The following is a 113,653-nucleotide window of genomic DNA, read 5'->3' as shown; positions in this document are numbered from 1 at the left end:
TATAAGTAATAGATGGAATATTGGTATACTCAGATAAAGAAAAAGAACAAATGTAAGTACTTAAAGAATGCTTGAAAAGAACAGGCCTGATTCTTAATGCACTCAACCCCCAACACTACTTTAAGATGAGATCCTTTACTCTTCTGAGTTGTAAACTTTGATCTGAGACCTAAATATAAAAACAACAAAAATAGCAAGCCGGGTCAGCTTTCAGCCGCTCGTATCAGTAAGAGTGGTGAAACCTGTGGCTCTTGCCGATGCAATTATTGTGGAAGTTCTTAACGAAGATAACTGAGTACTGGAGTGCATGGTTAAAAATTACTTGTTGGCTAGAGGCCTTTGGGATGTAGTGTAGGGTACAGCTGAACGTCCTAAACCAGAAAACGCTTGTCAGTTCGAGGAGAAGACTTCCAGGGCTTTGCACGCAATCCAAAATTCGTGCGGGCCCGATGCTTTTTCCGTGACTAAGGAGATTAGTGTTAAAAAATATCAACCCCAGCCCACAACCTTCAAGATATTTTCAAGGTCGGTTGAACATGTGGCTGGGATGTTTTGTCAAGGTCGGTTAACTATATAAAGCCTACTTACATAAGTCGGTTACTACTTTTATAAATAGGCATGAAGTTTATTAATGTAATCAATTAAGAAGTCAAGAAGTTGAGTGATAGTAAGCTTTAGAGTTAAGTGGTTTAGAGTTTGCCTTTAGTAAGTGAGAAAGAGTGTCAGATTCTAAAAAGTGTGTGTTTTTTCTTGAGAGTTGTCTTCTTGTAATATTTCGTGAGTCTAATAAAAGTAATTTCTTTACTTGTTTTGTCTCCAACAAGTCTATATTAGAGTTGTGTACTCTAATTTTCTTAACAATTGGTATCAGAGCGGGACAATCAAGGACTGATTCTGCAGGAACTTCCTTGAGTCATGAGGAGTTTGTCTCTACAAGTTTGCATCTTTAAATCAAGCTTGTTTGGTACAGCTGAAATTCTGCCGACACAGTGGGTGATCTTCACGTAGTTGGAGGAATCACAAAGCTCAACAACAAAAATTACAACACGTGGGCGACATGTATGGAGTATTATTTGCAAGGTCAAGATCTTTGGGATGTCGTCGAGGGTAATGAGGTTAGATAGCCGTGAAGAGATAATAGAGACATTTTGCGTAAATGGAAGATCAAAGCAGGTAAAGCCATGTTTTCCCTAAAGACAATAATTGAAGAAGAAATGTTGGAGCACATAAGGTAAGCCAAAACACCAAAGGAAGCATAAGATACCTTTGCAACACTCTTTTCAAGAAGGAAGGACTATTTCCAAAACCCAGATCCAAATGCTGGACCTTACCTAGTACCTACCATCATCGACAATGATACTTTTTGAATAATTTGAAATTTCAGTCTTTTGTTTGCTTTTTGAATCAAGTACTTTTTGAATATTGTGTATCAATTCAGATTTTAAAAATATGTTTTGTTACGAAAAATCTTTGCTGAGATTTCTGATATCCACATGTGAACAAAGACTTAGACAAAAGCCCCCCAACTACTTTAAAGACTGACAATTAACAACCCCAACTCTTTAACTAGTCATTCTTTACTCCAAGTCTAATTCATTAAATTTATTAAACAAGAGATTTTCTATTTAAACCTCACACTTCTCTTAGTTCACCCTATGTTCTAAGTTCACCCCAATTTTTAATTTAAAATTTCAAAATTTCTAAGGAAACCCCAATATCTTTCCAAACTACCCTTAAATAAAGGGACCAACAATTTCGTCGACGAATTATATTTTTGAATCTTCGCTAAGCTGTCTTTTGTGACGAACAGTTTCGTCGCACAAGTTTTTACCGCCAAATAAAGGGACCCATTGTTTTCTGTCCGTTTTTGCTCGACGAATTTTAGAACCGTCGCATGAGGTTGTCTTAAGCAACGATATTCCTCGTCGCGCAAGTGTTTCGCTCCAAAAAAAATTTACCGGCTACTTTTAACTCACTTTGCGCGATGACAAATTTTTTTGTCGCGCAAAGACATTTTGTGCGACGACAAATTTGGTCGCACAAGTTTTCAGTGGTATGCGCGACGAATAATTTTTTTCGTCGCCCCAATGCATTTTGCGCGACAAATATTTCTTCGTCGCGCAAATGGTAAAATGTAGTAGTGCATGACGATTATGACGATGGTGGTGATGATGTGCTTCAAGAACTTCTGCCATTATATATAAAAGGCAATAAGGGACAAAGAGTAAATATGACAATATAAATACATTTTTCTTTGTCTAAATAATAATTTGTGGCTACAATTAATATATGATTATCAAGAACATGTATATTTGTTTTTGTAGCACTAACCTGTAAACGTGGCGATGTATAAAAGGAAGAAACAAGAAGAGGCTATGGCTGTTTGCTTCTCCATTTAAAAGCAGAGATTTCGGATGTGTTGAAAAATAAAGAACTATATGATATGAAGTGATATTGTGGGTGGAAGAAACTGGCAGTCTTTCATCTGGTTGCTGGTCTGCTCTGAGCCCTGCTGTATCATGGAGGGCTAGTCTTGGCAACTTCAACAACTATCATCCAGCTATTAATGATCTGCAAGAATCATCAACAAAAAATAGGCTAAGCTTTCCTCTTCAGAGTGTTGGATCTGTTTTATAAACACGTAAAACATGTAAACCAAAGACAAGAAAGACTACGCCTACGTGTTTGATTTATTCCAATCAGTTTATAAAAATGAAAAGCATGTTGAAACTTGCCTTGCCATTCATCTCTCTGAGTGCTGCACTAGCAGCTTCCTCTGTGGTGTATTCTATGAATGCATAACCTTTGGACCTTTTAGAAATTTTGTCCATTATTATTTTAACTGTTGAGGCAAACATTTAATTAGAATGAGCATATACTGCCATCAAATTGAAAACCCCATTTTATGCTTTAAAACAAAGTGCAGTACCTTCAACAAGCTCACCAAAGCCTTCAAATGCTGCTCGGAGGGTTTTCTCAGATGTATAAAATGATAGGCCTGTTCAGAAACTAAAATCTTCTTAGCAATTTCAAGTGATTATGCAATGAATAAAAGTTGCAACATACCAGTAACGAAAAGTTTCTTTGTTTTTGTCGGGGTTGTTTCACTTGCCTCTCCTGATGTCGACAGATCCGTAGAACTCTGCAAATTATTACCTGAGAAACACATATTCATAACTCATTGACATCGTTTACAGGTGGAATCTATTGCTGTAATGGTTAGCATTGGTGCCATTAAATGGAAAAGGACCTGAATAATGTTGGAAAAAAACAACTATCACTGCACTCTTAAAAAGAAATTTTTTTTATAAAAAAAATCATAATAGTTTGTAATTACGAATACCAATGTTCCTTCAGGAATCTTAAACTTCATATAAACCATCAGCAATGAACAAAAATGACTCAGGTGAAATTTTGTTGTTACAAACCCATTAAATGACCGTCGTAATTTATGAGTAAATACGTCCTTATTTTGTTACTAACCGTCGTTGATTGTATATAAAGACGACAGTATTGTGTTGAAAACGATCATTAATTATATGTACATACGGTTTTTTCAAAGAACCATCGTTTTATTATCTTTAAATATGTCGTCTAATAAGTTCTCAACCTGTTACGTTTTAGTTTTTTTTTTTCCTATGATTCTATACAATGATTGTAACTACAAAACCAATTATAATGCTTTATTAACATATATATACACTCAAAGTTTATTTCTTTCATAAAACTTGAAGATTCAATAGTTATTACATAGTCAATCAATCTTTCTATTACACATATACTTCTTACCAATAATTAAAAAGGAGCTCACAAATTCTCAACTTTATCAATTTGTTCTTGGGTTGACATAGCTCCGTCTTCTTGCACATTTTCCAAGTTGTTGTATTCCCCTCCCCAGTAACAATATCAGCAACAGCAAGCCCTTCTACAAGACTTGCAAAATTAACATCAAACTCGACAAACGCAAATCTTACTTCAGCAGTCGTGTTGTTTTTGTCCATGCACAGTGAATCTTGTGTGAGCTTTGAGAAAAGATAACCATAAACAAAGTATTTCTGAAAATAAAAACAGGGATAAAAAGCAGAGCCAAAGTAAGAGAAGGGGTTTAACTGAACCACTCCAATTATCTATAATCAATACCTAAATCCAAACCTACAACCCATACCAACAGCAACAATACTGAACTCAAAAACCAAAGATTCCTTTAATTCTTCTAAAGAAACATACATATATATGGTAACAGCCATTCTCTGTGGCTATTTCAGCCACTCCTTTCTCCAATCTGCCAAACTACAGTGTATTAGAATTGCTTTGAGTATTTTAATTAACCCTGTTGATGCTCCTTTTAGGAGGGTCAACTTAGAGATAGGGTTGTCCTTAGCAAGAGAAGGGCCTGGGCCTTGGTGAGGGCTAACTGCGAAGACAAAAGCAGAGGAAGCGATCGTCAAGCTTGGACACCGGTGGGATGCGGCGAAGGCTCTCCGATGCTGAGTCACTAGAAGTGACTTTTGCAAAGTAACAGTAGTAGTGAGAGAGAGAAGTTACCATTTTCTTGGTTACTGTTCCTATTTATAGGGAAGTAAAGGTAGGAGGTTTGCACAAAGTTCCGATGTGGGACTTTGTGCAAGTTGCTGTGATGATGACACGTGTCTCCGGTGTTCTAGGTTTGGCGGTTGAAGCTTGCAGAGTGGTTGTCCCTTCGGAAAGCAGCTCCCTTTGGCAGGGAGGAAGACATGTCTACCTTGGTGTTCAATCACGCTTGGTTAATTATGGTGTAAACAGTAGTCCCCCAAGTTGTCAATCAAGAAGTGGCTTCTGGTTTGAGAACTTGTGAAGAGGTTGTGTATTTCAACCAAGCGTGTCAGCGTGGCGGGTGCCGAAGGTAGTCCCCTAGTCCCCAAAGTTTGAAAACTAGAAGACACCCTTTTTTTTTTGTTTTTGTTTTTTTTGGTCGCGAGGGTGCGAAGGTGTCTGCGCCAAATAGCCTTCAGAAGGTAGGTATGGCGTCACGGTACCTTCCGAAGGAAGGTGTGGCGTCATCGCGAGGCCTCCTTCCAAGCCGGAAGGAGCCTTAGAAGGGAAGGTGTGGCGTCATCATGCCTTAGAAGGAAGGTGTGGCGTCACGCGAGTCTCTTGGCAAGCGGAAGGAGCCTTCCGAAGGAAGGTGTGGCGTCATCATGCCTTCCGAAGGAAGGTGTGGCGTCACCGCGGTGTCCTTCCAAGCCGGAAGGGCCCCGAAGGAAGGTGTGGCGTCATCATGCCCGAAGGAAGGTGTGGCGTCACGAGGTGTCCTTCCAAGCGGCGAGAGGCACCGCGAAGGTAGGTGTGGCGTCATCATGCCTTAGAAGGAAGGTGTGGCGTCACCGCGTGGTGTCCTTCCAAGCTTCGGAAGGAGCCTTCCGAAGGGAAGGTGTGACATCATCATGCCTTAGAAGGGAAGGTGTGGCGTCCGCGAGGTGTCCTTCCAAGCCGGCGAGGCACGCACTGCGAAGGTAAGGTGTGGCGTGACGCCATCATGCCTTGAAGGAAGGTGTGAGCGTCACCGCGTGTCGCGAGAAGGACTGCCCGAAGGAAGGTGTGGCGTCATCACGCCTTCGAAGGAAGGTGTGGCGTCACAGCGGTGTCCTTCCAAGCCGGCGGGAGCTGCTGAAGGTAGGTGTGGCGTCATCATGCCTTCCGAAGGGAAGGTGTGGCGTCACCGCGTGTCGCGAGGGTCGCTTTCGCGCCGGAAGGAGCCTTCGAAGGAAGGTGTGGCGTCATCATGCCTTCGAAGGGAAGGTGTGGCGTCACCGCGTGTCGCGAGGTCCTTGCACGCCGGAAGGAGCTGCGGAAGGAAGGTGTGGCGTCATCATGCCTTCGAAGGAAGGTGTGGCGTCATCATGCCTTCGAAGGAAGGTGTGGCGTCATCGGCGTGTCGCGAGGGGTCCTTCACGCCGGAAAGGAGCTGCGAGAGGAAGGTGTGGCGTCACCGCGGTGCGAGGTCCTTCCACGCGGCGGAAGGAGCCTTCCGAAGGAAGGTGTGGACGTCATCATGCCTTCAGAAGGGAAGGTGAAATGGAAACGTCTAAGCGTGGAAATCGAGGCATCCCAACGGTATGATGAGTTATTGCTTGGAGCAAGAATCGAAGGGTCCTTCATATGCCTTTAAAAGGGTGAGGAGGGCTGAAGGAGTGAGCACTTGAGATTTTTTCGGAAGATTTTGTAAGCGAGGCGATTTCCGATAGGATCTAGGAAGCGGAGCGATTTCGGCGAGGCGGGAAAAGGTGCTTTTTGGGAGCTAGGCGATTTCCGGCAAGTGGGGTGGAGATAACAAGGTATGCCTGTGCACATTCTCCCCTTACTGGATTGAAATGCCTGTTTTGTTTGAGTTTTGCATGAATGTGATATGAACGTAGATGAACTGTCATGAACATACTAAGAACATGCCTAGGCTCCTGTTTTCAATCTTCATGCCCTTAGTTTCCCTTTTTGTGTTTGTAGATGTCGATCATTACGAAAGAAAGTCAAAGCTCCCAGAAGTCCCCATGCTTTCGGTGGGAAGAGTTTGAGTGAGCCTTAATGAGGACTTGGACGGTGGGGAAAGTCTGAGTGCGAACATGTAGTGGAAGGGTTGTGTGGAGAAATAGGGTTGGAGGAGAAGAGCGGTCGAGGAGTTGGGGGAAGCTTATAGGAGATGCAAAGGAACTATGTGGCCCTAGAAGCTTGTGCAAACCAGTGTTAGGGATAACCCGGGCACGAAGCTAGTGGAAGTGGCGGGCTGGGCCGTCGGGGTGTGTGTCTGATGGTAGTGGCATCTGCTGATGTGGGTGTCCCAATAGGGTGCCACTACCGAAGAAAAACATGATGAGTTTGTATGATCTAGAGTCATTGAAGGCGGACTATCAATTTTTGATTGTGTGGGGTTGAGGTTGCCCATACCTACGAAGCGGCTAGGTACCCTCCGAGGGTTGCGTTATGGTGTTCTCAGCGATGTACAAATATGGGTTGAGGTTACCATTGCATCCTTGAGGTGCAAATGATGCTTTCAGTTGGGCTATGCCTGGCGATATAATCCCAACCGGTGTATCTTGCAGGGTGTACATAGCATGGTGGTTGGCGAGCGAGGAGCCACCTTGGCGATTCATGCATCATGCTCGGTGTCGAACAACTTGAGCAATTTTGGTGAGTGCGAGTCAAGCGCGAAGGCGAAGGAGAGGATACTTTATAGGGCAACCACCATCGTCGCGAGAAGGCGTGGCGAAATCGATGGTTCTTTGCCTTTGGTGATTGGAGTCTTTGGCTGGGCATTATCGACAAACATGTGCCTACCCATTTTCCTATAAGTCTTGGGTCATCACTCATGTCTTTGTGTTTGAATGTGTTGGTATGAATATGTATTGTTGTCTGAGGTTTGTTAGAACTAACGCCTTTGTCCATTTGCAGGTTCTGTGAAGTGTAGGCTAGTGTCTAGGGAGGAGGAGGAAGAGATAGAGCTGGTGAGAGCAGGTGCCCAGGAGGCAGCGTGAGTGAAGAATATTGTGACCCCAGCCCTTCTTCTGGTCGGGGTTGCTTCAAGGAAGTAAGTATTAGCTCGCCCTTACTCCTTGTTATGTGTATGATGTTGTATAGCTTCTCACTGTGCTGCGGTGTTGCTTTTTAGTGGTGAGTCGAAGAAGGTGGTGACCGTGGTGGAGGCGTCACGAAGGTAATGGTGGATGAGGAGGAGAGGCACGAGTTGCGAGAGAGAAGGGAGAGGATAGGGCCAATAGGGCCAAGAAGCGAGCAAAGGGCGCGATCTTGCCGAAGTGACAGCAGGCTCTTTGGAAGCGGCCTCGGTCGGAGGAGGATGGCGGTTGGCGGGCTGGAGAAAAGCGGAGGGACTTGAGTCCTCGATCCATGAGCGTCATGGGTGGGGCTGCTGCCGCCATTTGACCTAGATCCCCACCCAGTGCCGCTTTCGAGATGGAGGCTATTCCCTGCAGGTACCGAGGGATGTAGACTTTGCCTCGGTTCGTCGGGAGGCGAAGGAGGTAACCCTGGCCATGCATCGCCAGGAAGTGCCTCTTGTCAACGCCTTCCTGGCCTGGGGTAAGATTGATCTTGGGCTCGCTCGGACCAAGGCCACGGACTTCTCCGATCGGATCCAGAAGACGGTGCTCTCGGCCGCCAATGTAAGTGTTCTTGTGCCTTTGACTCTCTAATCAGTGCAATTATGATATGCTTATGATCACACCTTTTTGCAGGCCTTTGGGGATATGTACCTTACCCTAGCCAGGCAGAGAGAGAGTGGACTGGCTAGACGCCATTCAAGAGACAGCCAAAGTGCACACTCTGCATTTGAGGCCCGAGCTGCCATCCAGGGAGAGGAATGTCTTTGCGGTGAAGGTGGGAGGTTGGGCGGGAGGTGAAGGAGGCGACTTCAGCGGTGGAGGCGGTGGAGGAGGCTAGGCTCGAGTCGAGAGGAGGAGGACCGAGGGCGTGGGCATGGCTCGTGCGAGGTGTGGAGAATGTCGAGGGCTCGAGCAGGTTCAAGAGCCTTGTCTTTGGATCACGATGGTCGAGAAGCGATATGGGTGGGAAAGCGGTGGCGAGTTTAATCGGGTTGGATATAAACCGACACTAGTAGTGTTCCTCCTCCCATTCCTTCGGTCGGAGTCATTATTTGCGACCACGCCATCTGCCGAGGAATACACGAGTCGCCGGGGAGGTGAGGCGGAGGTGCCGGCGCTAAGCGGAGAAGTCGACCATGGATCGACACAGTGCTGAGGAGGGAGGCGGGCGACCATCTGATGCTGAGGGCTTGCTTGTATTTTGCTATGTTGTACCTAGTTATTTGGGCGTAGTCTTTTGACATGTATGGATATTTCCCGCCCTAAAGCGAGGGTTACTTTGATATTTATGATAGCTTGGTACCTTTTGATTTTAAGCATTGTGCCAAGTTCTGAAGTAGAAATGGGGCCCAGTCGGGTATTTCTATTAGATGGGTGCCGAAAGGCCGAAAGTACAATGGTGGGCCTGAGTCAAGGCTCGAGACCGAGGTATAAGAAAACATAATGTCCTAGGGTCTAGGTATGTTCACTTGTAGTAGTACTTGAGATGGTCGGCGTTCCAAGGGTGAGGCAACGTTTTGCCCTTGGGATCCCGAAGCTGATAAGTCCCGGGGCGGCAAACCTTGGTGATCTCATACGGACCTTCCCACGTAGGGCCCAGGGTACCCTCATTAGGATTCTTAGTGGCCAAGAAACCTTGCGCATGACCCGATCCCGATTGTGAGCGCGGGTTTAACTCTGGAGTTGTAGTACTTAGCAACACGCTGCTTGTATGCGGCGTTGCGCATGTTGGACTGGTCACGAAGCTCATCGATGAAGTCGAGGTTGAGGGCCACTGCTCGTCATTAGCCTCGGCCTCGTAAGTGGAGGTTCGGTATGTGGGCTGGCCAATCTCTCACTGGTGCTTTGCCCGGTACCAAGGAAAGGGAAAATGGTGTCTCTCTTGAAGTCACGAAGGTGGTGCGGTAAGCCCAAAGAACCTCTGGGAGTAGCTCTGGCCGGCAACCCTTGGCTTTGTCAAGCTTGGAGGTTTTCTTGATAATTTTGTTCACGGCCGACACTGGCCATTGGGTGAGGATGGGTGGAGAAGCGAAGCAAAGTTTTATCTTGAGATTGGAACAAAACTGCCTAAATTTTGCGTTGTCAAATTGCGGCCGTTGTCCGTGACGATGGCGTTAGGGATGCGAAGCGACACACGATATTTTGCGGACGAAAGTTTCAATGCGAGCGCGATGATGGTGGCGGGCCTCGGCGACCACTTAGTGAAGTAGTCGTTGCGCCGCATTGCGTGCCGACTGGCCTTTGCCCTCGGGCATAGGTCAATGAGTCAAGTCCCCTTTGGCGAATGGCCAGGGTGACCATGGGTTAAAGGTTGGTGGTGGGAGTTGCGGGATATTGGCAAACCAACGACACTTATCGCCAGGTGAAGACTTGGGCATCGGTGTGAAGTGAGGCGAAGTATCCTTCGAATGGCCTTATGCATAAGGGCGGGCGCTGAATGACTACCACAGATGCCTTCGTGAATTTCCCGGAGGCGTGAGTGGCCTTCCTCTGGGGTCGGGCATCGAAGGTAGGGTAAAACTGAATCCGCGTTTATCTGGCGCCATTAATGATCGGTGTCGGGCGGAGCAATAGCGAATCGCGGCGCCTCGTCGGTCGGGTAGTGTCGGTTCTGCAAAATTGGAGGATGGAGGTCCATCCATGTTGAAATTGTGATCGATGGCGCAGATGAGTGGTGTCAGCGTGCTTGGCTGGTCCAAGATTTCCATGTGGATATTGCGGCCAAGACCCTGCTCTATGGTGAGGCTAAGGCGAGCTAGGGCATCGGCATGGCTATTCTTCGAGCGTAGTACCTGGCTTATGAGATAAGCATTGAAGGTTGCAAGCGGATGGCGTGCATGTTGTAGGTAGGCTAGGTCATGGACACGTCCTTAGCATGAAGTCTGGTTGACTTGGTGCCTGGCGGTGTAGTCGCTGAAAATCTGAATTTGCCCGACGCCCATCTCTTTGGCTAACCGGAGGCCAGCTAAGAGTGCCCGTATTCGGCCTCATTGTTGGGGCGTGGAAGTGGAAGCGAGGGCGTACTCGGGACAACCTTATACGGAGAGATGAGAACAAGGCGCCAGCTCCACATCCTGGCGTTGGAAGAACCATCCACATACAAAGTCCATAAAGTACGTGTTACATCTAAGCGGCCGTTGTCGGCGTGGACTGGCTCGGGGTGGGAGTGGGCTCCATCGTGATACGTGGGTGGCTATGGCATGGGGTTGGTGGTCGGATATAAAGTCGTACGCTGGCCGCCGTGGTGGCGGGTTTATGTGGATATCAAATTCACCAGCTCAATGGCCCATGACTAGCCTCGAAGTCTCGGCTTACGCAATACTAGCTGAAGTGGTTGATTGGTTAAGACATGAATGGTATGAGCTTGAAAACGGCTGAGCGGCCATTTGAGACCACCGAATGCCAATTTCGATGTCACAGTGTCGAACCTCGGCGTCTATGCGGCTTTGGCGTAATGCTGCAGGTGCTCGGCCGTTCTTAGTCTGGATGAGCCTGAGGCCCGACGCTGTGGCGAGGCGGAGAGATAGATCATGAGGGTGTCGCTAGGCTCAGTGTTGACAATAGGGGGCCCGGCCCATATCGCCTTCAGCTCGTTGAAAGCTTTGTCGCCTCAGCGGTCCGAGGTAATACTCCGCTTGCTACCATAAGTGCCTTGAAGAAGCGCCGATCGGTGGCTTTGAGATGAATCTGGTCAGGGCCGCGACTCTGCTGGTAAGGCTCTGGATGTCCTTGATCGTCTTGGGTATGGCCATGTCTAATATGGCCTTGATCTTTTCTGGATTGGCCTCAATACCCCTCTGGCTGATCATGAAGCCAAGGAATTTGCCTGAAGCCACCCCAAATGCACACTTGGTGGGGTTGAGCCTCATCTGTCTTTGAATGCTGAACATGGCTGAGAGGTTGGGGATGTGCTGGTCATGTAGTCGACTCTTGGCGAGCATGTCATCGACATAAACCTCCATGGTGTTGCCAATCGGGAAGCGAAGATGCGTTCACGAGGCGATATGTGGCCCCGGCATTCTTGAGGCCGAAGGGCATGACCTTATAGCAGTAAAGGCCACGATCCGTGATGAAGGAGGTATGTGCTTGGTCCTCAGGATGCATGAAAATCTGGTTGTACCCCGAGTAAGCATCCATGAAGCTGAAAGCGTGGCGAGTTGTGGCATCAACTAAGCTGGTCGATGCGGGGTAAAAGCTATCCTTTGGGCGGGCTCGATTGAGGTTGGTGTAGTCGACACACATGCGCCAGCCCCGTACCCTTTCGGACCATCACCACATTGGCCAGCCAGGTGGGATAGTCCACCTCCTTGATAAATCCAATGCTAGTTAGCTTGTCTACCTCTGCCCTCATGGCCTCGTATCGCTCTGGGTCATAAGCACGACGCTTCTACCGAACGGGTCGAACGGCAGGATTAATGCTGAGCCGGTGGGATATGATCTCGGGTGATATGCGGGCATGTCATTGTACGACCAGCGAAGACCTCGGAATTAAGCGAAGGAAGCGACAAGATCGACGAAGCTCCTGTGAGAGAGAGGTGCCAATCGACTGCCGGTCGGGATGTTTTCATCAAGTAACCAGCTCAAGATCTTCCGAGTTGGCTGTGGGGCAGTCCTCCCTAGGGTCCTCTGGCGCTCGGTGCAGCTTGAGCCGGTGTTGGGGCAGGTTCTGCGAGGCCTCGCCCGATGTTGGCGGTTGGTGGACCTTCTTTGCCCGGCGTAGCGGCGGGCGTAAGTTGGTCTCACGCCGTACTGTGCCATGGTGTAGGAAACTTGAGCAGCAGCATATGGGTGGAGATGAATACCTTCATTTGGGCCATGGCGGGGCGGCCGAGGATGACATTGTAGTGTGGGGCGAGTTGATAATGAGGAAGGAGTGGTGATTGTCCTCCATTTGGTGCTGATCCGATAGAAATGGGAGATAGATGCTTCAATGGGTGGACCACCTCACTAGAGAACTCACTAGGGGTGTGATGCTTGGTCGAGCATGTGAGATGGGACCTGGAGCTCGTTGAAGGCCTCAGCAAACATCCTGCCCAGTGTGAGCTGCGGTGTCCACGGGATCGCCCCACATCAAAGTTAGAAATGTGGTAGCGGATAATGATTGGATCATCGTGGGGAGGATAACACCGCTCTTCCTCCTCACTGAAGGTAATAGAGCCGGCTGATTTGTGGGTCTTGGCAAGCGTCCACCTCGTGGCCCGAAGACACAGTGCGCTAAGTGGAGGCGGACATAATGTTTGATGGAGTTGTTGGAGTTCCGGCGGGGTGGGACCACTGCGATAGTGGAGATCATGTTGATCGGCGTTGGTGAGGTTAGGTGGGGGTGGGAGATTGCTCACATACTTGTCCGATTCCCTCGCGAATAAGTCGCCGATGATGTTGCGCGAGCGACACAAGATTGGTGTCGTGTCCACGAGGCGGTAAGCAAGCGAAGACACCGTGTTGGGCATGGGCTTCTTGCTGGTCTCGGAGGCTTAGGTATTATAGGGCCTCGTGCACGGGACATTTCGTAGGTGGTGTTCGAGGTGGTGAGACCTCGAGACAGGCTTAGGTGAAAGGAAGTGGAGCCGATCGCTTTGCCCGTCTTGAGTTAGCCCATTGTTTGGTGGTGGTTATGTCTACCCGTTTGTTATTGTTGAAGGTATCTTTGGTAGTTATCCTTCCGTTTGAGTCTTGGGCACCACAGGTATAGGCGGGAGTAGAATGTTGAGGTGGGGTGAGGTGGGTCTGAAGCAGGTTGGGGATCAATGAAAGATGATGTCTGCGGGTGGTGGCAGAACCACCTGCCAGGTTGAAATACTCAACCTTGGCGTGTACGCGGCACCTGCTTCATTAATTGACATCGTGTTCCAGGTTGCTGGACAAGAATGCAGGTTAGACTCTCGGAGGCCACTCTTGCATCAGGCGGCACGATCATCGGTCTGCGAAGGCGGGCGTGCTCGTGGTGAACTGGTGCATACTCCGAAGAACTCATCCTCACCTACGAAGCATGTATGCAGTCGTCCGCGAGTAGAAGATCGATCGGATCATGAAATGGTCCAGAAAGCTTTGCCGGTACCAAGCGTATTGATGGTGCGGGGCTCGGCTGTACAGAACCAATTGAGGGCCGCGAGGGTAGATGGGAAGAGGAGGCACATGCCCTGCGTCAGTTAAGCCCTTACATCCCATGGCTGGAAAGAATGTATGTGGGTGAGGATCCTCCGTGCAGTGTAGAAGGCAATGCGGAGGGGCTGGATCTCCTTCTCTGGTGAAAAGTGGGATGCGATTCGATGGGGCCCGGAGTCGTGGCTTTGCGAGTGGTTGGTGGTTGCATTCTTTGCTCATTTCTCAGTCGGACCTTCTCAAGAAGTCTCATTGCAGTCGGCATGGGGAGAGTCTCTATTGCTGGAGTGCAGGTGTGTGTGGCGGGGGCTAGATAAAGGTCAGTCCATCGAACTCCTCGGTGTGATAAGGCTCGCGCTCTTACGAGTAATCATGCTCCCAATCGTCAAGTCCCCATACCCTTTCCAGCGAGCACATGGGTTGGCTTTGGTGGGGCCTAGGTGTGTCACCTTTGGGTCTTGGGGTGCGAGGATAAAGGGGTCCGTCGGCAGTCGAGATCATCCTGCAATCCCTGTAGACCTTCGTTAGTTCGTGAGGCGGTTCCTTGGCGGGAGATCACGGAGAAAGCGCGACTTAGTAGTCTCGGATGGAGGGTCCTTACCCTTGCTAGGCCCGAGGCTGGATTGGGGGCCATGGTGGGAATGCTCAGGCTAGTTTGGTTGTGCCTTTCGGGTTCTGGGTAGGCTGCGTTGGGAGCCACAGGCTTGGTTCGTTCAGTTTAAGCCGGGGACCTTGGTGAGTGGTGTTCGGCTCAACATTCACAGGTGAAGATGGTCACACCTCTGGGACATCTTGACCCTGCTGGCGGCGGAGTTCCACCTCGGCTGGAGGTTGACCTCGTGATGGTCCCCTCGGAGGTACCCTCTGAGGATCTGTGCTGGCATCGCGGCTATCCTCGGTAGGCATAGTTTGAGTGTGGAGTGAAGAAGAGGCGCTGGGGCGGATAGGTGAAGGCCAGTGGGCTGAGAAAAATGGGTTTCAAGTATTGGATTCCACAGACAGCGTAAGCTGTTGATGCTCCTTTTCGGGGAGGTCAACTTAGAGATAGGGGTTGTCCTTAGCAAGAAGGGCCTGGGCCTTCGGTAGAGAGCTAACTGCAGAAGACAAAAACAGAGGAAGCGTCGTCAAGCCGGACACGGTGGGATGGCGAAGGCTCTCCGATGCTGTCAGAGAGTGACTTTTGCAAAGTACTTGATAGTAGTGAGAGAGAAGTTACCATTTTCTTGGTTACTGTTCCTATTTATAGGGAAGTAAAGGTAGGAGGTTTGCACAAAGTTCCGATGTGGGACTTTGTGCAAGTTGCTGTGATGATGACACGTGTCTCCGGTGTTCTAGGTTTGGCAGTTCGGAGCTTCGGCAGGTGGTTGTCCCTTCGGAAGAGCATCTCCCTTTGGCAGGGAGGAAGACATGTCTACCTTGGTGTTCAATCACGCTTGGTTAATTATGGTGTAACAAGAAGGCTGACCAAATGCCTATGCCTCAGCTTTGACAAGGCTTCCAAGCTCTGGTTCAGTTTTGGGGCAACTGCTTCTACTTTAATTTCACACATTTCACTTGTACCGGTAAACCATTTCTGAGACAGCCTTTAAAACTGTAATGTAAATATAGCACATAAATAATGCTATCAAGTTGATGAACAATAATGTTGGCTCCATCAAATAATGCATTCAAAGGCAACAAACAACACAAATTCAATGTTAATACCAGTCCCTGAGATTCTTCTCCCATCAAATTCTCAGCATCGAAATTGTTTGTTGCATCTCGGAGAGTCTGAGAGCCATGGGAACTGAAGGATTCAAAATATCCTCGCTGCAAACAAAAAATCATGAAAATCTGCATCGGATTTTTAGACAACAAATCTGAAGAAGCCTAAGCTAACTCCTAGAAAAGTAGCTCCGTACCTTTCTTGCCCATGAGGAAGAAGATCTAATCTGAACCTTATGAAATGGAAGATGGGAATCCAGATGGGGCTTAAAAATGAGTCGCGATGAAGAAGGGTAACTTTGGCATGGGCGGTCACGAGGAGATGGCGAATCACGGCAAGCTGGTAACCTAAGCGGTACTATGGGATGGCGATCAAGGCAAGTTGATCGGTGACTGTCATGCTGCGAAGGAGAGATTTGCCTCATAGATGTGAGAAGGGTTTTACGAAAGGACGTGATATAATCGATGTTTGAGGCGTGGGTTTTCAAAGCTGCTTCGCAAACAAAGTTCAATGTCTTTTGGCGCCTCATGAAAGCGCGCGGTCCTAAAGCACTTGATTGGAATCTTGCCATAGCAGGCTAAGCTAAGTGACACTATTATGGAATAAGTGTTCCCTACAATAAATTACACTTCGGCAGTTGTCATGGCAAGGGTACTATTCAATTTTTTGTCGTTACATTTTTAAACAATTAATTTGGACAATATTTTCGGATGAGATTTTTTGATAAAATATTCGGATAAGATTTTCATATAAGATTTCCGGTTTCAAATTTCGGATAAATTTTTTTTTTCAAACCCGATATAAATTTAAACTTAAAAGTGAAAAAAATTTAGAGTTGAAAGTGAAAAAATTATTGAGTAGAAAGTGAATAATTAAACTTGAAAGTGAAAAAAATTTAGAGTTGAAAGTGAAAAATTATTGAGTAGAAAGTGAATAATTAAACTTGAAAGTGAAAAAAATTTAGAGTTGAAAGTGAAAAATTATTGAGTAGAAAGTGAATAATTAAACTTGAAAGTGAAAAAAATTTAGAGTTGAAAGTGAATTTGTTGTTAAAAGTGAAGAATATGGATTGGTATTTATAGGTAATTTTTGGGGTTTTTTAAAATTTTACGATTTTTTCGTAATTTTTTGCCTTGAAAAATTCCAAGCCGTTGGATTGAATGAAAATCGGATCGGAAGGACTGATCGCCATGTGGCGTGAGAAAGAAAAAAATATTGCGCTGCGGCGTCGCCACTACGTCGACGCCTGCCTCGGGCTCTTTGCCTGGGCAGCCGAACGACCAGCGGGTGGACCCCCTTTGCCGGACCAGGCCTGTTGCAAATCGCTTGGCTAGGCTCCCCCCCCCCGGCCCAGGGCTCATTGGAATCTCTAATAAGCTATACGTCATAATTTAAAAAATCCAAGATCGATATGTGGTACCTTACCACAGCGGTATTATAGCACTCATCATGTATAAAACACAGGAGCAGTTTTTAGTTTTTATATAATGTCGTTTATTGGGTGTCGTAGTTTAACATAATTGTAGTAGTGAGTACAATCCATTTCATCCGCATATAGACAGATACACTTTTTTATTAAACAAATATAAAGAAAGTCTATATCAATTTACACTTTTTTCAACTTATACAAATTGTAACATAAATGAACATAAATTGTTTGGGCTAAAAGGAGTCATTTCATGGATTGACAGTAGTTTTTGGTTTCTTATGTAGTTACTTTAATAGAAACTACAAAACCAGAATCAAAAGAAATTTCAATCTTCCAACTTTGGGAAAAAAAATAGACAAATTGAAATAAAGGTAGGATTAAGATGTCTTATTTAGTTACTTTATGGTCAGCATGCAAGTTTTCTACTGTTCTTGTTACCTCTGTTCTCTAACGGTTCGGGTTTATATGGTCTCTCAAATTTCTCAGAGTCGATCGTTGTTGGGAAAAATAGAGTAATAACCTTATATGAATCTTTTGTTCAACAAAAATGTAGGAGGTGGAAACTATTGTATTACCCCGGATTATAGAATCGTTTAATGACAAGAATATGACACCACATGATCTTTTTACCAAGAACCATAAGGAATTGGTGCAAGAAGGAGAAAGATAGATGAAAGAAACTGCAACTTCTTGTACAGTTATAGGTGGTCTCATAATTACCATCAGGTTTGCTTCAGATTGACCGCCCCGGTGAAACAATGGAGAAAGCAGGCATTCAATATTCCTATAATAAAAAGTTATTTATGCTTTTTATAATCTCAGATGCTATATCGCTCTTTTCTTCCACAACTCCAGTGTTAATGTTTTTGGGAATCCTTACATCACGTTATGCAAAAATTGATTTCCTTAAATCCTTGCCAACAAAGATGATAATAGGGCTTTCCACCCTTTTCATCTCTATTGCCGCTATGATGGTTGCCTTCTTCTGGCCTTTATGATCAATGAACAATCATGGATTGTTAAGCCAATCATTTTTCTTGCTAGTGTCCCAATTTCCTTATTTATTTGGTTGAGATTTTCATTTCTACTTATGGAAGAGGAATATTTGATAGGAAACTGAAACCATGGACATAAATTCTTGATGGTACGTGTATATGACATTGTATAACTTTTGTAATGTTGGCACTTCTTGGAATATCTTGTATGTATTGTGCATGATATGTATGTGTTTTGTATCCTATAATAAAAATTTGAAGTTGAATATCTATTTCATTTCTTATTGGGAAAGATATAATTGATTTGGTGAAGGTTTGCGTCGCTCTCCCTTCCCATCCTCATGGCCCTTCTAATATAATGTGATTCTTGGTGAAGAAATTAAGGGCATGTTTGATAACTATTTCAATTTTAGTTTTTAGTTTTCATTTTTGTGCTAGAGAGGGGAGGATGGAAGAGAACATTAACAAAAGTGAAAACAAAAACTTGAAAGTGAAAACAATTTCAAATTGATTTCAGTTTTTAGTTTTTGTTTTCACTTTTATTACTTCTCTCTCTCATCTTCCTTCTCAATTATGTCCCCACTCTCAATATTTTCCTATTTGGGCTTCCCTCTCTGCCCTCAGGATTTTGTTTTTGGGAGCTCACGAGCAACTTCTCAGTGGGTCACCCATCCTGGGATTGCTCTAGCCCCAACTCGCTTAACTTCAGAGTTTCCATGACTCGAAGCCAATGAGCTCCTAAAAGGCCTCGTGCTAGATGGAGGTGGGCATGTACATATAAGGTAATTCAACCCCTCTCCGTTGGTTGATGTGGGATGTTACGATCTACTCCCCTTAGGGGCCTGACGTCCTCGTCGGCACACTCGCACCATACTGCAAAGTGGCTCGATACCAAATTATCACATCCGGGATTTGCTCCGCATTTGTAGCACGATACTGTCCACTTTGGGCCCCCCTCTTTGCCCTCACAGTTTTGTTTTTGGGAGCTCACGAGCAACTTCCTAGTGAGTCACCCATCTTGGGATTGCTCTAGCCCCAACTCGCTTAACCGGAGTTTCCATGACTCGAAGCCAGTGAGCTCCCAAAAAGCCTCATGCTATATGAAGGTGAGTATGTACATATAAGGCACATCAATCCCTCTCCATTGGTGGATGTGGGATGTTACACCAGGCGTGCATGTCTTTTCTTGTTTTAATATTAGCACATTTCTGACCTAATAAGATAATAAAACACAACATGAGATATTTAATACAAAATAAATGTTGGGAATTACAACATGAGATATTTAATACAAAAGAAATGGTGGGAATTTCAATCAGGAAGGAATTAAAGTCTCATAAGGAAGAGGGAAAGAGTAGATTCAATGAAGGAACAATGGAACTTCTTATTCTTAGTTTTGCTTTGGACTCTAGCAATGATTTTAAAGAATTTAAGATTGATGATATTTGCAAGCTTGTAGAGAAGTTTTATCATGCAAATTTCACTGCTAAAGACTTGCGTTTGTTGAGGTGTTGTAAATGAAATTTTGGTGTAATAAATCCCATTGGATGATAAAATAATTAGGATTTGGTGGATTAAATTGTGAGCCCCATAATTCGCCCATGTGGCGTGTGACTCATCAAAATTGGATTAGTTGTCAAAAAGTGACACGTGGCGACATCCGACGGAGTGCATCAAACGGTTCAAGATGAAGACATAATTGAGGAAAAGAATCTTCCGTGATTGACTTTGACTTAAATCAAATATTAATTAGGTCAATCAATTGAAGATAATCTGGTTAAATTGCCAGATTATGGGAATTGATTTAAATCAAATCAAAATCCCACAAAATAAGGTTTTAAATGGGGAAAGTTATCTAGGTTAAGCATCCTACAAGGGCCTATAAATAGGAGGCCTCAAGACGAAAGAAGGGGCCAGAAAAACCTAGCATTAAGAAGAAGCAGAAAACTCCCTGCATTCTTCACCTACACTTTGGAAGAGCCACCAAGCACAACAAATACGTGCCGGTTCCTCCACCCTAGAAAATCCCAAACACCAAACAAGCCTTGTGCTACCCGTTTGATCAAGATCAAGTCTCTACGACCCTTGCATCAAACACAAATTGTCTTTATAGATTTTGGAGATCGAATCAGAGGATTCAATACAGAGATTGTAACCCTAAATTTCATAAATACAAATATTATTTTGTACACGTGTTCTTGTCTCATTTGTCACAGGAACGGAGGGCGACCACTTGGTGAAACAATTTGTTCATTCCCTAAAGGGAAATGCATTTGATTGGTATGTAGACTTGGAGTCCGAGTCCTTTGACAGTTTGGACCAAATGGAGCGAGAATTCTTGAACAAATTCTATAGAACTCGTCGCACCGTGAGTATGATGGAACTCACGAATACCAAGCAATGGAAAGATGAACTTGTCGTTGATTACATCAATCGATGGCGTTCATTAAGCTTGGATTGCAAAGATAGGCTTTTGGAGATATCAGCAGTCGAGATGTGCATTCAAGGGATGCATTGGGGGTTACTCTACATTCTACAAGGGATTAAACCCCGCACGTTTGAGGACCTAGCCACTCGTGCCCACGATATGGAGTTAAGCATCGCCAGCCACGGAGGAAAGCATGAGCCCGTTATCGAGCATAAAAAGGAGAAAGTCTTTGGACAAAAGATAGATAAGCCGGTCAAGAAGCCTACCAAGGAAGCAATGACAATCAACACTGTCCCGGTCAAAATCTCCACCCGAGATAAGAAGAGGGAAGTCAAACGGATGGAGTCATCCCGAGAGGTAGATAGACATCGGCGCACCTTGAAGGAATTGGAGGAGAAAAGCGTGCCCTTTTCCTGACTCCGATGTCTGGGTATGCTTGAGGATTTGCTTTGGAAAGAAGGTGATCGAATTGCGGAATGTAAGCGGCCTGAGGAGATGAGCACCGGGTCAATGACCCTAAATTTTGCAAATACCACAGAATTGTCAGCCATCCAGTAGAAAAGTGCTTCGTGTTGAAGGAGCTAATTATGAACTTCGCTAGGCAAGGAAGGATCGAGTTGGATGTTGACGAAATTGCGGAGGCGAACGTTGCCACAATTGTGTTTGGATCCTTTGATCCGGTGCCGTTGCCCGTATTGTCAAAAAGATCGGAGTTTCAATCTACAAGGGGCATACACCAGAAGACTGGTCTATGTACAAAAGAAGTGGTGGGCGAACCAAACAATCAATGTGGTGATGGCTTTGTTGGTAACTCGTCTTTTGATGATAATGAAGGATGGACGCTCGTTACTCGGCGGAAGTCTCGTACGAAGCGCATTCCTCAACGACAAAATGCTTAATCAAAGAAGGAGCGGCGAAAGAGAGGCTCGCACCAACATTCTAAGAACAAAACTAGACGGATTGTGAGGAGAGACTTCGAACAAGAAGATGGACCATTAATCCAAGGGCCACGAAGTCCAGTTATGCTAGGAGAATACTTTCCGAAAGTGTTCTTCGTAAGAGGGCCAACGGAGACAGTCCATATGACAACTTGCTATCAGGTAGATGACGAAGATGCCTCGGAAGGAAGATATGAAACTCATGAAGAGCGAAAGGTCTCAACACAAGCAGAAAATCCACCAGCGCATTCAAATATTAAAGAAGCGGTGGAACTCCCTGAAGCCATACGTGTAGCATTGGTAAAGGCATTAATGCATCTCGATATCCAACCAAATAAGATAAGGAAGACCGGAGAATTAGAGCCTGAGTCTCAAGACCATGTTATTTGCTGTGCAACATGCGCTTCCATCACATTCACCGATGAAGACCTCTTGTTAGGATCTAAACCACATAATCGTCCGCTTTTCGTGTCAGGATATGTGCGAGAACAAAAACTTAGTCGCATGCTTGTGGACGGAGGTTCAGCAGTGAACATCATGCCTAAATCCACGATGATAAAGTTAGGCATCACCATGGACGAATTGTCTCGTAGTCGTCTCATGATTCAAGGCTTCAATCAAGGAGGACAAAGAGCTATGGGCATGATCAGAATTGAGCTCGTGATAGGCGATTTAAAGTCAAACACCCTATTTCACGTGATTGATGCTAAGACCTCCTACAATCTCCTATTAGGAAGGCCATGGGTGCATGAAAATGGGATAATGCCTTCAACCTTACATCAATGTTTCAAATTTTACGGAGGAGGAGTAAAGAAAATCTTGGGTGACGTCAAACCATTTACTGAAGCCGAGTCTTACTTCGCGGACGCCAAATTTTACATGGATGAAGACGTGGTATCTGAAGTTATTCCCGTGGAGGTTCACTTGACAAGAAAAGCCATGCCAAGAAAAGAAGAGCATTCAAAGTGCCCTCTCGATACAGAGAATGTTTCGAAGAAGTCAAAAAGCACTTTGTCCGGACAAATGGGATCATCACCGACAGATTCACGAGAAGGTGTCTACTCCCATCCTCCGCTATGTCTCATCATCCCGACGGAAGGAAGGACAATCCCCATTTGGAGAAGAAGTAAAGCCAGGGAAATGGGGAGAAAGCGACATGAAGTTCTTGAAGGAGTCGACAACCATACCTTTACCCAAGTTAAATAATTCAGACGTTTCGAAATCTTCGGTACCAGGGTTCGTCAGACCATCACAAGAGGCAACAAGACACGAATCTCTTCCGGTCACAAGAACAAAAGAAGGTTTTGACCCTAATGCTTATAAGCTCATGTCAAAGGCAGGTTATGACTTCAGCTTATCCTCTTCGATGGGAGAGCTTAATCCAGATGTCACAGGAGAAAGGAAGCATGGCCTTAGCGAAACCCAAAAGAAGTTGAAGGAGCAAGGTTACACAATTGACTCAGCTAGAGCAGGCCTAGGTTTTACTCATGTCGCACCTGTCAAGATCTCAACTAGAAGAAAAGAAAAGAAAGCGAAGCTCAACATATTAGTGTCGAAGCGGTTGAGGAGGAAGAAGAACCAAAGGCTGGTAAGAGAGCCTCAGTGTTCAACCGCTTAGCCAAGCCTACCCAATAACCTTAGTTTTCAGCCACATCAAAGAATCAACATCACGACCTTCTGTGTTCAAAAGGATAACTGGGCATGATAGCCAAATGGGAATTCAATCAACCCCATGCAGATCGGCGCTAGAAAGACTTGGAGTTCCAAGCAAGTCGTCTGAAGAGAAAAATCAGCAAGAATTGAAAACTAGAGTTCATGTCGATTCAACGGAAGACAATGAAATTCGGAGCTTAATCCCGTCACGTATGAAACATCACTCTACATTAGACGTAACTTCAGGTGACCAACTCAAAGTGAAACGACAAACAATCATACAAACTCGGGAAACTTTGAGTCAGCAAAACAAAAGTGATGATGAAGAAGCGGAGGTTCTAGCTGTTCATCACGTTACGATCAAAGAGCTCGACGAAGAGGAACCTTTCGAAGAGGAGGTTCATGATGCTCCTGCCGCATTAGAAGATGGAGGCCAAGCGACTGTTGATGAACTAAAAGAACTAAATCTTGGCACAAATGAAGACCCAAGACCTATCTTCGTTAGTGCACTTTTGAATCCTAATGAAGAGGAGTCCTATCATCAACTGCTACTTGAGTATAAAGATGTCTTTGCTTGGACATACAAGGAGATGCTAGGCCTTGAACTGAAAGTTGCTGTCCATCACCTTGCAGTCAAACCTAGAACACGCCCAATCAAAACAAACTCAACGTCACTTCCGTCCGGAGCTCCTAAGTCAAATCGAAGCCGAAGTTGACAAGTTGATCGCCGCTGGATTTATTAGGGAGGTCAAATACCCGACGTGGATAGCGAATATCGTTCCGGTGAAGAAGAAAATCATTGGACAAATTCGTATTTGTGTTGACTTCCGAGACTTAAACGAGGCTTGCCCGAAGCATGACTTTCCATTGCCCATAATTGAGCTCATGGTTGATGCAACCACAGGTCATGAAGCCTTATCTTTCATGGATGGTTCATCTGGATACAATCAAATAAGAATGTCGCCAGAGGACGAAGAACTCACACCTTCCGTACTCCAAAAGGAATTTATTACAAGGTGATGCCATTTGGCCTCAAGAATGCAGGTGCGACCTATCAACGTGCAATGCAAAAGATCTTTGGTGACATAATTCACAAGAATGTCGAGTGCTACGTTGATGACTTGGTGATCAAGTCAAAAAGAAGAGAAGATCACTTGAAAGACTTGAGAATTGTGTTTAACAGATTGCGGAAGTACCAACTCAAGATGAACCCGTTGAAGTGTGCTTTCGGCGTCACGTCAGGTAAATTTCTTGGTTTCATCGTTAAACATCGAGGCATCGAAGTAGACCAGACTAAGATTAAAGCCATCGAGGTATGCCCGAGCCAAGAAATTTACGTGAGTTGCAAAGTTTACAAGGGCTTCTCGCGTTTGAAAGCATAAAGAAGTACCTATCGAGTTTGCCACTGTTAGGAGCTCCTATTCCAAGCAAACCACTCATATTGTACATTGCGGCTCAAGAGATGTCAATTGGAGCCCTGTTGGCGCAAGAGAATGAGTCACATAAGGAGAAAGCACTCTATTATCTAAGCCGAATTCTTACTAGTCCTGAATTGAACTACACGCCTATAGAAAAGATGTGTCTTGTACTTGTCTTTGCTATTCAAAAGTTAAGGCACTACATGCAAGCGTTCACGGTTCATCTCATTGCACGAGCTGACTCGGTGAGGTTCGTTATGTCAAAACCAGTCTTGACGGGCGTTTGGCCAAGTGGGCGCATTCTCAATCAATATGAAATCATCTACACTCTAGCAAAGGCGGTAAAGGGGCAAGCTGTTGCAGATTTCCTAGCCGATCATCCAATTCCAGCAGATCGAAATTTCAGATGACTTATCCGACGAACAAGTCTTCTTCACGACATTTCTCCCGCTTGGATGATGTTTTTGACGGATCACTCGTAAAGATAGGGCGGGGCTGGTGTAGTCTTCCTGTCACCCGAGACACGTATTGCCCTACTCATTCTCTTTAAGTGAACTTTGCTCGAACAACGTTGCAGAATACCAGGCTTTGATCATGGGCTTACAAATGGCCGTAGAGATGAAGATATTGAGCTTAGAAGTATATGGTGACTCCATGTTAGTGATCAACCAATTGTTGACCCACTACGAAGTTAGGAAGGATGATCTAATTCCATATCACCAAATGGCCACGCAATTACTGGAAAGGTTTGACTTCGTGACGCTGGAGCATGTGCCAAGAAAGGACAATCAAATGGCAGATGCCTTAGCCAATCTTGCCGCTACGTTGGCATTGCCAAAAGATGAAGCGGTGAATCTTCCAGTTTGCCAATGTTGGGTCGTTCCATTAACACTTGGGGCATGGCAAGAAGGAGCCAACGTTATCTCGGTATTGTCCATTGACATTGACGATTGTAGGCAACCTTTAATAGATTATCTTGAGCATGGGAAACTGCCAAATGATTCGAGACATCGATCAGAGGTACGCGTCGGGCACCTCGATTCATTTATTATAAAGAGATTCTATACCGTCGTTCATTCGAAGGCCTGTTTCTAAGATGCTTGGGGGAAGAAGATGCATCCAAAGCAATAGAGGAGGCTCACTCAGGTATTTGCGGAGCTCATCAATCAGGGCCAAAGCTACATTTCCAAATAAAGAGGATGGGCTACTATTGGCCGACTATGGTCAAGGATTGCATGGATTATGTGAAGAAATGTCAAGCTTGCCAATTCCATGCCAACTTTATACATTAGCCGCCGGAGCCGCTACATCCTACAATTGCTTCATGGCCATTTGATGCGTGGGGCCTTGATGTGGTGGGACCAATAGCACCAAAATCTTATGAGGGTCATTCTTACATCCTTGCAGCCACAGACTACTTTTCAAAATGGGCAGAAGCTGTACCTTTAAAGGAAGTGAAGAAAGAAAACGTAGTGAACTTTATCAAAGTGAATATCATTCATCGGTATGGTGTGCCGCGCTATATCATCACAGATAATGGAAAACCATTCTCAAACCGGTTGATGGATAAATTGTGTGAAGAGTTCGGTTGCAAACAACGCAACTCTTCAATGTACAATGCCCCAGCCAACGGTCTTGGAGGCATTCAACAAAACTCTTTGCAACCTGTTAAAGAAAGTTATTGGAAGAACCAAGAAAGATTGGCATGAAAGGATAAATGAAGCATTGTGGGCTTATCGGACGACATATCGGACGCCTACTCAAGCTACACCATACTCACTCGTGTATGGCGTGGAAGCAGTCTTGCCTCTAGAAAGTCAAATTCCATCATTGAGGATGGTCGTACAAGAGGGGTTGACTGATGAAGAGAATGCAAAGCTACGTCTCCAAGAGTTAGAAGCACTAGATGAAAAGAGACTCGAAGCGCAACAACGCTTAGAGTGTTATCAAGCTCGGCTTTCAAATGCTTTTAACAAGAAGGTTCGCCTAGGTCTTTTCAAGTAGGAGATCTTGTCCTCGCATTACGTAGACCTATCATCACAACACACAAAACCGGAAGCAAGTTTACTTCAAAATGGGATGGGCCCTACGTAGTTCAAGAAGTGTACACAAGTGGAGCTTACAAGATCGTAGCCGAGGAAGGTTTAAGAGTCAGTCCTATCAACGGAAAGTTCTTGAAATGATACTACGCATGAAATGATACCAAACTCCTGGCCAGCATGAGCCTAAATGCGTACGGCATCAAAAAAAAAAAGAGGCTCGTTGGATTGAGAACCCGAAAGGGCGGTCCAAGCAAAAGTTAGAGCACAAGAAAGTCCGTTGAACTGAAAACCCGAAAGGGCGGTTCAAGCAAAAGTTAGGACACAAAAAAAAAAATCCATTGAACTACGTGATGACTTGATCCCTTTTCACCGAGGGTACGTACGCAGCTTGGATAAATAATTCCAAGTTCACTCACATCAAAATAAAAATAAAGGGTTTCCTCATCAATCCGAACTATTCAAAAAATAATAATAATAATGAAATAAGAAAGTGCTTTTATTTCATTATGAAAGTTAACTAGTAAACATCAACACTTTGGCAAGTTCAAAGAGAAATATAAATAAAGCAAAGAAAGTTTACAACAACAAAAGTTTGCTATTTCCAAGACAAGTCCTTGAAGCCGTTACGCAATCTCTCAAAAGAAACTCGTAACGCATCTAAAGTCTCAGCATCGGCAGTGGATAATATAGGAGCTTCTTCAACTGCAATCTTATCCTCTCTCAAACGGGCAACCTCACCATGATGATAAGAAAGTTGTGCATCACTCTTTAAAAGCGATTCGTTTAATTGACGCAGTCTTGACTCCAATTGCTCTTGTTCTCTCTTCAACTCCTCCATACGCGTGTTGGCAGATTTAATAGACTCAAGTATCGAAAATTGATGAACCTCTTCAGCTTGTTGCAGAGCCAAGGCAACAGAAAGTGAAGAGTCGACAGCAGCTAAACGATCACTTTGAACCTCGGGAGACAGCTTTTGGGAGTAAGCAGAGTGTGCAGAATAATAGTCAACTGCGGTCACCATAAGTGCATCAATCATAGCTCGTAGGGATGAGACTTCGGCCCCTATATTGTCAATTGTAGAGTCAGCAACTTGCCAATCTCATCTTTGAATGAAGGAAGCCTTTCTAATGAAGCCTGCAAGATTATGCTTTTTATTTGGTTGCCCAGAACGGAAACTACTTTGCGAAGGGTTTTGTCTGCAACACCTAATTTTGGTTCCCCACATGACATTTCAGAGGTTGATGCATGAGTAGCCGGCTTTAACAAATGTTGATGCACAAGCGAACCTACATTGACGAGTAATGGTTAAGCAAGTAGAATCAAAGATTTCTAAATACGGAGCATGATAAAGATTGGAATCATACCTCTTAGGCTAACACCTGAACCACTTATCGGGCGAAAGCATCATTTTCCTCTTCGATAGGAAAATGATTAAATGGTACAAGCTCGGATACAGTAGGGACATGATGCACTACTTCTCCCTAAAATATATATATATATATAATTAATTAATTAATATATATGTATAAAAAAGGGAGGCTCAAGGTGAAATAAAATACATACTTCGTTCATTAGAACTGGTTGTGAAATAGCGAGTACATCACAAAAAAATGTGTCATCAAGTGGGTATGCCGTGTCCAGATCGCAATAAAGAGGTTCGATACTTGTCTTCTTATGCCTAAAGTTGACTTCACTGTCTTCATTGCTGCTTATATGCCCTCGCTTCAAACGGCGAATGCGTCGACCAAGGGGAATGAAATCTTCTTGGGAATCTGCTACACTTTCTATTTTTCCTTTGTCATTAAGGACTTGAGTTGAAGGAACATCAACCGGAGGTAGGTGTTGAACTTGAGGCGCAGGAGTAGTAGAACTACCTTCAACTTCTGGATGAACTTGGAGTGCTCTACCACGGGTGAGTTTATCATGAACTGAAACTTCGTGGCCTTGAGACTTAAGAGATCTTGGCTGAGAAAGCGACGACGACTTGCCTACAGTTGAGACTGTCTTTGATTTCGTAGATTCAAAGCGATGCACCTTCGACCACCAAATAACATAGTCGGATGTGACCTCAAACTCCCGGATCTTGTCCTTAGTGGGTAGGGTTATTGTAGATGCGCTGCCAATCTTCAAGCATGATTTCCAATGTGAGTACAAAGTGATAGCACAGATACCATTCCGGACGTCATCTTTAGGTTCTCCGCACATGTTGTACATAACAAAATTGTCTACCGAACCGATGCGGGCTATAAGGTTGATGACTCGGTAGTTTTCCTGTCGAGAGAAACGAATCCCGAACGAAGGCATATCAGATACTCAAAGTCTTCTTTAGAAATATGATCTTCATCAGTCCGTTTGCATTCTGAAAATAGTATTGCAGATGACTCATTTTCACTTTACCACAAGTCCGAATAAAGCTCGAGCTGACGAATCTTCAAAAAATTCGCCGAAAGTCTTCCCGAGAACCTTGCCATGATAGGAATGGACTTCTCGGAATATGATGTAAAATGTGTGTCGAAGTATTCGCCCAACCATCCATACACATAATGGAAATGTGGAATAGTTGTGCAATTTCCGATCATCTGCACTAGAAATATCGCTCACCCTTGTAAATGCGCCAATACCGGAACTGCTAGGCCAAATGATACACTGCGGCGCTATTCGACCGCAACTTTGAAAACCCCTGGTCTAATCAAAGTTACGTCGTCTTTGGGAAATACAAATTTGCATAACCAGCAAGCAAGGAAAGCAGCCAAGTATGATCTTTCCATGTCTTCATCTGTTATACCCAAGTCTTCAAAAACGCCTTCCTCTTTCTCAGTGCGTTTCAGTGCCTCCATGATGATACCAGACGGATCAAAATCTTCCTTTGGCTTTTGTGACTTGTTTCGTATGGTTTTCCTTGAAGGCTTTTTGTACTTGAATGGTCCTCGATACCAGTACTTTATCCAAGCAGTCATTCTCACCCAGATTTTCTTAGAATCCTGTAAAATTTTGTGGTATGCTAGGAACAAGTAGCGACAAATGTGTGGGATATAAGACACGTCTTTATGGTCCTTCCTGTTAAGACTCTCAACGGATGGAATAACCTCATCATAAAAGAGACTTGTAATAGGAGACTGCCGATTTCATGGAGATCCCAAAGGGAAATGGACATTTCTCCTTGTGACGTATGAAGAGTATTTGTCGCAGGACACCAATACTCGCAAAAGGCTTGGATAACTGGAGCATGTCGATCATAGCTAAATAATGAGGCAAACATTGCATTATATAAACCGGCGCTCTTAAGAACCTGGGTATTTCTACTTAGCACATCTTCAAGTCATTCCCAATAATATTCGGTGAATGTAGATTCACCAGTCGTCGGGAGAACAAAACCCCAATTCACTGCTCCATTATGGATTCGATCGCTAAGAAGTTTGAATGCCCCTAATGAATCGTTCTCTGTATGATGCAAGGATTTTAATTGTAAAATAGTGGAGTGAAGGTCCCTACCTGTAGACTTGGATTTTTTGAAGTTGCGCAGTTGACAAAACACCTCTTGGGACCAAGACGGAATATGAAGAGAGTTGTCCACCTCTGATACCTCCGAAGCTAAGAGTGGCGCACCTATAAGCAATGCGGTACCTTCGTCCCTGTCATCACTTTCATCCTCAAGAATAGTAACGGTGCCTTTCTTGAAACACTTGAAGAAGGCCATCCGTATAAGATGAGCGACATGAAACAATATTCAGTATTAGGCTGGTGATTTCATACTTTAAAAAAAAAAAAAAAAAAAAAAAAAAAGAGCTTACTTGTACAAGTTTGAAAAGCCGGGTAAAGGTGGAATGTCTCGAGAAACAATTTTCACTCGCCTTCTCCTACGTAAAGCCTAAACGCTTAAGCGGGTTATCACCAAGTCGGAGAGATGGATCAAACCCAAGCGGTATAGGACGCCTACGTTCTTCACTCGTGCTCCACTTACGTAAAGCCTAAGCGCTTGAGCGGGTTATCACCAAGTCGGAGAGATGGATCAAACCCAAGTGGTATAGGACGTCTACGTTCTTCACTTTCTTTCAAAGTACCTATTGTAAAAAAAATATATGTGTAAATATCATCATATAAAATAATAATAATAATAAATGATTGAAAGAGAAATTGATGTGCCCACAAAAAAAAAAAACAAAAAAAAAAAAACAAAAACAAAAACAAAACAAAAACAAAAAAAACAAAAAGGTTATTTCGAGTCGCTTGGATCAGCCCAAGCTGAATGGTGGCAGCCCAATTTGCCCACTTCTCCAGCCAGCGCCAAGTCCGGCCAAAGCATGGAGGCCCACATCACGCCAAGACCTAGCCCTTCTTCTCCTCGCAGCCGCGCTACCACCCAAGGCCCATCGTGGCCTTGCCCCCAGCTCCACTGTGGCCCAGATCTCCCCTGCCCGCTCACTCCAGCTCCAGATAAGGCCTAGCGCCTTCTCCTAGCGCCAGCCCATGTCGCACACCAAGGTCAGCGCCCCATGCTTCCACTTCGAGCCTAACGCATGCAGTGCTCAAGCCCGCCAACCTTCCAGACCTCCAAAGAATGCACGCAGCTTGAACCTACCAAATTTTTCCACCCTATTATATATATATATATATATAATAAAAATAAAAATAAAAAATAAAAAAAGAGAGCAAAATAGACAAAAACTGATGCAAGCATAGTAAATTCGTATGCCAAGGGAATTTGCTGTTCATCATACCAATTGAGAATTTGCTATTCATCCATGAAGTCTCTTGATATGCCCAAAATGGTGGGTTCTGGTGGCTATAAACATAAAATTAAAAATTCCAATGTTAATTTTCTTTGTTCCGCTGGCTACAAGAAGGCATATATATATATGAAAGAATCAGACAACGAAGGAAAAGAAGCAACTCTCACCACTTTGGTTGTTGAAAATTCAAATGATGCAAACTTCAAAGTTGTAGACCTTCCTGCCGACAAGAGGAGTTTTTCTGCAGTTCTATTTGGTTGATCTCAATGTTCATGAACGTAGTTCAATTTAAAGAAGCCAAAGACCATCAAAGCTCCTAGTGATGCTAGGGTTTCTTGTTCCTAGTTTAGGAAAATATTGGATTTTATATCTTGATTCACAAGATCTTACCAATATTGGATATTATTAAGCATAATAATATCAACCAAAAAAAAAAAAGGAAACCAACGTGGGAAATAACAAGCCAACGTTGGAAATAGGGTTCATTGGGTATTATTAAGTTTAATAATATCACCCCAAAAAAAATATAAAAAAAAGGAGGAAAATAACACTTCAAGCTGCACCTCCTACATGTGACAAAGCACATGTCTACAATGCATCATGAAGTGGGGGCAATTTGTAGACAATGAAATTTTGGTGTAATAAATCTCATTGGACGAGAAAATAATTAGGATTTGGTGGATTAAATTGTGGGCCCCATAATTCGCCCATGTGCCGTGTGACTCATCAAAATTGGATTAGTTGTCAAAAAGTGACACGTGGCGACATCCGACGGAGTGCATCAAACGGTTCAAGATGAAGAAAAATTAAGGGAAAGAATCTTCCGTGATTGACTTTGACTTAAATCAAATATTAATTAGGTCAATCAATTGAAGATAATTTGGTTAAATTGCCAGATTATGGGAATTGATTTAAATCAAATCAAAATCCCACAAAATAAGGTTTTAAATGGGGAAAGTTATCTAGGTTAAGCATCCTACAAGGGCCTATAAATAGGAGGCCTCAAGACGAAAGAAGGGGCCAGAAAAACCTAGCATTGAGAAGAAGCAGAAAACTCCCTGCATTCTTCACCTACACTTTGGAAGAGCCTTCAAGCACAACAAATACGTGCCGGTTCCTCCACCCTAGAAAATCCCAAACACCAAACAAGCCTTGTGCTACCCGTTTGATCAAGATCAAGTCTCTACGACCCTTGCATCAAACACAAATTGTCTTTATAGATTTTGGAGATCGAATAAGAGGATTCAATACAGAGATTGTAACCCTAAATTTCATAAATACAAATATTATTTTGTACACGTGTTCTTGTCTCATTTGTCGCAGGAAATTCGTGTTTACAGGTGTCAACTAGAACTTTTTGAGTTTGAAGTACATCAAGAAGATCTTGATATCTTTCAAAATATGTCTATTGTTTCCGAACTGTGTCAATGATTAATTAAAACAAACAGAGCAAAGACATATTATTTGATTGATAGGTTGACTCATTTAATATTAACTTTTCCAGTTTCTACAGTAACAACAGAAAGAGCATTTTCAGTTATGAAACATGTTAAGACTATACTTCGCAGCAAGATGGAGGACTATCTTACAAATTCCCTTATTGTCTACATTGAGAAAGAACATGATGTGGATATTGATTCAGATTCAACAATCAAAGACTTAGATTCACTCAAGGAATGAAGGGTTCCACTTCACTAGGTAAGCTATTTTTATTTCCTTTGCAATGCAATATTTGCAGGGGAGGAACTAGCCTATACTACCTGGTCAGTAGCCCAAGGAAGGGTTTGGGGAGAAAAATAATTAAACATATATAGCTTAATATTTTAAACTAAAAATAAATTACAAATATATACAATTGCATATCCTACCACACAGTGTCGGACCTAGTAAGCACCTCTCCTCACTAGAAAAACCATTGTATGTGCTTCAAATTGCCCATTTGCTCAGCTGGTGGTGGTGCACTCAGGTATATAGATTACCTTATTTCCATTTTAGCATTTAAGTAAATGTCTTTGTTCTTTTACTTTCGTTTATTTTTATGTTACTCTATTTGCTTAATTTTACAATGTAAATAAGGAAGTATCCCCCATTTGGATTCAAATAAATATACTAGAAAATCAAATTCCCACCAAATCTAAATATGAAAAATCGGTTTTAGTTCAAAATACGATTTAGTTTAAAAATGATGAATCATTAAATCAATATATATTTCATACTAAAATTCCATAAAATCAAGTTTTCTTATTTGATGTGAAGCAGCCAAAAATTATCTTGAGAAATGATTATTCCGAAAAATCAATTTTCATACTTCGACAATATTTTTACATAAAACAATTTTTCATCTAGGTAAAAAGCTTTAGATGTTCAATCCACAAAGAGTTTTTTAGCTTTTCAAAATTGCACATCCGCTAAAAAATTCCTGGGTCTGCCAGTGCTACCACACCAATAGTCAAAGTCAAAGGTCTTCCACATTTATATTTGGTGTTAAACTTTGCCCCAAACATCAATTTTAATCCTTTTCCATTAACGTATCTCCTAAAGAGAAGCACTTTTCTAAATAAAATTCACCCTTTTGTGAATAATATGGCTATATGAAATTGGTACTTACTTAGGTGACAAATGGTAGATTTAATTACACAACCAGGACAAAACAACTCAGCAATCTTCACACACTTTAAACCTTGACCAAATACACGTATGACTAGTCAACTGCTAGTCATGACCAATCACAATCAAAAGAACACACAGATCATGCCACAATGTACCTGCAACCTAGAAGATTACTAGTGACAACCTACGCACTCTGAAGGACCCATCAATCTAGGCATCCCCTGTGCTAGCAACAACTATGTGAAAGTGTGTGAAATCATCAAAATCATGCAAAAATCAAACAGCAGATAAAGATGACTAGTCAACCATCAAGAACACAAACCCATAAAAATTACAGATATGCAAAACAGATTTTGTTCACCCAAAACCCACCATTGGGAAAAACTGGGAGTCATCAACCGACCAGGCAATCCACTAAGTAGAAAAAGATTCTTACAAAGGAAATACAACCAAGCTCAAGATTCACCTAGGTCAATTTAGGAATATGAGCAATACCTCCTTTGTCCAATCTCCTTCTCCAACTTAGCAAAACTTGAAGCTCAGTTCTTCATGGCAATGGCAGCTCCTTCTCCAGCTCGTTCATCCCATGGCACAAGCATGCAAGTTCCAACACGAACCAAAAACAAATATTTGGATTCAAAGGAGAATGACCAATTTCTTCAAGAAACCATACTCTTGAAGAAATCAGTCTTGAATCTGACCTAGATATAAATGAGAGATGATTTGAATAGCTAGATGCAGATTCGGGTTTTCAAAAGCAGTTTTTCAAAAAGAAATCAATTGGAAAAACTCATAGATGAAAAGTATATGGTTCTCTCTTGAGGAAGAAGAGAAAGAAAGCAAAAACAATCTTTCCAAAAATTCCACGCAAAAGAGACAGCCGCCTAAATGACCAAAAACGTGACCTTTACAATCAAAAATTCGTTAGGTCGAAAACCACAGATGGCAGCAGAGAGAGAGAAAGAGGAATAGGACAAAACAGTTTGTTATCCAGCTGGAAGCAAGAATGACTAGTCATATGAGAAACGGATGACTAGTCATCATTTTATGAAGACTGTTTAATGTAATGATATGCAATGCTCAATACCTTTGTCAAATTGCTTGAGCCACCATAAAGCAGAGATTAGAGAAGAGCACCAATAAAAGTTTTCCCTAATCTAGACTTGAGCTTGATAAATTACATTACACATCCTATTACAAAGTTGTCAAGGGAAGCCAAAAGAAAATAGTAAAAACCATACATTAACAATCTCCCCCTTTTTGGCTTTCCTTGACAACACACTCTCTAAGAACACTCAACCCAAAACCGAGACTAATGAGATGATGAAGTGAGAGTTCCTGCAAGAACAACCAATCTTCCCGGCACAAAAACAAGCATATTGTCACAGAAATTTTTAAAACAATATGCAATGTGGGGTTGAGAGTGTTCTCCCCCTTGTTGATAAGGAAAGTGCAAAAAGGCAGAGAGAGAGAAACAGCATATAAAAGGGATTAACCACAAAGTGATAGGCATATAGGAACAAGGATAATAAAGCACATATTCATATATGAATGACTAGTCAAACAACAGAAATACAATACAGAACATAGATTCATGACTAGTCAAATACTAGTTGTTCAAAACAGGACAGAACAACTCCCCCTATCACAATGCATAGACTACCCACAATGTGTTAACAAAAACAATCCCTCCTAGCAAAATGCACAGACTACCTAGAAGGAGATTACAAAATAACTTCCCCTATCCCAATGCACAACCTATCAGAATTAATCTTCCTAACAAGGACACAGCCAAGAGCAACCCCAAGCTAAAACACCAAAGAGCCACCAGAATCCAAAGAGTCATCCGAGTCCTCAACAGTGGCAGGATCAGCCGAGTATCAAAGACACACCAAGAGCAGGAGTTGAAGTGGATGGAATGCACTCAAAAGATGTCAATATACTCCTCCTTGGGCAGCTGATCTCGAGAGAGGCATTCTCGTGAGGAAGACGACACATGTATGAGAAAGGTTCTAGAAACTTTCTGGCTAAGGGCAGCAGAGGCCTTGCCATAAGGAGCAATGGGAGGATGCCACTGATCGGAATCATGAAATACCACCCCATTATTCTCACAAAGGCGCTGAATTAGACAAGGGAAGACAAGAGTCCCCTTGTGCTTGGTACCATGACCAATGGTCTTTCCAAGAATGGCATTATAAAGGATATCACCAAGGGGAATTTTATCATGATTCACCATGGAAATCATGAGTTGACAGGCAGCAAGAGTGGGATTAGAATTGTTCCCAGTGGGGAGAACATTATGACGGATAAAGTCCCACAAAAATTTATAAAATGGCGACAGGTAAGACTTGATAGGCAGACCTTTAGAAGTCAAAGGCATGGATTGATCAGTGTATGCCATAGATTTAAAAAGATCAATGGAGTAATCAGCAGAAGCAAGAGCAAATTTCGAAAAATCAAAACCAGGGCACGATCGAAAACCTAAGACCCGATTGATAACAGAAGGTTTCAGAGTAATGGGGACTGACCTAACAATTATCTGAAATTTTGACTCCTTAGGATCAGCAGGAAAGTTAGAGTAAAATTCTTGAATTACAGAGGCATTAAACTTACCAGAGAGAGAGTTTAGGGCATGAAGGTGGTAGTGCTCCAAAATTTGATTTGCAAACTCCTGAGCAGCCAAAGGAATAGCATCAAACTGGTAAGACCTCTCAGGAACAAATTTCCTTTTGGAGACAACTTCTTCAAAGAAGGAGGCAGCCTCAGAAGACACAAATGGAGAGGAATCTCCGTCAGGAACAGAGGAAGAGGGACGGGTTCTAGGAGCCCTAGGAATTGAGGGAAAGAAATCCACACTTTCAGTGGATTTGGATTTGGAACGACGGTGGGAAGTGAGGATAGGCTTTGAGGAAGACATGGCTAGCAGCGGGAATGAAGTTCGAAGAGAAAAAGGAAATGGAGAAGAAGACGAAACTGTCGAGAACAGAGAGAGAGAGAAGAGGAAAAGAAATGACCTAAAAAAGAAAAAGGACGCAAACGACACGACCATAAAAAGAAAAACGATCGGTTAAGAGACGAAGCGGATAACTAGTCAACCACAAGCAAGATGACTAGTCAACCCAGCACTGGCACAAGATGACTAGTCAACCCAGTGCATTGGCACAGTGCACTGGCAGTAATTGGCTCAGTAATTGGCTCAGCAGAATTGGCACAGGCAAATAATATTGATCCTGTGAAAGACAAGGGTTTGATTTCTAAAAACACAAGCATGAACTAGCACATATATCAAGTGATCAAAGTTGCATTAGCATAATAGCCTAGACCAAGTCTTCAACACATGAAGGAAAGGGAATGAAAAAGAAGAAAAGATTAAAACCATATGCAGTGTACATAGACAATTAACTCTGAGAGATAGGCAATGAGATGCAATTCATGCTCAGAGACAAGGCATATTTAGGAGAGAAGGTGGTTTAGAGCCAAGGGACACAAGAGATGATATCTTATCTCTCTTGGAGAAACAATTATACAAAGCATTCTTAAGACATGATCATAGTATGGCTCACAGCAAAAAATCATCACTCTCTAATGGCAAAATATTTGATAATTTATTTTGAGTTACTTGCACATCCCGAACATAAGTGCTTTGAATGGCCCAATTTTACGGCTCTTTGCTCTAGATTCTTCAATCAAAACACCTTATACCGTCCTAGAGCCGTGACTACATTGGTCACACTTCTTTTCTTTTTTTTTTTTTTTTTTTTAATTTTAAATAGATTGGCTAAGAGAGTGAGACCAGCTAAGAGATAATAACAAGAGCAGTCCAAAATGAAGCTAAGAGACGTGGTTCACCAAGAGGACAAGATAGCACGATTTAAGTCTCATCTAATAGCATCTAGCACGATTTAAGTCTCATCTAATAGCATCTTAAACAAGAAAAGGGATTATGCACAAGTCAGACAAAGCACAAAAACATTCAATCATTCACACCATCAGAAATGAGAGATATGAACAGTGACATATCAACATCAAAACACAAAAATTTTGGACTTGACTAGTCAACTATTTTGAAATGTGCTGAAGACAAAGAACAGACCAGCTAATCAATCAATTGAGCAAAGGCCAATGGATTGCCGAAGTGTAACATGTTTCTGAAAATCCAAGGCCTTGGTGAGTATATCTGCTAGCTGTTTTTCAGAGGGAACAAATTTCAAAGATAAAATGTTGTCTTCCACAAGATCTCTAATAAAATGGTGCCTAATGTCTATATGCTTAGTCCTAGAGTGTTGAACATGATTTTTTGAAATATCTATGGCACTCATGTTGTCACAATAGATTAGAAAGGATGATTGAGCAAGACCATAGTCTTCCAACATTTGTCTCATCCAAAGGAGTTGAGTACAACAACTCCCAGCTGCAACATACTGCTTCAGAAAGTGGATAAGGAGACAATTCTGTTTTTTGCTATGCCAAGCAACAAGATTGTTGCCTACATAGAAGACCCCCCCGGAAGTGCTTTTCCTATCATCACTACAACCTGCCCAATCGGCATCACTATACCCAACAAGATTGACACAAGTGTCATAGGTATACCATAATCCAAACTCAATAGTCCCACTCACATATTTAATGATTCTCTTAACAGCAAACAAGTGAGACTCTTTTGGATCACTTTGAAACCGAGCACACACACCAACACTAAAAGAAATGTCAGGTCTACTAGCAGTCAAGTAGAGAAGACTCCCTATCATGCTTCTATAGAGAGTTTGATCCATACTTTTGCCATGCAAGTCTCTATGAATCTTAGCATTAGTGCTCATTGGAGTTCTTGCAGATTTTGCCCCCTCCAAACCAAATTTTGTCACAGGATTTTTTGCATATTTAGATTGAGATACAAAGATCCCATCATGGCTTTGTTTAATTTGAAGACCTAAGAAATAGTTAAGCTCACCTACAAGACTCATTTCAAATTCACTAGTCATGACATGAATAAAATCTTGAACATGCAAATCAGAGGTAGAACCAACCACAATATCATCAACATACACTTGAGCAATCAAGACATCCTTTTTAAACCGTTTCACAAACAAAGTTTTATCAACATGACCCTCTAACATACCCATTTCCTAGAAGATGAGAGGATAACCTCACATACCATGCTCTAGGAGCTTGTTTCAAACCATAGAGAGCCTTTTTTAACCGAAACACATCATTTGGATGATGTGGATCTTCAAAACCCTTTGGTTGCTCAACATAGACCTCTTCATTTAGGACACCATTCAAGAAGGCAGTTTTGACATCCATTTGATAAAGTTTGAATTTCAAATGACAAGCAATGGCAAGAAGCAATCTAACTGATTCTAATCTTGCAACAGGGGCAAAAGTTTCATCAAAGTCAATGCCTTCCATTTGAGTGTATCCTTGAGCAACCAATCTAGCCTTGTTTCTTACCACATTACCTTGCTCATCGATTTTATTTTTGAAAATCTACTTAGTGCCTATGACATTTGTGTTGACTGGTCTAGGGACAAGGTACCAAACATCATTTCTCACAAATTGATTTAATTCTTCCTGCATTGCAAGAAACCATTCACCATGGTGTAGGGCTTCTTTCACATTTCTAGGCTCTTCCTTGGAGACATAACACACATGGCTAATTTCTTGAGCAAGTTGCTTCCTAGTTCTCACTCCCTGATTAAGAGGGCCAATAATGACACTCTCAGTTTGAGTGAGAGGACTAAGATCGATGAGAGCCGGCACCGATGATGAGATGGAACTAGAAGTTGAAAAAGTTGTGACAGTCAACCGACAGAATTTCCAAAGTTGAGGTCAACCACAAGATCCAGACTGGAGATTCTTGCTCAGGAGGAGGAGGAGGTAAAAGATCATCCTCATCCAATGCCATCTCTGTAGATGCAGCAAAATCATCAATAGTGACATTTATGGATTCAATGATGGTTCTGGACCTACAGTTGTACACTCTATAGGCTCGGCTTGAGGTGGAATACCCTAGAAATATTCCCTTATCACACTTAGAATCAAACTTAGCAAGATGCTCCCTATCTCTCAAAATATAGCATGTGCTACCAAAGACCCTAAAATATGACACATTAGGCTTCTTTCCTTTCCAAATCTCATAGGGAGTTTGTTTGGTACCAGACCTCACAAATACCCTGCTTGAGATGTAACAAGCTGTATTGACCTTCAGCCCAAAAGTGTTTAGCAAGATTTTTGCTATTTAGCATCACCCTTGCCATTTCAAAAGCACCCTATTCTTTCTCTCCACAACACCATTTTGCTGAGGTGTAATAGGTGCAGAGAACTCATGTTTAATTCCCATTTCTTCACAAAATTTCAGAAACTGAGAATTCTCAAATTCAGCCATGATCTGTTCTAATTCTAACAAGAGGTAGATGACTAGTCATCTTCTCTTTTTGCAAAAGGTGACAAACAGACTTAAACCTTTGGAAGGTTTCAGATTTCTCACGTAAGAATGAGACCCAAGTGAACCTAGAGAAATCATCAACCATGACAAGAATATATTTCTTTCCACCAAAGGACATGGTTTGGATAGGACCAACAAGATCCATGTGAACAAGTTCTAGACTAACATTAGTTTGAATGTGTTTAACCTTTTTGTGTGACACTCTAACTTGTTTGCCTAATTGACATCGCTCACAAACATGCAGGTCAGATTTTTCAAGCTTTGTAGACCACTTACTAACTCTCTCTTGGACAATTTATGCAAGTCTCTAAAATTCACATGTCCAAGCCTTTGATGCCACAAAACACTGTTTCATTTACAACCTTGTTGCAAACTACTTCTTTTGCATCATTGACACCATCAATACAGAGCAATTGTCCCTAGACCTTGCCACGCTAACAATCTCATTGTCACCTTTTCCAATGATTTTGCAGCCATGCTTGGAGAATCTAACCTCTACTATTCCATCGTCACACAGCTGACTCACACTAATGAGATTGGATGTGAGACCTCAACAAATCTAACATTCTTAAGCTCAGGCAGACCAGGATACAAACAAGACTTTTCCAACAACTTGAGACCTATGACCTCCACCAAAAGTCACAGTGCCTCCATCAAAGGGGGTGAGGGATGAGAAAACATTTTTATCCCCAGACATATGTTTGGAACAACCACTATCAAAATACCAAGAGTTGGTGTTTGAAGCAGCAAAGGCATTTAGCACAACAAGAGATTTGGTATGACCTCTTGCAATCCAAGTAGACTTAGGCACAATGGGAGAACTCATTTTGAGGGAGACAAGTTTGGCTATCTTAGTAACTTCATTCATCAAATGATCAACTTGATCTTGCAAAGATCTGGGATTCCTTTTAGATTTTGAAGACAATTTTCTGGTTTTATCTTTGCTAAACAAATGACAGACTGGTCGAATATGACCAGTCAACCCACACCTGTGACAAGTTGGAACAAACTTAGGTTTCTTGACAACCTGCTGAACATCAAGAGGTACAGTGACTGGAGTTTCTGATTTGACAAAATTAGTGGTAAAGCTAGACGAACTAGAACCAAAGTGATTAAATCCAAGGCCACCTTTGTCCCCATGAACTTTTCCCATATTCAACATTTTGTCAATTTTTGAAGCACCAATGGTCATAGATATAATCTTCCTATTTGCTTCATTCAATTCACCTAGGAGCTGTTTGTTTGAGTTCTGGAAACCAATGTTACTTTCCTTGAGCACATTAACTTGATTCTCAAGGTTACTCCTAATTGACACAAAAGCATCACTTTCTTTTTCTAGAGACTCAAATTTGTCACTTAACTCCTTTTTGGTTTCTTTTAGGATGAGAATTTCATGTTGAAGATCTTGGTTATTAACCTCAAGTTTGAGGCTCTCTTCTTTCAAACACAAGGTCTCTTTAAACAAACAATCATATTTTCTTCCTAATGACTCGTATGACAGGTCATCTGACTCGGAATCAGATTCATCAGACATGGGCTGCACAGAGGCAACAAAGGCAACATGTTGGTCATCAACATCAGAGGAAGATGAATCCTCTTGAGACCCTTCACTTTCACTCTCACTCCAGCTCACTTTCATGGCCTTGTCCTTTCCTTTGGAGTATTTTTTCTGATTGTTTGCACAGTCAGCAGCATAGTGTCCAATGCCTCCACATGTGAAGCACTTGACAGATTTTCTGAAATCTTTCGTGAAAGGTTTGACATCCTTATTCCTCTCATTAGACCGATCAGTTGATGGTCTAAACAGTTTCTCACTACCAGAGCTGCCCTCTCTAGCAAACTTTCCCTTATCCTTAAGAATTCTCCTAAATTTTTTGACAAACAAGGCCATCTCATCCTCAAAACCTGAGGATTTTTCATCAACTTTCAGAGAGGAAACATGCACTCCTTGAAGTGCAACATTTTTTGATTTTTTGGAATCATTTTCTTCCATATTCAATTCCATCTCATAGGTTTTCGTTTTCCTACAAGCTTGCCAAGCTTAATTTCATTTAAATTTTGGACCTCCATGATTGCGGTTTTCTTTGCTCTAAACCTAGATGGTAGAACACGAAGAATTTTCTGAACAACAAGAAGCTCTTCAATGGGTTGACCTAGCCTCATGGCTTCATTTGTGATCATCTCAACTCGCCCATGGAACTCGTAAACAGACTCCAGACATCCTAAGTTCTTCAAATTGTGCAAGCACCATCTGAAATTTTAGGGTTCTAACTTGGTCATCCCCTTCATGAACCACCCTTAGTTTATCCCAAGCTTGTTTAGCATTAGGGATATGTTGTATATGTGCAAATTGTGTGCTAGACAAAGCAGTAACTAAGGCATTTCTGGCCTTCTTGTTCGAATATGCACCAAACACCTCAGCTTCAGTCCATTCTGACCTAGGTTTGGGTACATCCTCACCAAAAACAGTCTTGACCGGAGCAACCCACTCTTTTGTGAGATACTCACTTGCATACTCATCAAGAGCATCAAGAAATATCTCAAATTTTTCTCTCCATGCAGCGTAGTTATTACCGTCAAAATAGGGAGGGGAGTTGCAAGATCCAGCAACTCGATCCCTTTCCATAGTGAACACACCTAAACACCAAAACAAATCCTAGGATCTCTCTATTTGTGTTAAGAGCTGACGCTCTGATACCAATTGAAATTGGTACTTAGGTGACAAATGGTAGATTTAATTACACAACCAAGACAAAACAACTCAGCAATCTTCACACACTTTAAACCTTGACCAAATACACGTATGACTAGTCAACTGCTAGTCATGAACAATCACAATCAAGAGAACACACAGATCATGCCACAATGTACCTGCAACCTAGAAGATTACTAGTGACAACCTACGCACTCAGAAGGACCCATCAATCTAGGCATCCCCTGTGCTAGCAACAACTATGTGAAAGTGTGTGAAATCATCAAAATCATGCAAACATCAAACAGCAGATAAAGATGACTAGTCAACCATCAAGAACACAAACCCAGAAAAATTACAGATATGCAAAACAGATTTTGTTCACCCAGAAACCCACCATTGGGAAAAACTGAGTCATCAACCGACCAGGCAATCCACTAAGTAGAAAAAGATTCTTACAAAGGAAATACAACCAAGCTCAAGATTCACCTAGGTCAATTTAGGAATATGAGCAATACCTCCTTTGTGCAATCTCCTTCTCCAACTTAGCAAAACTTGAAGCTCAGTTCTTCATGGCAATGGCAGCTCCTTCTCCAGCTCGTTCATCCCATGGCACAAGCTTGCAAGTTCCAACACGAACCAAAAACAAATATTTGGATTCAAAGGAGAATGACCAATTTCTTCAAGAAACCATACTCTTGAAGAAATCAGTCTTGAATCTGACCTAGATATAAATGAGAGATGATTTGAATAGCTAGATGCAGATTCGGGTTTTCAAAAGCAGTTTTTCAAAAAGAAATCAATTGGAAAAACTCATAGATGAAAAGTATATGGTTCTCTCTTGAGGAAGAAGAGAAAGAAAGCAAAAACAATCTTTCCAAAAATTCCACGCAAAAGAGACACAAATGACCAAAAACGTGACCTTTACAAAAATTCGTTAGGTCGAAAACCACAGATGGCAGCAGAGAGAGAGAAAGAGGAATAGGACAAAACAGTTTGTTATCCAGTTGGAAGCAAGAATGACTAGTCATATGAGAAACGGATGACTAGTCATCATTTTATGAAGACTGTTTAATGTAATGATATGCAATGCTCAATACCTTTGTCAAATTGCTTGAGCCACCATAAAGCAGAGATTAGAGAAGAGCACCAATAAAAGTTTTCCCTAATCTAGACTTGAGCTTGATAAATTACATTACACATCCTATTACAAAGTTGTCAAGGGAAGCCAAAAGAAAATAGTAAAATGATGGACCCGTCCCGAATTTCCTGTAACCCGAGATTTAACCTCGGAGACCCCGCATCACACCCAAGCCGGGTTCACTCCTTAAATCTATGTCCTCGTTTACTGAGAGGACTAAGGGCACGAGACTTTCACGAAATTTGAGTCTCCCTATAAATTGAACATTTCAAAATTTCCACCGCATAAAACGCATTTTATAACCCAACCGGCAGCATGCACAATAAAATCTCATGCAATTTATATAAATGGCCTCCGGCCTTCAAATGCTTCTAGCAGAACGCCCACAATGCTTTTAAAATAACTTAATGCATTAAACATGCATATAACAATTTCAAAATCTACTCACGCGCACCTTCACTCACTTAGTCCCCAGGACAAGCCTCAATTCAACCAAGTTTTGGGACCAACAACGAGGTCCAAATCAATCCCAATAAGACCACCTAAGTGGGGTCTAATATGTGGCTGCACCTAGTAACTTCAGGCTGCCTACGTACCCTACTAAGGGATCAAGCCACACGTAGCTCTTCCGTATCTATCCTGGCTCCTAATATCAAATAAACCATTACCACCACACAATTACATACATTCTAATATTTATCCATCACAACCCATCAAACACAATCACAGTATCACCCCTCATACGACGGGACGACCCGCCTCAGTATGGGGCCCGCCAACACGCCGGCTAATCCAAAGACGCGTGCGACCTCACACCGGGCCTGCTACATTCTCACCAGCCCTCACACAACCATATCTCCCCTCATACGCCGGGACGCACCCGCCACGTATGGGGTCCGCAACACGCCGCTAATCCAAAGACGCGATCACAATATGGGGTACGGGGTAGTGCGTATAGCACTGTAAGCTAACATTCGATCGCTTTATTTACTTTTAACATCCACACAATTTAAATATATAAAATATAAATTCTAAACTTATATAAACCTCCACAAATAAAGCATACCGTAAACTCCCCCATTTAATTTCACTAATTTATATCTTAAGCTCACGGTCTCCGTTTCACTCAACAACGCTCGAGACCTGTCACTAAGGTCATTCTAGCCCTCCTGGGATGGTAGAACTACAAGGAAAGTCTAGCGGTCAACCCAGGGTCAAACTACCCAAACTTGGTCAAACGGGCCCGCGGGGCCCACGACCTCCAAATTCGATCCAAAGTTCCTATAGGTTCTACAGGCTCTAGGACACACGTCCTGCAAGTTTGGTCCAGATCGGACGGTCGGATCGCTCACGATCGCACGATCGGACGGTCGCTAAAACCCTAACCCTAGGGTTGGCATTTTCGAGTATCCGACTCCATTTTACGATCCGTCGAATCCTACACGATCCTGGTAATACCTAGATCAACATATTATAACTTCAGGACCATCCAACGGTCCAAACCTAGCGAACCCGGAAAATACGCGATATGCGATATCCGTTCGGAACTCTAACGGTATCCAAAATGAGATCCGAGCACACCTACGCGCTCGTGACATCGAGAGGATCACAGTGGGACAAAATGCCCTCAGTGCCCACGCGCCGCCACACGTGCCGGCAGGTGTCTAAAGCGATATCGCATCGCCGAAATCCTCCAAATCGTGAACCAAGACTCCTACCCTAGGTAATACACCTAATTTGAGTCACTTTTGTTCTTGGACATACCCCAAAAACTGACCGGAAGTGGCCGGAATCGCGATCGCAAAACCGCCGAATTTCAATCCGTAGATAGAGCTACTTAGCCTCAAAATTTATGAAATCCTACCCAACCATCAGCTAGATCATGCAGTAGGATGAATTTCCATACCTTGATTGCCAAAAATGGCGGCGGACGACGGAGAACGGCCGGCGGTTTCTCAAAACCGGCGCTTCTCCTCGTTTTCCGCGAAACACTGGTGGCGGCGAGACCCTGGGGTAGGAAGAGGACAATGGCCGGTCATTTTGGTACCGCCCGTCGACTTTGGTGGTCGGACGAGAGCACGGCCGCCAAACGTGGCGGCCCCATTGCCGCGAACCAGCGGAGGGGAGAGAGGACGCGCGGGAGAGAGAGAGAAAATGACGGGGGCAATTCCGTCTTTTAACCAAAAATCCATTTTCCAAAAATTTACGATTATGCCACTGAGCTTTTTGATCATATCTCTCTCGTTACAACTCCGATTCGAGCCCTCTACGTGTCTACGAACTCATCTCACCGTGCTCTACGCAACGGTACAACCGAAATTCCCAAATTCCTTCCGGATAAGAAAATGACTAAAATACCCCTATCCCACGGGTAATTTCTCAATTCCACTTAAATTAATTAAACATGGGATAAATTTGGGGTCGGGTGTTACATACTACCCCCCTTATAAAAATTTCGTCCCCAAATTTCATACCTGTCATTCCAAAAGGTGTGGGTACTGGGCCCGCATCTACTACTCGGGTTCCCATGCTTCATCCTCCACAACCAGGTTGAGCCAAGCCATTAGCTCTATCCAAACAAGCAGAGGAAGAGAAGTCTCTTTCTTCCACTAGGATATCCTTTAATAGCTGCTGTAATGCTTAATCTTCCTCCTGAAAGCTAAACGCTTCCATTTGTGATTTGATTCTCTTCCATCTCTCCCATGAAGAGAATCCAAACTCTTTGACTGGTTGCTATCTCCCTTCTTTCTTAAGAATCGATAAGCAATATTGCCAACACGATTCTTTGAAAGGGATGTCAGAAAGGGTCATTTTTACCGAATTGTAATCATCATCTTCCTCTCGCTACTATGACCCATTTCTGATTCCGATGAAAGATTTCTGCTCAAACGTGCTCACATGAGGTGAGACCCCAAAGCATTCTCTTCATCTCCACGGTAAGTTCACCCAATCCATCTAGGTCTCATCCGTGGATTTGACTGGAGTATTCCCACCACACACGAGCCTCCTTTTATAAGAGGAATACGGCTATCTAAATCTTTTTCCACACTTGTGGTTTCGATTATACTAAAGCCGTTCTTCGGATCATGAATCTAGTGATTCAATCTTCGAGAATTCACTCTTCTCAAAGAAAGGTTGAGCTCTTAATATCTTCGATTTCGTGCTCACTGCACACAATCGAGAATTAGCAACATGTTCAGGCAATGGAGGATCTCTAGAAACGAGTTTATCAACTCCATGCCCTCCTGCCCATAAGAACTCAACAACCTCTGTCTGTGGTAAAGCTCTAGCTCTACTTCTGCCTCAACGGCCTTTGTACCTTTCTTCTTTCTCTTTCCCCTATTGGTTCCCTTTCCAGAGGGGTAGACAGAAGTGATCCAAGTCGCCGGTCAAACTCCCAATGGCCGGACTTCCAAGAAATTTTGGAGTTCATATTCACTGCGTGAGAGAGCAATGGAAGAAGAACCATGAGGTTCCACTCCTGTCAATTGCGACATTCAAGTCCACGCGAGTGAGATGATACTCCACCCAACACTACTACTTCTCACTTTAATATGTCACGACCCTCCTTGGTCGGACTCACAACTCCTTCACTCCCTTGTAACTCGTCTTATCACCTTTCTCTGACGATTTCATCTCGTCTCAGCGGATTCAACACTTTCAGCCCTTCCATTTTCCTTATACATAGGATATTGAGATATGACAATTTGGATAGACACGTTTCTAGGAACGTGACACCCTTCAGTGTACTCATCAATATCCTAAATCCATCCATATCCAACAGTCCTCCGCGTCAGAACGATGACGCCCCGTGAGGGAACCCATCATAATCCCACAACTTAAGGATGCACACACATGGTGCGGGGTCCACAAGAAATTGAACCTAAGCTCGATACCAAGCTGACAGACCCGTCCCGAATTTCCCAGAACCCGAGATTTAACCTGCGGAGACCCCGGCATCACACCCAAGCCGGGTTCACTCCTTAAATCTATGTCCTCGTTTACAGAGAGGACTAAGGGCACGAGACTTTCTGCCGAAATTTCGGTAGAGTCTCCCCTATAAATTGAACATTTCCCCAAAATTTCCACCTGCATAAAACGCATTTTATAACCCAACCGGCAGCATGCACAATAAAATCTCATGCAATTTACATAAATGGCCTCCGGCCTTCAAATGCTTCTAGCAGAACTGCCCACAATGCTTTTAAAATAACTTAATGCATTAAACATGCATATAACAATTTCAAAATCTACTCACGCGCACCTTCACTCACTTAGTCCCCAGGACAAGCCTCAATTCAACCAAGTTTTGGGACCAACAACGAGGTCCAAATCAATCCCAATAAGACCACCTAAGTGGGGTCTAATATGTGGCTGCACCTAGTAACTTCAGGCTGCCTACGTACCCTACTAAGGGATCAAGCCACACGTAGCTCTTCCGTATCTATCCTGGCTCCTAATATCAAATAAACCATTACCACCACACAATTACATACATTCTAATATTTATCCATCACAACCCATCAAACACAATCACAGTATCACCCCTCATACGACGGACGCACCCGGCCTCGTATGGGGCCCGCAACACGCCGCTAATCCAAAGACGCGCGGCGACTCACACCGGGCCGGCTACATTCTCACCAGCCTCACACAACCATATCTCCTCATACGCCGGGACGCACCCGCCACGTGGGGTCCGCCAACACGCCGGCTAATCCAAAGACGCGTGCGACACACCGGGCTCGCTACATTCTCACCAGCCCCGGCTCGCTACATTCTCACCAGCCATCACACAATCACATCTCCCCTCATACGCCGGGACGCACCCGCCACGTATGGGGTCAACACGCCGGCTAATCCAAAGACGCCGCGTGCGACCTCACACCGGGCCGCTACATTCTCACCAACCTCACACAACCACATCTCCTCATACGCCGGGACGCACCCGCCACGATGGGGTCCGCCAACACGCCGCTAATCCAAAGACGCTGCGGCGACCACACCGGGCCTCGCTACATTCTCACCACCCTCAACATGATCACAATATGGGGTACGTGGGGTAGTGCGTATAGCACTCGTAAGCTAACATTCGATCGCTTTATTTACTTTTAACATCCACACAATTTAAATATATAAAATATAAATTCTAAACTTATATAAACCTCCACAAATAAAGCATACCGTAAACTCCCCCATTTAATTTCACTAATTTATATCTTAAGCTCACGGTCTCCGTTTCACTCAACAACGCTCGAGACCTGTCACTAAGGTCATTCTAGCCCTCCTGGGATGGTAGAACTACAAGGAAAGTCTAGCGGTCAACCCAGGGTCAAACTACCCAAACTTGGTCAAACGGGCCCGCGGGGCCCACGACCTCCAAATTCCGATCCGAAAGTTCCTATAGGTTCTACAGGCTCTAGGACACACGTCCTGCAAGTTTGGTCCAGATCGGACGGTCGGATCGCTCACGATCGCACGATCGGACGGTCGCTAAAACCCTAACCCTAGGGTTGGCATTTTCGGAGTATCCGGGACTCCATTTTACGATCCTTCGAATCCTACACGAGCCTGGTAATACCTAGATCAACATATTATAACTTCAGGACCATCCAACGGTCCAAACCTAGCGAACCCGGAAAATACGCGATATGCGATATCCGTTCGGAACTCTAACGGTATCCAAAATGAGATCCGAGCACACCTACGCGCTCGTGACATCGAGAGGATCACAGTGGGACAAAAATGCCCCTCAGCTACAGTGCCCACGCGCCGCCACACGCGCCGGCAGCGTGGGTGTCTAAAGCGATATCGCATCGCCGGAAATCCTCCAAATCGTGAACCAAGACTCCTACCCTAGGTAATACACCTAATTTGGAGTCACTTTTGTTCTTGGACATACCCCAAAAACTGACCGGAAGTGGCCGGAATCGCGATCGCAAAACTGGCCGAATTTCAATCCGTAGATCGAGCTACTTAGCCTCAAAATTTATGAAATCCTACCCAACCATCAGCTAGATCATGCAGAAGGGATGAATTTCCATACCTTGATTGCCAAAAATGGCGGCCGGACGACGGAGAACGGCCGCGAAGTTTCTATCAAAACCGGCGCTTTCTCGCTCGCGAAACACGGCGTGGCGCGAGACCCTACCGAGGTAGGAAGAGGACGGCCGGCCATTTTGGTACCGCCCGTCGACTTTGGTGGCGGACGAGCACGGCCGCCAAAACGTGGCCGCCCCATTCTGTCGCGAACCAGCGGAGGGAGAGAGGGACGCCTTGAGAGAGAGAGAAAATGACGGGGGCAATTCCGTCTTTTAACCAAAAATCCATTTTCCAAAATTTACGATTATGCCACTGAGCTTCTTTTGATCATATCTCTCTCGTTACAACTCCGATTCGAGCCCTCTACGTGTCTACAAACTCATCTCACCGTGCTCTACGCAACGGTACAACCGAAATTCCCAAATTCCTTCCGGGGTAAGAAAATGACTAAAATACCCCTATCCCACGGGTAATTTCTCAATTCCACTTAAATTAATTAAACAAGGGATAAATTTGGGGTCGGGGTGTTACAAAAAACCATACATTAACACTATAATTCCATTTTTTTTTCTTGTGTTTATAATTAGCGTGATTTATATAATTTAACGTATACTTTTATTCATAGAAAAACTTTAGAAACTGTTAGTATACGAGGAAAAAAAAAATTATGAATAGATTTTAAGCTAATAACTTTAGCTAGCCCACCCATTAAAAAATTCATGGTTCCACCCTTAAATGTTTGTTTGATGGTTGACAATTTGTGCTTAATTTGATGTTTATTTATATTGACAATATGTGAAGAAAAAAAAAATTAGCCCACCCTTAGAAAAATTCCTAAATTCGTCCTTGAACTTGTTTCTCCATGTATTTGCTTGCCATGTCTATATATAATTGCTTTCCATCTAATAAGAAACCACATATAATTAATTCGATGGACGCAATTCCCCTCCTCATAAGAAACTTGTCCAATTGAAAGACAATGTTCTGTTTGTAATTTTATCATTTCTTGGTAGACTTCAATCACTTGATCGTTTTCTATGATTCTTGGCGCGTAAAAACTTGACATAGTTAACAGCCTTCACCCTCGTTGCTGATCATATTCATTCATGCAGGGGGATTGGGGTTGAAAATTCTCTGGAAACTCCGTTACTCTTAATGTGTGTCCTCCTTAAGACATGAATATAGAAGAGCTCTGGAATTTATAAGCACAACTTTAGTTATTGACATATATGATAATTTCAAAGGCTTATAGAGCAATAATCATTAGTCCTTCAAGTTTTCATGATTTGTTTCGTTTTGCCGAATCCTTTGGACTTTTTTCGTTTTCTCTTTTAATTTCTTTGGGCAGACGTAAGAGATGGAATATTAGTATACTCGTGATACTCTCCAGATATAAAAGAGAAAGAAAAGGAAGGAATGTAATTATAAGTACTTAAAGAATAAATGCCTGATTCTTAATTCACCAATGCACTCAACCACACTACTTTAAGATGTGATCCTTCACTCTAGCTGAGTTGTAAAATTTTATCTGAGACCTAAATATAAAACAACAAAAATAGCAAGCCTGGTCAGCTTTCGGCCGCTCATATCTGGTTGTGATGAATAGCAGTAAGAATGGTGAAAACTGTGGTTCCTGCTGATGCAATTGTTGTCGAAGTTCTTAACAAAGATAACTATGAGCATTGGAGTGCATTGGTTAAAAATTATTTGGTGGCTCAAGACCTTTGGGAAGTAGTAGAGGCTACAGCTGAACCTCCTACACCAGAACAAGAAGCAGAAGCTGATGATCAGTTCAAGACCTGGAGGAAGAAGAATGCAACAGCTTTACATACGATCCAAGTTTCGTGCGGGCCTGATGCTTTTTCAATGATTAAAGAGATCAGTTCAGCCAAAATTGCTTGGGAAACTTTGGCCGAAAAGCATATGCCGCAACCATCACTCCTAATTAATTCATTTGTTCAGTCTGCAAACTCATCATCCAACCCAGGTATATTGTTAAAAATACTATTAGTAGTTTATTAGACAATATTAAGGGCCAACTTTATTCAACATATAGTAAAACAAAAATGGTATGATTTTAAGGGTGATAGAACAAGGATGGTATGATTTCCAGTTTACTTTTAGCAACTTCTTAAACTGTTCTCCATCCTTGCAAAGACTAAATTAGAAAACATATAAACCTGTTTTCCAAATTAGAAAAGCTTTGTATCAACTTTATTCAGCCTACTAAAACGAAGGATGATATGATTTTAGTTTAGAGTTGTTATTTTGATATAACAATATGGTAAACAGAGAAGCATTAATGTCCAAACATATATATATATATACTCGACAGATGCTGCAATTGCTGCCGAGCATGATCCGTATCAACCTTTCTTCGCTGCTGTTAAGCTCGGTGATTGGCGTAAAGCGAAGGAATTTCTTACCCGAGATCCCAATGCAATAAGAGCAAGATCTTCAACAGGAGGGACAGCTCTTCACATTGCAACCAAGTTCGGACATGAGCATATTGTGGAAGAGTTGGTTCAGTTGATGACACCGGAAGACTTGGAAATTCAAGAGCATACTTGGACAGCTCTTCATTTTGCTGCAAGATTAAATTTCAAAATGGTTGAATGCATGGTTAGAAAGAACAAGAAACTACTTGGCATTGCTGAAGAGTCCAACGGTCTGACGCCAATTCTCTTCGCTGCGCGGTTTGACTTATGGGATATCGTTCGTTATCTCTACTCCCTCACTCCGATCCAAGACTTAATGCCAGAGAATGGCCCTTATGGAGCTGCGCTTGTTTGCTTGTGTTTACTAGCCAAACAATTTGGTAAAATTCTCAACCAACCCAGACCCACATAATTTATTTATTTATTTTATACAAACAATATTGGGATAGGGGGACTCGAGACATTGGGCGCGGGGGCAACTATTCTTAAACACTTGAGCTACAAGCCCCTTGCATTATTTACTCATTTATTACCCAAGCTTTTAACTTTCACAGTTCCTATTTCTCTAATATAGATATTGCCTGGGAATTACTTCAGCGTTGCCCACGATTGGTAACTACTAAAGATGTTTGGGGAGTGTCCCCTATACGTGCATTGGCTGATATACCTTCTGCATTTCCGAGTGGGACGCCACTCAAATTCTGGGAAAAGTGGATCTATGATGGTTAGTAATACACTCTTTTATCTCTTGCTACAATCAAATTCATTATATCCCATATATATTTTGCTAACAGTTCATCTACACCATTAATATATTTTGCTAGCAGTTGATCTACACCATTAATAAAGATTTCAATTATTCGATCACATTACACGGAGGGCCCTACCATAATGGTCCATTTATTTGTTTAACATCTATTGTCACAAAAGATAATAGTTATTGAAATTGATCTTACATGTCCAAAAAAAAATATTTATTTATTATATTGATTGGCATACACATACAACATCCTCCTGCAATCCATGATGTTCACGTAAATGTTGAAAATCTAGAAGAGAAACTGGGCAACCAAAATATCAGTTCTTCAGGTTTGATAGATCTCGAAACCCTAGCTATAAGGTATAATCAAATGAAATCATTTTCTCAGGTTTTCAATGATACATCTATTTGATGAGAAGTTGATCATATATTTGACATGGTTTGCCACAAAAAGAAATTGGTTCTAGTATGCTCATAAACAATAACTAAAATCTTAATAAGAATCTGTGAATCATATAGGAAAGCACATTCATACTTCGTATAAACAAGGCATATTTATCTTATGGTAAAGGCTGTGGATTTTGAATTTGCATTGCAGTCTTCGGTTTAACGCAAGGGCCTTCTTCAAGCCTCCGCAAGCTTTTAGGTATATATGAAAACATTCTTTTCCATCTTTATTTATTGGTGTCTTTGTACATTGGTTTTGTCATCCACTTATTTAAACTCTATCAACGTATTTTATTTCTACAAAAACTCGTTGTAACATTTTTTCCAACATTAACCTAGGAATCAACCGCATATGTGAAATGAAATTGATCCATGCTCGATCCCTATGTATTTTGGATTACATGTGTGAAGTGTTAAAACATCTAGACACTCAAGACATGGAAGATGGCCTTGTCTAGGCAATCCAACCTTCTAGGGGCAAAGTTTAAACTACACTACAAATCACGAACACAATTGATGAAGAGAAGGTTTTATAGCGGCATAAACTTCATGCCAACCATTCTGTGAAGGGTGTACCGTATCCCAAAAGAAAGAAACATCAGGGTTATCGCATACAATGTACTTCTTTGCACCAGTCTGATCCACACTCCCGCATGAGTATTCATTGCTCACCCCAACACAACATGGCTTTAGTGTGTTAATCTGGAATGTCGAATATCCTGCTATTAAAGAAAGAATATGATCAAATATAGACATATATACATGAGTAGGACCACATTTATTGACCACCACCTTATAAACGTATTTAAGAAGGACCCACATGGATGGTACCTACTTTTATTAGAAAGGCGGTGAGCAAGGTGATGAGTAAATGTAAAACAAATAGCACTATCCAAAAGTAATACAAGTAGAAAGGATAAATTAGCGTTCGCGGAAAAGGGATTTATTACCTTGATGATGTTTTGGGCGCTTCACTGCAGATATAAACGCATTATAGAGATCCAAGTCGACAAATGCCGAATTCTTTGTCTCCTTGTTCAACTCTTCCAACTTTTGAAGCAGAATCTGGTTGTGGAACATTGAAGCCATATTGGCAAATTCATTGCAGTTTTGATATGAAAGAAAGGAAGTTATGCTGGGAAGACATCCTAGGGGCTCTATTGTTGTAACTGCTATTTTTTGCACTCCCAAATCATGTATACGCTTCAAATCCACAGTAAGCTGCTTAATAATAGATTTAGTAAACATTGCCAAATCCTGTCATTTGGAAGATACAACGAGTGCGATCAAGTTGGTATAAAGTCTCTTCAAAATTCAATATATCATGCATGTATTTATGGACATGCCAAGAACCCCACATAGTTCGGAAACATCTAAACCCTTTAATAATCTTGTATTTGATTAAAGTTCCCTAGAAAATGATGGAATCTTGAATTTAAATATATGCTAAAAAACAAACATAACTCCTCGAGAAAAACAAACATCATGTTATTGTTCAACAATGACATCTTGTTATAATTGATTACTGACATATGATAATTACAATACAATAACAACAGATTAATTTAAAGTAGATTATCGCTTGTATAAAAATATTTATTAAGAAATGTCATTTTGATTTTTCAAAATCCATAATTTGTCTGCTGTCACTAAATTATTATTGAAATTGGTGTATAAGCTCAAGTGACATTTCTATAGTTTTTTTAGAAGAAAAATTACATTACGTTAATAGCTTTTTATATTAGATGTTACTTAGAAGAAATGTTAATACACCAATGCAAGAGAGTAATATAAACAACTACAAAATGCACTTACGACAATAAAACCATTAGATTAACCACTTACCTTTGTGTCGTTGCCTGGTCTACCAAAATGAGCAGCGTAGTTGTTCCCTGCAATGATACGAGAGCAATGGACGATTTAATGACGTCGTTTTTGGCATAGACTTTTTGTTGAAGCAGGTGTTCGAAAAAGTCGATTTGGGTGGTCAAGTTCGGTCCACTGACCAATGTATCGAAAACACCTGTGCCTCCAAATGCAAAGTTCATCCCAGACTCTAGTTTGGATTTCTTCACAAATTTTCTCAATGCGTAAGGCACTGGAGATCTTATGCCCAAAAAGGAAGCTGCAATTTTGCAACACGTCAAGGAGGAACAAATAAAATAAAATTGGTTCTTTTTTGTTCTTAAAGTTTTGTTAAACAATGCAGACTTAGGTTGAGCCAGTTGGCTAGAGCAGTGAGTCCGGCCCCCTGCATCTAAATTTGAATCCCCTTTCCATAAATTCAATTAATTTAGAGTAGATTTCCATTTGTATCAAAAAGATTTGGTTAAACAATAATTCAAGCAAATTAAAATTCATGCTCCCCTATAAATAAAAATAATAATTATGCCAATACGATCCCAACCTAGCACTACTAACACAATTATATTTAAATTTTCTACATCTAAATAATATATGACGAATAAATTCATGTCAAATATTTCACATAGCATACTATAAAAACCAAAATTGAACTATGCCCCCTAATTATGCTCATTGTCGCATGTTGGTCCATGAACTTAACTACAGTTAATGGAGGATAAAATGACATTTACACCCATAAACTAACATAATTTTTTGTAAAGAGGAAAATACTCTTGAGAAAGAAAGGAAACAAACCAATATAATCAGTGAGGACACGACCGTTCGAAAACCGGCCGGCCGGCTTTCCCGGAAAAGTTATCCCATAAGGTTCCTTCCATGAAGGATGTTAATGTATGGTTTTTACTATTTTCTTTTGGCTTCCCTTGACAACTTTGTAATAGGATGTGTAATGTAATTTATCAAGCTCAAGTCTAGATTAGGGAAAACTTCTATTGGTGCTCTTCTCTAATCTTTGCTCTATGGTAGCTCAAGCAAGTTAACAAAGGTATTGAGCATTGCATATCATTACATTAAACAGTCTTCATAAAATGATGACTAGTCATCCGTTTCTCATATGACTAGTCATCCTTGCTTCCAGCTGGATAACAAACTGTTTTGTCCTATTCCTCTTTCTCTCTCTCTGCTGCCATCTGTGGTTTTCTGACCTAACGAATTTTTGGTCTGTAAATGCCACGATTTTGGTCATTTGGCGGTTGTCTCTTTTGCGTGGAATTTTCGGGAAAGATTGTTTTGCTTTCTTTCTCTTCTTCCTCAAGAGAGAACCATATATTTTTCATCTATGAGTTTTTCAAATTGATTTCTTTTTGAAAAACTGCTTTTGAAAACCCGAATCTGCATCTAGCTATTCAAATCATCTCTCATTTATATCTAGGTCAGATTCAAGACTGATTTATTCAAGAGTATGGTTTCTTGAAGAAATTGGTCATTCTCCTTTGAATCCAAATATTGGTTTTGGTCCGTGTTGGAACTTGCAAGCTTGTGCCAAGGGATGAAGGAGCTGGAGAAGGAGCTGCCATTGCCATGAAGAACTGAGCTTCAAGTTTTGCTAAGTTGGAGAAGAAGATTGCACAAAGGAGGTATTGCTCATATTCCTAAATAGACCTAGGTGAATCTTGAGCTTGGTTGTATTTCCTTTGTAAGAATCTTTTTCTACTTAGTGGAATGCCTGGTCGGTTGATGACTCCCAGTTTTTCCCAATGGTGGGTTTCTGGGTGAACAAAATCTGTTTTGCATATCTGTAATTTTTCTGGGTTTGTGTTCTTGGTGGTTGACTAGTCATCTTTATTTACTGTTTGATGTTTGCATGATTTTGATGATTTCACACACTTTCACATAGTTGTTGCTAGCACAGGGGATGCCTAGATTGATGGGTCCTTCTGAGTGCCTAGGTTGTCACGAGTAATCTTCTAGGGTTGCAGGTATATTGTGGCATGATCTGTGTGTTCTCTTGATTGTGATTGTTCATGACTAGCAGTTGACTAGTCATACGTGTATTTGGTCAAGGTTTAAAGTGTGTGAAGATTGCTGTGTTGTTTTGTCTTGTTTGTGTAATTAAATTTACCATTTGTCACCTAAGTACCAATTTCAATTGGTATCAGAGCGTCAGCTCTTAACACAAATAGAGAGATCCTAGGATTTGTTTTGGTGTTTAGGTGTGCTCGCTATGGAAAGGGATCGAGTTGCTGGATCTTGCAACTCCCCTCCCTATTTTGACGGTAATAACTACGCTGCATGGAGAGAAAAATTTGAGATATTTCTTGATGCTCTTGATGAGTATGCAAGTGAGTATCTCACAAAAGAGTGGGTTGCTCCGGTAAAGACTGTTTTTGGTGAGGTTGTGCCCAAACCTAGGTCAGAATGGACTGAAGCTAAGGTGTTTGGTGCATATTCGAACAAGAAGGCCAGAAATGCCTTAGTTACTGCTTTGTCTAGCACACAATTTGCACATATACAACATATCCCTAATGCTAAACAAGCTTGGGATAAACTAAGGGTGGTTCATGAAGGGGATGACCAAGTTAGAACCCTAAAACTTCAGATGGTGCTTGCACAATTTGAAGAACTTAGGATGTCTGAAACTGAGTCTATTTCTGAGTTCCATGGGAGAGTTGAGATGATCACAAATGAAGCCATGAGTCTAGGTCAACCCATTGAAGAGCTTCTTGTTGTTCAGAAAATTCTTCGTGTTCTACCATCTAGGTTTAGAGCAAAGAAAACCGCAATCATGGAGGTCCAAAATTTAAATGAAATTAAGCTTGGCAAGCTTGTAGGAAAACTGAAAACCTATGAGATGGAATTGAATATGGAAGAAAATGACTCCAAAAAATCAAAAAATGTTGCACTTCAAGGAGTCATGTTTCCTCTCTGAAAGTTGGTGAAAAATCCTCAGGTTTTGAGGATGAGATGGCCTTGTTTGTCAAAAAATTTAGGAGAATTCTTAAGGATAAGGGAAAGTTTGCTAGAGAGGGCAGCTCTGGTAGTGAGAGACTGTTTAGACCATCAACTGATCGGTCTAATGAGAGGAATAAAGATGTCAAACCTTTCACGAAAGATTTCAGAAAATCTGTCAAGTGCTTCACATGTGGAGGCATTGGACACTATGCTGCTGACTGTGCAAACAATCAGAAAAAATACTCCAAAGGAAAGGACAAGGCCATGAAAGTGAGCTGGAGTGAGAGTGAAAGTGAAGGGTCTCAAGAGGATTCATCTTCCTCTGATGTTGATGACCAACATGTTGCCTTTGTTGCCTCTGTGCAGCCCATGTCTGATGAATCTGATTCCGAGTCAGATGACCTGTCATACGAGTCATTAGGAAGAAAATATGATTGTTTATTTAAAGAGACCTTGTGTTTGAAAGAAGAGAGCCTCAAACTTGAGGTCAATAACCAAGATCTTCAACATGAAATTCTCATCCTAAAAGAAACCAAAAAGGAGTTAAGTGACAAATTTGAGTCTCTAGAAAAAGAAAGTGATGCTCTTGTGTCAATTAGGAGTAACCTTGAGAATCAAGTTAATGTGCTCAAGGAAAGTAACATTGGTTTCCAGAACTCAAACAAACAGCTCCTAGGTGAATTGAATGAAGCAAATAGGAAGATTATATCTATGACCATTGGTGCTTCAAAAATTGACAAAATGTTGAATATGGGAAAAGTTCATGGGGACAAAGGTGGCCTTGGATTTAATCACTTTGGTTCTAGTTCGTCTAGCTTTACCACTAATTTTGTCAAATCAGAAACTCCAGTCACTGTACCTCTTGATGTTCAGCAGGTTGTCAAGAAACCTAAGTTTGTTCCAACTTGTCACAGGTGTGGGTTGACTGGTCATATTCGACCAGTCTGTCATATGTTTAGCAAAGATAAGACCAGAAAATTGTCTTCAAAATCTAAAAGGAATCCCAGGTCTTTGCAAGATCAAGTTGATCATTTGATGAATGAAGTTACTAAGATAGCCAAACTTGTCTCCCTCAAAATGAGTTCTCCCATTGTGCCTAAGTCTACTTGGATTGCAAGAGGTCATACCAAATCTCTTGTTGTGCTAAATGCCTTTGCTGCTTCAAACACCAACTCTTGGTATTTTGATAGTGGTTGTTCCAAACATATGTCTGGGGATAAAAATGTTTTCTCATCCCTCACCCCCTTTGATGGAGGCACTGTGACTTTTGGTGGAGGTCATAGGTCTCAAGTTGTTGGAAAAGGTACTGTTTGTATCCCTGGTCTGCCCGAGCTTAAGAATGTTAGATTTGTTGAGGGTCTCACATCCAATCTCATTAGTGTGAGTCAGCTGTGTGACGATGGAATAGTAGAGGTTAGATTCTCCAAGCATGGCTGCAAAATCATTGGAAAAGGTGACAATGAGATTGTTAGCGTGGCAAGGTCTAGGGACAATTGCTACTGCATTGATGGTGTCAATGATGCAAAAGAAGTAGTTTGCAACAAGGTTGTAAATGAAACAAGTGTTTTGTGGCATCAAAGGCTTGGACATGTGAATTTTAGAGACTTGCATAAATTGTCCAAGAGAGAGTTAGTAAGTGGTCTACCAAAGCTTGAAAAATCTGATCTGCATGTTTGTGAAGGATGTCAATTAGGCAAACAAGTTAGAGTGTCACACAAAAAGGTTAAACACATTCAAACTAATGTTAGTCTAGAACTTGTTCACATGGATCTTGTTGGTCCTATCCAAACCATGTCCCTTGGTGGAAAGAAATATATTCTTGTCATGGTTGATGATTTCTCTAGGTTCACTTGGGTCTCATTCTTACGTGAGAAATCTGAAACCTTCCAAAGGTTTAAGTCTGTTTGTCACCTTTTGCAAAAAGAGAAGATGACTAGTCATCTACCTCTTGTTAGAATTAGAACAGATCATGGCTCTGAATTTGAGAATTCTCAGTTTCTGAAATTTTGTGAAGAAATGGGAATTAAACATGAGTTCTCTGCACCTATTACACCTCAGCAAAATGGTGTTGTGGAGAGAAAGAATAGGGTGCTTGTAGAAATGGCAAGGGTGATGCTGAATAGCAAAATCTTGCTAAACACTTTTGGGCTGAAGCTGTCAATACAGCTTGTTACATCTCAAACAGGGTATTTGTGAGGTCTGGTACCAAACAAACTCCCTATGAGATTTGGAAAGGAAAGAAGCCTAATGTGTCATATTTTAAGGTCTTTGGTAGCACATGCTATATTTTGAGAGATAGGGAGCATCTTGCTAAGTTTGATTCTAAGTGTGATAAGGGAATATTTCTAGGGTATTCCACCACAAGCCGAGCCTATAGAGTGTACAACTGTAGGTCCAGAACCATCATTGAATCCATAAATGTCACTATTGATGATTTTGCTGCATCTACAGAGATGACATTGGATGAGGATGATCTTTTACCTCCTCCTCCTCCTGAGCAAGAATCTCCAGGTCTGGATCTTGTGGTTGACCTGTCAACTTTTGGAAATTCTATCCCGGTTGACCTGTCAACCTTTTCAACTTCTAGTTCCATCTCATCTGTCCAGGCTGCTAGCTCTCATACTGATCTTAGTCCTCTCACTCAAACTGAGAGTGTCATTATTGGCCCTCTTAATCAGGGAGTGAGAACTAGAAAGCAACTTGCTCAAGAAATTAGCCATGTGTGTTATGTCTCCAAGGAAGAGCCTAGAAATGTGAAAGAAGCCCTACACCATGGTGAATGGTTTCTTGCAATGCAGGAAGAATTAAATCAATTTGTGAGAAATGACGTTTGGTACCTTATTCCTAGACTAGTCAACACAAATGTCATAGGCACTAAGTGGATTTTCAAAAATAAAACCGATGAGCAAGGTAATGTGGTAAGAAACAAGGCTAGATTGGTTGCTCAAGGATACACTCAAATGGAAGGCATTGACTTTGATGAAACTTTTGCCCCTGTTGCAAGATTAGAATCAGTTAGATTGCTTCTTGCCATTGCTTGTCATTTGAAATTCAAACTTTATCAAATGGATGTCAAAACTGCCTTCTTGGATGGTGTCCTAAATGAAGAGGTTTATGTTGAGCAACCAAAGGGTTTTGAAGATCCACATCATCCAAATGATGTGTTTCGATTAAAAAAGGCTCTCTATGGTTTGAAACAAGCTCCTAGAGCATGGTATGAGAGGTTATCCTCTCATCTTCTAGGAAATGGGTATGTTAGAGGGTCTGTTGATAAAACTTTGTTTGTGAAACGGTTTAAAAAGGATGTCTTGATTGCTCAAGTGTATGTTGATGATATTGTAGTTGGTTCTACCTCTGATTTGCATGTTCAAGATTTTATTCATGTCATGACTAGTGAATTTGAAATGAGTCTTGTAGGTGAGCCTATTTCTTAGGTCTTCAAATTAAACAAAGCCATGATGGGATCTTTGTATCTCAATCTAAATATGCAAAAAATCTTGTGACAAAATTTGGTTTGGAGGGGGCAAAATCTGCAAGAACTACAATGAGCACTAGTGCTAAGATTCATAGAGACTTGCATGGCAAAAGTGTGGATCAAACTCTCTATAGAAGCATGATAGGGAGTCTTCTCTACTTGACTGCTAGTAGACCTGACATTTCTTTTAGTGTTGGTGTGTGTGCTCGGTTTCAAAGTGATCCAAAAGAGTCTCACTTGTTTGCTGTTAAGAGAATCATTAAATATGTGAGTGGGACTATTGAGTTTGGGTTGTGGTATACCTATGACACTTGTGTCAATCTTGTTGGGTATAGTGATGCCGATTGGGCAGGTTGTAGTGATGATAGGAAAAGCACTTCCGGGGGGGTCTTCTATGTAGGCAACAATCTTGTTGCTTGGCATAGCAAAAAACAGAATTCTGTCTCCTTATCCACTGCTGAAGCAGAGTATGTTGCAGCTGGGAGTTGTTGTACTCAACTCCTTTGGATGAGACAAATGTTGGAAGACTATGGTCTTGCTCAATCATCCTTTCTAATCTATTGTGACAACATGAGTGCCATAGATATTTCAAAAAATCCTGTTCAACACTCTAGGACTAAGCATATAGACATTAGGCACCATTTTATTAGAGATCTTGTGGAAGACAACATTTTATCTTTGGAATTTGTTCCCTCTGAAAAACAGCTAGCAGATATACTCACCAAGGCCTTGGATTTTCAGAAACATGTTACACTTCGGCAGTCCATTGGCCTTTGCTCAATTGATTGATTAGCTGGTCTGTTCTTTGTCTTCAGCACATTTCAAAACAGTTGACTAGTCATTTTGCTTGTAGATGACTAGTCAAGTCCAAAATTTCTTGTGTTTTGTTTTTATGTTGATATGTCACTGTTCATCTCTCTCATTTCTGATGGTATGAATAATTGAATGTTTTTGTGCTTTGTCTGACTTGTGCATAATCCCTTTTCTTGTTTAAGATGCTATTAGATGAGACTTAAATCGTGCTATCTTGTCCTCTTGGTGAACCACGTATCTTTGCTTCATTTTGGACTGCTCTTGTTATTATCTCTTAGCTGGTCTCACTCTCTTAGCCAATCTATTTAAAATTTATAAAAAAAAAAAAAAGGAAGTGTGACCAATGTAGTCACGGCTCTAGGACGGTATAAGGTGTTTTGATTGAAGAATCTAGAGCAAAGAGCCGTAAAATTGGGCCATTCAAAGCACTTATGTTCGGGATGTGCAAGTAACTCAAAATAAATCATCAAATATTTTGCCATTAGAGAGTGATGATATTTTGCTGTGAGCCCATACTATGATCATGTCTTAAGAATGCTTTGTATACTTGTTTCTCCAAGAGAGATAAGATATCATCTCTTGTGTCCCTTGGCTCTAAATCTCCTTCTCTCCTAAATATGCCTTGTCTCTGAGCATGAATTGCATCTCATTGCCTATCTCTCAGAGTTGATTGTCTATGTACACTGCATATGGTTTTAATATTTTCTTCTTTTTTTTTTTTTTTTTCATTCCCTTTCCTTCATATGTTGAAGACTTGGTCTAGGCTATTGTGCTAATGCAACTTTGATCACTTGATATATGTGCTAGTTCATGCTTGTGTTTTTAGAAATCAAAACCTTGTCTTTCACAGGGTCGATATTATTTGGTGTTTGTCATACTGCTGTTTTGGTTGACTAGTCATCTTTGCTTATGGTTGACTAGTCATCTGGGTGTTTTGCATTTGATACTCGCTCTGGTTTGCATTAGTTGACTAGTCATCATATTTGTGGTTGACTAGTCATCCGGTTCTGCCTGTGCCAATTTTGCCTGGGTTGACTAGTCTTCTTGCTTGTGGTTGACTAGTCATCCGCTTTGTCTCCTAACCAATGCGTCTTTTTCTTTTTTCGTTTTGGCGGTTATTTTTTTTTCATTTTGGTTCTGAGCGGTTTTTTCTTTTTTTGGGTCGTGTCGTTTGCGTCTTTTTCCTTTTTAGGTCTTTTCTTTTCCTCTTCTTCCTCGTTTTCGTTTCCTTCTTCTCTCTCTCTGTGTTCTCACAGTCTCGCTCTTCTCCATTTCATTTTTTCTCTCTTCAAATTCATTCCCGCTGCTAGCCATGTCTTCCTCAAAGCCTATCCTCACTTACCACCGTCGTTCCAAATCCAAATCCACTGAAAGTGTGGATTTCATTCCCTCAATTCCTAGGGCTCCTAGAACCCGTCCCTCTTCCTCTGTTCCTGTTGGAGATTCCTCTCCATTTGTGTCTTCTGAGGCTGCCTCCTTCTTTGAAGAAGTTGTCTCCAAAAGGAAATTTGTTCCTGAGAGGTCTTACCAGTTTGATGCTATTCCTTTGGCTGCTCAGGAGTTTGCAAATCAAATTTTGGAGCACTACCACCTTCATGCCCTAAACTCTCTCTCTGGTAAGTTTAATGCCTCTGTAATTCAAGAATTTTACTCTAACTTTCCTGCTGATCCTAAGGAGTCAAAATTTCAGATAATTGTTAGGTCAGTCCCCATTACTCTGAGACCATCTGTTATCAATCGGGTCTTAGGTTTTCGATCGTGCCCTGGTTTTGATTATGCGAAATTTGCTCTTGCTTCTGCTGATTACTCCATTGATCTTTTTAAATCTATGGCATACACTGATCAATCCATGCCTTTGACTTCTAAAGGTCTGCCTATCAAGTCTTACCTGTCACCGTTTTATAATTTTTTTGTGGGACTTTATCCGTTATAATGTTCTCCCCACTGGGAACAATTCTAATCCCACTCTTGCTGCCTGTCAACTCATGATTTCCATGGTGAATCATGATAAAATTCCCCTTGGTGATATCCTTTATAATGCCATTCTTGGAAAAACCATTGGTCATGGTACCAAGCACAAGGGGACTCTTGTGTTCCCTTGTCTGATTCAGCGTCTTTGTGAGAAAAATGCGGTGGTATTTCATGATTACGATCAGTGGCATCCTCTCATTGATCCTTATGGCAAGGCCTCTGCTGCCCTTAGCCAGAAAGTTTCTAGAACCTTTCTCACTTCTGTGTCGTCTTCCTCTGAGAATGCCTCTCAGAGATCAGTTGGCTGCCAAGGAGGAGTATATTCAGCATCTTTTGAGCCGCATTCCATCCACTTCGACTCCTGCTGCTGCTCGCTGCTGCCGCAGATACTCACCTTCTCCCGCCACTGTTGAGGACTCGGATGACTCTGTGGATTCTGGTGGCTCTTTGGTGTTTTAGCTTGGTGTTGCTCTTGGCTGTGTCCTTGTTAGGAAGATTAATTCTGGATAGGTTGTGCATTTTGATAGGGGAAGTTGTTTTGTAATCTCCTTATGGGTAGTCTGTGCATTTTGCTAGGGGGGATTGTTTTTGTTAACACATTGTGGGTAGTCTATGCATTGTGATAGGGGGAGTTGTTCTGTCCTGTTTTGAACAACTAGTATTTGACTAGTCATAAATCTATGTTCTGTATTGTTTTTAACCAACTGTTGTTTGACTAGTCATCCATATATGAATATGTGCTGTTAACCTTGTTCCTATATGCCTATCACTTTGTGGTTAATCCCTTTTATATGCTGTTTCTCTCTCTCTGCCTTTTTGCACTTTCCTTATCAACAAGGGGGAGAACACTCTCAACCCCACATTGCATATTGTTTTAAAATTTCTGTGATAATATGCTTGTTTTTGTGCCGGGAAGATTGGTTGTTCTTGCAGGTACCTTCACTTCATCATCTCATTAGTCTTGGTTTTGGGTTGAGTGTTCTTAGAGAGTGTGTCGTCAAGGAAAGCCAAAAAGGGGGATATTGTTAATGTATGGTTTTTACTATTTTCTTTTGGCTTCCCTTGACAACTTTGTAATAGGATGTGTAATGTAATTTATCAAGCTCAAGTCTAGATTAGGGAAAACTTCTATTGGTGCTCTTCTCTAATCTTTGCTCTATGGTAGCTCAAGCAAGTTAACAAAGGTATTGAGCATTGCATATCATTACATTAAACAGTCTTCATAAAATGATGACTAGTCATCCGTTTCTCATATGACTAGTCATCCTTGCTTCCAGCTGGATAACAAACTGTTTTGTCCTATTCCTCTTTCTCTCTCTGCTGCCATCTGTGGTTTTCGACCTAACGAATTTTTGGCTGTAAAGGCCACGATTTTGGTCATTTGGCTGTCTCTTTTGTGGAATTTTCGGGGAAAGATTGTTTTGCTTTCTTTCTCTTCTTCCTCAAGAGAGAACCATATATATTTTTCATCTATGAGTTTTTCCAATTGATTTCTTTTTGAAAAACTGCTTTTGAAAACCCGAATCTGCATCTAGCTATTCAAATCATCTCTCATTTATATCTAGGTCAGATTCAAGACTGATTTCTTCAAGAGTATGGTTTCTTGAAGAAATTGGTCATTCTCCTTTGAATCCAAATATTGGTTTTGGTCCGTGTTGGAACTTGCAAGCTTGTGCCATGGGATGAACGAGCTGGAGAAGGAGCTGCCATTGCCATGAAGAACTGAGCTTCAAGTTTTGCTAAGTTGGAGAAGAAGATTGCACAAAGGAGGTATTGCTCATATTCCTAAATAGACCTAGGTGAATCTTGAGCTTGGTTGTATTTCCTTTGTAAGAATCTTTTTCTACTTAGTGGAATGCCTGGTCGGTTGATGACTCCCAGTTTTTCCCAATGGTGGGTTTCTGGGTGAACAAAATCTGTTTTGCATATCTGTAATTTTTCTGGGTTTGTGTTCTTGGTGGTTGACTAGTCATCTTTATCTGCTGTTTGATGTTTGCATGATTTTGATGATTTCACACACTTTCACATAGTTGTTGCTAGCACAGGGGATGCCTAGATTGATGGGTCCTTCTGAGTGCCTAGGTTGTCACTAGTAATCTTCTAGGGTTGCAGGTATATTGTGGCATGATCTGTGTGTTCTCTTGATTGTGATTGTTCATGACTAGCAGTTGACTAGTCATACGTGTATTTGGTCAAGGTTTAATGTGTGTGAAGATTGCTGTGTTGTTTTGTCTTGTTTGTGTAATTAAATTTACCATTTGTCACCTAAGTACCAATTTCAAAGGAGACACAGATTTTCTGATATTCCCAGTATCAACATATGAGTCCCCGAAGACGAAAAGTTTCACAGAGCCATGAATGTTGTGCTGATGAAGGTGATGATCAGCTTCAAGAACTTCTGCCACCATATATCAAAAGCAATAAAAAGGACAAATACATACAATTTTCTTTTGTCTAAAAAAAATATAAAGACTGATATCAAGAACATATATATATTTAGTTATGAAGAACTAACCTGTAAAAGTGGTGATGTATAAAAGGAAGAGACAAGAAGAGGCGATGGTGGTTTGCTTCTCCATTTGAAAGCAGAGATTTTTGGGTGTCTTGAAAGGAAAAAAATGAAAAGAAAAAGACACTGGCGTTCTTACATATGGGCATGATACAATGTACCCTGCTTAATAGCAATAGGTTTTTACAGCTTAGAAAAGGATAAGATAAAAACGGATTCTTTTTTTGTTTGAATATTTATTAATTTTGGTGACTTTAGTGTCATTTTCATTTTCCGTTCTATAAAAGATGGAAAACATTTATGACACCCAACAATTTCGTTGCAGCACTTGGAAAGTTTTTTATGTATCTTTTCTCATTTCATATTTTCTCGACATTAATTCTATAACAGTGTGTTTGAATGAAGGAAATAAATTTGGAATTTTTATAAAAGTCAAAATTTCTAAATTGGCATGAATCAATTCTTATGTTTGGATTAAAAAAAAATTAGAAATTTAGAAATCCCTGTGAAAAAAAAAAAGGAATATTGTCATAAATCCCAACTTTAAATTCTATCTAAAAGTACTTATTTCTCAAATTTCAAGATAAATTGAGTTTTTAAAAAAATAACTTTACAAATAAAGGCTAAATTCGGTATTTTAATTCCGTCATCCCAACAAATTCTAGAACATTAATTTCCTTCAATTTAAATTCCGTCATTTATAAATTATTTTGTACTTTTTAATTTCCTGATCCAAATGCACTGTAAATAAACTTACTTCAAGGCCTAGCAATTATTATCATTTTTTTAAATCCAATTTTGCTCACTCCTTAATTATTATGATGTAGCTTAGGGTTTAAACCCTAAAAATATTTATGATGTACCTCACCCTAAACCCTAAAACACTATTGTACTTGGATAGGCCTCAATAACCAAATCATACCTTTGTTCAAGCGGCCCCTTCTTACCACAAAGATACTGCAACTAAGATAAATAGGCATCATGCTAACCGTGCCTAGTCCAATGAAAAATGATATTAACTTGCAGACTAGTAGACCTATGTTATTTGCTGTAGGGTTCATATTTTTGTTCACTATAGGAGGACTCATTGGAATAGTCCTGGCAAATTCTGGGCTACACTAGGTCATCAAGCTTTTGGTGAAGTTTTCACGCTGCTCATTTAAGTTTACAAGTCCCTATAGTCAAACCCGATCCTATGACTAGGCCTAGGCATTTCTCTAGAGGGGTGTCGTCAAGACCTCTAGAGACAAGAATAGTCGAAGTGAAAGGAAGGAAATCTTCTCCCGAATCAATGATCTAGAGGGGAAACTAAGTTATGGGCTGTCTGATGAGGGCTATGCTAGTCTCATAGCCATCTATCTCTATAGTATCCCGCAATTTCTGCTCATTCCCGTCCTTTTCATTCTTGATAGCACATGAAAGAGACTGTTCTTGGTCCTTGGCCGTCCTTTGTCCTCTTTCGATAATACCATAGATGATATTGGTCCCGATCTTCGATTCAATCTGGGAATGGTTGTTAAAGAGACCCGTGGTAATCGTCTTTTTTTTTTCTTTATCTAAGGTCTTAGCTATCCTACTGACTTTTCTTTTTTCTTTTTCTTGTTCTTGTTGAGATACCTTAACATTGTCATTACACGCTGCTTTCCTTAGGTTAAAGAACCCGCATGACACATTGGCATTGTGTCTAAGAAAACCCCAATCCCCTTCTTAACTTTGGCAAAAGAATATATATATATATATATATATATATCAATAGGCATGATATGTCCCCTAATATACTAGTAAATTGTAAAATATTAATCTAATTGTATATTAACCTAGTATGGAACTCAAATAACTGAACAGTTAATATATTCAATAAGACATGTTGAAATACTTCATTTTAGCTTAACTAAGACAATGTGGAATTCGAAAGTACATTACATTGTCACCAAGGTTTGGTCCTGACTTTTGGGTGGCCATGGGCGATAAACTAAATGAGGCCCCTTCCCTTAGTATACAATTGCAAAAAAAAGCAACAAATAAAATGATTTTACGTAGAGCATAGAGTGCGTAAATAAGGATTTTACGATAAACAATTATAGAGCATAATCCTACCTGGTCAATTATAAAGCAGAGTCTAAGTCTCTTAACAGCAAAGTCATTGTCTGTGTATAATTTGGAAATTGAAAAAATAGTTTGATGGATAGGAACAAATATACTCATGTTCCTCCCCTCTTGGTCACCATCAATCTCAAAGACAATTTGTGAGCTTTTTAGTATGAGATTGATTCTTACAATATGATATGAGAAAAAAATGATGAGGGAAACTGAAAATAATAGGTGGATTGAAGAGAGATGGGGAAAACGGAGAAAAATATGGTGGTGGATTATTATGAGATGGGTGGAATAAATAGAGTTCTTCCATGGAGAAACTAACTAGGAGAGGAATCGTCTTCCTCAAGCACATGTTGTTTCTGTTTCTGCATGGGAAAAGAAAAAATCTTTTGGGAAGAGGAAACGAAGGAACCTAATTTAATCGCGTGTTGTTTCTGTTTTTTATTATTATAATAATAAATTGGACAATAGTATATATATATATATATATATATATAAATGTGGGGCCCCTTAATTGGAGGCCCATGGCCAAGGCCCCTCTCGCCCACCCCAAGTCCGACTCTGACTGTCACTGTAGCTTGTTGTGGATGTGTTTTCAATTTTTTTTTAATACACAAAGAAGATATGCGAATGCATATTTATTAAGCGTGGATGCTAATTAAGGTTTTACATAGATAACTTTATATCTTATCTGCTGACTTCTAACTCTAGCTAGGTTAAAATCACACTATTTGTGCTTAATTAGTACTTCTCTCATGCAAAGAAGTTGATAAATTATCAAGCAATCCAACCACATATTAGTCTCTTTTATATCATTATGATATATTGGGTAAACCAACCCTCTAGGGCCAATATTTAAACTACACAATAAATCACAAATACAATAGACGAAGAGAAGATTTTATAGCGGAATAAACTTCATGCCAGCCATTCTGCGAAGGGTGAATCGTGTCCCAAAAGAAAGAAAGTTTGGGCTTATCACATACAATGTACTTCTTTGCTCCACTCTCATCCACACTCCCACATGAGTATTCCTTGCTCACCCCAACACAACACGGCTTCAGTGGATTAATCTGGAGTGTCGAGTATCCTGCTATCCGAAAAAGAGTTCAAGTAGTACATGAGTTCACATTTCTTGACCACCTTACATACAGATGAGGGGGATCCACATAAACAGTACGTACCGACCTCTATTAGAAAAGTGGTGAGCAACATGATGACTAAATGTGACATATCCAAAAGTAATACTAAGCTAGTAGCTATAGAAAGGACAAAATTACGGTTCATTACAAAGAGTTAATTAATTAATTACCTTGATGGTGTTTTGGGAGCATAATTGCAGACAGAGATGCGTTATAAAGATCCAAGATTACAAATGAAGATTTCTTAGTCTCCTTGTTCAACTCTTCAACTTTTTGACGCAAAATCTGGTTATGGAAAATTGAAACCAAATTGGCAACTTCACTACAATTCTGATATGAAAGAAATGAAGTCATGCGGGGCAGACATCCCAGGGGCCCTATTGCTGTAACAGCTATTTTTCTCACTCCCAACCCATGTATACGCTCTAGATCCACAGCAAGCTGCTTAATAATGGATTTGGTGGCCGCTGCGAAATCCTGTCATTTGGAAGATACGAGTGCCATCAAGTTAGCATCAAGTCACCTCACAATGCAATATATCATGTATGTATAATGTATATTTGTGGCCATGCTATGAACCCAAAAATGATACAATCATAGTTCAAAAACATTTGAGAACAATGGTTATATGAGTTTTCTTTAAGCGTTCCCACGCTCTATGAATGCCCATCATGTTATCAATGACATCTGGTTATTATTGACAAGGAACATACGATAATTACGCGGTATAATAATAGTTAAGTAAAATTTTAGAAATGTCACATGAACTCATACGTTATTTTTCATTTTTTTACATTAAAGAAAAACTTAAGAGATGTCATCTCGATTTTTTAAAATCTATGATTTGGCTCCATATGTTAACTCTGTTACATAATCTATTAAGGAAAATCATGTGTTGTACACACATCTCACTTAAATTATTAAAGAAAAAACAAAAGCTTTCCCACTTGCCTACATTGCATGCATGTCAACAAACAGATAGAGTTAGCTTAACCACTTACCTCAGTGTGGTTGCCAAAATAAGCAGCGTAGTCGTTACCCGCAACTGATACGAGAGCAATGGACGAGTTAACAACGTCGTTTTTGGTACTATAGAGTTTTTGTTCAAGCAGCTGTTGGAAAAAGTCGATTTGGGTGGTCAAGTTTGGTCCACCAAACACTGTATCAAAAACACCTGTCCCTCCATATGCAAAGTTCATCCCAGACTCTAGTTTTGATTTCTTCACAAATTTTCTCAATGTGTAAGGCACGGGAGAGCCTACGCCCAAAAAGGAAGCTGCATTACATTGCAAGATCTCAGAGAGGCATTTCATAAAACAAAATAAAAATAAAATAAAATATTGGTTTTTTTCTTGTTTTCTTTTTGTTTTTAGAACTTGGTTTGAACAAACAATAATGCAATTACAAATTAAAATATAGAACAAATCATGCACTCTCAATCCCAATCTAGTAGTAAGAGCATACACAGTTTGTGGTGTATTTTCGAGAGTGTAAAGCCACTTTAGCATCCACTTTACATCTCCGAATGGTGTAAATATAGTTTTTGCTCTAATGGTGAATACGTAAATCCAAAGATATATATTTGATTTTCTTGTCTAAATTCTTTTTAGTGTTTTTTATAAAATTTATTTTATGAATGTTACGGTTTAATTTATTTTTCCAAATAAATAGACCTAAAAATAATTATATAATATATATTTGATTGTCCATGTTTAAATAATTTATGAAGAGTAATTTCTTGTCAAATATTTCACATGTAAACATACTAGAAAAAGTAAAATTCAACTATAGAGGCAAACATACACTCATAATCTAACATATATTTTTGGACTGAGGAAAATACTCTTAAGAGAGAAAGAAAAGGAACCTATATAATTGGTAAGCACGAAACCATCTGAAAATCGACCAGCTGGCTTTCCCGGAAAATTGATGCCATAAGGTTCCTTCCATGAAGCAGACACGGATTTTCCAGTATTTCCAGTATCAGCATACGAATCCCCGAAAACAAAAAGCTTCATAGAACCATGACGATTATGACGATGATGGTGATGATGTGCTTCAAGAACTTCTACCATTATATATCAGAGGCAATAAGGGACAAAGAGTAAATATGACAATATAAATACATTTTTCTTTGTCTAAATAATAAGTTGTGGCTACAATTAATATATGATTATCAAGAACATGTATATTTGTTTTTGTAGCACTAACCTGTAAACGTGGCGATGTATAAAAGGAAGAGACAAGAAGAGGTTATGGCTGTTTGCTTCTCCATTTAAAAGCAGAGATTTCGGATGTGTTGAAAAATAAAGAACTATATGATATGAAGTGATATTGTGGGTGGAAGAAACCGGCAGTCTTATATATATATATATATGAGCACGATGCAAAGCAATAGGTTAGATTTTACAGCTTAGAAAAGGGGGTCGCAAAAATGCGTAGATTATTACTATGACTGAAATTAAGTGAAATGCGAGAAAATACGTAGATTTTTTGAAATTCAATAATTTTGTTGCAACGCTTGGAAAGTTGTGTATCTTTTCTAAATTTGGTGACCTTATTGGGACTATTTCTCTATAATAAAAAATAATAATTATAGTATCCATAAATAAACTTACTTGAAGGCCAAACAAATTATTTTGATTTAAAAGTCTTCATAACTTGAGCAGATGAAATGAGTTAAAAGTCACCACATTTAGAGTTTGTATCATGAATGGTCCCTGAATTTTTCAAAAGTCTACATTTGAGTCCTTAAACTTTTAAACCAATGACTGTGGTCCTTAAATAGTCAACTACCAAGTTTGACTCTCGATGTATTGGCCTGCATTCTGTGAGGGCCTGCCTGGAGCCTTACATCGTTATCCAGGCCCCAAATGGGAGGAAAAATGAGATCACTATGCAGCTTGTGGTGGCCTCTTGGGCCATATTTTAGAAGGGAAAGGGCACAAGGAGCCAACAGCTGAACCCCACTGTGCTGCATTTTAGGACTCGAGATCTCACTTTGGAAAAATAACCGAAAAATAGCGGATCTTTAGGATGGTTTAAGAGCACACACTTCCTTACTAGCCTTTTTAGGAGCAAGTTCTACCCATGGGCTCTTAACATTGCAGCAGAAAATATGTAGGTCAGTTCTTTGAAGATGCAAAAATATTGTGGTACTGACAAAGTTCCTTATATGAACTCAATGTCAATATTTAGGATGCTGGCCACAAAATAATTCAATTCTTAGTGACAAATGTCTCTCCTTCATCTGGTTGCTGATCTGCTCTGACCCCTGCTGTATCTTGGAGGGCTAGTCTTAGCAACATCAACAACTATCATCCAGCCATTAATGATCTGCAAGAATCATCAACAAAAAATAGGCTAAGCTTTCCTCTTCAGAGTGTTGGATCTGTTTTATAAACATGTAAAGCATGTTGAAACTTGCCTTGCCATTCATCTCTCTGAGTGCTGCACTAGCAGCTTCCTCCGTGGTGTATTCTATGAATGCATAACCTTTGGACCGTTTAGAAATTTTGTCCATTATTATTTTAACCGTTGAGGCAAACATTTAATTAGAATGAGCATATACTGCCATCAAATTGAAAACCCCATTTTATGCTTAAAAAAAAAGTGCAGTACCTTCAACAAGCTCACCAAAGCCTTCAAATGCTGCTCGGAGGGTTTTCTCAGATGTATAAAATGATAGGCCTGTTCAGAAACTAAAATCTTCTTAGCAATTTCAAGTGAATATGCAATGAGAGGGAAAAAGAAGCTACACATATTGAAGAATATCGAGATCTTTTGAAAAATTAAAACGGATAACTCTAGTAAAGAGTTAAAACATAGTTAGCATTACAACTATGTTTCACATCAGAATAAAAGTTGCAACATACCAGTAACAAAAAGTTTCTTTGTTTTTGTCGGGGTTGTTTCACTTGCCTCTCCAGATGTCGACAGATCTGTAGAACTCTGCAAATTATTACCTGAGAAACACATATTCATAACAAATTGACATTGTTTACAGGTGGAACCTACTGCTGTAATGGTTAGCATTGGTGCCATTAAATAGAAAAGGACCTGAATAATGTTGGATAAAAACAACTATCATTGCACTCTGAAAAAGAAATTTTTTAAAAAAAAATTTCATAATCGTTTGTAATTACGAATACCAATGTCAGGTTGTTAACAACCCATTTCATGTTCCTTCAGGAATCTTTAACTTCATATAAACCAGCAGCAATAAACAAAAATGACTGAGGTGAAATTTTTTTATTGAAATCACTAATAAATCCGGGTTTCCTACTACTTGATAAACATGGTACAAAAGATGGCATCCTTTAGTGCAAGGGATCGGGAATAAAGCTAATAATTTAACGGAAAACTATAGTTCAACACACGTCAAGCTCCATCAGTTTATCAGATACTACCAAGCCTCTTCCCAAATATTTAAGAATTGTTAAGGAATGAGTAACCAAAATGATGTATTGAAGAACTCTACACGAAAAAATACTTAGGACCAGGAACCCATGACCTGTTATCTGCTGAATCTGTTCTTTCTATGATCAGTATAGGTCTCTTCTTACAATTATTGGCGAAACTCCAAGATTTTCACATACCATGAAATCAAGCTCTTTCTATTTTTAAATTCCAGGATGTGTAATATTTAACTTCGAAACTTCAAAATAATAGTTATATATGAAATGCTAATGAATGTTCACACACCTATCAATCTAGTTATTACTAGCATGCCAAGATTAACGGGTTCTTCTGAGTGCCTAGGTTGTCATGTAGTTATCTTCTAGGCTTGCAGGGATTTAAATATTTGATATGTTGTGCATCTGTGTGTATGCTTATATGTTCATAGGTCTATGACTAGTTGTTGACTAGTCATATTGTCTGCAGGTTTATTTGATCATTGTTGTCATACGTCTGTCATTGTCACTACAACAAAAAAGGGGATAGACGACGGTGATCCACCGTCATTGTGATGCTTCGAAAACCGTCATTAAATCGACTGCCATCTTTTGGAATATCAATCTATGATGGCTTTTCATCATCATTGTTTATCTATAACGATGATGATTTTAGTAAAACCGTCATTGTTATAATGTCAAGACGAGAGTCTTTTGTTAAAAATCGTCATTGTTTATGGATAAAGACGACGGTTTTTGTTAAAATCATCATCATTTATCGGTAAAGACGTTGATGTTTTGTTAAAAAGCGTCGTTGATTGTATATAAAGACGATGGTTTTTGTTAAAATCATCATCATTTATCGGTAAAGACGTTGATGTTTTGTTAAAAGCGTCGTTGATTGTATATAAAGAAGACGGTATTGTGTTAAAAAGATGACGATTTTTCCAATAAAATCATCATTTTATTACATTTTAGTTTTTTGTTTCCTATCCTAAACAACGATTTTAACTAGAAAACCAATTATAATGCTTTATTAACGAATATATACACTAAAAAATTATTTCTTTCATAAAACTTGAAGATTCAATAGTTATTACATAGTCAACCAATCTTTATTCTATCACATACATACTTCCTACCTATAATTAGAAATAATGGAGCTCACAAATTCTACTAATATGATGTTAACTTCATAAATTTGTTCTTGGGTCGACTTAGCTCTACTGTCTTGCACATTTCCAAGTTGTTGGTGTCGAAAGGACCTACACGAAAGAGACCCCAATACTCTTAAACATAAACTTGTTTAGCAGCAACCTAACCTTAGCAAAAAGATCCATGCAGCTTTAGAATGACAGCAGAGCACAATTCCAAACTTATTTGTATTGTTATGGCTTAGTTTTTTCTTTTTAGTGTAATATAAATAAGAGCATAATTGGCAAAGTACCTTCACCATAACCTGTTCTTGTGGTGGCACAATTCCAAATGCTGCTCCCATCGCTAACTGGGAACTTGATTCTTGGACCACAAAGGAATACTGCTTCCCCCTAATTTTTAGGTGCCATAACTTTGCATTAGAAACACATGAAATAAGGACGAACTTCATCATATAGAACCTCTTAGAAAACGATGATATAATATGAATATATCATATCTCAATTGAAGTAAGCACTTTGGCAGTACATAAATCTAATCAGCAATCAAAAATACCACAAGTATGGAAGTATCTATGCACAACAAGGAAAAGAAAATTAAAGCCAGACGAAGAAGCAGAACAAAGCAGAAAAGAGATCATTGCAATCAATTGCAAATTGACAAGTATTAACAATAGCATAGAAACAACCCAAAACTACTTAATACAAGGCCACGAGGTCATCCATCTGTAAAGCATACTCACGCTCTGGTGATGGCAAAATGTTGTGCTTTCCAGAAGAATCCAAATAGACATTGGCCTTGACAACATTCAGGCCAAGGTTCCTAAGCGCACTCATTTGTGAACCCAGTTAATGAAAGTTGAATTATATGTTCAGAGATAGACACTAAGACAGATCATTCTAAATATCTCAACATCTATGCTGGAGCAAAATAATAGACAAACAATATTGTTGGAAGTAGTGAGTAATGCTCTATACAGTACCAAGAAAATTGCAATACTTAAAACTACATTAGATGTTGATGAGCTTCTAGGATCAATCTATAAGCATTATAAGCAACCATTTTGAAATTATTACAACACATAAAGAGAATTTCAGTTTGTGGGGACCAAATCTAACGCATCATGGCCTAACCCATATGCCACAACTAAAAGACGTGGGATGATCGAACTTCCCTCCCCTCCCACTAGAGGAGTGCGGAACAAGGGAGACGCAAGTCACTCATCTGATACCATTACCACGAAGTGGAGGATGGGATGCGCAAAGTTAGGGAAGTGGGGCTAAACCCAATACCTCGGAGCGTTATAAAAACCCAACTAGACCTCCAGCAAAGGTATGAAAAATCCAATTGAACACTAAGAGTACGTTGCGCAAAACTGACTTGAGCGTCGGAGTGGCTTTTGCAGGTACTCACCCCATTTCCATCGTTCGACTTCGGGAACGTAATCTGGAGTTCTCTTTCAACCAAGGAAACGTCGGACTTGATCAAGAACACATGCGGTATTTCTTCTTGAAAGAAATCCTGCTCCAACAGTTGGCGCCGTTTGTGGGAATCTCGCAAAGTTGATCATAAACATGACTGAACCTGCATAGGGAATGATGAGTCGATTTTATATTATATATTTAACCTCATTCTTAGTATATTTTGGTTAATATGTTGGAAGAATTTTGATACTTTGAATTATATTTCCAATATAGGACTTTCGACTTCCTCTGGAGCAAAATATAATCAAATGGACGAATTTTGGAGTAATTCCAGTTGGAGAATGTTTGTGAGCCACTTAGCTTGATCGTATCAAAATATCAGACTTTTCCACCAAGCGATGATTTCCTGGCGAATAAATGAAGGAGCAGTGCGCTATGCTGGAATAGTGACGTTTTGGGCTTTTATTGCGTTTTTGGAGCCCAAGATGACCTCGGATGGATTCGTGGCCTTCTGGAGAAGTGTTCGGAATATTTTTATCTTTAAAACGAGCTATCTTGGGCCAGATTTGGAGGAGATTTGAGACCAAAACGTTCCTGGGCAGATTTGGGCAGATTCTCCTAATCCAATTTGGATTTTATATCCTAGTATTATTTTATTTTAACTTAGTTTCCCTGTGGGGATTGGGTAGCTAGGTTTTAGGAGGTATTTAAGTTATTTTTCACAGCAATTTAGGGGACTTCCTTCTTTTTATTTCTTTTTGGCTTTTGGAGCAATTGCTAGGGTTTTGGATTTTTGCGACTTTCAAGTGTTTTCATTCTTATTCTTCTTAATGATATTTTCTTGGATTTCAATTGTGAACATGCGTAACTAACTCTCTTTTGCTAGGGTGAGGCCACAAGCCTTAGCAAGAATATGTAGTTTCTGTCCAATTTGCTTATGATTATATGCATGCGGGTTTTCGAATTATTCATCACTGGGTTAAACTATCTAAGTGTCTTGATGCTTGATCACCATTAGGATGTTTAGAAAAGTAATTTGATGCAGTTTTGGTCGGAGGTCGGTCCCTGAAATTGACGAAGGCTTCTTGTGATTAATATGTGCAAGTTCACTTAGGATGAATACCACGTCTTAAGGGTTGCATGGTTTTTCAAAAGGTTTCATAGAACTTAATGAGTCATGTATGTTTAGATTTGATCTGAATACCACAGACGGATTGCATGTGTGATATACGCTCTATGTTGGGGGTCCAAGTAGGCATATATTAGGAATACCTAACCTTCGAAATATGCATGTATAGGTCATAAGTAATTGGGGGAACGATATAGAATTGTTAAGGTGACGGCGGATCCCTAGTGCTTTCTTAATTTGATTTCTAAAAACACAACTGTTTCTCTTGCTCTTAGCTTTAATTTTGCATATTGCCTTATTTTTATTAGTTAAATTCCTTTTAATTTAAGGTCTTCAAATCAAACATCTCAACTTTCTCTTTTGCAATAATTAATTAGAATTTGGTTGATACGAGTTATTTAATAATCCTTGCGGAGAACGACCTTGCGAGAATCATTTATACTACGATAACCTTGTCATTCTTGCAAGTTTTGTAGGAGTTTTAACCCTGTTTGCGCAGGTACTAAAAAGCCTATCAAGAAATTGGCGCCGTTGCCGGGGATTATTTAAAATAATTCGTTCTAATCAGATTCTACATTAATTATTGTTGTACATACATACCAAAAAAAAAAGAAAAGAAATAATTTTCGTTTTTATTTATTTTTGCAGATCACAAGGCAAAGTGCAGATTACAATTTGTGCATGGTCAGACACGTTCAGATTCAGCAATTGTTTCCGTTTGATCGAACCTGAGCAATCTTTAAGGAGGAGACACAGGGAGCAAAATTTGCTGTGGGTTCCTTCACTGCAAGGGACTTTTCTGCGGTCTTTATATTCGAGGACCTGCACAGTGAAACAATGGCTTTTGTTATTCCAGAGGCTGGTGATCCTTTGGGTAATTCTTTAACAGCTCATGCCACTAACATACCAGGTTGCATTACATATCCAGCAGTGGAAGAAGGGTCTACATTCGAAATCAAGCATCACATGTTGAGTATTCTACCTACATTTCATGGGTTATCAACCGACGATCCTAACATGCACATTGCAGAATTTTTAATGGGATGCAAGAATATTTTGGTGAAAGGATTCTCAGCTGAATCTATTAAGCTTCGTCTATTTCCTTACACATTGAAAGATCAAGCAAGGAGATGGCTCCTCACACTTCCATCTGGAAGCATTAGCACTTGGAACCAACTCAGTGAAAAATTCTTAAACAAGTATTATCCAGCTTCAAAGACTCTCGACATGAGAACTCAAATTTTATCTTTTGCCCAAAAACCAAATGAAGAGTTTCATGAGGCGTGGGAACGGTTTAAAGAGTTGAATAGAAAATGTCCACATTCTGGTATTAGCAGTACGGATCATGTGCATATATTTTTCAGAGGGTTAAATATGACAACAAAAACTCTTGTCAACGCTTCATGCGGAGGATCATACAAGGATAAAAATGCACAAGAGGCTTGTTTATTATTTGAAAAAATGGCAGCAGATACACAGCAATGGGCAGTTGAGCAGCCACAATCAAGGTCTGTTTTTGAGATATCTAATGGTTCTCCATATATGTCGGCACAAATTGAAAAAATGGAGAAAAAGCTTGAAAGATTTGAGGCAAAATTTGACATGTTATTACAAAGAATTCCAGGTTCACAGGTTGCTGTACAGCAACCTTTACCAGCTGCCTGTAGCATTTGCAATGTGACAACCCATGATTTTTTGAGCTGTCCGCATAAAGATGCTTATCCGGAATTTGCAGCGGAACAAGTTAATGCATTTAATAATTTTCAGCGTCCACGATATGACCCGTATTCAAATGTTTACAACCCGGGTTGGAGAGATCATCCTAATTTTAAGTGGGACAGAGATCAGCCTGCAAGGCCACAATTTCAACAACAGTACAAACTGCTGCGCCTGCTTGGGAGGTTGCAATTGAAAAATTAGCAAATGCAACCAGTCAAGAATTCCAAAATCTGCAGGCAACAGTGAAAAACATAGAAAAACAAATGGGGCGATTGCATTCCAAGTTTCAGAAAGAGCACGGTACATTTCTAGCCAAACGGAAAATAATCCAAGGGGAGGCGCAGATTGTAAGGCAATTCGAGTTCTACGTTCGGGTAAAAGTTATGACAATAGAGGTGAAATTTGTGTTGGAAATTCGCAGGCAGCATCACAGCCACAAACAGATTCAGGAAATTTTGCAGAATCGATATTATTATAGATTCTACAAAGTCTATGGGCAGATCTGAAAACAGTGCAAAAATTGCTGCAGAAACTGCAGAACGTGTTTATGTGCCTCCAATGCCTTATCCCGAAAGGTTGAAGCCCACAGTTAAAGATCAACAATTGACAGATTTTATGAAGACGTTGGCCAAAGTTCAGATCAATCTCCCATTGATTGATGCAATTAAGAACATTCCATCTTATGCCAAGTTTTTGAAGGATGTTTGCACAAAGAAAAAGAAGCTCGTGGATTTTGAAAAAGTTATTCTTACAGAACAGTGCAGCGCAGTTTTATTACATAAATTGCCTCCAAAGAAACAAGACCCAGGGAGTTTTACAATTTCATGCACAATTGGAAATTCTAATTTTAAACGTGCTTTAATTGATTTGGGTGCAAGTATTAATTTAATGCCTTTTTCTGTTTTTCAGAGACTAGGACACAGAGAAATCAAGCCTACATCAGTTATTCTACAACTGGCGGACCGTTCAGTTGCTTACCCTAGAGGAATTATTGAAGACCTCATTATTAAAGTGGATAATCTCTATCTTCCTGCAGATTTTGTGGTTTTGGATATGGATGAAGACATGCAAACTCCGATTATTTTGGGAAGACCATTTATGGCAACAGCTAGGACTTTAATTGATGTGGAAGCTAGAACATTAACTTTACGAGTTCAAGACCAATCTGTGGTTTTTAATTTGTTTGAAGGAGCAAAACATCCTGCTGAACAGCGGCAGGAATGTATGCACATTGATGTGGTAGACAATATGGCTCAAGCCAGCTTTGCAAGTTCAAATACAGATAAGTTGCTCAGCAAGGGAAAAGCGAAAAAGCGGAAATTGCAGTTAAATGAGCTAGAGGAAATTCATCAAGGTGCTTATGATAGTTCTCGCATCTACAAGGAAAGAACTAAGGCATTTCATGACAATAAAATTTTGCGGAAGGAATTTCGGCCAGGGAAAAAGGTTATGTTATTCAGTTCAAGGCACAAGTTATTTCTAGGGAAATTAAAATCTCGCTGGATTGGACCTTACCTGGTGACTCAAGTTTTTCCTCATGGAGCAGTTCAAATCACTAATGAAGCTGAAGGCAACACATTCAAGGTCAACGGTCACAGGCTGAAACCCTACGTGGACACACCCTTTGACACTGCAACCGAGTCTTTGACTCTGAAGGAACCGGTGATTTGACCACCAGACTTCTGCAATGTCTAGCTACAGACTTAAAATAAAGCGCTTATTGGGAGGCAACCCAATTTTTACTTCTTTTATTTTCAAAAAAAAAATAAAAAAATTGTGCTGTTTTCTTTCCCCAGATGTTTTTATTTCTACTCCTAACACATATTTGATTCAATGCAGGACAACCAACAATCAGCAGCACACATCAAAAGCAAAAACATCCTAGGCTGGAATCCTGCACCCAGCAGCAAGTCTACACTGGAATCATGCACCCAGCAGCAAGTCTACCAAATTTCCAACAACAACATTTGCAGGGATTCGAAATTATACCTATGAGCTACACGGATTGGGGGTCCTCAGGGCTTTGTGCAGTTTTGTCCTTTGAGCTTGTGTGCTGACTGCTTTCTCTTGGATCTGCAACCTTCCTACACTGTGCACATGTCGAAATTATACACACACATCTATACATCAACCACAGCTCCCAAATCAGGACCCAAAACAAATTCTGGAATTACTCTTACCTTCAGTTGGATGAGAGCCACAACGAGCTGCGTTTTCTAACTTTCTCGCAACCAATAGAGATGGGGATGGGCAAAGGAGATCCGCGTGTCTCTGGGATAGCCACAAGTGGGTGCCGGGAAGAAGAATGGGTAACAATGAGATAGCTTTGTTCCGGTCCAATCAATCACCACCTTACGGAGTTATGGAGGATGGTGAGGAAAAAAGAGCTGCTGGTTTCGGAGTTTACAGAAGACGAGAGGGACTGTGGGTTTGAGAGAAATGACGAAGAAACAGAGGAGACGGAGTGGATAGCTCAGTTTGTGAAAAGGAACTGACACCGCAGCTACTATCCCATTATATTGTATCTGTTGCTCACATATGACAAAAGCGTGGGGTTGGAGGAGTTGGTCAGTGCCTCTTTGCACGAACCCAGCTCCCTGGTCCAGCGTTCGACTCACCAAAGCGTCCCTGGCCTCCTGGTGTGTTAGTTTTCTTTTATTTCTTTTCCTTTTCTTTTTCTTTTAATTTCTGTTTTCTGTTTTATGTTCTTTTCTGTTATTTTTATTTTATTTTTTCTCTCCTACTTTACTTCTTTGGCTGCTCCTTTATCTTTTCATTTTCATTCTCCGTCTTCTAGGAATTCGTTGTTTTGTTTTTATTCTTGTTTCTTCTGTTTAATTTTCACACCTTGAGGACAATGTGTGATTTAAGTTTGGGGGTGGGAAAGTAAATTTTAGATTTTTCATTTTTTTGAGTCTTGTTTAAAATTTTCGTTTTAAAGTTAATATCCATAAATTATTTTAAACATTAGAACAAATAGACATGGTGAAGATTAGTCCCACAATAGAGTCTTTTCTGTTTATTGTTGCTTAGACACTAATTTATGAATTATACTTTGAAAATTGCACATCACACCAACATGGTTTGTGGGGAGTAAGATTGAAATACTTACTGTTTGTCCCAGTGTGTTTTAATTTTTGTTCTATTTAAAAAAGTTATTATGTGTTATAAAGTAATAATTGCCTCACCCGAAGCTTTGCTAGTAACCGGGCCAGTCCTGCCTAATCAGCAGTGATTCTTGAGTAAAACGGTAGAGTTTTGGCATGAGGCAGGGTGGTTAGTTGGTTCCGTAGCCGTTTCAGCTTGAGTTAATAAGTCCTTAGGGGTGTTCTACACCTAATGCCCTAAAGCCTTAGTGGTTTGGGAGTCATTAACCTAAAGCTCGTTACATGGGTTGGATCGAAAGATTAAGGGAACCGACATTGCACAACTGCTACTATTACTGAAAAAAAAAAAAAAAAAAAAAAAGAGTCAAAAAAAAAAAAGAAAAAAAAAATGTGTGAAGTGTGTGAAGTTTGAATAAAAGGGATGAGAGATAAGGGTTTTTATCGAGTCTCCTTAACTATGATGGTTCACTTTACACCGAAGGAAGTTTGTGAATTCTTTTCTAATTGATTCTAAATAGTTTAGGCTCTGTGGTGGGATTAGTTGGACCTATTGAACGGATGTTCTAGTTTTTAAAATTTTCTATGGATTGCAACTTGAAGGTGGAAATTCTGTTCTGGTTAAAGTGTTAGCTAGATGTCTAGTTTGTTAAGTTTTTAATTTTGTTTAAGTCTTGTTTTGCTTGAGGACAAGCAAAAAGCTAAGTTTGGGGGTATTTTGATGAGTCGATTTTATATTATATATTTAACCTCATTCTTAGTATATTTTGGTTAATATGTTGGAAGAATTTTGATACTTTGAATTATATTTCCAATATAGGACTTTCGACTTCCTCTGGAGCAAAATATAATCAAATGGACGAATTTTGGAGTAATTCCAGTTGGAGAATGTTTGTGAGCCACTTAGCTTGATCGTATCAAAATATCAGACTTTTCCACCAAGCGATGATTTCCTGGCGAATAAATGAAGGAGCAGTGCGCTATGCTGGAATAGTGACGTTTTGGGCTTTTATTGCGTTTTTGGAGCCCAAGATGACCTCGGATGGATTCGTGGCCTTCTGGAGAAGTGTTCGGAATATTTTTATCTTTAAAACGAGCTATCTTGGGCCAGATTTGGAGGAGATTTGAGACCAAAACGTTCCTGGGCAGATTTGGGCAGATTCTCCTAATCCAATTTGGATTTTATATCCTAGTATTATTTTATTTTAACTTAGTTTCCCTGTGGGGATTGGGTAGCTAGGTTTTAGGAGGTATTTAAGTTATTTTTCACAGCAATTTAGGGGACTTCCTTCTTTTTATTTCTTTTTGGCTTTTGGAGCAATTGCTAGGGTTTTGGATTTTTGCGACTTTCAAGTGTTTTCATTCTTATTCTTCTTAATGATATTTTCTTGGATTTCAATTGTGAACATGCGTAACTAACTCTCTTTTGCTAGGGTGAGGCCACAAGCCTTAGCAAGAATATGTAGTTTCTGTCCAATTTGCTTATGATTATATGCATGCAGGTTTTCGAATTATTCATCACTGGGTTAAACTATCTAAGTGTCTTGATGCTTGATCACCATTAGGATGTTTAGAAAAGTAATTTGATGCAGTTTTGGTCGGAGGTCGGTCCCTGAAATTGACGAAGGCTTCTTGTGATTAATATGTGCAAGTTCACTTAGGATGAATACCACGTCTTAAGGGTTGCATGGTTTTTCAAAAGGTTTCATAGAACTTAATGAGTCATGTATGTTTAGATTTGATCTGAATACCACAGACGGATTGCATGTGTGATATACGCTCTATGTTGGGGGTCCAAGTAGGCATATATTAGGAATACCTAACCTTCGAAATATGCATGTATAGGTCATAAGTAATTGGGGAACGATATAGAATTGTTAAGGTGACGGCGGATCCCTAGTGCTTTCTTAATTTGATTTCTAAAAACACAACTGTTTCTCTTGCTCTTAGCTTTAATTTTGCATATTGCCTTATTTTTATTAGTTAAATTCCTTTTAATTTAAGGTCTTCAAATCAAACATCTCAACTTTCTCTTTTGCAATAATTAATTAGAATTTGGTTGATACGAGTTATTTAATAATCCTTGCGGAGAACGACCTTGCGAGAATCATTTATACTACGATAACCTTGTCATTCTTGCAAGTTTTGTAGGAGTTTTAACCCTGTTTGCGCAGGTACTAAAAAGCCTATCAGGGAACACTAGACACTTCCGTCCCAGGGAATGCGATGTCCACTCCTCAATCTGAAGCGCAAGGTCCAACGCCCAAGATGGGAACCAAGCCTTCTGTTATCCAGTTGAGGGAAATCATGAAGGAGTTGCGCGAAACAAGAAAGGTAACGGAAAAGGCTCTGGCGAAGGCGCAAAACACTGTTTGTCATGAAGGCTCAAAAGAGGGCAAGAGGAAGCAGAGACATGAGATCTCTGAGGGAGACTCCTCCAACAGCACACACTCGAGCGTCTATGATAGGGCCACGGCGGAAGATCAAGACAGATATCTCGACTTGCATAAGATGGCGAAAAAAGGCTAAGGACATCGATTTGTGCAATCATATTGAGAAGATTGTTAGAGGGTACAAACCGCAAACACCCGCTGAACTAGCTCTGGAAGCTGCAAAAGGAATCTGCAAGTCGCCATTCATGGAAGACATCCTGAAAGCCAAGAAGCCAGTTAAGTTCACCCCAACCTATATGGGATCGGCCAGGAGAGAGAAACGCATAACCCAATCCATATGGGATCGGGCAGGAGAGAGAAACCAAGGATTAGCAAAAGCTTAGAAGCACACCCCAACCCATATGGGATCGGCCAAGAGAGAGAAAAGCATACCCCAATCCATATGGGATCGGCAAGAGAGAGAAACCAAGGATTAGCAAAAGCTTAGAAGCACACCCCAACCTATATGGGATCGGCCAGGAGAGAGGAAAACATACCCCAATCCACATGGGATCGGGCAAGAGAGAGAAACCAAGGATTGGCAAAATCTTAGAGGCACACCCCAATCCATTTGGGATCGGCTAGGAAAGAGAAAGTAAGAAGCACGGGCCCACCGGGTCGGCAAAGGTGTAGAAATCCAAAATAAAAAGAAAAGGGGTCCACTGCATGGGATTGGCTGTCCGCATTTGGATACTCCAAGGGATAATAGTCCACAGTCGAAACTTGAAAAGCAGCGTGCATGAAAATTCACATTTGGAAATTTCACATGCAAGCTGTGGGAGCAATATGCATAAGTTGGCGATAGGCCAATGGGAATCACATTTTTGGGCTTGACCAGCAAGCCCAAGAAAGGAAAGTATGGCTTATTTTGGGCTCAGCCATGAGCCCATCACGACGACATGCGCTCAATCCGAAGAAATCATATTCCAAAGTCCCACTTAGATCATTTTTCCCTTTCTACACGCTTCGCCATGAGCCCATCACGACGACATGAGCCCAAAGTCCCACTTTCATTTTTCCCTCTCCACCCACAAAGCGTGTAGAGAGGAAAAAAAGGGGGCACTGTGGGGACCAAATCTGACGCATCATGGCCTAAACCCATATGCCACAACTAAAAGACGTGGGATGATCGAACTTTCCTCCCCTCCCACTAGAGGAGTGCGGAACAAGGGAGACGCAAGTCACTCATCTGATCCCATTACCACGAAGTGGAGGATGGGATGCGCAAAGCTAGGAAAGTGGGGCTAAACCCAAGACCTCGGAGCGCTATAAAAACCTAATTAGACCTCCAGCAAAGGTATGAAAAATCCAATTGAACACTAAGAGTACTTTGCGCAAAACTGACTTGAGCGTCGGAGTGGTTTTTGTAGGTACTCACCTCATTTCCATCGTTCGACTTCGGGAACGTAATCCAAGTTCTCTTTCAACCAAGGAAACGTACGGACTTCAGTCAAGAACACTGTGGAGGTATTTCTTCTTGAAAGAAATCCTGCTCCAACACAGTTTCTATAATAAAGCCTGTAAAAATGGAATAAATTGCACGAAAGGAAACAAGATTAATAAAAATTCCCAAATATTAAAGTAATAACTACCCACTACTAAAAGAGTAAACTTGAAACTAAACATAAGCCAAATCAAAATCAAAGCAAGGAAATTGTAGAAAAATAGCAGATTGTAACAACTAAAGACATTCAGCCTCCTTTTTGGAGTTACTTTCACTTTACTTTCTTCTAGGATGCAGCTTGGTCACTTATAGAAAAATGGGCAAATAATTCTGTTTCCTGCAGAAAATACTTCCCTCTGTCAAGTTAAGTGAAATGATCAGTTACAATAAAATGAGTTAACATTGACTGCAAAGCTCAAACTAATGGCAAGCTGATATGCAAAAGCTTGTAATTTCTCTTTATTTTTTTTTAATTTTTTTTTATTTTGTACTTGCTACGAGGTAGTATTTCTGAACATATTAGTGCCAAGGGCACCCTTTAATTTATTTTGTTTCGGTCCTTTTCCAAGTTTTGTCCAACTACCGATAGTAGGCTTTCAAACTAATTGTTTTAATTTGCCGAGGGCTAGATTAAAGATTAACTGCTGAAGGCTAGTAAAATACTTACTTCCAAGTGAACTTTTAATCGGTAAGAAGTTGAGAAACTAATCCTTTTATTTGCCAATGGCTCAATAATGGACTAACTGCCGAAGGCTAGTAAGAGAATAATTCCCAAGTAAACCTTCAATCGGTAAGACACTTAAGACATAACCATTTAATTGCCGAGGGCTGAATAAAGGGTTAACTGCCGAAGGCTAGTAGGAGACTACCTCCAACGTGAACTTTTAGTCGGTAGGAGAGTCGAGTTAAGCATTTTAATTTTCAAGTGCAGATAGTATCGGTAAGACCAAAACTCAGGCCAATTTATTGCCGAAGGCTAATAAAATTTATAGAGCGTGGGATGCTGCCTAACCGAAGGCTTCTACCATATCTTTTTAATTAATGAAATAAATAAAACCACACCGAAGGTTGTGAATATATAAGCCGAAGGCTTTTTCATTAAGTATTGTTGAAGATATAGATACATTCGGAGTTCTTTTTACAATTATAACTTGCTGTAAGCTAGGAAACTACTTGAAATAATACTTCAGATGTTCGGCGTTCCAAGGATGACCGAGGGTCTTTCCGTTGGAGTCTCTGAGCCGATAGGTTCCCGATCGAAGAATGCCGATGATCTTGTAAGGTCCTTCCCGGGAAGTTTCGAGGTTCCTTCTATGGGGTTCTTAGTTGCCGAGAAACTTTTCGATAACCCACCACCGATTCGTAAAGAGCGAGATCGACTCTTGAGTCGTAATACCGAGACGCGCTGTTTGTATGCTTCGTTTGAAGGTTGGCTTGCGCCAACGCGTTCTTCTATCGTCGAGGTCAATGCAAGTGCCTCTCGCTTGCCTTCTGAGCGAAGGTTTCCGTTCGTAAATAGGTTCTTCGATCTCCACGAGATTACCGCTCAATCAAGACAAGAGAGAAGGGGTTTCCCTGTCGCTCGGTAGGATGTCCGAATGGCCCATAAGGCTTCGAAGCTTCTTTGGCCATGCTCCTTGGCTTTGTCAAGCTGCCTTTTCAGAGCTTCTTGATGATTTTATTTATTGCTTCAACGACCATTTGACTATGGGTGAGTGGCGAAGCAAAGAAAGTTGATCTTGAGGCAAGTGCGAATCGCCTAAAGACTTCCAAATCAAATTGCTGCCGCTATCGGTGATGATTGCATAGGGGATACCGAATCGGCAGCAAATGTTCGTCCAAATGAAGTCTTCCATTCTAGCTGCTGTTATAGTTGCTAGAGCTTCGGCTTCTACCCATTTGGTGAAATAATCCACAGCAACAACAACATACTTGACTGACCCTTGCCTTGCAAAGATCGGATCGATCAAGTCCGGTCCCCATTGGGCGAAAGGCCATGGGATTACGATTGGCGAGAAAGGCTTGGAAAGGATGTGAGGCCATGGGATTACGATTTGTCGCACCTCTTCACCATCATATTCGCATCATGGTGCATAGTTGGCCAGTAATACCCCTGCCGAAAAGCCTTATGTGCCAATGATCAGACTGAATGGACCACAGACTACTGTGGATTTCCGAAGGACAAGGACGTAGTCCCCTATTCGACAGTAATGCATTTTAGATATGGCGTGGTATAGCCTCGCTTGTACAAGACATCATTGATGATCGTGTATCTCGCCGGGCGATAACGTAATTTTCGAGCCCGAGATTTTTCAAGAGGAAGTGTACCGTTTGTTAAGAAGGCGTAGATGGGAGACATCCATGTGTTTTCGTATCGTATAGTACACACTTCGGAAGTTGCCGTGCTTGGCTGGGATAGGATCTCCACCGCACATTTCCCTCAACTTTGTCGCTTATTGCCGAAGCTAGCCGTGAGAGTGCATCGACTTGGCTGTTTTCGACCTAGGATCTACCGAATTTCGTAGGCCTGGAATTTTCGGAGGAGTGGTGGGCTGCCAATAGGTAAGCCGACATGGAGGCATCCTTGGCTGCGAAGTCTGCTTTTATCCGACTCACTATGAGTGGGAGTCACCTGTGTATGCTAATTTGTTTTGCACTCATGCCCTTGGCTAGCCGAAGGCCGCCAAGATAGCCTCATACTCTGCCTCGTTGTTGGAGGTTCTGTTGAAACGGAGGGCACTCGACCTTGGCTCCGTCTGGAGTAGTCAACACCGAACCAGCTCCACAATCTTGTTGATTTGCCGAACCATCGACATGCAAAATCCATATAAGAACGGAAGAATCAAGGCGTTCGTCGCCTTTCGGTTCTCCCAGACGCTGTGAACCGGCTGGTTCGTGGTACCGTAGGTGTAAGCTCGTAAATGAAATCGGCAATAGCCTGACCCTTCTCTGCAGCCTTGGCTTGAATTGTATGTCAAATTCTCGAGCTCAATCGCCCATTTGACCAATCGGCTAGAGGTTTCGCTTTTGGAGTACCTGCCGAATGGGTTGATTGGTCGAACTGCTATCTTGTGCACTTGGAAGTATGGCGGAGCCTTCGAGCCGAGACGATGAGGGCTAGTGCAAGCTCCAAGTGGGGATACCAAGCTCTGCACTCTGCAGCGCCTTGCTAACATAGAAGATCGATAGTTCTGCTTTCTCTAGCTTCCGTATCAACACCGAGCTAACGGCAGTCTTTGGATCGAAAAGGTAGAGAATGAGAACTTTTCTAGGAAGTGATTTTGACAATAGCGGTGCCTTGCTCATGTAGTTCTTTAGGTCTTGAAATGCTTTGTCGACATTTGGCAGTCCATGCGATATGCTGTTTGCCCCTTTCAAGGCTCTAAAGAACGGTACGCATTTATCGGTAGCCTTTGAAATGAAGTGTGTTAAGGCAGCGACTCTGCGTTGTTGGTCGCTTCATGTCGATTATGGCCTTGATTTTCTCAGGATTTGCTTCGATCCCTCTTTGTGATCATGAAGCCCAGAAACTTACCCGAAGACACACCAAAGTTTAGTCTCATTCGGTAGTCTTTTAGTATCACGAACGTAATGGCCAAGTTTTCTAGATGTCCCCCTGCCGTTCCGCTCTTCACCAACATATCTTCGACATATACCTCCGTGATATCGCCAATGTGTTTAGCGAAAATTCGGTTGACAAGCCTTTGATATGTTGCCCGCATTTTTTAGGCCGAACAGCATTACATTGTAATTGTACAATCCACGGTTGGTGATGAATGCCGTATGTTCGCTATCGGCAGGGTTCATGAAAATCTGGTCGTATCTCAAAAGCATGCATGAAGTCGACTTGTGACCAGCAATGATCAACGAGTGGTCAATCCTAGGCAACAGAAGCTATCCTTCGAGCAGCTTTGTTCGTCGGTATAGTCTTGTTCAGTCCGAACCATCACCGAGTTGGCAAGCGGGGTATATAGCTTCCGATAAAGCCGATGGCTTTTAGCTTGTCAACCGGTGCACTTGGCCTCATATCGTTCGGCATCATACAAACGGCGCTCGCCTTATGGGTTTATAGGCGGGGCAATCGAGCGAATGGCTAATGATATCTAGGAGATGCCGGCATGTCATCATAAGACCAGGCGAACACCTCCGAATGATGCCGTAAGAACTCAATAAATTCCGGTATCGATCAACACCGCCCTACATCGTAATCAGCAATTTCAGCTCGAATGATCATCGGGTCATCGTGAGGGTAAATGATCTCATCTTACTCTTCCCCGCAGAACGTGATAGGCTCCCAACCAACCTTCGGTACCTTGAGGTGCCGGTTGACCTCTATGCCGAAGACTTAGGGGTAATGAGCAGCACGCACATATTGTTTCACTAATCGATTAGATGATCTCGCCAGAGTAGGGCCTCCACTGATGGTGCTGATCATGTTAATCTGTCCGTTAGCATTTAGGATAGGTGTCTGCGGCAGTCTAGCGATATATTGATCCAGCTTTCCTTCCCGAATCAATCTTTCAACGATTTTCCTCGGACTAATGCATTCCTCGGTGTTGTGGTGTTGTCTTTGGTGGTATCGGCATAATTTACCAAGATATCGATTGTCCGCCAATTGGGCTTTCGATGATTTGGCTTGGGTATTATCTCGCTCGCTCATCGTGACAACCTCATAAGTGGTATTCAGCAGGTAAAGACTTCCGAGTGCCGTCGTGATTAAGTAAGGTGCGCGGTGGTCATTCCGATCGTATTTTCTCGTCTTTTCTTTGAACTTCCCGACGATTATCACGGTCGTCTTTCCGCTTGTTCTTCTAGGGGCATATGGTGATCCTTGCTAGGATAGCCTTTCAATCTGGTTCCTCCCGCCGTGAAGGGCCGGACTTGGAGTTGAAATACTCACCTTGACGTGGATTACCGCTTGCTTCATCCGTCGTAGGTGAGCCAATTGCTACTATGCATGAGGTACCAAAACTATGAGGACCGAAGGCCATCGCTGAAGGCACCGAAGGCTGCCTTGTCGTCCGCTTGTGGACACCTCAAGTATTCATGAGCGCGCAGCGTATTCCCGTAAGGGCTCGTCTTCTCTCGCCGAATCATGTACGGATCATCGGCGAATACGATCCATCCGATCATAAGTGATTGAGGAAAATCTGTTTCAGATTCATCGAAGGAGTCCACCGTTCCCAGCTCCAGACGGTAGAACCAATTCAATGCAGCCTCGGTTAGGGAGGATGGGAACAGCAAGCATTGCCCCTCATCGCGAGTCTTTTGCACCCTATTGCCGATTGGAAGGAATGGAGATGCGTTAGAGGGTCTTCTACACCGATGTAGAACGGTATGTGAAGTGGTTGTATATCCCTGTCCTGCCGTGAGTGCTTTATGCATTCGGTGAGCACGGTCCGGGCCGAAGTTTGCCCCATCTAGTTCTTGGGGCGGTTCTATCGTTTTTCATCTTCTAAATCCTCTAGAAGAGTAGACGAATCGCGAGGTCTCGGCTCGGGACCTTCTCGGAACCGTAGTATTTAGAAGGTCTCTGCGGGCTTAAAGGCCTTACCTCAGAGAATCACGTGGGAGTTGCCGAACGGTAGGTTGGTTTGGTGGTTCGAGAAGGGACATACACTTCGTCAGACTCTACTTCCGATTCCAAACCCCGTACCTTCCGAATAGGCGACTTGCTCCCTAGAGCCCTCATTCGTGAGTCTCTCAACCTTGCATTGATCCCTGATTGGAGACCTCTACCTTTCGGCATCCTTATCGTTGATCCGATGGTGACAGTCGGTGTAAACCTTCTTGATGCGTGCAGCTGGTCGGTGCCGGAACTACCAACTACCCGGAGGCGCAAGCGCTGCCTTTTCCCCTTCTTACCCTTCTTCGCCGATGAGGAGTCCGGAGACTCTAGGAAGATTCGATAGTTTGGATATTCGTGTTTCTTTGTTGATTGAGCGATTCTTGAGTTTCGTCCACTTTAGATGAGAGAAGATTGTTATGTTCTTGAAGTTGGCCATGTCCTTCCGGAGAGAGGTGATTTGGGCCAAAAGTTACGCTTGGCGGTTGTTTGAATCACAGTGCGTTACGAAAGGAGTGCAAGGGGGCAGCGCAGGGCTCGCTCCGCTTTGCCTTCCGAACGGTAGCCCTTCTTCTTATAAGAACGTTAGTACTAAAGTGGTCCCCATGTGTTCTAGGGATTATGGGTCAATTTTTATCGTTTTCCCACAGACGGCGCCAAATTGTTGATGCGGAAAAATGGTTTGGTAACTTTCCCGCTCAACTTAGTGATGTTGGGCCTTCGGTATGCTCTTGGCCTCGGTAGAGCGCGTGATCTGTAAGACAAGAAACGCTTGGTAAGTCCTAAGGCACCGGTGTGGTACCGCCGAAGGCTTTCCGATGCTTAAGTAAATACGGAGTTGGAAAGATTAAACTGTCAGACCAATAGGCAATATGCCGTAAGTTCTGATTACCTCCATTTTGGGGAGTTGTGCTCCTTTTATAAGCCTTGGGAGGTGTGCTTGTTGTGTAGATTTTTGATGTGGGATTGTGGACATCGATTGTGGGCCTGCTATGTGTCCTGTAGAAGAAGGATGCCCTAATTGAGAAATCGGTAGGCTGGGTGCCGAAAGCCACCATGGTTGGGCACAATCTATGTCCACATGTCTGGCCCTCATTGGCTGTTCATTTTGGGTATAAACAGTTAAGAAAAATTGGCATTCGAATGTACATTAATTTTTTCAATGTGTTTGCTGTAGTGAATCTCTTCATTGGATTGCGAATGCATATTTATTAAGTGTTGATGACAGTTAAGGTTTTCTAATATCACTTTCTTTCTTTCTTGTATGTGTTGGTTTCTTATTCAAGCTAGGTTCAAATAAAATCATTTTGTTTGTAGTTAATTAGTACTTCTCATGCAAAGAAAACATTGATCAATTCTCATGCAATCCAACCTTACTTTTAGGGCTCATTTAGGAGTGAATCTAGATATGCAAGAATTACTTATGGGGAGAAGCACCTCCCATGTATTTCTCCATATAATCACTTAAGTTATTTTAAATGATTCTGAGGAGAAGCACCTCCCATGTATTTTTCCATAAAATCACTTAAAACCACTTACAATGATTATATAGAGAAGTGATTCTCCATAGAAGTGCTTTTTGGCATATCTAGAATCACTCCCAAACGAGCTCTTAGTGTCTTACATACCAAATGATATGTTGGGCAATTCTCATGCAATCCAAACCTTCTAGGGGCAAAGTTTGAACTGCGCAATAATTCACGATTGATAAAGAAGAGAAGGTTTTATAGCAAAATAAACTTCATGTGCCAACTATTCTGCGAAGGGTGTACTGTATTTGAAAAGAAAGAAACAGCAGGGTTATCACATACAATGTACTTCTTTGCACCACTCAGATCCATACTCCCACACAAGTATTCGTTGCTCACCCCAACAAAACATGGCTTTAGTGTGTTAATTCGGAATGTCAAATATCCTGCTATCAAAAAAAGAATGCGATCAAGTAGACGTATATACATGAGTAAGACAACATTTATTGAGCACCAGCTTAAGCAGGGTCCACATGGATGGTGAAATTACCTGTAGGATGACTAATAGTGCCTAAGGGGGGTGAATAGGCCAATTTAAAATTATAATCAATAAATAAAAATGAACTTCAGTAGCAGAATTGACATGGCTTATCAATCCTGAAACGTGCTTAACATAACATAAAGGAACACGCAAAGAATTATTTTACGTGATAAAACCCCAGCTCTGGGGAAAATCCGTGGGACTCCACAGTCCAAAACAAATCCACTATGGAACGATGATTGTAAAAAGTACTCACACACTTATTCTAGACACATTCTAAATAATATGTTTACCGACTTCTTCATCACTCAACTTCTGTTAAGGGATGATCTTTCGACACTCCTTATATTGAATGCAATACTAGTCACAATTGCTTCAAGCTCACCGGAGTTCTTCCAACTCTCCTTATGTTGAATCTGATACTTGTCATGATCGATTCAAGCTCACCGTAGAAAAACTGCCACAATGGTCTTTGGTGCTCTCAACCACACGAGTCACTGAACATCCTAATGAATGCAATATGCATAATAAAAGGTTTTGCTAAATCACCAAGTAAACATGGAACACTTGATGATTTATGTCAAATAAAAACTCAGCTTTCCAAAGTTTATGGACTAAAAATATGATTGTGAAAGCTCTAAAAAAACAAAGAAGACAAAGGTCTTATTTTACAAGAAAGAAATCACGTTGAAAACCAAATCTCCAATTTCTAAGGCTGATAGAAAATAATGAAAGTATCTTTCATATTCTAAAGATTGGTCACATGTAGTCCAACCAATAAAAAGGGTAAATTACTCAAATGGTTCTCAAACTTATACTCGATTTACATTTTGGTCCCTCAATTATTCGTTCAAATGGTCCATCAACTCTATATTATTCGCTCCATTGGTCCTACCTTACATTCTGTTAATATTTCCATTAAATATGAGGGCAAATTGGTCATTATTTACCCTAAAATTAGGTTAAATCTAACAGAAAATTAGACGGTAGGATCACTAGAGTGAATAATATAGAGTTGATGGACCATTTGAACGAATAATTTAGTTAAGGGACCAAAATGTAAATCAGGTATAAGTTTGAGGACCATTTGAGTAATTTACCCCAGTAAAAAAGAAGATATTTAAGAAATGAAGATTTTAATAAATCACAATCAAATGAATCCTTATATGCCTAGTCAACTATTAAATCTTGATTCCTTGATACTGTGATATGATTGAAACATGATTTCCAAGCAACCAAAAGAAGACAGAAAATCAAAGGGATATTAAAACAAGAAAGTAGGAATCAAATTGATTTGTGCCAAAATTTCCTAAAAAGAAAACACTCCTAAATAAACTTCAATTCACTTTTAAAAACAGTAAATCAATAAAATGTGATTGAATAATCCTTTAAAAGAATCCCCTAATATACATGCATGATAATGACATCACTTACGCTTGAATCAAATGCCTTTCACGTGTCAAGCCACAAGTGTGCGTTTTGAGGATTGCTGAGCCGCATCAATCCTGAAGTTTTTGGAAATCAAAGACAACAATTTTTTCCCAATCAACTAGCTAAATAACACTTCGAAACCTATACTAAGTTGTAGGAAATGCCAACACAATTTTGTACTAACATATGGTACATATTTTTATTAGAAAGGCAATAAGCAATGTTGTGAGTAAACGTAAAACAAATAGCACTATCCAATGTAATGCTAGTAGAGGGGATCAATTAGCGTTCCCGAAAAAAGGATTTATTACCTTCATGATGTTTTCGGGACTTATTTGCAAACATAAATGTTTTATAGAGATCTAAGACGATAAATGCAGAATTCTTTGTCTCCTTATTCAACTCTTCCAACTTTTGAAGCAGAATCTGGTTGTGGAACATTGAAGCCATATTAGGAAATTCACTGCAGTTCTGATATGAAAGAAAGTTATGCTGGGAAGACATCCAAGTGGCTCTATTGCTGTAATCGCAATTTTTGCTGGAAATAGCTTAAAATGCCACCCTTTTCATAATTTTTACTAAAAATACCACCCCTTTCCAAATTTTTTTACAACTACCACGTATAAATACATCTTTATTGTGGACTGATTGTACCCATATCAGTTTTTTAGAAATTGGGTTCTCTCTCAACTCTCTTGGTTCTATCTCTCTCTTCGGCTCGTCTCTCTCTGTCGCTTAGCCCTCTCCCTCATGTAACTCTCTCTCTCTTTCAGCGATCGTCTTTCTCCCTCAGCGGTGGCTGTTCATCCAAGCTTAACTTCACGGTTGGTATCCACGAGGTCCTATTCATCTACCTTTTCTTTGAAATTTGGGGTTTTTGTGAATTTGGTTTATGGTGTATGGATTTGTAAGAAATTGGTTTAGGGGTTTCTCTAGGGTTGAGGGTTTATGGGTTTCTATGAACTGGGTAATAACTCACACCCACTCTCACTCGGTTGCAGGCACTCTTCACAAAAATCAAACTGTTCATTTTGTCATAGAACGTTTGGGCTTCATTCACTTTTGTATGGGTAAGTCCCAACTATTTATATTTTTTGATGAGATTCTAAGCTTTGGGCTCTGTGATTTCTACAAGAATTAATTCCACAATATTCTGATTTTACTTGTTCAAATCAAAGCAAAGGAAGAGACGTTGTTTATGGATGGGTAATTGTCAAAAACGACTTCTGGAATCTACATGCTTATAATCAAATTTTGCAGATTGTCAATGGTCCATAGTCCACAGTCCACATTTGAGGACGAGAACGCCTCAGTCACCACTGCCATCACTCTCCATCGCTCATTAGCTTGTTTCTTCAGAAGACAAAGCATTCTCTCAAGCTCTTTTGAATAAATTGTTTAATCAGATGTCCAAACCATTGGAATTAATAATGCATTTCATTTTCAGGCAATGTGCAAGGATAGCCGCATTGTTCCTGGAGCGGCAGCTACTAAAATTGAGTTGGCTAAGAGAGTAAAGGAATTCTCTTTTACAGAAACAGGGTAAATGGCGTGAATTATCATTTTCTCAAGATGTTGTCCTTGAAACATAAAATAGAATATTGTCTAGACCAACTATTGGAACTTGATTTTGTAACCATTTTCCCAGTCATAGATTTCTGATTGGCCAGTAGTGCAATAACCTACTAAAGAAACAGTGGTTTTGTAGATTGGATCAGTATGCTATAAACGCTAGCTAAAAATGCCGGGCTTAATGCAATGGAGATCATATCTTCTTTTTATGCTGAACATGCATTAGGAAAAAACAAAGTTGGCCTCGACTTGGAGGAAGGCCGTTGCAAAGATGTGTCAACTCTTAATATTTGGGACCTCCACATAACTAAGTAAGCTGCTCTTTGTCTTGCAACAGTTCATGCTTTTATGTGAAAGTTCTCAATACATTGAATGTTATTACAGCTGTGATGTTTGATGCAATTTTGGTTCTGAACTTTTTATTAATTTTGGATCTAGAATTTGTTTGTAGAGGAAGCTTTTATTAGTAACCCCATTTTTGGTGGTTTTGATAGCCAATTAGTTCCTATTGCGTACATTAATGGTTCATCTTATTGGTATCCTTTCTGTTCATTTTCTGTATCAAATAGCCAATTGTTTGTAGAGGAAGCTTTTACAAATAGTATTGATGGTTTGCATTTAGGATTTTTACAAATTATAGCATTCGGGAATAAGTGAGGATTTCTTTGGATAACTGATAAATAGTAACTTGGAAAAATCTCGACTTCAAACATTTTGGGTATTTAATGAACTTTAGATAGTTCTGTTTTATTAATTTATTGAAATCAATATGTTTAAGTTGGCTAGGAAGTTGATGTTGCCTGCACTGTTCTGCGGTTAGATCAAGTAACTAGTAACTACGTATTTGTCAATGGTTTTCCTAATTTTGAAATACCCAAATTTGGTGTGAACTACATCTTTGAATCCCTGATTGCAGCTTTGAGGCCAAAGCAGAAAAAATGCTAAACTACATACAGTTTAAAAAAATAAAAAAATTCAAGGCTTTATGAAGTAGTTGACTATTCTTTTTATTTATTTATTTAATTTTATACTTTTATACTTTTGTGAAGTCTTTTTCTCTTTTTCTTTTTTTTCAAAGTTCCCCTACCTTGGCACAGATGCATGTATGCACATGTGTACTCAGAACACAAACTCCTTTATAACTCAAAAGAACGGTGGGAAATGTTAGTTTTTAACTTGGAAAAATAAAATAAAATTGAAAGTTACTTTTGGGAAATATTAAACTTTTATAATGAATATGGCTTCAGTTCAGAAGGCTTGATAGTAAATAGAAAATCTATATGCTGGGGGTTTTCTGGCTAGCTAAAAATGTGTGAGAAATGATGAATCTATCTAATTGTAGCCTATTTAATACCTTCATTAAAAAAAAGGTTGTTGACAGTGCTTTGACTATGTTGCAGATTATAATGGCAAAACCAGAAGGTGGCCCTTGTAAGAGAGATCAGCCTGCAGGGATGGATGATGACTAATTTTGTGTGCATGACGATTGACTATCTTTGCTTGTATTTCTCTATGTTAGGGATCTTTTGTTCCATTAGTAACAATTTTGTTTAGGAGAAAAAGAAACATATTACAGTTCATGCTTTGTAAATACCACTCTTTTGTTACGATGGACACGTGGTATGCCTTTGTTGGGCAGGTTTGGATTGAAACTATGGTTGAGTGCTTGAGCCATGTTTAGTGAGAAGCTTGAATGGATTTTCTTTTCTGTTGTATTTGGCCCTTCTCTTTTCAAGCATGCCAAAAAGCATCCTGGTTTTGTAATATGTGGTTTATGCCCAATTAATTTACCGTGGATCTTGCATTTTTGTACCCAATATTTGATAGCTGCCTTCTTTTGAATGAAGATTCATTGAGGGAGAGAATTACTTTCCTTTTGAATATGAATCGATGTGCAACTCCAACTATCATTTGAAAGGCCAACATCAATTCATGCTAATATAAGGATGGATAACAATTGTCGTGTCTGAGAGATTTGAATTTAGGATTACTTTCAACAAAGTGGAGACTCTAGTATTTGACCAAATCACCATTGACATACGATATAATAGCAATATTAGGCCAATATACGTGCACTATAGAGGCAATATTAGAGCAATATAACCACAATACGATAGCAATAGTATTACAATATACATACAATAGAGTGGCAATATGCATACACTATCTATACAATACAAAGGCAATATTATGACAATAGACATTCAATAGAACATCAATATTAAGTGAATCTACATACAATAAACACGCATCCATTACAGACTACATTTTACACATGCAAAATAAATTGCCACCAAACTATAACAATACTATCCCGCGAAGGGAAAAGGAAGGCAACAAAAGATCCATGTACTCAGGTGAGATGAATTGAAGCAGCACTCACCCTTACTAGATCCATAAAAAAATCCATGTCTTTGTGCTTCCTCCTCGCTGCATGCACAAGGCTATGATGAGCCATTCCCTCTGCACCCATATTCAGCACCTCCTAGACACCAGTTACATCAATTTCACTCCAATTGTAGTCTGGTGAGATGACCAAAGCATAATCTCGGAACATTTCGAAGCCGTTGTTGAAACATTCAACCATTTCATGGTTATATTCTTCAAATTTTGTGAATTTTTCGACGGCATATGCTTTGTTGTAGAGTTTGCTTCACTTCTCCAGCATATGCTTTGTTCAACTTGTTGGCCAAGTTTCCCATAACTTGGCCATGAATATCACATTTACTCTCCCACCAATCTATTGCCTTAGAAAAATATTGGAGGTCGTGCTTGACGGCAGAGATTTTGTCAAGCGGATCATTGCTCTCAGCTTCACTTCCAGATGAAGTGGGATCGTGATTGGGAGTCAAAGGTGGAGATGGGAATGGCATATGCCACGGCTGGTCCCCCGAGTCACTGACATGCTTGTTTGGAGGTCGTACATCCGACATCTTTAAGTATTACTGGGGACAATTCACAGCTGCCAACTGCAACAAAACAAATAAAGGTACATTTAGTCTCCAGTTGTAAACAACAATATGGTTAGCTTTAGTGGAGAATGTTTGCCTTTGAGTAAGACTAATTACCTTTCCCGTTAAGAAGGTGCCTATGCTGCAGTTATATATAGGAAGCTTCAGTTACATGTAGGAACTTATATGAAGTATATTGGGTATTTAGTTGGTGCATTCAATGGATGGGATTGCAAACTACACCATTAACTCCTTGGCTGTAATTTACAGCAGTAGAGCTTAACAACAATAAAATTGGCTTACAAACGAAGAAAAGCAAACCTTAATGGGAAATTGGAAATTGTGGATTTCAACCCAAAAAAGGACTATGTAACTAAGCATTTATTGCAAATTTGAGAAAAGAAAATTGGAAAATAGCAAAAGTGCAAACTTGGAAAATGGGAAATTGGAAAATTGGAAATAGAACAAAAGGAAAATCGGAAAATCGGAAATACGAAAAAATGGAAACTTGGAAATTTGGAAAATTGGAAAAAGGAAAAAAGGAAAATTGGAAATAGGAAAAAAAGGACTCTTGGCAAACTTGGGAAATTGGAAAATTGGATATCCATAAAATATGTCCTTACTTCACCTCCCACATCAGTGACATTTGTATTATTCCAAGTTATTTCATTGCTTTCAACAATGGCAACTGAAGAACGACCTATCCGACTACTATCTGTCGTGATATGCATACTATCAACTACATCATTTGTTAGTCCTTTATCTTCTATACTCACGAGTAGGGGAGCTATTTTTGAAGGTGTTACCTCAGAATTGTACTTCATAAAAAAATTGACATCATCATCGTCCTCAATCTTTATGTGCTTCCACTCATTCTAGGCCACCAAAACTGAGAACTTTAAGCAAACCTTGTCTTCCCTGCTGTTTGTATTACCAATTTGATGTACACGGTCTAACAGTTCAGCAAATTTGATGGTCCGTGGAACTATTAAGCCTTTTGAGTCACCCCTTTCATATTTGCACATCTTCTTTAAGGTGACCCATTTTCCATTGTAGCCACACGAGAATAACAATTGTCTCCATTTCTGACCATGACAAAACAACATTTCATTAACACAATAACCAGGCAATACAATATCACAGCAATATAACAGCAATATAATGGCAATATAACAACAACATAACAACAATACGACAGCAAAATAACAGGCACACAAAAGCAGTACACCACTAACACAGCAGTGAACAAGAATTCATCAGAGTCACACTATACAGATCTACTACATCAAATGGAAAATCCCAAGTTTCAAGATTCACATATCCAGACCAATCTAAATGCAATTGGTACAAACCCAGATGAATGAGCATGAATATTCAACAAAACCTAACTCAAAGCAATTAAAGCCAAAATGAATTTAACACAAACCCAAGCAATCAAAATATAACCCATTTCACATAATCCCACTGATATTAAGAAAATAAACATCAACACTACCTTTTCGAGGTCGGCAATCCACTAGAGCTTCAAGGTTGCAAGCAGCTATTCAGAAGACATACCTAAAATATGGGGTCAAGGGAGGAGTTCGCAATTCCAAATAGAGGGCAAGAGAGAAAATAGGAGGAGAGAGAGACAGAACGCAGCTAGAGAGAGAGATAGAGAGAGAAAGAGCTGCACTAGAGAAAGAGAGTAAAGAGAGAGACAGAGAGTTGCGCTAGAGAGAGAGCCAAGAGAGAGACAGAGAGCTGCAATAGACAGATACCAAAGAAAAAGAGAGCTGTGCCAGAGAAAGAGAGAGCTAAGTGAGCTAAGAGAGAACAAAATTTCTGAACATGTGAAAAATCAGCAAAAAGTGGACAATAATTATATATTTATAGGTGATAGTTGTAAAAAAATTGGGAAAGGGTGGTATTTTTAGTCCAAATTATGAAAAGTGTGGCATTTTAAGCTATTTCCCATTTTTTGCACTCCTAAATTATGCTTACGCTTCAAATCCATAGTAAGTTTGCTCAATAATAGATTTGGTGAACATTGCCAAATCCTGTCATTTGGTAGATACGAGTGCGATCAAGTTAGTATAAAGTCTCCTCAAAATTCAATATGTCATTATTTATTTATGGACATGCCAAGAACCCTAACATAGTTCGAAAACATCTAAACCTACCCAAGAAAACGATGGAGTCTTGAATTTAAGTATATGTAAAATAACAAACAAAACTCCTCGAGAAAAATGAACATGAATTTACCTGTCATCTTATTGTGTTGTTATAATTAATAAGTGACAGCAGTGAGGGAACTTTTTTGAAATGTCTTCTAAGCTAATGCATCATTTTTTATTTTGTTACTATATAAAGAAAAATGTAAGGTAGACGTGGGTTAGACTAGTTAGTCAGAGCAGTGATCCCGGCCTCTTGTATCTAAGTTCGAATGTACATCCCTATAGATTAGATTAATTTAGAGTATATTATCGCTTGTATCAACAAAAAAATTAAGAGGTATCTCGATTTTTCAAAATCCATGATTTGTCTGCTAACATTAAATTATTATTATTATTATTGTTATTGAAATTGGTATACAAGCTCAAGTGATTTCTAAAATATTCTCCAATCGTTACGTTAATAACTTTTTATTAGATGTTACTTAGAAGAATGTTAATACACCAATGCAAGAGAGTAATATGAACAACTACAAAATAAGAACGTGCTAATAGAAATAAGGAATTACATCAAGTGCCTGAATTATTTTAAAACAAAAATTTAAATAAAACCAACACGTAGAGGCTGGAGTTAGCTTAACCACTCACCTTTGTGTCGTTGCCTGGTCTACCAAAAGGAGCAGCGTAGTCGTTCCCCGCAACTGATACGAGAGCAATGGACGAGTTAACCACGGCGGTTTTGGCATAGACTTTTTGTTGAAGCAGGTGTTCGAAAAAGTCGATTTGGGTGGTCAAGTTTGGTCACTGATCAATGTATCGAAAACACTTGTCCCTCCGAATTCAAAGTTCATCCGAGACTCTAGTTTGGATTTCTTCACAAATTTTCTCAATGCGCAAGGCACTGGAGATCTTATGCCCAAAAAGGAATATTGCAACACGTCAAAGACGCCCAAATAAAATAAAATTAGTTCTTCTTTTTTTTTTTCGTTCTTAAAGTTTTGTTAATTATGAGTTATAAAAAAAAAACAAAAAACAAAAAAAAACGAAGAAGAAGAAGAAGGCAACGTGTAAGCCAAATATTCATTATTCCCTTCATTCTTCCCCCCTTTCCCTCTTACTTTCTCTTCAAAATCTGATTTTGGGTTGAGTTGTTCATCTATTGGAGGTGAGTCACCTAGTCTAGGCTAAAGATATTAATTGTATAAGCTAAGATAAGATTAGGGAGGAAAGAAATGAAATTTGGGTGAGGAAGAGGAGAATAGGAGGAAGAGAAGAAAAAATTCTCTAAGGTGAGTCAATTTCGAAAGATTTGGTTTTAACTTTGTCTGTGTGTGTTTCTAGTCCCTTAAAGAGTATTTTGAGTCATTTGAGTGATGGGAAAATTGAATTGGAAGAAGTTGAATATCTATTTCCGTGTTGGGTGGATAGAGCGATTTTTCAAGTGTGGGTGTTGTTGATTTTGGTTTCATTTTGAGTTTTTGATGAGTTCGATTGATAGGTATGAAGTTTAGAAGTGTTTTAGAAGCCTTAGGAACAACTTGGAGGTGTTAAAATGGTTGGAAACAACTTTGAACCAAATCTGGAAATTTGCAGTCCACGAGACTCATTTTGGCTCTCTTTTTCTCCCCATCCTTTGAGTTTTTGAGGAATCCATTTGCTGGGTTTTAAACTATACTTGGCATGGAACAAACCACAATTAGTTTCGCCGAATTTGGTTGAGTTTTCATACGTCAAACACATGTGCAAAATTTGGAAAAAAAAATCTGTTTTCTGCAGAAAAACCAGCCACGAGTCCAACTTTGGAGCTAGTTTTCTCCTTCGTTTTAGCTCCGTTTTCATTATTGTTTGTTGGGTTAGAAACAAGAGATATCAAGCTTCAAAACCATCACAAGTTTGACCATTTTCGTTAACGTTTGGTTGATCAAAATGTCTCACAAAATCTGGGTTAGAAGTTGCAGGATTTTTTTTTCAAGAAGATGAACAGTAACCGGAAACAAGCCCACTCGCGGCTCCGGCGAGTGGCGGAGTGTGGCGGCTGTTACGGCAGCCTCCGAAGCCATATTTTTAGTCCATCTAACTCAATTTTTCAATCCGATTCCAATGGTATAGGTTTCGGGTTGTTTTGAGGGGTTTAGCTTGGCGAGTGAGGTGCACTCTCTATGTCAGGAGAGAAAAATGTTTTAATAAAATTAGATTTTCTAACTTCATTTATGTTATTTCTTTTTCAAATCTAGGAATGGGAGAGAACCCGGCAACCTCTGAAGGGTAATTTCTTCATTTTAGCTTCCTGGACACGAGGTAGGGTTTCCTGATTTCCCGATGATTGAGTTATGTCACTTTTAATCTTGGTGCTTATAATACTATAAATATGAATATTGTTGTTGCTTTGCTTGGTGAATATTATTTGATGTTATGTGAATATTATTTAATGTTGGATGGATATTATTTTTAATGTTGGATGAATATTATTATTCATGTGATTAAGCATGATATATATTATTGTTATTATTTGTATTATTATTCAACATAGATAAATGATGTTCGCGCTACATTACATATGCATCATAAATACAGTGGTGTTAAGTGTGTGTGTTTGTGTGTCGTTTGACGTATATCTAAGGGGTGGGAGAATGCCTTAGATATATATGAGTAAATAAAAATATGGAATATATTCAGGTGATGGGAGCAGGACTTGAATATATTGAGGTGATGGGAGCAGGATCTCTAATGAAAAGTGAAAGTTGAGAAATTCGTAAACAAAAGAAAACTGGGTTAAGAGACAGATGGGTGCTAGTTCATATTTTAGAGTATTCGGAGCCACAGTAATAAAACGCATGGTATGGGACATGCAGGCTTGTGACCTAAGGTATGAATTAGTAGGATTAGAAGGGAGTGAGTTCATGACATCACTGCATATGCAAATTTATTTATTTGGTATGGTTGCATAATTTTTGTATCTTGTGTTCTACTGACAGGAAAAGAGGTTGATGAAGCAAGGAAAAGCCATCAATATGGCTGAATTCATAATGAAGAATGAGAAATATTATGTGTCTGATGGTAATGAGATCATAGACATGGCACCATCCTTATGTAATAACTTGGTCCTAGAAGTGCAAGAGTGCACGATCCTCTAGAGGAAGTCAACCTTGGCACCAAAGATGATCCTAGGCCAACATTTGCGAGTAATCTCTTTGATCATTCTCTCAAAAAAGAAATCATAGCCACACTTCACTAGTTCAAAGACTGGATATGAATCTAGTTGACCACAAGTTACCAATCAAAGAGGCTACAGACCTGTTCAACAGACTCAGAGGATAATATCCGTTGTGACTGAGCTAAGGGTGAAGGAGGAAATTATGAGATTACAAGAAGCAGAATTTATCAGGATAGCCAAATACACTGAATGTGGTTGTCTAATATCGTCCATGTACTGAAGAAGAACACTAGAGCGGTCAGGATCTGCGTGGATTACAGAAACCTGAATGAAGCAACACCAAAGGATGAATATTCCATGCCAATGGCAGATATGTTGATTAATGCAACTTCACAGAACCAGCTACTATCATTCATGGATGGCAATGCAGGGTATAACCAGATCATGATTGCTGAAGAAGACATCCATAAGACTGCATTTCAATATCCAGAAGCTGCCGGAGCTTATGAGTGTGTAGGCAGATTCCTATGTTACACACATGTTCTCCACTTTGTTCTTAATTCTTCCCACCTCCTGGGCGAGACAAGCTACCTTTAGCTAGGAGCCTCTTTTCCTTCTGCCCAGCTCCCCTTGCCAACCAAGTAAAAATTAAAAGTAAAGAAGAGGACTTCGTATTTTGGTAATTCTCTAGAAGTCTTGTATAACCTTGAATGTTGTGAATAAATTCTACAGCAATAGTCCCTTGGACTCGGAAAGTAATAACTAAAATGGTTGTTCATAGCTAACCTTAACTTGGAATGGTAATCAGCTGGACTATTCGCTTCTCTCAACGTATGCATAATCCTCCATTTTTCCAATCTCTCCATCAGTTCCCAAATGCTTCTCACAAAATGGAGGCTTGCCCATAGTCCTTTTACTTCATGCAAGAGGCATTGCTTGGCCAACAACGAGTCTGTTGGGACTAAAGAATGCTGGGGAAACTTATCAAAGAGCCATGAACTCTATTTTTCATGACATGATCGGACACACTGTGGAAGTCTACATTGATGATTTTGTGGTCACATCTCAAAGATGCTGTTAATGTATGGTTTTTACCATTTTCTTTTGGCTTCCCTTGACAACTTTGTAATAGGATGTGTAATGTAATTTATTAAGCTCAAGTCTAGATTAGGGAAAACTTTTATTGGTGCTCTTCTCTAATATCTGCTCTATGGTGGCTCAAGCAATTTGACAAAGGTATTGAGCATTGCATATCATTACATTAAACAGTCTTCATAAAATGATGACTAGTCATCCGTTTCTCAGATGACTAGTCATCCTTGCTTCCAGCTGGATAACAAACTGTTTTGTCCTATTCCTCTTTCTCTCTCTCTGCTGCCATCTGTGGTTTTCTGACCTAACGAATTTTTGGCTGTAAAGGCCACGATTTTGGTCATTTGGCGGCTGTCTCTTTTGCGTGGAATTTTTGGAAAGATTGTTTTTGCTTTCTTTCTCTTCTTCCTCAAGAGAGAACCATATATTTTTCATCTATGAGTTTTTCCAATTGATTTCTTTTTGAAAAACTGCTTTTGAAAACCCGAATCTGCATCTAGCTATTCAAATCATCTCTCATTTATATCTAGGTCAGATTCAAGACTGATTTCTTCAAGAGTATGGTTTCTTGAAGAAATTGGTCATTCTCCTTTGAATCCAAATATTGTTTTTGGTTCGTGTTGGAACTTGCAAGCTTGTGCCATGGGATGAACGAGCTGGAGAAGGAGCTGCCATTGCCATAAAGAACTAAGCTTCAAGTTTTGGTAAGTTGGAGAAGAAGATTGCACAAAGGAGGTATTGCTCATATTCCTAAATAGACCTAGGTGAATCTTGAGCTTGGTTGTATTTCCTTTATAAGAATCTTTTTTTACTTAGTGGATTGCCTGGTCGGTTGATGACTCCCAGTTTTTCCCAATGGTGGGTTTCTGGGTGAACAAAATCTGTTTTGCATATCTGTAATTTTTCTGGGTTTGTGTTCTTGGTGGTTGACTAGTCATCTTTATCTGCTGTTTGATGTTTGCATGATTTTGATGATTTCACACACTTTCACACAGTTGTTGCTAGTACAGGGGATGCCTAGATTGATGGGTCCTTCTGAGTGCGTAGGTTGTCACTAGTAATCTTCTAGGGTTGCAGGTACATTGTGGCATGATCTGTGTGTTCTCTTGATTGTGATTGTTCATGACTAGCAGTTAACTAGTCATACGTGTATTTGGTCATGGTTTAAAGTGTGTGAAGATTGCTGAGTTGTTTTGTCTTGGTTGTGTAATTAACCAATTTCAATTGGTATCAGAGCGTCAGCTCTTAACACAAATAGAGAGATCCTAGGATTTGTTTTGGTGCTTAGGTGTGCTCACTATGGAGTGCTTAGGTGTGCTCACTATGGAAAGGGATCGAGTTGCTGGATCTTGCAACTCCCCTCCCTATTTTGACGATAATAACTACGCTGCATGGAGAGAAAAATTTGAGATATTTCTTGATGCTCTTGATGAGTATGCAAGTGAGTATCTCACAAAAGAGTGGGTTGCTCCGGTCAAGACTGTTTTTGGTGAGGATGTGCCCAAACCTAGGTCAGAATGGACTGAAGCTGAGGTGTTTGGTGCATATTCGAACAAGAAGGCCAGAAATGCCTTAGTTACTGCTTTGTCTAGCACACAATTTGCACATATACAACATATCCCTAATGCTAAACAAGCTTGGGATAAACTAAGGGTGGTTCATGAAGGGAATGACCAAGTTAGAACCCTAAAACTTCAGATGGTGCTTGCACAATTTGAAGAACTTAGGATGTCTGAAACTGAGTCTATTTCTGAGTTCCATGGGAGAGTTGAGATGATCACAAATGAAGCCATGAGTCTAGGTCAACCCATTGAAGAGTTTCTTGTTGTTCAGAAAATTCTTCGTGTTCTACCGTCTAGGTTTAGAGCAAAGAAAACTGAAAACCTATGAGATGGAATTGAATATGGAAGAAAATGACTCCAAAAAATCAAAAAATGTTGCACTTCAAGGAGTGCATGTTTCCTCTCTGAAAGTTGGTGAAAAATCCTCAGGTTTTGAGGATGAGATGGCCTTGTTTGTCAAAAAATTTAGGAGAATTCTTAAGGATAAGGGAAAGTTTGCTAGAGAGGGCAGCTCTGGTAGTGAGAAACTATTTAGACCATCAACTGATCGGTCTAATGAGAGGAATAAGGATGTCAAACCTTTCACGAAAGATTTCAGAAAATCTGTCAAGTGCTTCACATGTGGAGGCATTGGACACTATGCTGCTGACTGTGCAAACAATAAGAAAAAATACTCCAAAGGAAAGGACAAGGCCATGAAAGTGAGCTGGAGTGAGAGTGAAAGTGAAGGGTCTCAAGAGGATTCATCTTCCTCTGATGTTGATGACCAACATGTTGCCTTTGTTGCCTCTGTGCAGCCCATGTCTGATGAATCTGATTCCGAGTCAGATGACCTGTCATACGAGTCATTAGGAAGAAAATATGATTGTTTGTTTAAAGAGACCTTGTGTTTGAAAGAAGAGAGCCTCAAACTTGAGGTTAATAACCAAGATCTTCCACATGAAATTCTCATCCTAAAAGAAACCAAAAAGGAGTTAAGTGACAAATTTGAGTCTCTAGAAAAAGAAAGTGATGCTCTTGTGTCAATTAGGAGTAACCTTGAGAATCAAGTTAATGTGCTCAAGGAAAGTAACATTGGTTTCCAGAACTCAAACAAACAGCTCCTAGGTGAATTGAATGAAGCAAATAGGAAGATTATATCTATGACCATTGGTGCTTCAAAAATTGACAAAATGTTGAATATGGGAAAAGTTCATGGGGACAAAGGTGGCCTTGGATTTAATCACTTTGGTTCTAGTTCGTCTAGCTTTACCACTAATTTTGTCAAATCAGAAACTCCAGTCACTGTACCTCTTGATGTTCAGAGTTGTCAAGAAACTTAAGTTTGTTCCAACTTGTCACAGGTGTGGGTTGACTGGTCATATTCGACCAGTCTGTCATATGTTTAGCAAAGATAAGACCAGAAAATTGTCTTCAAAATCTAAAAGGAATCCCAGATCTTTGCAAGATCAAGTTGATCATTTGATGAATGAAGTTACTAAGATTGCCAAACTTGTCTCCCTCAAAATGAGTTCTCCCATTGTGCCTAAGTCTTCTTGGATTGCAAGAGGTCATACCAAATCTCTTGTTGTGCTAAATGCCTTTGCTGCTTCAAACACCAACTCTTGGTATTTTGATAGTGGTTGTTCCAAACATATGTCTGGGGATAAAAATGTTTTCTCATCCCTCACCCCCTTTGATGGAGGCACTGTGACTTTTGGTGGAGGTCATAGGTCTCAAGTTGTTGGAAAAGGTACTGTTTGTATCCCTGGTCTGCCCGAGCTTAAGAATGTTAGATTTGTTGAGGTCTCACATCCAATCTCATTAGTGTGAGTCAGTTGTGTGACGATGGAATAGTAGAGGTTAGATTCTCCAAGCATGGCTGCAAAATCATTGGAAAAGGTGACAATGAGATTGTTAGCGTGGCAAGGTCTAGGGACAATTGCTACTGTATTGATGGTGTCAATGATGCAAAAGAAGTAGTTTGCAACAAGGTTGTAAATGAAACAAGTGTTTTGTGGCATCAAAGGCTTGGACATGTGAATTTTAGAGACTTGCATAAATTGTCCAAGAGAGAGTTAGTAAGTGGTCTACCAAAGCTTGAAAAATCTGATCTGCATGTTTGTGAAGGATGTCAATTAGGCAAACAAGTTAGAGTGTCACACAAAAAGGTTAAACACATTTAAACTAATGTTAGTCTAGAACTTGTTCACATGGATCTTGTTGGTCCTATCCAAACCATGTCCCTTGGTGGAAAGAAATATATTCTTGTCATGGTTGATGATTTCTCTAGGTTCACTTGGGTCTCATTCTTACGTGAGAAATCTGAAACCTTCCAAAGGTTTAAGTCTGTTTGTCACCTTTTGCAAAAAGAGAAGATGACTAGTCATCTACCTCTTGTTAGAATTAGAACAGATCATGGCACTGAATTTGAGAATTCTCAGTTTCTGAAATTTTGTGAAGAAATGGGAATTAAACATGAGTTCTCTGCACCTATTACACCTCAGCAAAATGGTGTTGTGGAGAGAAAGAATAGGGTGCTTGTAGAAATGGCAAGGGTGATGCTAAATAGCAAAAATCTTGCTAAACACTTTTGGGCTGAAGCTGTCAATACACTTGTTACATCTCAAGCAGGGTATTTGTGAGGTCTGCAGTACCAAACAAACTCCCTATGAGATTTGGAAAGGAAAGAAGCCTAATGTGTCATATTTTAGGGTCTTTGGTAGCACATGCTATATTTTGAGAGATAGGGAGCATCTTGCTAAGTTTGATTCTAAGTGTGATAAGGGAATATTTCTAGGGTATTCCACCTCAAGCCTATAGAGTGTACAATTGTAGGTCCAGAACCATCATTGAATCCATAAATGTCACTATTGATGATTTTGCTACATCTACAGAGATGGCATTGGATGAGGATGATCTTTTACCTCCTCCTCCTCCTGAGCAAGAATCTCCAGGTCTGGATCTTGTGGTTGACCTGTCAACTTTTGGAAATTCTGTCCCGGTTGACTGTCAACCTTTTCAACTTCTAGTTCCATCTCATCTGTCCAGGCTGCCAGCTCTCATACTGATCTTAGTCCTCTCACTCAAACTGAGAGTGTCATTATTGGCCCTCTTAATCAGGGAGTGAGAACTAGGAAGCAACTTGCTCAAGAAATTAGCCATGTGTGTTATGTCTCCAAGGAAGAGCCTAGAAATGTGAAAGAAGCCCTACACCATGGTGAATGGTTTCTTGCAATGCAGGAAGAATTAAATCAATTTGTGAGAAATGATGTTTGGTACCTTGTTCCTAGACAAGTCAACACAAATGTCATACGCACTAAGTGGATTTTCAAAAATAAAACGATGAGCAAGGTAATGTGGTAAGAAACAAGGCTAGATTGGTTGCTCAAGGATACACTCAAATGGAAGGCATTGACTTTGATGAAACTTTTGCCCCTGTTGCAAGATTAGAATAAGTTAGATTGCTTCTTGCCATTGCTTGTCATTTGAAATTCAAACATTATCAAATGGATGTCAAAACTGCCTTCTTGAATGGTGTCCTAAATGAAGAGGTCTATGTTGAGCAACCAAAGGGTTTTGAAGATCCACATCATCCAAATGATGTGTTTCGGTTAAAAAAGGCTCTCTATGGTTTGAAACAAGCTCCTAGAGCATGGTATGAGAGGTTATCCTCTCATCTTCTAGAAATGGGTATGTTAGAGGGTGCATTGATAAAACTTTGTTTGTGAAACGGTTTAAAAAGGATGTCTTGATTGCTCAAGTGTATGTTGATGATATTGTGGTTGGTTCTACCTCTGATTTGCATGTTCAAGATTTTATTCATGTCATGACTAGTGAATTTGAAATGAGTCTTGTAGGTGAGCTTAACTATTTCTTAGGTCTTCAAATTAAACAAAGCCATGATGGGATCTTTGTATCTCAATCTAAATATGCAAAAAATCTTGTGACAAAATTTGGTTTGGAGGGGGCAAAATCTGCAAGAACTCCAATGAGCACTAGTGCTAAGATTCATAGAGACTTGCATGGCAAAAGTGTGGATCAAACTCTCTATAGAAGCATGATAGGGAGTCTTCTCTACTTGACTGCTAGTAGACCTGACATTTCTTTTAGTGTTGGTGTGTGTGCTCGGTTTCAAAGTGATCCAAAAGAGTCTCACTTGTTTGCTGTTAAGAGAATCATTAAATATGTGAGTGGGACTATTGAGTTTGGGTTATGGTATACCTATGACACTTGTGTCAATCTTGTTGGGTATAGTGATGCTGATTGGGCAGGTTGTAGTGATGATAGGAAAAGCACTTCCGGGGGGGTCTTCTATGTAGGCAACAATCTTGTTGCTTGGCATAGCAAAAAACATAATTCTGTCTCCTTATCCACTCTTTGAAGCAGAGTATGTTGCAGCTGGGAGTTGTTGTACTCAACTCCTTTGGATGAGACAAATGTTGGAAGACTATGGTCTTGCTCAATCATCCTTTCTAATCTATTGTGACAACATGAGTGCCATAGATATTTCAAAAAATCCTGTTTAACACTCTAGGACTAAGCATATAGACATTAGGCACCATTTTATTAGAGATCTTGTGGAAGACAACATTTTATCTTTGGAATTTGTTCCCTCTGAAAAACAGCTAGCAGATATACTCACCAAGGCCTTGGATTTTCAGAAACATGTTACACTTCGGCAATCCATTGGCCTTTGCTCAATTGATTGATTAGCTGGTCTGTTCTTTGTCTTCAGCACATTTCAAAACAGTTGACTAGTCATCTTGCTTGTAGTTGACTAGTCAAGTCCAAAATTTTTTGTGTTTTGTTTTGATGTTGATATGTCACTGTTCATATCTCTCATTTCTGATGGTGTGAATGATTGAATGTTTTTGTGCTTTGTCTGACTTGTGCATAATCCCTTTTCTTGTTTAAGATGCTATTAGATGAGACTTAAATCGTGCTATCTTGTCC

General features: G+C 40.5%; 6 protein-coding genes, 1 long non-coding RNA gene, 1 other non-coding gene and 6 pseudogenes across 9 annotated transcripts; 8 read left to right on the top strand and 6 right to left on the bottom strand.

Moving 5' to 3' along the window:
• Positions 1-2,715: 2,715 nt before the first annotated feature.
• Positions 2,716-74,970, bottom strand: LOC103331137 (organelle RRM domain-containing protein 1, chloroplastic-like). 2 transcript variants are annotated; one of them, XM_089052049.1, is made up of 4 exons: positions 74,302-74,970; positions 74,049-74,116; positions 73,854-73,961; positions 73,495-73,762 (listed from the first exon to the last, which is right to left on the bottom strand). In XM_089052049.1, the coding sequence occupies exons 1-4, from the start codon at positions 74,468-74,470 to the stop codon at positions 73,673-73,675; spliced, it is 435 nt and encodes a 144-aa protein (XP_088908175.1). In that variant the 5' UTR covers positions 74,471-74,970; the 3' UTR covers positions 73,495-73,672. The 2 variants fall into 2 exon arrangements, 1 of the variants encoding a protein (XP_088908175.1); XR_016126898.1 differs by lacking the exons at positions 73,495-73,762; positions 73,854-73,961 and adding an exon at positions 2,716-2,842 and having other exon boundaries at positions 74,048-74,116.
• LOC148916946 (uncharacterized) lies at positions 20,408-24,221 on the top strand (annotated as a pseudogene).
• Positions 24,302-24,667, top strand: LOC148916945 (uncharacterized). The gene has a single exon (XM_089052330.1). The coding sequence runs from the start codon at positions 24,302-24,304 to the stop codon at positions 24,665-24,667; it is 366 nt and encodes a 121-aa protein (XP_088908456.1).
• LOC148916944 (uncharacterized) lies at positions 24,864-26,261 on the top strand. Its single transcript, XM_089052329.1, has 3 exons — positions 24,864-25,277; positions 25,550-25,726; positions 25,839-26,261. The coding sequence occupies exons 1-3, from the start codon at positions 24,864-24,866 to the stop codon at positions 26,259-26,261; spliced, it is 1,014 nt and encodes a 337-aa protein (XP_088908455.1).
• LOC148916943 (uncharacterized) lies at positions 51,571-53,123 on the top strand. The gene is made up of 3 exons (XM_089052328.1): positions 51,571-51,943; positions 52,292-52,774; positions 52,969-53,123. The coding sequence occupies exons 1-3, from the start codon at positions 51,571-51,573 to the stop codon at positions 53,121-53,123; spliced, it is 1,011 nt and encodes a 336-aa protein (XP_088908454.1).
• On the bottom strand, positions 54,103-67,257 carry LOC103331143 (GDSL esterase/lipase At5g03610-like; annotated as a pseudogene).
• Positions 61,964-62,683, top strand: LOC148916942 (secreted RxLR effector protein 161 pseudogene; annotated as a pseudogene).
• LOC103331191 (GDSL esterase/lipase At5g03610-like) lies at positions 70,032-72,751 on the bottom strand. The gene is made up of 5 exons (XM_089052048.1): positions 72,638-72,751; positions 72,294-72,494; positions 71,428-71,702; positions 70,597-70,903; positions 70,032-70,374 (listed from the first exon to the last, which is right to left on the bottom strand). The coding sequence occupies exons 1-5, from the start codon at positions 72,699-72,701 to the stop codon at positions 70,157-70,159; spliced, it is 1,065 nt and encodes a 354-aa protein (XP_088908174.1). The 5' UTR covers positions 72,702-72,751; the 3' UTR covers positions 70,032-70,156.
• A 4,395-nt stretch (positions 74,971-79,365) lies between the features above and the next one.
• On the top strand, positions 79,366-81,918 carry LOC148916940 (uncharacterized; annotated as a pseudogene).
• On the bottom strand, positions 79,753-79,857 carry LOC148916941 (small nucleolar RNA R71). The gene has a single exon (XR_016127544.1). It is a non-coding gene; the product is annotated as a small nucleolar RNA R71 (small nucleolar RNA).
• Positions 81,919-82,030: 112 nt separating the features above from the next.
• Positions 82,031-82,711, bottom strand: LOC148916939 (uncharacterized). The gene is made up of 2 exons (XR_016126899.1): positions 82,428-82,711; positions 82,031-82,336 (listed from the first exon to the last, which is right to left on the bottom strand). It is a non-coding gene; the product is annotated as an uncharacterized LOC148916939 (long non-coding RNA).
• Positions 82,712-94,491: 11,780 nt separating this feature from the next.
• On the bottom strand, positions 94,492-104,970 carry LOC107881114 (GDSL esterase/lipase At5g03610-like; annotated as a pseudogene).
• A 3,485-nt stretch (positions 104,971-108,455) lies between these two features.
• On the top strand, positions 108,456-109,046 carry LOC148916938 (uncharacterized). The gene has a single exon (XM_089052326.1). The coding sequence runs from the start codon at positions 108,456-108,458 to the stop codon at positions 109,044-109,046; it is 591 nt and encodes a 196-aa protein (XP_088908452.1).
• A 3,416-nt stretch (positions 109,047-112,462) lies between these two features.
• LOC148916937 (secreted RxLR effector protein 161 pseudogene) lies at positions 112,463-113,226 on the top strand (annotated as a pseudogene).
• The last annotated feature ends 427 nt before the right edge of the window (positions 113,227-113,653 follow it).

The sequence above is a fragment of the Prunus mume genome, linkage group LG5 (genome assembly GCF_029339155.1).
Source record: "Prunus mume cultivar Tortuosa linkage group LG5, ASM2933915v1, whole genome shotgun sequence".
Taxonomy (NCBI): domain Eukaryota; kingdom Viridiplantae; phylum Streptophyta; class Magnoliopsida; order Rosales; family Rosaceae; genus Prunus; species Prunus mume.
This window is presented reverse-complemented; position numbering and strand designations above follow the sequence as displayed.

Coding starts and splice junctions, on each gene's coding strand:
- LOC148916945 (XM_089052330.1), top strand. CDS start 24,302: ATGTCAATTGGAGCCCTGTTGGCGCAAGAGAATGAGTCACATAAGGAG.
- LOC148916944 (XM_089052329.1), top strand. CDS start 24,864: ATGGCCGTAGAGATGAAGATATTGAGCTTAGAAGTATATGGTGACTCC. Junction 25,278..25,549: donor ATTCGAGACATCGATCAGAG/GTACGCGTCGGG, acceptor TTTATACATTAG/CCGCCGGAGCCGCTACATCC. Junction 25,727..25,838: donor AGGAAGTGAAGAAAGAAAAC/GTAGTGAACTTT, acceptor AATTGTGTGAAG/AGTTCGGTTGCAAACAACGC.
- LOC148916943 (XM_089052328.1), top strand. CDS start 51,571: ATGGTGAAAACTGTGGTTCCTGCTGATGCAATTGTTGTCGAAGTTCTT. Junction 51,944..52,291: donor AAACTCATCATCCAACCCAG/GTATATTGTTAA, acceptor TATACTCGACAG/ATGCTGCAATTGCTGCCGAG. Junction 52,775..52,968: donor TTTACTAGCCAAACAATTTG/GTAAAATTCTCA, acceptor TCTCTAATATAG/ATATTGCCTGGGAATTACTT.
- LOC103331191 (XM_089052048.1), bottom strand. CDS start 72,701: ATGGAGAAGCAAACAGCCATAACCTCTTCTTGTCTCTTCCTTTTATAC. Junction 71,703..72,293: donor CGTGCTTACCAATTATATAG/GTTCCTTTTCTT, acceptor AATGTAATGCAG/CTTCCTTTTTGGGCGTAGGC. Junction 70,375..70,596: donor GCTCCCAAAACACCATCAAG/GTAATTAATTAA, acceptor TTCGGATAGCAG/GATACTCGACACTCCAGATT.
- LOC103331137 (XM_089052049.1), bottom strand. CDS start 74,470: ATGGCACCAATGCTAACCATTACAGCAGTAGGTTCCACCTGTAAACAA. Junction 74,117..74,301: donor AAAGAAACTTTTTGTTACTG/GTATGTTGCAAC, acceptor GTTTCTGAACAG/GCCTATCATTTTATACATCT. Junction 73,962..74,048: donor GCTTTGGTGAGCTTGTTGAA/GGTACTGCACTT, acceptor TTTGCCTCAACG/GTTAAAATAATAATGGACAA.
- LOC148916938 (XM_089052326.1), top strand. CDS start 108,456: ATGGAGTGCTTAGGTGTGCTCACTATGGAAAGGGATCGAGTTGCTGGA.